This window comes from Bos indicus x Bos taurus, chromosome 5 (genome assembly GCF_003369695.1).
Source record: "Bos indicus x Bos taurus breed Angus x Brahman F1 hybrid chromosome 5, Bos_hybrid_MaternalHap_v2.0, whole genome shotgun sequence".
Lineage (NCBI taxonomy): Eukaryota > Metazoa > Chordata > Mammalia > Artiodactyla > Bovidae > Bos > Bos indicus x Bos taurus.
In genome coordinates, this window is record NC_040080.1 from 63,077,562 (window position 1) to 63,178,523 (window position 100,962).

The 100,962-nt window shown below is 49.2% G+C and overlaps 7 protein-coding genes, 2 long non-coding RNA genes and 1 other non-coding gene across 11 annotated transcripts; 8 read left to right on the plus strand and 2 right to left on the minus strand.

Moving 5' to 3' along the window:
- The first annotated feature begins 764 nt into the window (after positions 1 to 764).
- Positions 765 to 22,127, plus strand: ERBB3 (erb-b2 receptor tyrosine kinase 3). The gene is made up of 28 exons (XM_027542188.1): positions 765 to 1,382; positions 4,802 to 4,953; positions 5,472 to 5,658; positions 6,361 to 6,486; positions 7,097 to 7,162; positions 7,330 to 7,448; positions 7,557 to 7,698; positions 9,634 to 9,747; positions 9,840 to 9,960; positions 12,129 to 12,202; positions 12,378 to 12,468; positions 12,902 to 13,107; positions 13,433 to 13,562; positions 13,769 to 13,859; positions 14,083 to 14,237; positions 14,636 to 14,689; positions 15,031 to 15,172; positions 15,869 to 15,988; positions 17,049 to 17,147; positions 17,341 to 17,526; positions 17,693 to 17,848; positions 18,098 to 18,173; positions 18,345 to 18,491; positions 18,814 to 18,911; positions 19,002 to 19,190; positions 19,345 to 19,416; positions 19,841 to 20,135; positions 20,321 to 22,127. The coding sequence occupies exons 1-28, from the start codon at positions 1,301 to 1,303 to the stop codon at positions 20,839 to 20,841; spliced, it is 4,011 nt and encodes a 1,336-aa protein (XP_027397989.1). The 5' UTR covers positions 765 to 1,300; the 3' UTR covers positions 20,842 to 22,127.
- Positions 22,128 to 23,067: 940 nt separating this feature from the next.
- Positions 23,068 to 29,816, plus strand: PA2G4 (proliferation-associated 2G4). Its single transcript, XM_027542189.1, has 13 exons — positions 23,068 to 23,357; positions 25,145 to 25,273; positions 25,526 to 25,631; positions 25,724 to 25,793; positions 26,048 to 26,140; positions 27,584 to 27,647; positions 27,892 to 27,970; positions 28,152 to 28,230; positions 28,315 to 28,448; positions 28,734 to 28,828; positions 28,932 to 29,059; positions 29,215 to 29,268; positions 29,482 to 29,816. The coding sequence occupies exons 1-13, from the start codon at positions 23,270 to 23,272 to the stop codon at positions 29,545 to 29,547; spliced, it is 1,185 nt and encodes a 394-aa protein (XP_027397990.1). The 5' UTR covers positions 23,068 to 23,269; the 3' UTR covers positions 29,548 to 29,816.
- A 2,858-nt stretch (positions 29,817 to 32,674) lies between these two features.
- Positions 32,675 to 34,226, plus strand: LOC113892815. The gene is made up of 4 exons (XR_003511142.1): positions 32,675 to 32,736; positions 32,851 to 32,875; positions 33,597 to 33,619; positions 33,885 to 34,226. It is a non-coding gene; the product is annotated as an uncharacterized LOC113892815 (long non-coding RNA).
- A 424-nt stretch (positions 34,227 to 34,650) lies between these two features.
- On the plus strand, positions 34,651 to 39,998 carry ZC3H10 (zinc finger CCCH-type containing 10). The gene is made up of 3 exons (XM_027542191.1): positions 34,651 to 34,731; positions 35,515 to 35,578; positions 37,036 to 39,998. Exon 3 carries the CDS (start codon positions 37,091 to 37,093, stop codon positions 38,396 to 38,398), a length of 1,308 nt encoding a protein of 435 aa, XP_027397992.1. The 5' UTR covers positions 34,651 to 34,731; positions 35,515 to 35,578; positions 37,036 to 37,090; the 3' UTR covers positions 38,399 to 39,998.
- Positions 39,999 to 41,624: 1,626 nt separating this feature from the next.
- Positions 41,625 to 44,233, minus strand: LOC113892819. Its single transcript, XR_003511143.1, has 2 exons — positions 44,144 to 44,233; positions 41,625 to 42,239 (listed from the first exon to the last, which is right to left on the minus strand). It is a non-coding gene; the product is annotated as an uncharacterized LOC113892819 (long non-coding RNA).
- ESYT1 (extended synaptotagmin 1) lies at positions 42,674 to 57,973 on the plus strand. Its single transcript, XM_027542190.1, has 31 exons — positions 42,674 to 44,409; positions 46,018 to 46,059; positions 46,231 to 46,365; positions 46,473 to 46,546; positions 46,663 to 46,735; positions 46,891 to 46,980; positions 47,185 to 47,240; positions 47,838 to 47,961; positions 48,049 to 48,225; positions 48,345 to 48,427; positions 48,719 to 48,767; positions 48,897 to 48,983; positions 49,086 to 49,178; positions 49,407 to 49,478; positions 49,656 to 49,742; positions 50,880 to 51,029; positions 51,522 to 51,674; positions 51,810 to 51,986; positions 52,142 to 52,224; positions 52,349 to 52,397; positions 52,735 to 52,824; positions 52,956 to 53,051; positions 53,304 to 53,375; positions 53,474 to 53,560; positions 55,433 to 55,573; positions 55,652 to 55,803; positions 55,910 to 56,008; positions 56,093 to 56,224; positions 56,302 to 56,407; positions 56,765 to 56,814; positions 56,988 to 57,973. The coding sequence occupies exons 1-31, from the start codon at positions 44,008 to 44,010 to the stop codon at positions 57,025 to 57,027; spliced, it is 3,321 nt and encodes a 1,106-aa protein (XP_027397991.1). The 5' UTR covers positions 42,674 to 44,007; the 3' UTR covers positions 57,028 to 57,973.
- Positions 57,974 to 68,485: 10,512 nt separating this feature from the next.
- On the plus strand, positions 68,486 to 72,593 carry MYL6B (myosin light chain 6B). Its single transcript, XM_027542205.1, has 8 exons — positions 68,486 to 68,556; positions 69,850 to 70,078; positions 70,794 to 70,821; positions 71,036 to 71,179; positions 71,392 to 71,565; positions 72,091 to 72,168; positions 72,322 to 72,359; positions 72,497 to 72,593. The coding sequence occupies exons 2-7, from the start codon at positions 69,896 to 69,898 to the stop codon at positions 72,348 to 72,350; spliced, it is 636 nt and encodes a 211-aa protein (XP_027398006.1). The 5' UTR covers positions 68,486 to 68,556; positions 69,850 to 69,895; the 3' UTR covers positions 72,351 to 72,359; positions 72,497 to 72,593.
- Positions 72,594 to 72,877: 284 nt separating this feature from the next.
- MYL6 (myosin light chain 6) lies at positions 72,878 to 76,044 on the plus strand. Of its 2 annotated transcripts, XM_027542213.1 has the most exons (7): positions 72,878 to 72,960; positions 73,230 to 73,257; positions 74,119 to 74,262; positions 74,461 to 74,634; positions 74,726 to 74,803; positions 75,108 to 75,152; positions 75,855 to 76,044. In XM_027542213.1, exons 1-6 carry the CDS (start codon positions 72,958 to 72,960, stop codon positions 75,134 to 75,136), a joined length of 456 nt encoding a protein of 151 aa, XP_027398014.1. In that variant the 5' UTR covers positions 72,878 to 72,957; the 3' UTR covers positions 75,137 to 75,152; positions 75,855 to 76,044. The 2 variants fall into 2 exon arrangements, with proteins under 2 accessions (XP_027398014.1, XP_027398015.1); XM_027542214.1 differs by lacking the exon at positions 75,108 to 75,152.
- A 696-nt stretch (positions 76,045 to 76,740) lies between these two features.
- On the minus strand, positions 76,741 to 96,887 carry SMARCC2 (SWI/SNF related, matrix associated, actin dependent regulator of chromatin subfamily c member 2). The gene is given in 31 exon segments (XM_027542192.1): positions 76,741 to 78,107; positions 78,660 to 78,725; positions 78,999 to 79,082; positions 79,413 to 79,433; positions 79,436 to 79,793; positions 80,810 to 80,944; positions 81,619 to 81,785; positions 81,860 to 81,995; positions 82,225 to 82,289; positions 82,558 to 82,719; positions 82,958 to 83,216; positions 83,560 to 83,622; positions 83,713 to 83,832; positions 84,061 to 84,153; positions 84,815 to 84,968; positions 85,384 to 85,497; positions 87,282 to 87,353; positions 87,636 to 87,766; positions 88,030 to 88,067; positions 88,225 to 88,284; positions 89,492 to 89,616; positions 90,869 to 90,984; positions 91,088 to 91,219; positions 91,386 to 91,461; positions 92,189 to 92,258; positions 92,489 to 92,558; positions 93,155 to 93,247; positions 93,348 to 93,429; positions 93,888 to 93,973; positions 94,600 to 94,719; positions 96,742 to 96,887. Coding segments are annotated over 31 exon segments (3,456 nt in total). The 5' UTR covers positions 96,853 to 96,887; the 3' UTR covers positions 76,741 to 78,030.
- An 852-nt stretch (positions 96,888 to 97,739) lies between these two features.
- On the plus strand, positions 97,740 to 97,821 carry TRNAS-CGA. Its single transcript has one exon. It is a non-coding gene; the product is annotated as a tRNA-Ser (tRNA).
- Positions 97,822 to 100,962: the final 3,141 nt, after the last annotated feature.

Below are 100,962 nucleotides of genomic sequence, written 5' to 3' on the forward strand. Positions count from 1 at the left end.
GCCAGTACTCTTGGCTCAGAGTGAGAGGTGGAATTTTTCTTATTCAAAGCTCAACTGTTCTTGAAGTCTTCAGGCTTGAAACTCTGGGGAAAATAATTAGGCTCTCAGGGCAAGATCCGGAATGCCACACCGTGTGAGGTCACTGCCGCCGGCTGGGCACCAGGAAGTGCCCATCCGATCCATTTGGTGTAGGCCTGGGTTTGGGGCATCCCCTCGTGGTGGTCAGTAGCGCCTCTGGCTAGGATCCGGGAGCTGGTGCCCTGGGTTCATGCCTTTCGGGGACGCAGTCTCTAGGGCCCTCTCCGCGTCCCCCTCCTCCTCCTTTCCAGGAAGACCCCAGGCCCCGAAGGCCTGGGAAAGTGAACGCCTGTGGTGGGAACGGCGGCCGCCCCGACGGCGCGGTCCAACTCCAGTGTGCAAGGGGAGGCAGCTGTTCTCCCAGGCGGCCGTGGGGGGCAGCAGAGGGGACGGCGACAGGTGCGGGAGCCCCTCCCGGGGTGGAAGTGAAAAGGCGGGCTTCGGGGTCTGTTCCCAGGCTGGAAGCCACCCCCGCCCCCCTACCAAATCCCCGGGAGAGGCCGGGCCGGCGCCGGGTCTGGAGGAGGAAGCGGCCGGAGACAGTGCAATTTCACGCGGCCTCTGGAGCTCGGGTTCCTCGGCAGGGCGGATGAGTTATGGGGTTTGGAGGGGGTTTCCGGGGAAACTGAGGTGGCCTGAGCGGGCGACAAAAACACCCTCCCCCTCAAAAACACACACACACACAGGCAAACACATTGAGACAGAAACTCCCCCAAGTGACCCAACCGGCTAGGGGAGTTGAGTGATTTGGTTAGTGGGCGAGGCCAACTCGCAGGGGGTCGGGCTTTGGAGCGTTCGCTCCCCACCCCCATTACCTTTCTCCTCTGGAAGTATTTGGGGGCGTTCGGAATCTTGGACTCCGGGAGAATAATTAGGGCGAGAGCAGTTTAGGATCTGCGCGGCCAAACTGCCGGGCACTGGGCGTGGGGCGCGCTAGCTCGGGGCGGGCCGCCGAAGCTCCGGCAATCTCTACTCCAGCCTCGCGCCCGAGGGGGCGCGGCCGAGACTCACCCCCTCCCCCTGCGCTCCGTCCTGCGCTCCCTCGCAGACTCCACTCCTCCCCTGCCATCCCGCCCCGGACTCCGGCTCCGGTTGCACTTCGCAGCCTCCTCTGCCGCCGCTACCGGGTCGCTGGCGGCTCAGGTGGCTTCGCTTCGATGTCCTAGTCCAGGGCCCTTCCCGGCCGGCTTGGGCTGGGCTCCCCTCACCCTACGCTGGAGTCATGAGGGTGAACCGGGCTCTGCAGGTGCTGGGTTTCCTCCTCAGCCTGGCCCGGGGCTCCGAGGTGGGCAACTCGCAGGCAGGTAAGCGGCGCGGGAGCACTGGCGGGCTCCGAACCCGGGATTCCGAGCCGGATTCGTGGGGTGCCGGAGGCCAGTGGCAGGAGCTTGGGCTGCGCGAAGCTGGGGCGCGAAGCCCCCGCCGGCTGGGACCCCCTGGGCTCGGGACCGTCAGGATGGGGTTCTCGGCGTGGTCCGGGCGGGGACGCGATTCTGGGACCTGCCCCCCGGCCACCGCCTCCTGGGCGCATCGCAGACCCTCAGATTTGTCTCTCCGGCGGATGCTGAAACCATTCACACTTCTGAGGGACCCTGCAGGGATGGGAACTAGGACCTCCATTCTGTAAACGTGAGGGGGTGATTGGAGGTGGAGATCTTGGAGGAAGAGGGACACGGAGGTGAGGGTCTCGGTTTGCTCTAGACGTCCTTGGCCCCTGGGGCTCAGCGCGCTCCAGTTTCGTTGTTTTGCCGACAGGGCGGAGCTGTGGAAGGGGGGGAGGTTGTTGTTCTCTAGTGTTGGAAAACAAGAGTGGCACCTCCTCTTCCGTGAGTGGGCCTGCCCTGGGGAGAGTGGAGAATAACCTGGGGGCTAAGTCCAGGCGACAGCAGGGGGAGAGGCCACGCAGAGGCTGACTGCCCTCGTTCTCTCAAAATAATAAAGTTGGCTGGTCCCCAACTTGACCAAACTTTTTTTGTTAAGCCGCAGACCATTTAACCAATATTTACTGAGCATCTACTATGTACAGAGCCCTGGACCACGAGCTATAGGGTGAAGAATTTCCAGCCGCTATATTTCTGCCTTTTCTCTCCCCAACTTGAGGGCTGACAGGGCACCTGTCCTGTCTTCTGAGCCCCCTATCCTGGGGAGGGTCCTTCTCAGACCCAGCTTCACCCCCACTCCCATTCTGTTTATTGTCTGGCTGTCTCCGGTCCTCTAGACAAGAGTCAGATCACCCCTCTGTTCCTTCTCCCACTCCCATGCCAGCTAAGCCCCCCTCTTTGGGGTGTCTCCGGGGCGGTGGACACCTGAGGGGTGCTGGGGATGCTGGCACTGGAGGAGTTCTGTTGATTTCCTCCCCTCCCCCCCAGATCTCAGCTTGAGGTTTGGCACTGTCAGGGCCCCTTCCCCAGGGTGGGAGTGGGAGAAACACCTGTGCTTCCCTCACAGTTGCTGGGCCTAAATTTAGACCCTGGGATCTTGGGATGTGAACACTCCCAGCTGGTAGAGGGCGGGGGTCTGGGGATTGGAGTGGGAGAGATGGAGTAAAGTGACTGTCTCACTGTTCCGCTCAGACCCCTGGAATCTTCAGCCGGGAACCCAGGAGTCCCGGATCCTGGCCGCCTTCCCTGAGGGAGACAGGAGGCAGGCATGGTTGGGTCTCTTTACCCTTTATCTGGCTCCTGCAGCCTCTGGGCATCCGGCCCCGTCTCAGTCCTTCTATAGCCCCTTTGTCCTGGTGGTGATGGGGGCGGGGGACTTGGGGGAGAAGGCCTCTAGTTGAGGAGGGGCTGAAGATTCTTGTTGCGACCCACCCCAGTGCTCTCTACCAAAGAGGAGCCTGTGACACTGGCCCTCCCGGTGCCCCTGGTCGCTGGTTATAGCAGGGACTTTTGAATTCCCCTCCCCCTCCCCTCCTCCCCTAGATGCCTGGTTCCTCAGAGGTGTTGTTCATAGTTTCCCGCCCAGCCCTTTGCTCTTGTTTGTGTAATATGGACTTTACCCTCAGGGTGGCAGGGAACTGGGACCTCTAACACTGTAGTCTCCCCAGCTCGACACAAAGTCTGCACAAACACATGCGGGCAGGTGGGAAGGATGGGGCCACCTGCAATACTTCCTAACAAGGAAACCCAAGGACGGAACCTGTGGAGACTTCTGGGCCAGTAGGGGAGCTGTGTACGTGTTTGTCTGCGTGTGAGTGTGTACACACACACACCCCGCTTCCCTGTGCAGAAATCTTGGCTCCTCCTTTATCTGGGGAGAAAGGTTGGCGCCTTGACTTGGAAGAGGGGGTGTCCTGCCAAGAAGGGAGTTGGGGTGGGGCTGTTGCAGAAACGACCAGCTTTCTAGTGGTTTTCTTTTCAACCCAAGGACCCTAGGGTTCCCAGGCACCTCTGGGAGCTCGTGTCTGTTTACTTCTCTGCTGGGTCTAGCTCACCCTTTTCCCTTCGTGGGGAATGATAGGGAATGGGAGCCCCTCAAAGGTCGAGTGGTCAGACTAGGGGTGCATCCAGGAGAGGTTGGGGCCTCACCATCTCCCTTCCTCCATTCCCACTCCTGCCTCCCACTAGCTGCCACCGCCTCAGGGAAGGGTGGCTGGAACAGGTGGTATCTACCCGTTCCCCCGCAGCCTTTCACCGAGCCAGAGGAGAGACAGGGTAGGGCTTCAGGGTCCAAGATTGCCCATAAGCCCCCATGTCCTCCTCCGCACTTACAAAGTAAAGCGCACCTCCAAGACTGACATCGAGTGAGGATTGAGTGAGTGAGCGATGTTGGAAGACTTCTTAATGGATCTCCTCTGACAATGAAATTGGGTAGAAGGCTGAGACTAGGGGCAGTAGATTGCTGTTTCCATCCAACTTCTCTGTATTTGCTGAAAAATACTCTAGGGCTGGAAAGTGTGATGTGGAGAGAGCTGGCATGTGTGGGGATGAGGAAAGGAGTGAGAGGGAAGCCAGAGTTTAGGGAGGGGGTGTGGGGTAGGCAACCAGCTCCCTGTCTTCCAGCTTGAAAGACAAAGCTTACATTGACCCCCCACTACCACCATCACCGCCACCGCCAGAGGCCCCCCGCTAGTGAGGTCACTGGTCTGAACCCAAGGCTTGAGGGTGGAAGGGGGTTGCTGCTGAGGACAGGGTGTCTGGGGACAGGGTGGAGCAGCCCCCTCCTCCAAGATAGAATTGCCTCATTGTGGGCCGGACTGTGGCCCCAGGCACTGCCCCCACCCTCTGCCCCCATCCCACCCTCCCTAGACACAATAGGGGCTGTGTGCTGCCCCAAAGAGATATTTATTCCAGGACCTAGAGAGGCAGGATGGGGGTAGAGAAGTGCCCAGTTGGAGTGGGGGCGGGGAAGAGGAGGGTAACCAAGTTGTGGTCCATTTCTAACTTCTTCTTAGGGAGAGGAAAACAACCCCACATCCTCCTTGATTAACTCCTTAGCGCCCAAAGTAGTACCCAAAAGAGGCCCAGAGGAGGCCCAGGTGGGAGAAGGAAATCTTTTCACCTTCCTGTTCAGGGGGATAGTGAAGGGATTTTGGGAAAAGAGGAAGTTAAAGCTCTCAGTCCAGCCTTGATATCTGCCTCTACGGTTGAGGGTTGGGGGCAGCTGCCTTCTGGTCATGTTGAGTGTTACTAGAGGAGGGCGACCAAGGGGGTGGTCTTGGGGGGACGGGGCTGAAAACTTATGTCCAGCCCCCTGCCACTCTCCCCTCCACTTGGAACAGTGTGCCCTGGGACTCTGAATGGGCTGAGTGTGACTGGCGATGCTGAGAACCAATACCAGACACTGCACAAGCTCTATGAGAAGTGTGAGGTGGTGATGGGGAACCTGGAGATTGTGCTCACAGGACACAACGCTGACCTCTCCTTTCTGCAGGTTAGAGCGCTGACCTTCTCCCTCAACTTCTTTCCCCTTGTCCTCCTTATTGAAGCCTGTTTCCTGTCCTCCGGGCTACCCTGTGCTGGAGCTGGAGTTTAGCATTCCTAAAACTCAGTGGTTTCTAAGATCCAAGCCTGTGTGTTTATGGGGCAGTGATTGGAATCTAGGGCCTGTGGACTGGTGGCTGTAGCTGGGGATACACAAGGGCTGGCCACGAGAAGGGACAGGGGTGGGGTAGATTCTACACCAGGGACTGAGGGGCACCTGGGGAGGTGAGGCAGGGATAAGCAAAGACTGTCCTGGCATGAGGAGCCCTTGGAAGGAAAGGCTTGGAGCCTAGAATTTCTCAGCCATTTCCACAGCCCATCTTCACTTGTAGAAGTCATGTGGCACCTGCTATTCCTTACTCCAAAACAGGACTTGGAAAGAATTAGAGGAGTTAGGGAGGGAAAGGGGACTGAGACTTCTTGCCCCATTTCTTGTCCCTCTCACCGACGCAATCTGCTCCGTCACAGTGGATCCGAGAAGTGACCGGCTATGTCCTTGTGGCCATGAACGAGTTCTCTACACTGCCACTGCCCAACCTCCGAGTGGTGCGGGGGACCCAGGTCTACGATGGGAAGTTTGCCATCTTTGTCATGTTGAACTACAACACCAACTCTAGCCACGCTCTGCGCCAGCTCCGCCTTACTCAGCTCACTGGTCAGTTCCTGGTGATTCCTTCCAGGCCTGCCCTCAGCCCACCCGCTGACAGGTGCCTCCTTGACCAAGGCCCCAGACTGCTCCCTCTAAGGGCCCGTTCACGGCACCCACCAGCTTGACCACTAAGATGTAAAGGTCCACTCCTCCTTGAACAATAGAGAGACAGCCCTAACAGGGAGCTGGGGCATCTTGCTCCGGGGGAGGGCCCTCATGTCTTGGTGAGGCTGAAGGTGGAGCCAGGGCTATTACCCGTTCCTCTAACTTCAGTACAGTGTACCTTAATGTCCCTTCTTCTCTGGGAATGGGAATCCCTCCCCCACCCCCAAGGGCCAGCCCCCCAAGCCAGAGGGCTACAGGCTGGGTACTAAAATTCTCCCCGTCCCAGTCAGCTGAAAAACAGGCAGGTAGGGCACGCGGGGGTGTGGGTGTGGGCTTGAGTCAGGGATCTTCTCTCCTTCTTTCCCTTCCCCTCCCCCACTGGCTCAACCGGATCTGGACAGGTGTCTGAGGAGGCAGGACTTTCTTTCAGCCTGGCTCCTCCTCTTGTAAGGCGTCTGCAGTTTGGACTTAATTGGATGTACCTGTCTGCCCCATATCTCCTGCTTCTGACTGGGGTGGCCTCTCAGACTGGTGGGGAGGGAGGGAAGAGGGGGGACTCCCCTGACTAGCTCCTGACCCTCCTACTGGTCTTCCCTACCTCAGAGATTCTGTCAGGGGGTGTTTACATTGAGAAGAACGAGAAACTTTGTCACATGGACACAATCGACTGGAGGGACATCGTGCGGGACCGAGATGCTGAGATAGTAGTGAAGAACAATGGCAAGACCTGTGAGTGGCTATGATCAAGACTGCCCCTCACCCAACCAGAGTGACTCCCTTCTGTTCCTCAGTATGTCCCTAATCTGAACCCAGTCTCCCTTGAACAAACCTCAGGCTCTAACCCAAGGAGCTTGCCAGGTGGAAGCAGGTCGGTTGCCTAGAACCGGAACTGCAGACGCAGGGTGCCAGGGAAAGGGGCAGAAGAGCTCTGTGCTGAGTGAGAAGCCAGGTCTCGACTCCAGATCCATTTCTCTTTCCACTCCAGCATCCTCCCTTCTTGGAGCCCACCTACCCGCAACTGCAGGCTGCCACTCCCTGTCCACTCACTTGCACATATTCCTACTGAGTTCAGTTTGCCAAGAAGAACCAAATTCCTGGCTTGAGACTGGGCTGAGCCGGGCATGTGCCCCAGGCCCTCCCCTTGGCCGCCCTGTGGGTGGTGTGGAGGCGCGGCTCCACCCCTTGCTGACAGGTTCACTTGAGCCCAGCCCTGCTCTGCGAGGGCAAGGAGGGACACCACCCTGGCTCCTCACTTCCCGGGACTGGGTGCCTGTGTGCTGACATCATACCCTGTTGATTTGAGCAAGCCTTTTTGACGGCCTTTTTCTCTCCCAAACAGGTCCCCCCTGTCATGAGGCCTGCAAGGGGCGATGCTGGGGTCCTGGACCAGAAGACTGTCAGACATGTGGGTCTACTTCATTTACTTCATCTACTCCATGTACACTTTCTTATCCTTTTCCACCCCAACTGTGTCAGGGGGGTGGGGATGAGCCTAGAGGGCAAGAGGGTGAGGGAGAGCCTCAGAACACAGTCCCAGAAACCCTGACAGCTGTGCTTTCTCTCCTTCTACAGTAACCAAGACTATCTGTGCCCCACAGTGTAATGGTCACTGCTTTGGGCCCAACCCCAACCAGTGCTGCCATGACGAGTGTGCAGGGGGCTGCTCAGGCCCTCAGAACACAGACTGCTTTGTACGTACTGTTGCCACCACCTGACTGTTCTGAAATGGGATGTGGGCTTTGGGGAGGAAGTTAGGGTACATATGTAACATGAGTCTTATAAGCCTTCTGTGTTCCTAGGCCTGCCGACTCTTCAATGACAGTGGGGCCTGTGTACGCCAGTGTCCACAGCCTCTAGTCTACAACAAGCTAACCTTCCAGTTGGAACCCAATCCCCATACCAAGTATCAGTATGGAGGAGTGTGTGTAGCCAGCTGTCCCCGTAAGTGTCTGAAGGGAAGGAACAATGGTAGTAGAACCAGGATTTTAGTCTTTTAGCCATTTTTTACAAAAATTTATTTATTTATGAATGGTAGCACTGGATCTTCATTGCTTTGCGTGGGCTTTCTCTATTTGCAGTGAATCGGAGGCTTCTCTTAGTTTCAGTGTGTGGGCTTCTCATAGTGGTGGCTTCTCTTGTTGAGAAGCACGGGCTCTAGGCATATAGGCTTCAGTAGCTGCGGCTTGTGGGCTCTAGAGCTCAGGCTCAGTAGTTGTGGCACATAGACTTAGTTGCTTCACTGCATGTGGGATCTTCCTAGGGATTGAACCTGTGTCTCCTGGATTGGCAGGCAGGTTCCCTTCCACTGTGCCACAAGGGAACTCCTATCCATTTTATTTTTTTAATATTGTTTTTGCCGCACTGCACAGCATGTGGGATCTTAATTCCCCAAACAGCGATTGAACCCATGCCCCTTACACTGGAAGCATGGAGTCTTAACCATTGGACCACAAAGGAAGTCCCTGACAGGATTTTATTTATTTTATCTTATTTTATTTGTGTGTGTGTGTGACCAGCAACCTGCTGTTTTTAAAATATAACATTTATTGCATAGATGGTTTGATACAGAAGAGCTTTTCTTCTCATTTTGACTTTGGAAGTACTATGTGACTGAAAACAAAGAGGAAGTACCAAAACTGAACTTGGGATTCTGTGTTCATGTGGTATAAACCAATTTCATATTTAACATGTAGCAGCAGTTTTTAAGTTTCCTTTAGAAAAATATGAATTCCACACATTTGTTATTTTGTCCTGTTTAATTCATGGGCTGAAATCACTAGGATCAACTTCTTTCTAGAGGAAACAGAGGAACAGAGAATGGAAGGAACAGTGAATCTTTCTGAAACCAGCCTCCGACTGACACATAGCTTCCCCGGAGCTGGTGGAAAAAACAGTCCTTTGGGTTTTTTGTTTTGTTTTCACGGCCGGGTGTTTTATGTAGTGACTGAATCTCAGCATCATGTCCATAAATCACAGAGAAAAACAAAACAGAGAAACTTGCACCTCAAGAAACTTTTAGGAACATCTATCTATCTATGTATTTATACATATATACACACACATATATATATTGGGTAAAAACCCTGAGAGAAGGAGAAAGAGAATCAAAGAAAATGTATAGAAACAAATTAGCTGGACATGCAAACTAAGCTATGATTCATCCAGAGTTTAAACAAATCAAATTTCACAGTTTAATATTGGGGGAGGGGACAGAACAACAAACAAATGATACATCTTCCAACTTCACTAATAAAATGTGGCAAGACTTTATCGACTTCAAGGGTATAAATGAAGGCTAAATAAAACGTTAAATCAATGGTGATTATTTTGAGTGGCAGTCCTGGCCATGTTGCCAGGCTGGTTCCTGCTATACATCTTACCCCAGGGGTAAGCACATCCTACCCCTTAAGGTGTGCTTCTTCCCACAATATGAACCAGGGTTTTAGATGAAATTTTTTCTTTTTTTTTTGGCCATGTCCCTGACTAGGGATCGAACTCGAGCCTTCAGCAGTGAAAGCACCGAGTCCTAATCACTGTACTGCCAGGAAATTCCCTAGATGCAATTTTAGGAGGTGAAATGGATCAAGTTGGGAGGTTAATTGAGAGTGTAAAGGGCAATGGGTTGTGATCATCATCACCCTTAACAAATGGCCCCTATGTCCTGTTCCCCCCATCTATTTCCCCATGACTTCCGCCAATTGCTCCTAGTTCTGCTTTTTGGATCCAAAGAGCAAAGGGCCTTTCTAATCCATGCTTAGAATCTGGCACTTGAGGAACCTCCGGTGGTCAACTGGAGCAAATCCATGCAGATGAGGAGGGAGGCGGTTCAGCTGGTAGTTGGCAGTGTTCCTCTCTCATCTCTTTCCTCTTTCCTAGATAACTTTGTGGTGGATCAGACGTCTTGTGTCAGGGCCTGTCCTCCTGACAAGATGGAAGTAGATAAAAATGGACTCAAGATATGTGAACCTTGTGGGGGTCTGTGCCCGAAAGGTGAGTAAAAGAAAGGAGTTGATGATGAGAGACCCTTTCCCCTGACTCAGCCCCGACCCCTCATCCCCACACTGAGCCTCTTCTGTTTGCAGCCTGTGAGGGGACAGGCTCCGGGAGCCGCTTCCAGACTGTGGACTCGAGCAACATTGATGGATTCGTGAACTGCACCAAGATCCTGGGCAACCTGGACTTTCTTATCACTGGCCTCAATGGGTTAGAGATCCTGTTTTCATCCTCTGATCCCCCACCCCAGCAGCCCCCTCACAGTTCATTGCACTGGTTCAAGCCTTCATATGGGGAGCTGATCAGGAGGTTAGATTAGAAAATCTTAGAGGTCACAAAGGACCTGGCAGTGCTTAATCCCCCAGGGCTTGAATCCCCTCAGACACCCCGGAGCAACCCAGCCACCTGCATGGCAAGGGACAGGGACAGAGTGTCCTCCTTCTTAAAGGCTTCTAAATATTCTTAAATTGGATAAAAATCTGTCTCCCCATGACTTCCAGCTGTTTCATCTAGTTCTGCTCCTTGGTATGGAGCCACAAAGAGCAAGGGACATTCCAGTCCATAGGACAGCATTTACAGTGAGTGTGTGTGTGAGAGAGAGAGAGAAACATTAGACCACCTGTCTTTGGACAATATTATATCTAAAGTTGCAAAAATGGTATAAAGATTTTCCATATGCTCTTTATTCAGATCCCTCAAGTGTTAATAGTGTACCATAAAAAAAGGAAAGGAAAGTGAAGTCACTTAGTCGTGTCCGACTCTTTGCGACCCCATGGACTTGTAGCATACCAGGCTTCTCTGCCCATGGCATTTTCCAGGCAAGGGTACTGGAATGGGGTGCCATTTCCTTCTCTAAACAGTGTACCATATGCTTTATCATTTCTCTCTCTACACATCACATGCGCACACACACACACTCATTATATATGCTCTTGTTTTTCTGAACCACTTGAAGGTAAATTTCCAGACATGGTGTCCTCTCACCCCAGTGACATTTAAGGGTGTATTCCTTGAAAACAAGAACATTGTCTAACTTAACCACAGTACGTTTGTTTAAATCAAGAAACTAGCACTGATACAAAATGTTATCTAATCTACAGATGTCAATCAGATTTCTCTTAATTGTCTTACTAAAGTCCCAGATCATACATGTACATCCATTGTCTCTTCAGTCTCCTTTAATCTGTAACAGTTCATGCCCTTGACATTGTTGATGAGTACAGGTCAGGTGATTGGTAGAATGTTCTTCAGTTTGGGTTTGTCTAATGTTTTCCTCACACTTAGATTCAAGTTAGGCATTTTTTTTTTTTACATAATTCTTTTTTATTGAAATATAGATGATATGCAATATTACATTAATTTCAGATGTACAGCCTAGTGATTTGACATTTAAATGCACTATAATGCCACCACAAGTCTAGTAACCACCTGTCCCCATACAAAATCATTACATTATTATTAACCATATTCCTTATGCTGTATATTACCTCCCTGTGACTTATTTTGTAATTGTAAATCTGTACCTCTTTTTAAAATTTGTTTTTACGTGAAGGATAATTGCTTTATAGTATTATGTTGGTTTCTACCAAACATTAGCATGAATCAGCCACAGGTTTACCTATGTCCTCTCCCACTCAAGTTAGGCATTTTTGATAATACTACAGACGTATTCTCCGTGCATCATATCAAGAAGGCACATGATATTGATCTGTCCCATTACTGGTGATGATGCCTCTGGTCATTTGGTTAAGGTGGTGTCTGCCAGCTTTTCTACAGTAAAGTTATTTTCCCTTTTCAATTAAATATCTTTTGGGGAGATACTTGCTTGAAGCAGTTTTTTGTGTTTTAAATATTTATTGGGCTATGCCAAGTCTTAGCTGTGGCATGTGGAATCTAGCTCCCTGATCAGGGATCAAACCCAGGCCCCCTGCATTGAAAGTGTGGAGTCTTAGCCAGTGGACCACTAGGGAAGTCCCCCGAACCAGTTTTTATGAGAATTGCCAAATGATGATTTTCTAACTCCATTGTTGTTGTGTTGATCACTTGCTAAGTTGTGTCCAACTCTCTGTGACCCCATGGACGGCAGCACACCAGGCCTTCCTGTCCCTCACAAATAAATGCCAATTTGTTGGCATTCTGGTATTAGGCAGAGCCTTTCCTTCCTATTTATTTATGTGTTGGTGTGTTTAATCTGTGTGGATACTTGTTTTAGTCAATGTTTCATAGTCTCTTACAATCATTATTCCAGTTAACCAGTTCAGTTATTCTTGATTCGCTCAAGCTGGCTCTGGTGAAGAATGGTATTTGGAAACTAGGCATGCTTACTGCTACTAGGTTATGCTTCTACTTTGTTGACTGGTTTTCACTGTTCTCCCCAGGGACCCCTGGCACAAGATCCCTGCTCTGGACCCTGAGAAGCTCAATGTCTTTCGGACAGTGCGGGAGATCACAGGTGAGTGGAAGGGGAAGAGGCTACCCTTTCTAAGAGGGCTAGATGAACCACTGGTACAAACTGCAGTGTAACCACTTGAGAAAATCGTGTCCCAAGCAGCAGGGGAAGGACCAGCTGAAACTGAGAAGGGAAGGGGAGAGACTCCCCACTCATACACCCTTCTCTGTCCCCTCAGGTTACCTGAACATCCAATCCTGGCCTCCTCACATGCACAACTTCAGTGTCTTTTCCAACCTGACGACCATTGGGGGCCGAAGCCTCTACAAGTGAGTATGAGGTGTGGAGGCAAAGAATTGTTTCTTAGGCATCTTGAGTGAAATATAAGGCCTGGTCTCACACCTGCTTCCCAGGTGGCGCTAGTGGTAAAGAACTTGCCTGCAGGAGACAGAGATGTCATGTGGGTTTGATCCCTGGGTTGGGAAGATCCCCTGGGAGGGCATGGCAAACCACTCCAGCTTTCTTGCCTGGAGAATCCCATGGACAGAGGAGCCTGGTGGGCTGTATAGTCCATGGGGTCACAAAGAGTCGGACATGACTGAGCGACTTATACAGTGGGAGTTTGATGGGGGCAAAGACTACAGGAGGGGAAGTCCCTCTCAGTGACTAGTTCAGAGCAAATTTGTTGAAGGAAAATGAATCCAAAGCATGGTCAGTTTTTCCTCTGTGGTCTCCCCTCTCATCTGGTCTCCTTGCTCTCAGCCGGGGCTTCTCACTGTTGATCATGAAGAACTTGAATGTAACATCTCTGGGCTTCCGATCCCTGAAAGAAATTAGTGCTGGGCGTATCTACATCAGTGCCAACAGGCAGCTCTGCTACCACCATTCCCTGAACTGGACCAGGCTGCTTCGGGGGCCTTCAGAAGAGAGGCTGGACATCAAGCATAATCGGCCCCGCAGAGACTGCGGTGAGAGAAAGGGCCCAGGACAGATGGGTGGGGGTCAGGTGCGAGGGGGGTGTAAGGACTGCTCTGCCCTTCAAGTGGGAGAACAAATGAGGGATGGAGCCAAGGAAAGGGGGACATTAGGCTGGAAACAGTAATGAACAAAAGTGTTCTTGCCTGGAGAATCCCAGGGACAGGGGAGCCTGGTCTATGGGGTTACTGTCTATGGGGTTGCACAGAGTTGGACATGACTGAAACGACTTAGCAGCAGCAGCAGTAATGAGCAAGAGTAAGGAAAAGGCTTGTTAGGAGACCTCAGGCTCCTCCTAACTCAGCCCTTCCTTTCCAGTGGCAGAGGGCAAAGTGTGTGATCCACTGTGCTCTGGAGGATGCTGGGGCCCAGGCCCTGGCCAGTGCCTATCTTGCCGGAACTACAGCCGAGGAGGTGTCTGTGTCACCCACTGCAACTTCTTGAACGGGTACAGTGAGGGGAGAGAGTCAAGAAGGGGTAGGGGGATTGGGCCCTGGGAGGAAGATGTTCAGGTGGCACCTGAAAGCCTTTAGATAACTTTCTGCATGTGCCTTGGTGGGAATTAGGTAGGAGGCCCTGTGGTTGGGGGATCAGGGCAGGTCAGGCCTTGGAAGTGACTCCCCTCTCTTTACCTCCTGCCCCACCCCACCCCAGGGAGCCTCGTGAGTTTGCCCATGAAGCTGAGTGTTTCTCCTGCCACCAGGAATGCCAACCCATGGAGGGCACTGTCACGTGCAATGGCTCGGTACAGTAGTAGCACCAGGATCTCTATGGGAGAGAGGGCAGGGCTGCCCTGGAGGGTCTAGGGAATGCTGTGGCCAAAATTCAAGGCCTTAGAGAGGCACAGGGAGGCCAGATGATGCTAGGGCCTGAGGCCGGAGGAAACCGAATGACTGGGTGAGTTCTTATTGGGAGTATAGAGTTGATCTTGGGATCCCATACTTCCTGACCATCTCTCTTCCACTCAGGGCTCTGATGCTTGTGCCCAGTGTGCCCATTTTCGAGATGGGCCCCACTGTGTGAGCAGCTGCCCCTTTGGAGTCCTCGGTGCCAAGGGCCCCATCTACAAGTACCCAGATGCTCAGAATGAATGTCGGCCCTGTCATGAGAACTGCACCCAGGGGTCAGTGATGGGATGATAAAAGGGTACTGGAGGAGGGGTAGGAGCACAGAACTAGGGGGAAAGTAGAGCCTGAGGAGACCAGAAAGGAACTATGATGTAAGAACCACTCCCAGCTGTGTAGTGAAGGACTAGAGAAAGGGAAACTCAGTAGCTGCTCAAAATGACACCACAATTTGAGACCTGGAATAGCCTCAACTCGGGGGAGTTTCATGCAAGAGAGGGACTCAGGGAGGGTTGCTGAGCCAGAGATGGGGGCCATGTCTTGGGATATGCTTTGGGCTCCGGGACTGGATGCCATGAAAGGGTCTGAAACAATGTTATAAGTTGAGGCTGTTGGAATTGAGCCTCCAGTGGGAGTCTCCCAAGCTCCCATTTAAGGAGCTGATTTTCTTCTCCAGGTGTAAGGGACCAGAGCTACAAGACTGTTTAGGCCAACTGCTGCCACTAATCAGGTATGGTGGGCTTAGAGGTATAGGGAGCTGGGGATATTTGGGGAAGGGCAGTTACTTCCTGCAAAGAGTTGAGTCTATTCATTCTGGCCTTCTATATATAGGCTACTATCATGGGACTCAGGGACACAAGAATACAGGTTTCTGGCCTTCCCTTCCTAAAATTAACTTGCAGTAGTCTTGGGGTGGAGATTGAGGTTAGCCCCTTCATTGTTCAAGGATATATGCAAATGTGCATGTTAACTTCTTGCCCAAGATCTATTTTATACATTTAGTACAGGTATAAATGACATTTGTACAGGAAGCGTAGACCAAGGATAATTCTGGACTTCTCTGTCCTACAGCAAAACCCACCTGGCAATGGCCTTAACAGTGGTAGTCGGGTTGGCAGTGACTTTCCTGATCCTGGGCAGCACTTTTCTCTACTGGCGTGGACGCAAGATTCAGAATAAGAGGGCTATGAGGCGCTACCTGGAACGGGGGGAGGTGAGTGTCTATCTTACCCTGGAAACGTGCCCGATACCATCACCCTTGGAGAGCCTCTTCCTTCCCCAGAGCCTTGATCCCTTTCTTCAAGGAGGTAGTATGGTCCACCGGAAAGGACTCTGCCCAGAGAAATGGGAGACTCCCGATTTTGCCACTAATTTGCCATGTGACTTTGAAGAAGTTACCTTCCTTCTCTGCCTGTTTATGCACATATACAGAGGAAACAATAACACTCATTCTTACAAGATGGCTGTAAGGGTAAAAGGGGATGATATATGTGAAAATGCTTTGAAAATCAGAAAATGTGTAAAAGTACTCAAGGCATGGCTGAGTTCTTTCTCTGTTCACATGAAACTATCACAACATTGTTGATTGACTATACTCCAATATAAAATAAAAAATTCAAAGTTTGAAAAATTAATCAACGTGATAGTATTACCAACCCTCTCCCCTACCCCCCTATCAAAGTGAAAATCCAACCCTCTTGATTCCTGATCTCATGAACACAACTTCCTCAGTCCTCAAGGTCTGTTATTCCCCAATAGGCCTGAAATGTTTTCTAAGACTAGAGACATTTCTCCTCCTGTTCCCACCCCTTCAGGGTTCGCTGCTCTTGGCAGGCACCTGGGGCGAGGGGGTTGGAGATGGATATGGGAGTGGGCTTTCCTGAGTACCTCCTTCCCATCTGTTCTGCAGAGCGTAGAGCCTCTGGATCCCAGTGAGAAGGCTAACAAAGTCTTGGCCCGAGTCTTCAAAGAAACAGAGCTGAGGAAGCTTAAAGTGCTGGGCTCCGGCATCTTTGGAACTGTACACAAAGTGAGTGCCCACAGGAAGTTTGGGGAGGTGGGGAAAGGATCTAGGGCAAAGAGGAGAGAGATTGGGGAAAGATCATTTCATTCCATACCTTTTAATAGTGTTCTAGGTCCAAAAACTAGCAAACTCAGGAAAAAAGAGATCAGATTGGAGAGATTGGAGGTTACCAGAAGTAGAGGTGGGGTAGAAAAGAAAGAAAGTGAAGTCGCTCAGTCGTGTCCGACTCTTTGCTACCCCATGGAGTATATAGCCCACCAGGCTCCTCTGTCCATGGGATTTTCCAGGCAAGAATACTGGAGTTGCCATTTCCTTCATCCAGGGGATCTTCCCAACCCAGGGATCGAACCCAGCTCTTCTGCATTACAGGCAGATGCCTTAACCTCTGGGCTACCAGGGAAGCCCAGGTTCTCCACTGGGGTAGGAGGAGGAGGAACTGGATGAAGGCAGTCAAAATGTATAAACTTAGTTATAAGATAAATATGTACTAAGTGATGTGTGTGCATGCTAAGTTGCTTCAGTTGTGTACGACTCTTTGCGACCCTGTGGACTGTAGCCTGCCAGGCTCCGCTGTCCATGGCATTTTCCAGGCAAGAATACTGGAGCGGGTTGCCATGCCCTTCTCCAGGGGATCTTCCAGACCCAGGGACTGAAACTGCATATCCTGCAGCTCCTATATTACAGGCGAATTGTTTACCGCTGAGCCACCAGGGAAGCCCACAAAGTGATGTAAAATGTGATAAATGTAATTAACACTGCTGTATGCTATATATGAAAGTAGTTAAGAAAGTAAATCCTCTTAAAAGTTAAGATTTCCCATCATAAGAAAAAAACTTCTATTTCTTTAATTTTGTTTCTCTCTCAGATGATGGATATTCACTAAACTTATTGTGGTAATCTTTTCATGATACATGTAAGTCAAGTCATTATGCTGTACATCTTAAACATATACAGTGGTACATGTCAATTATACCTCAATAAAACTGGAAAAAGAAAAAAAAGGTCAAGGGAAAGGAGTAGCCTGGGGAGAATGACCTTAGGCTGACTCCTGCCCAAAACTTCCCAGGGCGTGTGGATTCCTGAGGGTGAATCAATCAAGATTCCAGTCTGCATTAAAGTCATTGAGGACAAGAGCGGACGGCAAAGTTTTCAAGCTGTGACAGACGTAAGTGAAGGCAGGGTGTTCGGTGTGCCACTAAGAGAGGATAGCTGTTAGATACAATTATGTAGAAACACGGTCTTGTGTTAGCAGGTACTATATTAGCCACAGAGATGTCCCTGAATGTTTGGGGAGCCCTGGTCTGGTTTTATGTGAACCTGTCTGTTCCCAGGATGACCTTTCTTGTTGTGTCTTTCAGCACATGCTGGCCATTGGCAGCCTTGACCATGCCCACATTGTACGGCTGCTGGGACTGTGTCCAGGGTCATCTCTGCAGCTTGTCACTCAGTATTTGCCTCTGGGCTCCCTGCTGGATCACGTGAGACAACACCGTGGGGCGCTGGGGCCGCAGCTGCTGCTCAACTGGGGAGTACAAATTGCCAAAGTGAGTGCGAGGAGCCTGGAGGAGTTTTAAGATGGAACTGCCTATGGGCCTGCAGGGAGGGGCCCAGGGGGTTGGAAGTGTTGAGAGGTACCTAAGGGTTTGAGGTGATTCTGGGGCTCAATTGAGAACCAATTTCTCCACCTTGAGAAAACTTCCTTCCCTACAGGGAATGTACTACCTTGAGGAACATGGCATGGTGCACAGGAACCTGGCTGCCCGAAATGTGCTACTAAAATCACCCAGCCAGGTTCAGGTGGCAGATTTTGGGGTTGCTGACTTGCTGCCCCCTGATGATAAGCAGCTACTGTACAATGAAGCCAAGGTAAGGTGATGGGAAGGCTGGGTAAAGAGTGGGCGTGGACTGAAGCATGGGAATAGGGAGCGAGTGCTCTGTGGTGTCCTTCAGAGGCCATCAGATGCTGCAGGGGCAGTTCAAGGAGAGGAACCTGGAGATGCCAGAAATAAAAGTTTAGAGAACAAAAAAGGAAAGAACAATGGAGAACCTGGGTTTAGAAATGCTAACACAGTGTGTAGAAATCAGCTGGTAATGCTTTTGTCTTTGATCCCTCAGACTCCAATTAAATGGATGGCCCTGGAGAGTATCCATTTTGGGAAATACACACACCAGAGTGACGTCTGGAGCTATGGTCAGTCCATCTGGATGCCCACCATAAGATTAATAGCCCAAATTCCAAAGTTGCCTTTTGAGACCCTTTCTTAGAGTCTCTAAGCCCTTCAGATCCTGGGTCAGATTTCCCTTAATCTGCATGCCCATGTCTACTATTTTGCCATCAACTAGTCATGTCTTCCTATACCAGGAGTGACAGTTTGGGAGCTGATGACCTTTGGGGCAGAGCCCTATGCAGGGCTGCGACTGGCTGAAATACCAGACCTGCTGGAGAAGGGGGAGCGGTTGGCACAGCCCCAGATCTGTACCATTGATGTCTACATGGTCATGGTCAAGTGTGAGTTACCTGCTGATCTCAGCTTTTTTTTTTTTTTAAACTTCATTATTGCTTCATTGAACTGAAGAAAAAAGAAAAATAAGGGCACAGATAAACAATGCTCAGTGATGAAAAGTGAACACCCAGAACAGCAGTGCATGCCCCAGATGGTCTCTGCCCAATAAACATTAAGCACTTTCTACATTATTGTGATGCTGTTGGATGTCAGGCTCTCCACACAAAGACAAGGGAACAAAGCATTGGCTGTTTTCTAAGTGACTTCCCTCCCTACTCCCTACTCCACTCTCCTCTTATGGCTCTGCTTCCTACATCTTATCCCCAGGTTGGATGATTGATGAGAACATTCGCCCGACCTTTAAAGAACTAGCCAATGAGTTCACCAGGATGGCCCGAGACCCACCACGATATCTGGTCATAAAGGTGAGTAGGGACCTGGAGGTGCCAAAGAGATCTAGAAGGGGGAACTTGGCTGGAGCCAGGATCTATCTTAACAATCACCTGGTCTCATAGAGAGAGAGTGGGCCTGGAATTACCCCTGGGGCAGAGCCCCCACCTCTGACAAACAAGGAACTGGAGGAAGTAGAGCTGGAGCCAGAACTAGACCTGGACCTGGAGTTGGAGGCAGAGGAGGAGAATCTGGCAACCACACTAGGCTCTGCCCTTAGCCTGCCAATTGGAACACTTAATAGACCACGTGGGGTAAGACACTTTCCAGTTTCCTAAGACTTTATAAGCCATCTGCACACCTGCACCCTCACGAACCCCACAATGTCCATATTAATTACTCAAAGGCCTCTGTAGTGAGCAGATTTCTTTCTTAATCTAAACCTTTTCCTCACTTTTTTCATCCTAGAGCCAGAGCCTTGTAAGTCCATCATCTGGATATATGCCTATGAACCAGGGAAATCTTGGGGAGGTTGGCCAGGTAAGGTCTGTTTAGGAGGAGGCCAAGATGCTATATTTAAAATGGATAACCAACAAGTACCTACTGTATAGGGCAGAGAACTCTGCTTCAAGATTCTGTAACAACCTAGTTGGGAAAAGAATTTGAAAAAGAATAGATGAACATATAACTTTGTTGTACACCTGAAACTAACCTAACATTGTTAATCAACTAGGCTCCAATATAAAATAAAACATTTTTTAAAAAAATTAAAAAAGAGGATACCAAGAGGTTGGGTGGCAGTGCCTTAGGATTGGTAGGGAGTAGCAGGGGAGACTTTGGAAATCTCCGGTTTGATCAGGGTTCTACAAAATAGAAGGCGCTGAACAGCCCAATCTCTTTCTAGACAAATTTCTCTTCTTCCCTCGTTTCTGTGTAATTCACCATGTATTATTCTCCTCCTTAGGAGTCTGCAGTTTTTGGAGGCAATGAACGGTACCCCCGTCCAGCCTCTCTGCACCCAATGCCACGGGGACGCCTGGCATCAGAATCATCGGAGGGCCATGTGACAGGCTCCGAGGCCGAGCTCCAGGAGAAGGTGTCTATGTGTAGAAGCCAGAGCCGGAGCCCACGGCCAAGAGGAGACAGTGCCTACCATTCCCAGCGCCACAGCCTGCTTACTCCTGTCACCCCACAGTCCCCACCAGGGTTAGAGGAAGAGGATGTCAATGGTTATGTCATGCCAGATACACACATCAAAGGTGCCTGATTCTGCAGTGCTTTCCTCAAATCCTTCTCTAATCCTCCTTTTGCAGGCTCCTCTTAATCCTTTGGTCTTCTCTGAGCATATCCTTCCCTATTCATTTTTTCCTAACACCCTTCTACTCCCCACTGCCTATTACCATGAAGTAATACCACATACCTAGCCTTTCTTCTCTACCCCTAGGTACCTCCTCCCGGGAAGGCACCCTTTCTTCAGTGGGTCTCAGTTCTGTTCTGGGTACAGAAGACGACGATGATGAGGAATATGAATACATGAACCGGAGGAGAAGGTGCAGTCCATCTCGTCCTCCTAGGCCAAGTTCCCTCGAGGAGCTGGGTTATGAGTACATGGATGTGGGATCAGACCTCAGTGCCTCCCTGGGCAGCACACAGAGTTGCCCGCTCAACCCTGTGCCCAACATGCCCAATGCCAGCACAACTCCAGATGAGGACTATGAATATATGAATCGGCGACGTGGTGGAGGAGGTCCTGGGGGGGACTATGCAGCCATGGATGCATGCCCAGCCTCTGAGCAAGGGTATGAAGAAATGAGAGCTTTCCAGGGGCCTGTACTCCATGGTCCCCAGGTCCACTATGCCCGCCTCAAAACTTTACGTAGTTTAGAAGCCACTGACTCTGCCTTTGATAACCCTGATTACTGGCATAGCAGGCTTTTCCCCAAAGCAAATGCCCAGAGAATATAACCCCTGCTCACTGAGGTGCTCAGGGAGCATTTGATGGCAGCTAGTGCCTCTGGAGAGTAACTCTCTTCTTGGTCTCTCTCCCTCACAGGTCTCAGCCCCATTTCCTAGTCCTAGACAATTCCATTCAAACTTTGGAGGCCTTAAACACTTAGACACAAATTTCTTGTGGTTATGTAGCCAGCTGTGCACTTTTTCTCTTTCCTGATCCCAGGAAAGGAGATTTTAAAATAGGTTTTCCCTATTTTGTGTGCTTTCCCAATCCCATTCCTCAGCTTCCTCAGGGGAACTCCCTGGAGATATGAAGGATTACTCTTGTCCCTTTTTCTTAGACTCTGACTTGTTGACACTAGGCTTTAAAGTATGCCTTTATTTCCCTTTAGACTTTAAAGGAAGAGGAAAGGGGGGAACCCGGCAGGGGAAAGGAAAATTTTGGCTTACGATCCTTAATCCCGCAGAAATAATGAGAAGTGAAATCTTGTGAAGAAAGAGGTTGGGAGTAGATATTAATGATTACTATTAATTGAGCATTTACTATGTGCCAAGCATCCTGCTAAACTTTACCTATATTTATCTCATTTCATCATTTACACCAACTCTGTGACCTAGGTATTATCCTATTTTACAAATAAGGAAACTGAGCCTTAAAGAGGGACTTCCCTGATGGCTCAGTGGGTTAAGAATCCGCCTGCAATTCCGGAGACACAGGAGACACGGGTTCGAACCCTGGGTCGGGTAGATCCCCTGGAGGAGGGAATGGCAACCCACTCCAGTATTCTTGCCTGGAGAATCCCATGGATAGAGGAGCCTTAAAGAGATTAAGTAAATCAAGTAGCAGGTCCATGATTCAAAATCTTCCAATGCATGTGCTCTTACTGTAAGGTATCAAGGAAAACTGATGTAAGCCAGAGCCCTGATAAGGGGCATTGTCTTCTTGTTTTTGCACTGAATCAAGTCTAACTCCAACAACTACTGTAGCCTCCTCCTTCACCCTGACCTCTTATCCTAGAAGTGGAAGGGGGTGGTCAGAAGGAAAAATAACTGGACATCTCTGTGTAAACCGTAGCCTACATGTGCTGTATATGAGCTCCACCCAAGGGACAGATTCACAGGGGTCCCAAGAGCCACTTTCAGGAGCTATTCTCATCTACTTGTGGGAAGCTTCCAGTAGGGATAGAAAGAGGACCCAGCTTCAGACCTCTGTCCCTTTGGATGGGAAACTGGGGTATGTTTTTATCCCTCAAATTTTTTGTTTTTATACGTCTGAATAAAAATGCCAAAGTTTTGCAGCTTTCTGTCTGTCAAATGAAAACCTGTCAAAGTGTATGAGATAGAACACTCTTTTTCCCTGTCCCTCAGCCGTGGATGCTTCTTTCTGTCTCTTGACAATCCTACTGGGCCCCATGTCACTTTCTCCATCCCTACTTTTCCTTATTCCCTTAAGACGAGCATAGAGCACAGTCCTTTTCATTTTAGGGTTTTACTATGAAATCTCTATAGGGCAACCAACTGGGAATAACAAAACAAATAACGCGTTCGGGGAAGTTAGAAAAAGTCCTAAGAGGTAGAATACTGAAATTCATGTTTTAAAACTCATTCTCTTAAAAAAAAGTCTCTGTGAACACTTCCCCCAGATGGCCATCAAAACTTGTTAGAACAACAGTGCCATCTTCAGTGAGAGTCCGGTCTCTAGATCGGGATAATCCCTCACTAATCTGGCTGCCCAAGCAGCCCCTGCTTCCCGGATTCCCGATCTCTTTCCACACCCGCTCTGCCCCTCCCGGTTCTCCCAGCACCTGAGGACTAGAGGACTGGTCCGGCAGGTCTCGCCGGCAGCTCCAGGGACTCAGGGAAGGGCGTATCCTACCTCCCCACCCTTATTACGATCCTCCAAACTCGCTTCGGCTCCACCCCGCCCCTCAGCCTCCAAACCTATTTCCCTGCCGTAGCTCCGCCCCTCCTCCCTTACCCCGCCCCTCTCTATTACGGGTTATCGCTCGGCGTTCCTGGTGGATATGGTTTTTCCGGGAGAAACCACGCTTCCCCTCGTGCTTTCCAACGGCTCCGCCTTCCCGCCGGAGCCTGACCCTTCCCAGCGTGCTCGGCGATTCCAGCGTGCGAGGCTCTCGGAGAGCAAGGCCCCAGGGCCTGGCTTAGGGGCGCGAAAAGCATGCTGGGGATTGTAGTTCGGTAGTCCGCGAGGGCGGCTAGGGGCTGGCAGTAGGAGGGACTCGTTGTCCCAGCATGCCCTGCGCCTCAGCCCGCGCGTTCGCAGTTTCTCGCTCTCGCCCGCCCTCCCGCTCCCTAGCTTGCTCGCGCTTTTGCTCGCGGTCTCCTCGCGGATCGAAGGGGTTCTGACCACAGCTTGTGGCTGAGAAGAGCGACAGAGGCGGCGACTCAAGAGAAACGAGGCTGCAGTGGTGGTGGGAAGATGTCGGGCGAGGACGAGCAACAGGAGCAAACTATCGCCGAGGACCTGGTCGTGACCAAGTATAAGATGGGGGGCGACATTGCTAACCGTGAGTGCGGCCTCAGGGGTCCGGATATCGAGGCTGGGAAGGGAGAGTCAAAGGAGACGGTGATGGGTTGGCTCCTGAGGGCTGGAGCGGTGGGGTCACGCACTGTGGGTTACTGAGGGCCCAGTTCAGGTCTGCTGGAGGTGGCGTGGTGGGGAGGCTCCGTGTCGCGCCTGGGACCCGAGAGTCTGGGCCTGGGCTGGAGTCCCTGGAGATGCTGGCGGACGGTCGGCAGGGCGGCTGGGAGAAGATCAGAGCTGGGCCCCTGGCCAGCTCCGACCCTAGGCCGTTGGTAAGGAGGCGAGGTGTACCTCCTGCCCCTCACCTTTCAGTTCAGATTTCTGTCTCTGATATTGGTGGCAGCGAGACCACCTCGAAAAGGAAGCGCTTCTATTTTGTCGCGGCTCCCCGCCGTCAGGAACCTGGCCGGCACGTGTTGCCAAGTCCCCTGCGGCTCGCCGGCTACCTTCCTCCGCTATGTCCCTGACACCAGCTTGCCTACCACGTGCTTTGCTGTAGTCTCGTTCTTTACTTCAACTCCTTCCCTGGTGGGGGCCGCCTTCTACTCTAGGGCCAACTCAGGGACCTTTAGAGAGCACCCCATAACTCTTGTTTGACTGTTCTTGAAGTTGTTCATTGTACCTCCAACCTGCGGAGTTGGCTTTAGTTAGTCGTCTAATTTGATCTTAGGTGTTTAACAACTTTAGGAGTGTTTTGAGGTCCTCCTCACCCCAGCCAGTCAAACCTATGAATAGTGCTGTTAAAGGGAGTCTGAAGTTAGAATCTCAGAAGTCATCCTTACTAAGATTGTGCTCTTGACTTTCTCAGCAGCTGCCTGGCACTCTCTGCAGATGTCTCGCTTTCTATTTTCTCTCTTTGCAATTAAAAACCCAGTTAGGGGACACAAAATGCTTGTCTTTGGGCTTTTAAATGGTTCTGACAGTAAAGATAGGCATTTAGGATGCTTTTGATCCTGTGACTGAAAATCTGAGTTTTTCAAACTTTCAAAGAATCACCAAAACTTGGATCACAAAAATAAAATCTGAATCCACGATGGACCATGGAGAGGGTATCGGTGAACAGAATAAATGCTTTGTAACACAATGGATATGTAGTGGTTTAAATCAGAAAAAACAATTTTCCCTCTTGCAGTTTATAACTTCTGAGGCACCTGTGAATCCCATTACCAGTTTGAAACTCTTTTGGGTCACGTACTTCTTTGAGCCCAGGGACCTAGGTTAAGTCTTCTTGGCTTGTTATTTGAAGAAATAAGTCTGCATAAATTGAGATTACTAACACCCCCTAATTGGGGTGTCTGGAAAGGAAGAAGGTAGCATTTAACAACACATCAGCTTAGAGTCAGCAATTGTATGTCTACCTTCTTGTTGTCCCTGATGCCTATAAATTTCTTCCAGTCTGCTTTGCATGTGTTGGATATCTTGGTGAGAATGCCCTTGAAGTTCATAAATCTGTCCTACCATACCACAGGTATCATCTTTGGAAAGTCTCCCTTGCCTTAGGAGACAGGTGGTGCATACCTAGCTGTCACACTATATAAAGGAGGGGAGGGAGTGTTGGATTTTTTAAGTTAAGGAAAGGAAGGTAGAGATTATAGAGATGACAGGTACATTCTAAGAGGCAAAACATATTCCTTTTTTTATCCTTAGAGCAGTGGTACTAGGGAATATTTCTCAGTTGGACTCAGAAAGCCTAAGTCCAACTTCTAGGTGTTTCTTGGACGTTAACTTAGACAACACATTCAGGACTGATACATGGGATTCTGTTCCCAGGGGTACTTCGGTCTTTGGTGGAAGCATCCTGTTCAGGTGTGTCGGTACTGAGCCTGTGTGAGAAAGGTGATGCCATGATAATGGAAGAAACGGGGAAGATTTTCAAAAAAGAAAAAGAAATGAAGAAAGGTAAAAAAAAAAAAATCCCCTACTAATTAAGTTTCACCCTTATTGAGTCCTGTTTTATTGTAATGATGCAACCTTTACCCCAGCACTGGTTGAGATATTTGGAATTGGAATGGCAAGGGGAATTCAGTTTCCCACTCAGTCCAGACTGATCAAACTTAAACAAGACCCTGAAGAAAATCCATTCATTTTTCAGAGGGGCAGGAGGGTTCTGAGAGAGCGAGCAGGGCAGTAAGGCTGATTGTCTCTTTACAGGTATTGCCTTTCCCACCAGCATTTCAGTAAATAACTGTGTATGTCACTTCTCCCCTTTGAAGAGCGACCAGGACTATATTCTCAAGGAAGGTGACTTGGTAAAAATGTAAGCTTAAACCATTTTAGAGCACTTGTCTTTTTCCTCGGCATTCACAGTAGTGCCAGTTGCTAATGCTGTACTCTGCTCTTGCCTTTCAGTGACCTTGGGGTCCACGTGGATGGCTTCATCGCTAATGTGGCTCACACTTTTGTGGTTGATGTAGCTCAGGTAGGTGGACTGCTTTGAACTCTATTCAGCCAGTGGGGAGCTGGGGAGGGCCCACTGCTGCTGGTTTTTTTTTTTTTCCCCCCACTGCTGCCTCTTATCCTCACCTACTACCACCACATTAAGTTTTGAGAGTCTCTAGAGAAATAAAAGGGGAAAGGGTGTTTTCTCTCCTGACCACTGGATACATAATGGACACACAGATATTAACTGATCAGCTTTTCGGGCAGGCACTGACTGCGTTTCCTCCTCTACAGGGGACCCAAGTAACAGGGCGGAAAGCAGACGTCATTAAGGCAGCTCACCTTTGTGCTGAAGCTGCCCTCCGCCTGGTCAAACCTGGAAATCAGGTGAGCTGTTTAGTCCAAGTCCAGAGTTTGATAGAGCCAAAGATGCATTCAGGATGTACTGCTATTCCATACTGAAAGAGAAGGAACTAAAGAGTTTAAAGAGTTTAAACCGAAGAGCTGTTAAATCTTAGTGCCTACCTTAGGTGATGTGATGCTCTCTGTAAGGGGATGGGTGGTCCCTTTCTCATGGAGCCTATAGAGGCTCCATGTTTTGGATGTGTATTGTTCCCAGAAATAATTTAAGATAGATAGCTCAATAAAACACAGATATTAAAACTAAGTTTTAAAAGCTTATAACACAAAAATAATAATAGTACCAGTAAATTGGTGGCAAAGAAAGGCCAAAGACCCTTGCAAGACAATATTAGGAAGTTCAGGGATCATAAATTTCTCATGAATTCATACAATAACATGTTAGACTACTAGTGGAGACTTTGTCTAACACTTAGATTTCAGAACCTGTTCAATACGTAAAGCATCCTCTTTCTCTGTGCTCTTCACCCTTTTCATCCATTTGTCCCCATTATCACTTAATTGCATCGTTTTTACTTCAGCCTCTGTTGTAGTTTTCTTGCGGTGGTATCTATCAAAGAGCTATTATAAAGCACTTTGAACAGTACCTGGCACATAGTTAACCCTTTTGTTAGCTATTATTATTTTATACATTGATTATTTTTATTATTTATATGCTTACTATTGTTGGAAGATACTATTAATGTAGTGGCTGTTGTCTAACTATGACATGAGACTTTCAGGATTCTCATCCCATTACCACCCACTACTGATTTAAAATGAAATAACTTCAAAATTTCCTCATCTATAAAGTGGGGAAAATTAAATTGTGCCTCATTCTCACAGGGTTGTGAAGATTGAGATGATCCATATAAAGTGATTATCACAGTACCTGACATGTAGTTTAATAATAGCTATGATTGGAAATTCACTTTCCTTTTTTTCTTAACTATAATTTAGGTGAGGATCAGCTCATGATTGAAAGAGGTAGAGGGGAAAATAAAACTTTCTGGACCCTTTCAACAGGTTAGAATGCCAGGTATCATGGACTGAACACTGTGATCAGAAAACCTGGGTTTATACTAGGTTCTTTTGGTTAACTGGTTTAACCTTGAGCAAATCATGTAACCCTTCTGAGCCTCAGTTTCCTCCTCCAGATTAGGATGTAGATTACCATACAGAATTGTTGGCACTAGTCACCTTGCAGAATTGTTGTCTAAGTAGACCATCTTTGTGATAGCGCTTTGTAAAATGGTATGCAAATTTGATTTCTAGGTTGTAGGATGCTAGGGCTATGAAATGAAAAATTACTGAGAATCATTGCATTTGCTGGAGGATATTAGAACTCAGTTCTTTTGTGCTGCTGCTTCTCATAGTAGACAACTTACTAGCTCCTGGTATTTTACGTTTTATTTGATCTTGTACTTCTAGAACACACAAGTGACAGAAGCCTGGAACAAAGTTGCCCACTCATTTAATTGCACACCAATAGAAGGTGAGACTTCAGATAGTGGGGTTGAGGGTCTCAGTATGAGTGGTTTAGCAGAATTAAGACTTTTGTTCCCTTGAGCATCCATCCTGGCTCTGGCATAGTCCAAGCCCCAAACCTCAGTGCCCCGAGTTTCCATAGCTGGGCACTTTGCTCTCATTGCCTGCTCCGTGGTTCTACTTGGGTAGGTGGGTTGGAAACCTTTGGGGATTCTAGATGAGTGGTACCACAGGCTTTGTCCTCTCTACAGGTATGCTGTCACACCAGTTGAAGCAGCATGTCATTGATGGAGAGAAAACCATTATCCAGAATCCCACAGACCAGCAGAAGTAGGTGCCCTGTATCCCATCTTCTACCTTCTGTCGTATAAGACTAGTCATGAACTTCTTCCATACTCCAGGCTAATCTTATCCACCGTCTCCTCTAACCTGGACTAATCTTATCCACCTTCTCTTCTAAGCTCCAGGAACCACTTATTGCTCCTTATTGTTCCCTTTCTGTTCCTTTTAGGAAGGACCATGAAAAAGCTGAATTTGAGGTACATGAAGTATATGCTGTGGATGTTCTCGTCAGCTCAGGAGAGGGCAAGGTGATGAACGTTTACCAGAGCCGGCAGAGAGGGGAGGCTGCGGGTGGGTTCCAAGAGCACTAGATCAGATGTGATCTTTTATAGGCCAAGGATGCAGGACAGAGAACCACCATTTACAAGAGAGACCCCTCTAAGCAGTATGGCCTGAAAATGAAAACTTCCCGTGCCTTCTTCAGTGAGGTCGAAAGGCGTTTTGATGCCATGCCCTTTACTTTAAGGTACTACTGCACTTAGCGAGGACAGGACTTGGAATAGTCTGACCCGTAGACCATACAACCAGATCTCTTTCCTTCCCCTACCCCGCTTGCCCTCCTTCCCTCTTCTACCTAGACTTGTAGCTCTGGCCTGCATGCATGCCTTCTTTCTCCCTCTCATAGGAAGTAGTGTAAAAACAATCCTACACATTATTTCTGCCTGAGGGTAGGAGTTATTTAAAAACAGTAACAAAGTGGTAAGACATGACAGGGAGTTAAGGATACCTGAATTTGTCTTTCCCTCCCCAGAGCATTTGAAGATGAGAAGAAGGCCCGCATGGGTGTGGTGGAGTGCGCCAAACATGAACTGCTACAACCATTTAATGTTCTCTATGAGAAGGAGGGTGAGTTCTGAGAAGAGAGTTGTAGTTTGAAGCCCCCAATTATGGTCCCCTTCTCCTTGAAGTCAAGGGGACATTCTATCAAAACACTTTGTTTCTCTCATAGGTGAATTTGTTGCCCAGTTTAAATTTACAGTTCTGCTTATGCCCAATGGCCCCATGCGGATAACCAGTGGTCCTTTTGAGCCTGACCTTTACAAGTCTGAGATGGAGGTCCAGGATGCAGAGCTCAAGGTTAGTGTGTGATGGAAAGGAGCAGGGACGTGGCACTTTTTTGGGGAGTGAGGACTGAGTGACGGGAAGTCCCAAGAAGAGCTACAGTGCCAAGAGTAGCACTTGGCGTTTGCTCCATGTTCCTCAAAATTTGTTTTCCTTCTTCTGTTTCGTAGGCACTCCTCCAGAGTTCTGCAAGTCGGAAAACCCAGAAAAAGAAAAAAAAGAAGGTTTGTTATGATCATCCCTCCCTGGTGGGGTGAACCTGATCGTCTTTATTCACCTTCCTGGGTCATGGTGGGGATATAGGTGTCGATATGTCCTTATTTCTCCCCATCTCAGCCCTGACCTAGAGAATTAGGAATATTCTTGTCTTTGGTCCCCCAGACAGTACCCTAAGTTATTGAAAACTGACACATCTTCTCTCCTTTCCATGAATGTAGGCCTCTAAGACTGCAGAGAATGCTACCAGTGGGGAAACTTTAGAAGAGAATGAAGCTGGGGACTGAGGTGGGTCCCATCCCCCCAGCTTGTCACTCCTGCCTCATCCCCTTCCCACCACACCCCAGGCTCTGTGAAGTGCAGTTCGACTTCTCAACCCAGGACCGCGAGCAGAGCGGGGTCTCCCTGTCCTCCTCCCAGTCCCCCATCCCAGCCCCCTTCCAACAACAACCAGCTCCAACTGACTCTGGTCTTGGGAGGCCAGGCTTCCCAGCCACCGAAGACTACTTTAAATAGGAAAGAGAAATTGAATAATAAAATCAGGAGTCAAAATCCATCGTTTTCAAGCCCCTCTTTCTAGCCTTTTTCTACTAATCTGCTTGGTCAAGGTTTATGGCCCTACAACAGAACGGGAGGAGGCTAACATAGCCACCACCACTAAAAACTCAGATGAAATTTTTTTATACCACTCCAGTGTCAGCATTTTCCCATCTGTTGGGGCTTGTTCCTCTCTCTGTTCCCACTTTCCCCAAGTCTTTTATCAGGCCTCAAAATAGAGAGGAGCTATTCTTCAGACTATTTTTCTTCACATGTGGCAGATTCCTTTTATGATCCAGGCTGTCGAGCCAGGCCCCTCCCGTTTTTAGGAGCTGGAGCCTGCATTTACCAATGGATTCTCATCTGTCAATTGGATCCTCATTTGTAAATCTTTGTAGTCAGTTTTGTTCTACAGGACAGTGTTTCTTCCCTCCACAAGGCTGTAAAGAAGTAATCCATCTCAACCTTGTCCATTTCTTTGAAGTCAGTGGGGTTCTTCCCTTGCTCCATCTTAGAAACCTGAGCTGGAAGCTCCACTGTGGTTTTGTTCCCTGTTTGAAATATTTTGACCTCCCTTCCTTGAAAGAAAGATGTGTAACCAGAGGAGCAGACTGAAGAGACAAAACTCCTGGCTTTCTGAAGCTGTGGACTTGGATTAATTGCTAGGGGTTTGGAGAGAAAGGTGACCTTTCAGTACCTCTGGCATGCTGTCCCAGGGAACTAGGGCTCCCACTAACTTATGAGGTTTTTAAACACATTGAAAATGACATGGCATTAAAATAAATTTGGATTTGCTCATAATCATGTGTCTGTATGCTGCTCTTATTTGATGGTGGTGGGAGAGTGAGCTGAAGTGATCATTTGGAACCAGTTTTGGGGGGTTTTTTGGCCTTGCCTCATGTCATGCAGGATCTTGGTTTTCCAACCAAGGATCAAACCTGTACCCCCTGCAGTGGAAGCATGGAATCGAAACCACTGGACTGCCAGGGAAATCCCTGGAACCAGTTTTCTAAAATACTGAATACCTTGGGTTGGGGGAAGACATAAAAATCCTGGATTTTGTGATTTAACAGTTTATTTTCTATGGGAGTTTGGTCTAGTTTTCTGAAATAAAAACATAGCCCTTAGTGCTGACACTATTTAGAACACTTAATGTATGGATGTGAGAGTTGGACTGTGAAGAAAGCTGAGCACCAAAGAATTGATGCTTTTGAACTGTGGTGTTGAAGACATTTGAGAGTCCCTTCGACTGCAAGGAGATCCAACCAGTCCATTCTAAAGATCAGTCCTGGGTGTTCTTTGGAAGGAATGATGCTAGAGCTGAAACTCCAGTACTTTGGCCACCTCATGCGAAGAGTTGACTCATTGGAAAAGACTCTGATGCTGGGAGGGATTGGGGGCAGGAGGAAAAGGGGACGACAGAGGATGAGATGGCTGGATGGCATCACCGACTTGATGGACGTGAGTTTGAGTGAACTCTGGGAGTTGATGGACAGGGAGGCCTGTCGTGCTGCGATTGATGGGGTTGCAGAGTCGGACACGACTGAGCAACTGAACTGAACTGAATGTTTATTGCAAAAAAAAAAAATAAATAAACTGCAAAGTGATTATCTTGGATTAGGAAGCCAGGAAGAATGCCTAAGTGTTAACACATTTTTTTCAGGCCACCCTGAGGTTTGATGGGTAATGCATGTATTAGAGCATTTTTTATGTTACTGCTGACCTGAAGATACATTACATAATTACGAATTAAACTGAACACAGATCTTTTCGTAAGAGTTCATAGCAATCAACAGGTGAAATCCCAGTGGGTTTGATATCTTGGCGTGGGTGGGGGGCGTGGTATTTTTGTTTTCAAACACATTACAGTCCATTGGTGACAATACTAGAACCACTTAAGCACTTGAAACGAGGGTCGGAAATTTAGAAACCTAATTTTCCAGAACTACAAAGGTTAAATGTTCTAAAGAAAACACTAAAAAAAGGAATCATAACAAGCCTCAATCCATCTTATAGTGAATAAGGTGAAGTCTGTATGATGAAGGGTTTTCTTTCATCCTTCATAATACACGTTTTTAGGTGCTTCTGACCTAACCATATCTTGATACTGGGAAGCTGTCATACCACCAAATACAATTCGTGCCTAAAGATACATGTAGCTGATCGGGCTTTCCTTCTGTCAATTAATTAGATCTGTCTTTAATTTGTTAATTTGACACGACTGAAGCGATTTACCACACACACTATGCAGAGGGAGAATCACTGAAGTATCTTCTAACAAGATGCATTGTGGCCAGGAATGTTATGATATTCTGCCTCAGGCATTGCAGGGAAAGACCACAGTTGCCTAGGACAAAAAGAGTTCATTTTCCACAGTAAAAAAAGGTCTCTTTTTGTAGTAAAACAGCTTTCTCAATTCCCCGCTGAATTGCAATCTTAGGACCTTTGAAAGTTCCAAACTCGAACCTGCAGATATTTAGCTTAATAAATAAGGTAAACCAGTAAAACAAGTCAGGACTTTTTGTACAGTCCGCCTCGATCCACAGTAAAATGGAGGATGTCTCCAGAAAACTGCAACTCCCATGAAGCAACGAGAGAGAAGGCGGAAGTAGCTACCCTTTGCTCGTTTTGCACTTCTAGGTCTCTTATTGGAAATATGTGCTCATATCTACATAATATGGTATCCTCATAATAAAACAGGTGAGAGGAATCTTGTACATCAAAATACTAATTTCCAACAGAATTTCCCTAGCTCAATCACTTTTCACACACCAGCAAACTGCCAAAAGCTATCGTTACGCCCCTTGGGCTACCCCGCCCCCCGGGGGGGGGGGCGGGATGGCCAGGGCGAGAAAGCGGAAGTGACGACACTGAGTATTCCATTAAATATCCGTAGGCGGGCCCCTGGCGATCTCTCGGCCTTAGCGCCATCTTTTGAGGTGAGTGTTAGTGATGGCTGTGTTCGTGTTCCGACTACAATCCATAAACATCTGATCTCTGCACTCACCATCATTACAGCAAACTAACCGCAGACTTTTTTTCTTTACCCGTAGAAACCTCTGCGCCATGAGAGCGAAGGTAAGCAGTCCCTGCCAGTGAGCTAAAGCTGTAAGAATTGGCTGTTGGTAGGGGAGACCTTGGCAAGGGAAATCGGCCATCGTTCCAGTGTCGCCGGGTTCTCAGATTGTGCTCACGGGCTAGTGGGAGAGGAAGGATAGTTTGAGGAGAAGCAGAATAAGTGGTGGGTAAGTTGTGTGGGGAGAAGCAGAATAGGTGGTAGGTAAGTTCTGTGGCGAGAGATGCTGAAAGTGGGAGAGGGCGCATGCAGGCAGGATTCAGGGTTTTACGTCTGGGATCCAGGTGGCAGTCCAGATTGCTGATGGACTCGGGGTTTTGCGTCTGGGATCCAGGTGGCAGTCCAGATTGTTGATGTGGTTTACTGCGACTAAGCCCTCCTACTTGATCAAGAATCCACCCGGTTCTAAATAGTGCTTTTCATGAAAGTTGTGAAAGTGTTAGTCGCTCAGTCGTGTCCGACTCTTGCGATCCCGTGAACTGTAGCCCGCCAGGCTGCTCTGCCCATGGAATTTTCCAGGCAAGAATACTGGAGTGGGTTGCCATTCCCTTTTCCAGGTAATCTCCCTTACGCAGGGATTGAACCTGAGTCTCCTGCATTGCAGGCAGATTCTTTACCGTCTAAACCACCGAGGAAGCCTCCCCTAGTGTTCTTCATATCCCTATCTAAACTTGTTACTGAAACTAATGATATCTTGTTTTATTCTCTGTCCTTGGTTGCCAGTGGAGGAAGAAGCGAATGCGCAGGTATGCTGGGACGTAGTTAGTACTGGCGGGGGGCGCGGGGGGAGTGGAGCAAAGTGGACAAACCTTGGGACGAACATTTGGTTTAGAAATCCAAAACAACTTATGAGCATTGACTGGCCAAAGCCATGAATTGGGCAGAAGACGACAGAATCGTAGTGTTGATTGATTTTACCTGTCCCTTGTATTGGGTGCACATTTAAGATTGAAGGGAAAGACTGAACTCGGGTTTGTGGGCCCGAGGTGTATTCTTATGTCTGGTTTTCAGGCTGAAGCGCAAAAGAAGAAAGATGAGGCAGAGGTCCAAGTAAACTTGTACACCCATGGAAGCCACAGAAGCAGAAACAAGGGAAGCCAGAGGCCAGGGACGCTGGTACAAAGTGTGGACTGCATGCCTACTATCTAGAACTTATCAATGGATCTGGAACATCTATGGCCATTCTGATCACCTTGACCACCTTTGCGAGACCTACCTTGCTCATATCAAAGCCGTCCCTTTTGGTCCATTGCCCTGGACCTGTGATAACTATGGACTAGTTCTCTTCTCAGTTGTGGCTGAATGTAACGTGTACAATAAATCATCTCTTTTGCTGTCTTAGCGGAAGAAAAATTTTGTGTGTTATGTGGTTTTTTATGGTTACACTAGCTGGGGATTCTCTATCAGTACAGTCTGTCTCTACTCCCTGCTGTAGAAAAAGTCAAGCTTTATATCTACAAGTCGGGGGGCGGGGAGGTGTGGGTTCCGGTCTTACGAGCTGCTAGAGTATTGGGTGGCCTTTACTTCCTGGAAAGGGCGTAAACGCCACGGACGGTTTTCAAGTTGATTTCGCGGGCATAGGAGTAACCAGGTCCGCTCTTATCTAGGTTCACGTTACAGAATTCCGCTTTAAGGCGTTTTGCCATTGGGTCGGGTTGCCATGGTGACACGCAAAGCTTGCTGGGAACTTCCTGCTGCTAGTCGCGCAAGTATTTCGCACACCACAGAGTGTGGTTCCGGGTCTGGTAGCTAGAGCGTCATTTCTTCCGCAGGAAGCGGAAGGGCGGTAGGGTAGGCGGCTCTTTGTCGAAGCTAGAGGACCGGCAGGCGGCAGCAGCAACTACGGCGGCGGCGGCAGGTGAGGGAGGCGGGAGACTTAGGTGGAGGCCGCGCCCGGAGGGGAGGAGTCGGGGCCGGCCCAGCGGCTGGGCTCGGCCGGGCTACACAAGGCCCCCCAGGACCGAGTTGGCTGTTCCTCACGTCGTAGGGCCGAACCCCTTTTCTGACTGACCCCGCTTCGCGAGCAAACGCCAGCTCCGTGACGTCACACCCTTGCCCATCCCCTCTGCTTGATGTCACCTGGAGTTCCCTTCCCCGCTTCACTTCGTGCTCCCTAGTGTCCTATTCATGTGGTCCCCGGCAGAGCTCCGGCGGCACTGCACAGAACCTGCCAGGCCAAAGACTTGCTCCGGGAAACTCTTAGGACTTTTTTCCCCCCAGACTCTGGGGTGTTGAGAAGCGTCATAATCACCACCCCTAAGTCTAACCCGCCATCCTATTGCACTGTCAGTCGCAGCCCTTGCACGGCCCCCTATTCGGAGTTCCTAACCCCAACCCGACTCCGGGCTTTGATCCCTACATTCTCCTTCATCTCCAGAAGCGTCCCTTACCCTTTGTTCACTCAGAGCTAGTTTTCCAACTCTTTCTCCTAGGCTCTCCAAATTAGTTCTGTCCCATACTACTCTTCTTACTGGCAGCTTCTCCCCTTGACAGGGGAAGTTCAATTTGAATCCGAAGGAAATCTTGGAGTGCCTAGAGCTCTTTCCATTTTGTCAGACTTCATTCTTGCAGCAGCAACCACCCTGTAGTTCTCCATTCTTACCCCTTCTCACACCCAAGTCTCTGTTTTTCTCCTGCTCAGAACCCAGCAGTGATGTGGAGGTGGAGACCCACAGGAGCCCCGGACTTCACCTGAGCTACCTCAGGTATCACGCAATCCTGGGAAAGTTGGGTGGGGAAGAGATCTGCTTCTGGTGGGACTTGTAACATGGGTCAGGCTTGGATAGATGCCATTTATTATTCAGCAGGTCAGTTCCCTTTTAGTAAAAGTTTGTATCTTTTCTTTTCCCACTCTTTTCCTTGATTGCTTTTACTATTCTGGGACTACCTCCCTTTGGAGAAAGAGGACCTCTTTTTTACAGATTCTCTTGCAATTCTGGCCTGTGATCCAGTTGGTATATTTTCGGGATCATTTTGCCTTGAAAGCAAAGTCAAGATAACAGACTGGGTGGTTGGGGGCCATCAAGGCCAAAGAAGTTGTAAAGATTCCTTATACTCAAGGGGAAACAATATGAAGTTTTCCTATTTGAACAGCAGGGGGAGCCTGAACACTGCTTAGGAAAGGCTTAGGAGGTCAGACACGTGGTAGCAGGGACTCCTAGTCTTGTTGGGGGTGGGGAAAGGAGAGGGCTAGAACCAGGGCAGTGGACTGACATTCCTGAGATCTCTTGGGAAAGAAGAGACTTAAAAAGCTTTTATAGAGTCTATAAATAAAGAGGATCTTCTTGGAGTGAGGAATGGTGTGGTTTGATGTCAGATCCTTCCATGGAGGGTAGGAGGGGTATAGAGTGAAGAAAGACAGGTTATTTGTTCCTGTGAAATTAACACCTTTCTATTGCCTTGATCTTGCCACAAATGGTTTTGTCCTTTGGGGGTCTATAAGTGGAGATTCTAGCTGTCGAACTCTTCCCCTGAAATGGAGGGGAGGGGGCTGACCATCCTAGAGTTGAGAATAGTGGTAATCTGGGAGAGAACTCCAAAAAATGACAAATTTAGATATTGCCCTCAAGGTGGTGATACCAGTCTCTTTACTCAGGACTTCCTGGGGTCTGGAGATCTATTTCTTCACACAGTCCTCATCTCACATCCCATGGAAGAGGGGAACAGGGAAGCAATGTCACCAGTATCCCATTATCCATTGCCGTTAGTAGCTCACCAGCTTATCTTAGCCAGAGTTCCTAGTCTCCTCTTAGCCTGATCAGACACCGACAGCAGTTTTAATTTTGTTTCCACAAATTTAATAAGGTCAGTTCAGGAGGTGAAATAAAATCCAACACTAATCTCTCCCTCTGCCTCTTTGGCATGTCATGGTTATATGGCTTCACCATATAACTCTTGGGGTTATATGGTGGCTTCACCCCAACTCTTCCTGCTCCATCAGCCAGGCAAGTGTGAATCATTCTGACACAGACCAGGAGCACAGGGCCTGGGCAGGACTTCTGATAAGCCAGCCAGTCCAGGCAGAGTGCTCATCCGTTAGCTTCTCCATCTCCAATACCATTGTCCCTCTGGCCTGCCTGTTGCTGGACTACCTGCCTGATAGTCAGGAAGAGTTTGGCCTTTCTGGAGGACTCCAGTTTGACACAGTTCTTCTCTTTCCTAGTGGTCACCAAGAGTGGCAAGAAAAGGAAGAAAGCCCTGAGTTGGGAGGGACCAGGATGCCTGACCGGGACAGCTATGCCAACGGCACTGGGAGCAGCAGTGGAGGCCCTGGAGGTGGTGGCAGCGAGGAGGCCAGTGGGACAGGGGCAGGCAGTGGCGGGGCCAGCTCAGATGCCATCTGTAGAGACTTCCTGAGGAATGTGTGCAAGCGAGGGAAGCGTTGCCGCTATCGCCATCCAGACATGAGTGAGGTGTCCAACTTGGGGGTAAGCAAAAATGAGTTCATCTTCTGCCATGACTTCCAGAACAAGGAGTGTAGCCGCCCTAACTGCCGATTCATCCATGGCTCCAAGGAGGATGAGGATGGCTATAAAAAGACAGGAGAGCTGCCTCCTCGGCTGAGGCAGAAAGTGGCAGCTGGCCTAGGCCTGTCACCAGCTGATCTACCAAATGGGAAGGAGGAGGTCCCAATCTGCCGTGACTTTCTCAAGGGTGACTGCCAGAGAGGAGCCAAGTGCAAGTTCCGTCACCTGCAACGGGATTTTGAGTTTGATGCTCGGGGTGGAGGCGGCACTGGTGGTGGGGGTTCAACAGGCCCCATTCCCCCAGGACGACGTCATGATCTCTATGATATTTATGACCTCCCTGACAGGGGCTTTGAGGACCATGAACCAGGCCCCAAGCGCCGGCGAGGTGGATGCTGCCCCCAAGATGGTCCCCATTTTGAATCCTATGACTACAGCCTGGCTCCACCCCGAGGGGTGGAGTGCAGACTGCTAGAGGAGGAGAATGCCATGCTCAGGAAGCGGGTAGAGGAGCTCAAGAAGCAGGTCAGCAACCTTCTGGCTACCAATGAAGTACTGCTGGAACAAAATGCACAGTTCCGCAATCAGGCCAAGGTCATGACCCTGAGCTCCACTGCACCAGCAACTGAACAGACTCTGGCCCCCACCGTGGGTACTGTCGCCACTTTTAACCATGGCATTGCCCAGACTCACACTACTCTCAGCAGCCAGGCTCTGCAGCCTCGCCCTGTGTCCCAGCAAGAACTGGTGGCCCCTGCTGGAGCTCCGGCTGCTCCCCCAACTAATGCTGCACCTCCTGCTGCCCCACCACCCCCACCCCCACACTTGAACCCAGAGATCGCGCCACTGTCAGCTGCTCTGGCTCAAACAATTGCCCAGGGAATGGCACCCCCACCTGTATCCATGGCTCCTGTGGCTGTATCAGTGGCTCCTGTGGCCCCTGTGGCTGTATCGATGGCCCAACCCTTGGCAGGAATCACAATGAGCCACACCACCACCCCCATGGTGACTTATCCCATCGCTTCCCAGAGCATGCGAATCACAGCTATGCCACACTGATGGGGCTAATGGACACTCCCCTGGTATAGTCTCCCAGGGCTGGAGTTGAGGGGCCTTCACCCACACACCTAGTCCTCCAGAGCCCTGTCCAAAGGGCTCACTCATGAACTAGGATGAGAGACTGCGAGGAGTTTGCTTCTGAGAAGGGATTGGGTTGGTGTGTTTCCTCCCACCTGCCTTTTATGAGGCTCCTCTTGTCCATCTTCCTTCAAGCCTCACGGGCTTGCGTAGGAGTGCAGACTGAAAGCCACAGACGAAGGACTGACTGAGGGGCGTGTGTCCTCTGATGGGAATTTGGGGGACATCCTTGGTCTTGTCCTCTTTTCTGCACAGCACAGGTTCCAGCACTGGCTTTGGAAGGAAAAAATACCCTGCCCAGAGGGGAAGCCAGGAAAGAATAGGAAGTGGGTGGCCAGGAGAGAAGGCCTGTTAGGAGCCTTCATACAGTTTGGGGCCTAGTTGAGTTGGACAATATAGGAACTGCTCCTGGGCCCGTGGGAAGATGGGGACCATAGTACTCCAGCCCAAAGACTAGGGGAGGCATTCATTACCTTGGCTTGACCTGGACATCCAGAGGGCAGGGCCAACCACGTTCCAAAGAAATAAAAAAAGTTATTTTTGACAAAGGAGGCAGTGAAAACTTGCTTAGATATTCTGTGTGGAAGATGGGAGCAGTAAATAGATGTCATGCCAAAATGGAATAAAGACCCCACTCTCACATAGCTTGGGTAAGGATGGATGAAGGCCAGTGTAGAAGGGTAAGGGCCCAGAGAAAGATCAGATGGGGCTTCAGGGAAGGTACTTTGTGGGGTAAAACCATTGGAGCCACCTTGTCTAGTTTAAAAATAGTCCCATCCATTCTGGTTTCTATCTGCATGTACTATTCCCAGGTTGCCTTAGTAACCAGGGTTCCCAGGGTCATTTAGGGGGGCAGGTACTAAGGAGGGTGGATGTGCTGGGAAATGGGAATGGGATATGTGTCGACAGAGCCTTCCCTTATTCAAACACAGCAGGGCAGGTGGCAGTTTCTCTCTGAGTTGTTGACAGCAACATCCCTCCTACCGCATCCTTTTCTCAGTTCCCAGTGCCTTAAGCCTTCAAGGCTTAAGAGGTGCTGGGGAAAGGAGAGTTCTTCTGGGGACACAAACCTCGGGGTTCATCCCTTACTTTCCTCTGCTTCCACATAGGACCACAGAGGTTTTAAATCCAGTTAAGAGTCAGTAAAGCCAAGGGTCCCAGTAGCCAAACCTCAGTTCCTCCTCAGCTCGTGGCTGATGTAGGGGAAACAACTCAGGGGAACAGTCTAATGGGACAGTGGATTTGGGGGTAGAGAAAGTGATCCTGGTTTATTCTTCCCCCATCATATCTCGTGCTACCTCTTGCTCTTGTTTGGTTGATCATTCAGTATACACCTGGGATTGGAGATGGTGGACTAAGTCAAGACCAGTTATTTTTAAAAAAGGGGAGGGGGCGCAAAAGACTGAAGATGGGCAAATACTGAAATATTGTTTGTGGATTCTAGAAGCCACACATTGATAAGCTTAATGTTGATTTTCTGATACAATTCTGGATTATTAAAGAGATGGTTTATGAGCATTTAGACAAATGTGATCATAGATACCAGCATTAATTCGTCCTAGCCAAACTCTGACGAGCTAACTTTTATTTTTTTTGCCAAGTATCTCTAAAGAGGTAGATTTGGGAAACTGTAGATGTTGTATGTATTTTTTAATGTGTTCCAGCTAAAGACTACCAAGAATATACCTACAGTTGAGTGAGTTGGATGGATTTAACACAGTTTGTGATGATGGAGAGAGGACACCATGTGCAACTATAGTGTGTCTTGCAAGAGGATGTTAGAAAGGACCTATAGGACTTAGACTTTCATTGAGTTTGGAGAAGGTTCAAGGAAATAGAGCTTCACTCTAAACTGGGTGCTATTAGGGAAGCAGGGAAAATTCAATGATTGGGTATCTTATCTAGAAAAAGAACAGACTAAAGTGAAGCTGAAACTGCAGTAAGTAATGAAGCAGTAGTCACTCATTAGCTGGGAGAGGGGGATGTTTGCAGTTTAAGGTTTGCACATTGACCTTGTTTAGCCCTTAAACAAAATTGTGATCTAGGTTTTTGTTTTGTTCTTTTGACTCACTTCATCACAATCACTGAGTGCCCTTGTCTCATGTTGGTGTTCTGTGAGATTGTGTCCAACAGTACCTGTGAACCAGGTCAGCCCCCTAATAATTCCAAAAGCCAGCTGTGTCAGGCCATTTCCCAGATGTCAGAAACTGCTTTCCTCTTTCTCACCTAAGTCATTGCAGATAAGAGAATAATTATGGGTCAGTTAATAGTAGAGTTTGATGAAATCAAAACTGAAAGTTTGTGCCTAGTAAATGTCGATGAGCACATTCATGTTAGAGATACACCCAAGGGCTATATTTTTTTCATTGTATAAAAATATGAAAAGCCTACTCACCAACATAACACAAAAAAATACTAAGTAATACTGGAAATGTCAGTAACTTGGATTGACTAATCTGAAGGGTCAATTTCGATTGACCCTGCCCCTAAAAATACTAGAACCTGCCTGAGAAACAAATGTAGAGACTTGCCTGGTGGCTCAGACGGTAAAGCATCTGTCTACAATGTGGGAAACCTGGGTTCGATCCCTGGGTTGGGAAGTTCCATGGAGAAGGAAAAGGCAACCCACTCCAGTACTCTTGCCTAGAAAATCCCGTGGATGGAGGAGCCTGGTGTCCATGGGGTTGCAAAGAGTTGGACACGACTGAGCGACTTCACTTTCACTTTCATATTAGCAATAATTCACATGAGAACGACATGGGACTTCCAACTGGCTGCAAAAAAATTAAAATATTATTCTTCATAATACGGCAGTTAATATTATGAGCCTGTTGTGTTCTAGCACCTTCCTAGAATCTCCATAGGATAAAAGAATCATAGTTGCGCATTGTAAACGTAGTTGTACCATGTCTGTCTGATAGGAGTCAGTTCTAAAGTATTTTGTGTTCTTCTGAGTAGTTTTTACAGAAGACCATTGGCAAACCAGTGGGGTATCTGGGAAAAAGAATGATAAGACTGTGGGTAGACCCCATAGATGTCTTCAGATATTTGACGGGCTACCTAATAAAGTTCCTGTCTTGCTGCACAAGCAGAGAGTTCTAGAAAATAGCTAACATGTGAGTACTTAATATAAACCAAGGCACTGTGCTTGTCACTTTACATGCAGTATTTCATTGACACAATGGGCATCATTATTGTACTTGTTTACCAGAGGAGAAAGACTTAAAGAAGATAATCAACCCAAGGTTCCACAACTAGTAAAGAATGGATTGACGAATCTCTTCAGGCAGTCTGACTCCAGCTTGGCATAAGATAAGTGCTAATAATAGAGCCATCCAACAATGGGACCACTACCTTCCAGTAACTTGTAAGGAATAATACAGAGGAAGTTTCCTCAAATTTTGTTGCCACTGCCATCTTGAAGAGTAGTCAGGGACCAGATTACCATTTCCAACCCTGGGAGGCAATTGTAATTTCATATAAAGGCAGAATGCAAAACCAGGAAGTCTCAATGCTCTCCTCCCTTAGATACTTCCTCTAACAAATGGCCATCCTTTTTCCTGTTACCCACTTACTGCTTATCACCACCAGGTGGCACCTGGGCAGCAGAATTGTCAATGGGTGGGGACCCACCCTGTTTACTTTGTTCTGGTGCCTGCATTGCAGCTGCTGATTCTGTGGTTGCTGGGTGCCAGTTGTGAAGAGACCTTCCTGAGGATGAGCTTTTGTTCTCCACACACCGTCTTCAGTAGGAGGGTCTGATCTGGATAGGATGAGAAAGGGGAAAAGTTTGGAAAGGAACTTCCATAAGTCATCCTCTTCAACCCCCAGCCTAAGGGACTCCCCTCTACTCCATATTTGGCAAATTTTAGTTTTATTAGAAAGTTTTTCCTCTAAGGATGTTCATCCATTTTCCTGCTCTGGTTCTGTTTCATCAGCTGGTGGGCAGACAAATCATTCTTACTTCCTCCAAGGAATCAGAAATAATAACCCCTTGAACTCCTTTTATACCTGCTCATCTCAGGCTATGGAGAACATAGAAAATTGTTCTTTATACAGTTCTGCAAACTGAAAGAAGCAGTTTAGTTACTGTTTCAGAGAAGTACAGAAAGGGAAGTGAGAAAATTTAAGGGAGGAAGGCTGGGCAGGGATAAGTTTTAAACAGCTTTGATGAAACATAGCCTGATGAAATCTATGCCCTGCAGAGCTAAATAAAAATTTTAACAGCTGCAAGTCAAACAGTAATGCAAGCCCCACATATATTGCATTAAAAAGTAATCATGGCCAATCTGTCCCTCCTGGGCTTCCAATCGCCCAGTTTCTAAGTCCCTAGACAACACTTTAAGTCCAGTTAACTGGTAACAAGAGTCCTCATTCAGTGTACCCTGAGTTTTTTCATTCCTAAACCTACACAGTGCAATGTAGCACTGAGTTCCACATCTGACTATATTCTAAACCTTCCTTGTAACACAGGCAAATGAGTAACAATTGTCTCATTACTCTTGATTATCCATTTTAGTGTCCTAGCTGTTCCTCAAAGTCAGGAATTCTTGGAAAATATAATCACTTCTGCTACAGCTGAGCCCCCACCTCCCTTTGGATCCAGTTTAGTTTTAATCTCTTTAAAATAGAGATGACTAATTCTTGGAGGCAGAATGGACATACTTGGAGATTTCTAAAGATAAAAAAACCTCACTTCCTATTCACCCTGCTTTCCCCCTCCCCAACTCCTTTCCTTAAGTCTGAATTATCTAAACTCTGTAATTTTCATACTTTCCAGGTTTTTGTTTTTTGTTTTCCAGAGGCTGTCATTACATAGATGAGGCAGAAGACTGGGAACAAGATAGACAGAGTAGGTCACTGAACACTTTCATTCCATATAGGGTAATTTCCTTTCCTTTTGTAAGGACAGCCAGAAAAAAGTGGAAGGATAAGGAATATGCTTAAAGAATGAAAACAAGGGAAAGGAGACAAATTAACACGTAGGAATTCCAGACCATGTTCTGCCAAATCATCTGAACAGAGTGGAAGGAAATCCTAACCCTCGGCAACCCCTCAACTTCGCTACTCAATCTACCTCTAAAACCGAGTAATTAGCGGTGCGGCTCCGCATGACGTCATACCACAGGCACGCCAATCCCACGTGGGGGAGCTCCTGGTCCCGCCTCTCCGCTTTAAATGGTAGCCACGCCTCCTCCTCTTTTTAACTAATCACAAGCTAGTCTTTAGCCTTTTACCTCCTTTTCCCGCCATCCCGGGCCGCCCATCTTGGCACTCAGGTCCAATCAGGAAGGTCCTGCTTCTCCCGAGCCCTTTCCCCCTCCTCGCGGAAGGGGGCGGGGTTTCGAGCTTTTGACTCCACCTTCGTCTATGCGGTGCGGACCAACCCAAATAGTCAGAACGAGGGGGCGTGGCTTGAAATCCCCTCCCCCATTCTGGGGTTTAGGGTTTGTAAGCGGGGGAGCTAGTCGCAAAACTAAGCAACCTCTAGCTGATCTCTGGGTTGGGCGGGTGCTCCCTGAGGTGGCAGCATGGAGCCCTCTCTTGGAGACAGCTCTAGCTCTAGCCCCAGCCCCAGCCCGGTGGACCAGCCCTACCCTCCCTCCGAACCCCCTGACCAGCCCACCACTGCTCACGCAAAGCCAGAGCAGAGTTCTGGGGACCAACCTGCCGGCCCAGGAGCGGCGGGTGAGGCCTTGGCGGTGCTGACTTCGTTCGGGCGGCGGTTGCTGGTGCTAGTGCCGGTGTACCTGGCCGGGGCAATGGGACTCAGCGTGGGTTTTGTGCTCTTCGGCCTCGCCCTCTATCTGGGCTGGCGTCGGGTCCGCGAGGAGAAAGAACGGAGCCTTCGAGTCGCGCGGCAGCTGCTGGACGATGAAGAACGGCTTACGGCGAAAACTCTTTACATGAGCCATCGAGAGCTACCTGCCTGGGTGAGCGACCACCTTCAATCCTCAGTGCAGAATAGCCCCCTTTTAGCGCCTCAGTTCGAGGGCTCTCCCTATCGTTAAAGTCAGCTCCCCACCTTGGGACGATGAGCCCCAGACTTACCCCTTTGGCCAGCTAGCCGCCTGCTTGCTGGGACGCGCCACTCTTGGGAGCGACTATCCACCCCCTTCCGCACGCCCGGATCCCGATTCTTCCACAAAATCAGGACTTCTTCCTCCACGCTTAGGCAAGAACAGTAATAACATCTGGGAAGCCCGTCTCAGGCGTGGCTCTTCCTCCAACCTACCATTCCAATGCCCCTCCTTGTTTCTGGTGCCATTCACGCAGCTCCTGGGCATCCCCGTTCCGGTGGCGGCTCAGAGGGTTTCCTCCTCTTTCCTGTCCTCCCCAAGACTTTTTTTTTTTTTTTTAGTATCCATTTAAGGCCATAAGGTTTTTCTCCCTTTTCCCGCTCTTATCCTCGAGTACCCCGAGCCCCTCCTTGGGAGCACTGCCCAGTCGAGGCCCCGCACCTGGACAGACCCTCCGACCCTCTTCTTTTCCGCCTGTGGTGGCTGGGCCACGGAGCAGCGGAGGCGGCTGCTGGACAAAGGGCGGGGGTGCTGGGGGGGTGGGGGGCGCATGCGACTGCTGCAGTGCCCGCTGCCCACACTCCACCGCCCCTGGCCGGCCCCACCCTTTTCCGGACTGCGGGCTGCGCTTGCTGGGTTGAAGTCAGGACCCGTTTTCTTCGCCCCCTCTGCTGTGGTGAGGGGCCCGGATGGCTTCTCTCAGGCCTTGCAGGTGCCCAGCCCGTTATCCAGCCCCTCCCGGCCCCTCCCTTCCCGCTCCTCCCAGCAGAGCTGCCCGTCTAGGGAAAATTAAAGTTGACACTTGGCAGACATATCCATGCTTCCCAGACTCTGAACTGGGGAGGAGAAAGGGGGAGCAGTGGTCCCACAGGACTTGGAGCCCAAGCAGCAACTGTTTCTGTTCCTCTTCCTCCCTAAAGCGAGGAGAAATTAATCTTCCTCCTAAAGCGACTACCCCTCCTCCTCCCCCAGTATAAAGCACAGGTACACTTCCTTTCCATGAAAGGAGTCACACAGATTAAAAAGAAAGAAGACACCAGCCTGGGCCCAAATAGCTCTTCTGGCCCCTCCCTAACTCAGGAGCCGCTTCCTGCTTCACCTCTTGGTGTAGAAGTAGTGGTTCCCAGGGCAGAAGGAAGGCTGGTAAAAGGAGCCAGGATCCCAGGATTTCCTCCTCAAACTCTGATTTGTCAGGACCTTCCCCTCCAGAAAGACTGTGCTCTTCTTTCCCCTCCTCCTCTCCACCTCTGCAGCTGACATCATTTCATACCCTGGAGCTATCTGCAAAGCAACTTTGTGTGGCCAACTCTTTTGGCTCCCTTTGTTAAAGAAACCTCAGTGCCCCCAAGCCCAGTGGAGGACTGAATCCTCAGGACATCCGGCTCCTCCCCCAACCCCTGGGTGTGAGGAGGCCCTGTCACACTTAGGTTTTCTCAGAGGGCAGCCAGTAGGCATCTTAGCAGGAAACCACAAGCAAAGGATAGTGCTCATCACTATCTCCATTTTTTTTTCCACCTCCAGGTCAGCTTCCCAGATGTGGAAAAGGCTGAGTGGCTCAATAAGGTGAGGGTTGATTGTCCTGGTTTTTGTTTTTCATGAGGGGGAATAGGGTTCGTCTGTCTTGCCAGACCCTGCCACACTTCAATTCTAGCCTCTCCACGGGGAGGATTCTAAAGGAAATTCCCTTTAGAGGGAAAGCAAGGCTCTTCTGTGACCAGTTCCCTTTCCTCCCAGATTGTGGCCCAGGTCTGGCCCTTCCTGGGCCAGTATATGGAGAAGCTTCTCGCTGAAACTGTGGCCCCAGCTGTTCGAGGATCTAACCCCCACCTGCAGACATTTACATTTACACGAGTGGAACTGGGTGAAAAGGTACTTGTATAGGAGGGGAAGGAATGGAAGGGAAGAGATGAGGACGGGGGAGGCAGGTGGCCTAAAGGGGTCTTTCCCTTCCCTCTCAAGCATTCATCTTTCTACAGCCACTGCGCATCCTTGGAGTCAAGGTTCACACTGGTCAGAGCAAAAAACAGATCCTGCTGGACTTGAACATCAGGTACTGCACTTGTCACTTTTGCCGGGTCCCCTTCCTGGTCACTCTGACTGCTTTACTCCCCTCACCCCACTTCAGCCTAGGACTCACCCTCTGTTCTCTTTCTTCCCAACACCCAGCTACGTAGGTGACCTTCAGATTGATGTGGAAGTGAAGAAATACTTCTGCAAAGCAGGAGTCAAGGGCATGCAGGTAGGGCACATGCCTGGGGCCTCCACAAGAAGCCTTTTCCTGGAGTTTCAGTAGATGGGGGAAGTGGGAGGTTAGGAAAACCAAGGCTGGGGAGGTCTGGGAGGGGAAAAAGACCTTTTCTGAGGAAAGGCTTTATTCATTTCTTCCTTCCCCAGCTCCATGGTGTCTTACGGGTGATTCTCGAACCACTCATGGGGGACCTTCCCATCGTGGGGGCTGTGTCGATGTTCTTCATCCGACGCCCGGTAAGAGAAGACATCCAGGAGCAGCAGGGAAATGCAGGAAGCAGAGGACTGGGAGGTAGAGGATGGCCACCTCATCTGCCCAGTGGGGAATGGGGGAGGGAACTGACACACAGGCTGAGAACTGGCAGGGAACTGGCAACAGTTGTATGGGAATGACCATACCCCCGTGTGCTGTGTCCTGATCCCCCTGCTCTTTGCTTCCAGACCCTAGATATCAACTGGACGGGGATGACCAACCTGCTGGATATCCCAGGACTCAGGTACCAAGGACTTACTGAGCACCTGCTAAGTGTTCCAAACCTGATTTGAAGGTTTAAGGGGTACAGAGCAGTGAAAGATGCAGCCGGGAGACTTTCCTGGTGGTCCAGTGGCTAAGACTCCGACCTCCCAACATAGGGGGCCTGGCTTCCATCCCTGGTCAGGGAACTAGATCCCACATACCACAACTAAAGATCCTTTGTGCCGCAACTAAGACCCAGTACAGCCAAATAAATATTTAAAAAAAAAAAAAAATGCAGCCGGTTTCGTCTAGGAGCCTTGACCCTAGTTGGGGAGCTAAGACAAATACTCCTGAGAAGTTTCGTACTGTGGTTTTTCTCCTATGGAGACTGCATTTTGGTAGAGAATGAAGAGGGCTACGGGATCCTCAGTAGGGACAAAGGGAGAAAGAAGAGCTGGATGGCAACCAGGAAGGGACTGAGTAGGAGGTGGGAAATGGGGGTAGAAGAGTAGCGAAAAGGTATTCTCAAGAAAGACCTTCCCTCTAGCTGTAGATCTCTCTCGGTGGTGAGAAACATAGTTGGGGGTGGGGAAACAGGGACCCTCACACTCACCTCCTTTTCCACTCCCCCATTCAGCTCCCTCTCTGACACCATGATCATGGATTCCATCGCTGCCTTCCTTGTGTTGCCCAACCGATTGTTGGTGCCCCTTGTGCCTGACCTTCAAGATGTGGCCCAGTTGCGTTCCCCTCTTCCCAGGGTACGGCCTCTCCCCCTAGATAGAGCCTTCGCTCAGGAACCCTGTGGTGGGTCTTTAATTTCTCACAGTCTGATTCCTACCCTTCAGGGCATAATTCGGATTCACTTGCTGGCTGCACGAGGGCTGAGCTCCAAGGATAAATACGTTAAGGGCCTGATTGAGGGCAAGTCAGACCCCTATGCGCTTGTGCGAGTGGGCACCCAGGCATTCTGCAGCCGTGTCATCAATGAGGAACTCAACCCCCAGTGGGGAGAGACTTATGAGGTGGGAGAGCCAAGGAGTGGGGGGAGCATGGTCAGGTGGGGAAGTTCCAGGAGGTGTTAAGAGAAGATGATGATTGGATGCTGCTCACCTGCAGACCCTTATCCCTCTGTGTTCTTCAGGTGATGGTGCATGAGGTCCCAGGACAGGAAATTGAGGTGGAGGTGTTTGACAAGGATCCAGACAAAGATGACTTTTTGGGCAGGTAAGACTCTGCCTACGTTAGGAGTCTAAATCCCCAGGGCCACTGACATCCCAGACGTAATCCTTTTCCAGGCCAGGGGAATAGTAATCATTTTCTTTCCCAACTTCTCACCCTTCATCCCCACCATGCACACATACTTAAATACCTCCTGAGTGTAAGAAGGGAGTCTGAGATCTGCCAGTTATTTCTGGGTGAGAAGCGGGCCAGTGAATGACTTTCTGCTAATTATAACACTCTCTCCTTTTTTCCTTTTCACTGCCATCATTACCACTACCATCCCCTCCCCCACAGAATGAAGCTGGATGTAGGGAAAGTATTGCAGGCTGGAGTAATGGATGAAGTAAGTTGAGAGAAGAGGAAGGTGGAGGGTAGTGTCCCCCATTGTGTAGACAGTGGTTACTGCATTGGTGGGGAAGAAGTTGGGTGGGTTTCTGATCTCTACCTCACTCTCTTCTACCTCTCCCTCCAGTGGTTCCCTCTTCAAGGTGGGCAAGGCCAAGTTCACTTAAGGCTAGAATGGCTTTCGCTTTTGCCAGATGCCGAAAAACTGGAGCAGGTAACTAATGTGCAAAACAGTAAGCTAGCAGGGGAGAAATAGGTAACTAGAAGTATGGGGGACTGAGTGGATGAAGGTCTGACCACGACCACCCCTCCGCAGATTCTACAGTGGAACCGTGGAGTCTCTTCCCGCCCAGAGCCCCCGTCGGCCGCCATCTTAGTTGTTTATCTGGATCGGGCCCAGGATCTTCCTGTGAGTGTGGCTTCTGAGGGCAGGTGAACAGGAAGCCGTGGGGTCAGCACTCCCACACCCTCCCTTGCCCCTGACCACTGTGCTCCAGTAGCAACAGCATGTAAACATGAGGACTCCACAGACGGGATCAGAGTCATCTCAGGGGAAAGACTCTGATGAGAGCCCACCTTCCTTCACTGAAACACAAAAACAACCAAGATGGTGACTTCTGAATTCTCCCACCCGCAGCTGAAGAAGGGGAACAAGGAGCCCAACCCCATGGTACAACTGTCAATCCAGGATGTGACCCAGGAGAGCAAGGTGAGGGCCAGGACACGGATACCACTGTGGGAGGCATTGTGTGTGGGGACAGGAGGAGGGGGGACTATTCTTGGGATGAAGTGTTCCCTTTAGGCTGCCCATAAGGGCAAGGGTTTTCTGGAGAAACAGAACTGGTACTGGGCCATGTACCCTTGACCGAGTCCTGCATACCTCCAGGCTGTCTACAGCACCAACTGCCCAGTGTGGGAGCAGGCCTTCCGGTTCTTCCTGCAAGACCCTCAAAGCCAGGAGCTTGATGTGCAGGTGAGTTACAGGTCCTCCTGGATGCGCTATTCTGTCTTCCCAGGTCTACACCATTTCTTCTCTGCATCTTCTCCTTTGATCTCTTATTTTCTTGGGGTTTTTTGTTTGTTTGACTGTGTGGCTTTCCAGGTCATAGTTCCCTGACTAGGGATCAAACCTGGGCCATCTGCAATGAGAGTATGGAGTCCTAAACCACTGGACTGCCAGGGAATTCCATGATCTCTATTTTCAGTCCATCTACCGAGACTCTCCACCTCTTACACTCTCCACGTTTCCCCACCCATCTCTCTAGGCTCATTCTTATTGAGAACTGTGTACTTCAAATGAGTGATTTTTGTGCTTTGTAAATTATGCCTCAAAAAAAATATTTTTTTTAAAGAGAAGAACATATGGAGCACTAAACACCTAGCATTTTTTTTCTGGCATATTTTTATTTTTAAAAGTTTTTTATTTTATATTGGAGTATAGAGTTAGAACGACATTGTGTTTCAGATGTACATCAAAGTAATTCAGTTATACATATTCATATATTTATTTTTCAGATTTTATTCCCATGTTATTACAGAGTATTGAGTATGGTTCCCTGTGCTTAGAGTAGGTTCTTGTTGATTATCTCTATCACAATATGGTAGTGTGCATATGCCAATCCCAACCTCCCAGACATCTAGCACTTCTAAGGTCATAGAAAAAGCATGTACACAGTATCTGCTGTCATGAAACTTACTGGCTAGTTTCATAGAAGAGACAAACATATATAAGGAAAGATGATTCAGCATCAACCAGTGGGAGTCAGATACCCAAAGTATAGTACTTAGGATGGCTGGAGAAAAGTACAGAGGCTGGAGTAACTAGAGAGACTTTGTGACAGAAGTAGGATTTTCAGAGGGACTGCAAGTATCAGTAGGATTTAAATAGGCAGAGAAGAGCAGAATGAGAATGAGAACTTGGCCAGGTAACGAGACCAGAAAGAGCAGAGGAGGAAGGGACTGTGGAGTAGACAGAGGACTATAAAAGGATGGCCCGGAGTGGAGCAGGTTTGTGACTGGCACAGAGTGAAGCTGCAGCCACGTCACATTTCCATAGTGTACCTCCCTGTTCCCTAATCTTTCTCTCCATCCCCTCTTCCTGTGCCTACAGGTGAAGGATGACTCCAGGGCCCTGACTTTAGGGGCACTGACCCTGCCTCTGGCTCGCCTGCTGACTGCCCCGGAACTCACCCTGGACCAGTGGTTCCAGCTCAGCAGCTCTGGCCTAAACTCCCGCCTCTACATGAAACTAGTTATGAGGGTATGGAGGTGGATAAAGTGCTATGGGCGGAGAAGGGCCTTGTGGATTCTTTGTGGCATTAAGAGTAAGGAAAGGTGACTTGTTCCTGGGTTTCAGCACACACACACACACACACAAAAGTAAGGAAAGGGAACTTCCCTGGCGCTCCAGTCGCTTAGACTCTGCACTACCATTGCAGGGGGTGCAGGTTCAATCCCTGGTCTGGGAGCGTGCAGCCAAAAAAAAAAGGGAATCCTCTGCAATGAAATGATCTAGTATATGTGGAAGCATCTAGCAGACACACAAAACGTTTATTGATCTAACTGGGGGAAGAGATGGTGTCTGAGTAGGGTGAGTGTGGAGGGAACCCTCCAGAGATGAGCCCAGCCAAGGCAGGGACCTAGTTTCCCTGTCAGAGTGCCTGCTCTGCCTGCCAGGCCCCACATATCTTGCCTGCTGATGGCTAAATTTTGATTAGCCGCTTTGATTTGACAATCACTCTGCCCTTCCCAGCTCTTATACTTGGATACATCAGAAGTGCGGTTCCCTGCTATGCCTGGTATTCCTGGGGCTTGGGACCTGGATGATAGCCCTCAGACAGGCAGCAGTGTGGATGTCCCACCTCGACCCTGTCACACTACTCCTGATAGTAGCTTTGGGACAGAGGTAAGTCTGTATCCAGATAGGACTAAGCTCTATTTGCCCACTGTGGTCTACGTGTGCAAAACCTGTTTCAAGACTGGGTCTGACCGGTTTCTCTCTTTGACTGCCATCTGGTGTCCCCATCTGTCCCTTTTGCAGAATGTGCTTCGGCTCCATGTATTAGAGGCCCAGGACCTGATTGCCAAAGACCGCTTCTTGGGGGGATTAGTGAAGGGCAAGTCAGACCCCTACGTCAAACTAAAGCTGGCAGGACGAAGCTTCCACAGCCGTGTTGTTCGGGAAGATCTCAATCCCCGTTGGAACGAGATCTTTGAGGTCAGAATGGAAGGCTAGAACTCTTTCCAGTTCTGCCCCATCTTTCCCCCACCTCTGAAAGTAGTCCAGAAAACTTCTGGGGTTCAGTTGACTGGAGGGGGAATCCAGTCATTCGGAGAAGAAAAGGAAATGATTCCACTATTTTCTTCCACTAGGTGATCGTCACATCAATCCCAGGTCAAGAGCTAGAGGTTGAGGTTTTTGACAAGGACCTGGACAAGGATGACTTTCTGGGCAGGTGAGAGGGTAAGGTCTGATGAGGAAGACAAGCTGGGTCTTGTAGACCAGGACGTCTGGCCTTGTGGGGACAAGAGACTTGGCTCTTGACCATAGACCTTAATTTTAATCTTTCTACTCTACAGGTGTAAAGTGAGTCTCACCACTGTCTTAAACAGTGGCTTCCTTGATGAGGTAAGCATGAAATGAGAATCAGCAATCCCTTGGGACTTACCTGGCGGTCCAGTGGTTGACTTCACCTTCCGGTGTGGGGCGTGTGGGCTTGATTGTTGGTGGGAGCTAAGATCCATATGCCTTGCAGCCAAAAAAACCAAAAAAATTAAAAACCTCAAAAAACATTAAAAAAAAAAAAGAAACAATATTGTAACAAATTCAATAAAGGCTTCAATTATGGTCCACAGATGGTATATTAAAAACAAAGAATCAACAGTCCCTCCTGATCCAGCTGCACATCTCATTCTTATGGTCCCTGTCCCACACACTCCAGTCTTAACCCTGCCTACTTCCACAGTGGCTGACCCTGGAGGATGTCCCTTCTGGCCGCCTACACTTGCGTCTGGAGCGTCTGACCCCCCGCCCCACTGCTGCTGAGTTAGAGGAGGTAAGGAAAGATACTGGAAGAAGGAAAGGACCCAGGGTGGGTCAAAGTAAGCTCTTCTGTCCGCTTTCAAGGCATATGCCAGCCCTCCAGAGTATCAGTTACCACCCCCCAGTCCCCGTGTCCTCCCCTAGGTGCTGCAGGTGAACAGCTTGATCCAGACCCAGAAGAGTGCAGAACTTGCAGCGGCCCTGCTGTCTGTCTACCTGGAGCGGGCTGAGGACCTGCCGGTGAGATCTGCTCCCCACACCCCATAGCTCCCAGGCCCTTCTATATCCCTTGGGTTTGGATGCTCCTGGTGTATTTGGAATAGTAAATTCCAAATTCCTCTCTCCCAGGGTGGTGCTGGGATGGGAAGAATTGTCTGCCCAAGGCCAGGAGGGTGGTGGCTGTCAAGTGGCAATAGGGATGTGGGCCGCTGGCTATGGGGCAGGGAATTTGCCTTAACTGGGACACATTTAAGACCAGTATTTTCTTTCCAGCTCCGAAAAGGTACCAAGCCTCCCAGCCCTTATGCTACTCTTGCTGTGGGAGATACGTCTCATAAAACTAAGGTACTGTATTGGGAAATGCCGAAGGACTAAGAATGGGAGGGCTGAGAGGAATAGAGGAGAAAATGTCAATCACTGAGGATCCTCCTCACCTCCACCAGACTGTTCCCCAAACGGCCACCCCCGTCTGGAATGAGAGCGCCTCCTTTCTCATCAGGAAACCAAACACTGAGAGTCTGGAGTTGCAGGTACTGTAAACTCATCCTACAAACATTTACCAGATTGCTGTCACAGTCCAGGCACTGAACCAGGCACAGGGCATTCAGAGATAAAAGAGCAAGTTCTAATCTTTTTGGAGCTCATACTCCTTTTAGGAGAAAAATAACCAGAGAATACTTCCAGACTGGTAACTGCTGAGGTAAAAGGCAGTGAGGGGAGAAGAGGTGGGAAAGGTGAGGGTGGGTAGTAAGAAAGGCATCCTTAGCTTAAGGGTAGATAGGCCCTGACCAAGGAAAGGAAAGGAAAACCTTTCAGGCTAAGAGGGGAATAGAGGCAAATAATATATTATGGAGATAGGCAGGAGCAAGATCACAAGAGCTCTTAAAAATTATGTTGAGAATTTAGATTTTATCCTAAAGGCATAGGAAAACACTAGAAAGAATGAGAGATGACATCCAGACTCATATATTAGGAAGACTGTTGATGTCAGGGTAAAAGATGAGCTGGAGGAAGGCAACACTGGAGGCAGGTGGATCAGTTAAAGAGACTGTTAAGAGTAATTAAAGCAAGAATTGACAAAGGCCAGATGATATTTGGCTGTTATTTTGACATGGAGGGGAAGAAGTTGGGGAGGAGCAAAGAACAGTCTAGGTGTTAACTCCTGGGTTTTTAGTGTGGACGGACAGATAAAGGTGCCATTGCCAACAGAGGGAATGCACAGAGCAGGAATTTTAAAAACTGAGATCTCTGAGGACCACCCAAGGGGAGCCAGCCATTCGGAAGGTAGATCTCTGGCCCATTGTGGGCTTCCTTCCTGTCCCTCTTGTTTGAGCATCATGAGCAAGCAACAGGTAGTAGCTGCAGTCACGAGCATGAGCATGATCTCTCAAGGTGTGTGTAGAGTGAAAAGGAGACAGACAAAGGTGGGATATGCTGGGCGCTGCAACAGATGAAGGGCAGATGGAGAGTAAGAGCCCTGAAGTACAGTGGGATGCTTACCAGGAAGGAGTGGGTTATAGAAGCCACAGGAAGTGACCAAGTGTTATTGAGAGGTAAACTTAGATGACTGAAAACTATTCACTGACTTTGAAAACCAGGAGGCACCGATGATTGGAACAACTTCAGGAGCTAGAATGGAGTAGAAACTAGATTTCAGTGGATTGAAGGGTGACCAAAAAGTGATGAGGTATAGGAGGTGAAGAGAGGATGGGGGAAGTTAATATAGGAGTGCTGGGCTCTTTCTGGAGTAAGGAGTCAAGAAATACCTTCCAAAGTTGATAGAACAGTAAGTAGAGAATTACATGATAGAAACCAATAGAACTTAAAGTAATGTAGCTATTAACAACACTGACAGAGGTAGAGAAGAGATGTAAATGAGCTCAGTTAATCATCTTGCACAGTAGAGACTCAGTAGATAATAAAGCTGGCAAACATGAAATAGAGATATAGGCATATTAGTTTAGTTAGAACTATGCCAGTATAAGGAAAACAGGAAGAGCTCTGGTAGAGTGTGGACATGCGGGTAGGAAGGACAGGAAGCAATTTCATTTTACTGTTCTTTTCCCACCCTGTGCAGTTATTACTGGGATAATTTATGAAAGCTGAGAAAGTAAAGATCATACAGTCTATTCTGGTTGAAAAAGGGAAATGGGGCCAGCAGCAACTATTACCACAGCTTCCCTGCGTCTTCATGAAGGAGAATCTCTGACCAAAACCACCCGAATGTCCAAGCATTTGGACCTGGAATGCCGGGATTAAATCACCTCTCTCCCTTTATTGACCATGCTGCGAGGCTTGCACTGGGATCGAACCTGGGCCCCAGCAGTGAAAGCGCCCAGGCCTAACCACTGGACTGCCAAGGAGCCTGCTTCTCTCTTGATGACAGTCCTATTGCTTCACAGGTTCGGGGGGAAGGCTCTGGCACGCTGGGCTCATTATCCCTGCCCCTCTCCGAGCTCCTTGTGGCTGATCGGCTCTGCCTGGACCGCTGGTTTACGCTCATCAACGGTCAAGGGCAGGTGCTACTGAGAGCACAGCTCGGGGTGAGTGTGGGAGATGTGGTGGGTGTGGGGAGGCGGGAGCAGAGGGCTGTGTGGCTCACGACCTTCTTGTCCGTCTAGATCCTGGTGTCTCAGCACTCCGGGGTGGAAGCTCACAGCCACAGCTACAGCCACAGCTCCTCATCTCTGAGTGAACTAGAGCTCTGGAGTGGACTCCCTCAGGTCACCTCTTCAGCCCCAGAGCTCAGGCAGCGCCTAACACACAGTGACAGGTAAAGTGCTGGGACAGAAAGATGGGACTCAGTCGAGGATATAAAGGACAGGCTACCGACTCCTGAGGCACTGCCTGCTCCCAGCGCTGTCTCCATCTCTCCATAGTCCCCCTGAGGCTCCAGCCGGGCCGCTGGGCCAGGTGAAACTGACTGTTTGGTACCACAGTGAAGAACGCAAGCTGGTTGGCTTCATTCACAGTTGCCGGTGAGACCCCATCTGTCCACCCTCCAGGTTCTACCTGTCCCCCCCACCTTGGGTGGCCTTGTCACCTCCTTCCTCCTGTCACAGGGCCCTTCGACAAAATGGACGGGATCCCCCCGATCCCTACGTGTCACTGTTGCTACTGCCAGATAAGAACCGGGGCACCAAGAGGAAGACTTCACAGAAGAAGAGGACCCTAAATCCTGAATTCAACGAGCGGTCAGTCAGTGGGCTTTCCAGTGAAGAGATGGCAGGCTTGGGAAGGGCCCTGCCTCTAACGCCCAGTCCTTCCTCAGGTTTGAGTGGGAACTGCCCCTGGATGAGGCCCTCCAGCGAAAGCTGGATGTCTCTGTGAAGTCTAGTTCCTCCTTCATGTCAAGAGAGCGTGACCTGCTGGGGAAGGTAAGAGGGCAGGGTAAAGGTGAGAAAAGTTGCTGGTGGAAAGGCTTGTAGTCCCTGTTAGGGAGGAGGCACCCTGGTGACGCTACTCTACAGATGTTCTTTACGGTACTTTACTACCCAATTTGGAGAAGGAAGTGGCAACCCACTCCAGTACTCTTGCCTAGGAAATCCCATGGACAGAGGAGCCTGGCAGGCTACAGTCCATGGAGTCACAAAGAGTTGGACAGCACTTAGTGACTCAACAGCAAACACTACCCAATTGCCTCTGTACTGGTTTGGGACCTGGAGTGTGACAGGGTGGGACGTGGTTTTTGGAGACATGAAAAGTAACGTCACCCCTGCTACTCGCCAACACAGGTGCAGTTGGACCTCGCTGAGATAGACCTTTCCCAGGGTGCGGCCCAGTGGTGAGTACCTGATGAGCTGGCAGTGGCCCAGGATGCTTAAGTAGGAAGGAAAAAGGATGTAAGCCAAGCTGAGAACCACTGATCTGAAGTAAAGAGCCCTAAGATCTTGTCTCATTTATAAGAGAACACAAGAGTCATCTTTTTACCTGAGCCTTCTCTGCTCGTTCCCACAGGTATGACCTCATGGATGACAAGGACAAGGGCAGCTCCTAGGAGCCAGGGATTTCTGCCTGACTGCTCTGTCTCCTTGCCTCACCTCTTGCTGCATCACCGCCTCCACGCGATGAGCCTAAAGCTTGGGGCCCGAGGGCAGAGCCTGCACCGCTCAGCCCTCACCCTTCCCGGTCCTGTGCTAGGGCCTTTGCGCAACCAAAGAGCAGGACCGTACGTTACCCTCTACTGCACGGCCTTTATCCTTCCGGGCTCCTGGGGCAGGGACGTGAGCTGGCTATTTGCTGCTCTGCCCACACATTCTCCTTTCTGCCCAGCTCCTCAGGGCCTTCTGTGTCTGTGCCTGGCCACTGGCAGCACTAGCAGTGGCATTAGCTTATGCCAAATATAGCTTTTGGAAAGACCTTTTTTCTTTGATGGGATGGTCTCCTTCTTCCCAAACATGAGCAGTCAGGGAGAGAGGAAAGGCTAACCATGCACGCTGAGCGCCTCCTGGACCACTTCATGCAGCAAGTGTACCAACCCAACCCCACATCCCCTTCCGTACCCACTTCCTCCAGCCTGTCCCAAAGATGACACCTGCTGTGTTGACTCAGGCCAGCCAGTCTCTGGATGGCTCTGGGAAGAGATTCATCAAAGCCTTCAGGTGGCCAGTGTTGGTCACGGTGTGAGCCTCTAGCTGGGGCATACAGAGGGCTCTGGAGGACTCAGGACAGCATGGTCAATATTTGTCCAGGCGCCTCGGCTATTCAGTCACTGTCTAGAACTGAATCTCCTAATTTTGTCCCAACTCTGCCAATCCAACGTCTCTTACATTAAACCTTATACTCAAACCAGCTGGGGCTCTTTTCCTTAAGGGCAGAGAATCCCACCTACCCATCAGGTGTTTATTCCAAGTGTCAAAAGCCTTTGTTCAGTTCACAAATCAGGTCTGTTTGTTTATATTTTTAACTGATTATCAGTTATTAAAAAAGCTGATTTAAGCATCTGCAGTGGTGACATCAACCTCGACTCCTGGCTCAATACTGGCGGCTCTGTCTTATTAACAGTCTCAGAAAGGACCCTGCACGGCCATGAGTTGCTTGTGGATCCTCATCAGAAAAACGATTCCAAGTTGTAGAACCTTGTAGTTATTTTCCTTGTAGTTACTCTCAGAGTTTTGGGGGGCCTCCCAACCAGGCTTTGAGAGTGTTTCCCTTTGCATCTCTGATCAAGTCAGCATGTACTTTCTCCAAAGACGTTACGCTGCAGCTGCTTAGAATCGGAGTTAGATTCCTAGAACCTCTGGTTCCTGGAGTCTAAATCCAGGCCGTGGGGCAGCTTCTGACTGACATGTTCCTCCGTGAGAGTGAGGAGTGGGGAGGTAGGCAGGTGGGCCGGAGCTCCCTGCAGCTGAGACTGTGTCTTCCTTGGAGATCAAGGCAGAACCCACTGTGGTTGCAGCCAAGATTGCTGGTAGTGCTGAGGGTGCTCATGTGACCTGTGTGAATTCACTGAATTTCTGGTGAGATTCATTCCCAGTCACGGTGATGATGTCTATTACACATTCTAATCTTCTGAGCTTTCCAGGGAAAGGATTCCTAAGGCTGGTGAACCTGGGAGCTCTGTGCCACGGCACAGAGTCAAAGATGTTCAGCCACATCCAAAAGGGCTTAAGGCCCACGTGGTGGGCAGCTACAGGAGAAATATTTTATACGCATTCAAAGCTGCTCACCCTTGGGGCTCTTCCTGGAATGCAAGTACAGAAGCTGTGCCCTATTCCCTCTAACTACCATGTGAAGGGAAAGTGAAGTGGAAGAAGAAGGAATTACTGAAAACTGGGTCACTGAAATAGGAACTTGGAGATTCCATAACTGCTTCAGGGGGCCTTTATCATCCTTCTCTGAAACCTTAGGATGCTGTCCACTGGGAGGAGAAGAAAGGCTCAGGGAAAGAACTCAGTTTGGAGTTGTCAGAATCCACCTTATCAGCAAAAGCTAAATTTAAACTCTCTATGCCATCAACTCACTCAGCTCCAAATTTTTTTTTTCCGATAAATCTCTGGTATTCACTGATGGTTCTTATGCCATCTCTACTTCCTTCCCATCAACGTAAGAGCCTTGGCCATGAGCAAAAAGTCTCTGTTGCCCTTCCCTAAACCCACAAACTTAACAGGTGAAAACCCCAAAACACAGGGCAGAGGAACTTATATTTCTAAGGTTTCTCATCTTATTATTCAATACTGGGCATGTAGCCCAAGGCCTGCCGTTATAGCTAGCTTCTGGGATCTTGAAATGTGTGATTTTTAAGAAGCACTCTTTACCTAGTTCATCACTTCCAGGTAATTAAATTTCCAGAAAACTAAAGCACATGGCACAAATTCTCCCATCCCCGAAGGGTCTCTACTCTTGCCCAACCTTTTCAAATTCAGGATAGGTAAGAGAAGGGTCATTGATCTACATACTATTAATAAACACAAGATGAGACACAATTTAGTACACTGTTGCGCTTATATAAAATGAGCTAAGGGTTGTTAATCACAGCAATTACACAAATGCCAATTTGGTATTTCTTAAACAGCTGGCCGTTGACAGGCACACGAGGCACTACCTCTGCCAGAGAAAAGGCAGCGATGACAGCACATGGGCACTGTCACTGATGTTTACAAACACTGCCCTTTTGGAAGATGGCTCCATTGGCCCAAACAGCATGCTGCGGTTAACTGGACGTGGCAACACATCTGTCTACCTAACAGCCATTTGCTCCAGAGCATTCTCGGTGGCAGTGTGCCAGCCCCAAGGGATTAATCACAATCCTTTTTGCTGGATACTCACTTTCCCAGACTCCACTGCAACTTAAAGAGTGGCTCTGTGACCAGGCTGTGGTCAATGAAATGTAAGAGGAAGTCACCTGGGGATGGAGCGTCAGCAGAAGAAAGCCCTTGTTGCTCCCTCCCTTTCTGCTGAGTTCTTAGTGGAAAGATGTGCTATCTGGAGCTGCAGCAGATTTAAAGCCTGAGGTCACTAACACGAGGACGAAAAGCTAACACAATTACAGGAATAGTTTTTAAAGTAGGATTATAACTTGCTTTTTTTCCTCTTAACACATAATAAGCATTTTTACACTTCAGTAAATATTCTTTGAAAATATAATTTGTAACCGTTACAACATGTACAGTTCTAAAGAACGACTGCCCCATAGTTAAACTGATTCTATATTGTCAGAAATAAAGGTAGTTCTGTTTTGTTATTCACTATGGGAACACACAAAATTTATTTTTGGCCACGTGGTGTGGCTTGGGGGATCTCAGTTCCCCCATCAGGGACTGAACTCATGCCACAGCAGTGAAAGTGTGCAGTCCTAACCACTGGACCACCAAGGAATTCCCTGATGACAATATATTCTTCCAAACTGCATTCTAAAGGAAATTATGAGTTTTCTACTCCTACCAGCAATACACATATTTTTCTATATTCTTTTTTAGATATTACAACTTAAAAAAATCTTTGCCAACTGATGAGCAAAATTTTGCCTACTTTTACAGATTTTCCTGTCTCCTCCCTCACTGTCAAATTACCAATTGTCATTTCTTGGTGAAATCAGTAGGCATTCTCTCCAGCAGCAATTCCCCTACCTATCAATTTTCCACTCCTGGCTTGGGATTCAGATAACATTTGTGAAGCACTGCACTGGGAAGGCTACTGAAATGCAAAGGTAAGACTACCCTAAAGAACTAAAAACCAATCTGACACCAAAAGCAAAGGCGAGAAAAGCAAAAAAACAAGTGGGAATGCATAAAACTGAAAAACTTCTGTAGAGCAAAAGAAACAATCAGCCTATTGAGTGGGAGAAAATATTTTAAAATCACTTATCTGATAAGAGATTGATATCCAAAATATATAAAGAACTCATACAAGTCAACACAAAACCCATAAATAATCTTTTTTTTTAATGGGCATAAGATCTAAATAGACATTTTTCCAAAGAAGATATACAGATGGCCAACGGGTACGTGAAAAGGTGCTCAACATCACTAATCACTGGGGAAATTCAAATCAAAGCCACAATAAGATACTGCTTCATACATGTCAGAATGGCTATTATCAAAGATAAGAAATAGGAGTTGGCGAGGATGTGTAGAAAAGGGAACCCTTGTGCACCGTTGGTGAGAATGTAAGTTAGTACAAACACTATGGAAAACAGTATGGAGGTTTCCTAAGAAATTAAAAATAGAACTATGATCCAGCAATTTCACTTCTGGGTATTTTTCTGAAAGGAAAAAAAAAAAAAAAAAAACCACTGGTTAGAGGCCCATTGCAGGACACACCCTCTTTCCCCAGGGGGTTTCTGTAGCAAGTTTTCATATTCTTTTCAAACAAAGGTTTCTCTGTTAATAGTTGAAGGAAAAAAAAAAGCAGAGTAGGCACGCCACTTACGCATGATGTAGAGAGCTGTTGATTTGTTTTTGTTTTTTTAAAGGAAAACAATTTGTAAGATGTTGCACTAAAATGTTTTATATACACTTCAGAGAACTGTAGTAAATTATGTTAAAAAAATGACTAGAAAAGATATATGCACTCCTGTTTCACTGCAGCACTACTGACAGCAGCCAAGATAGGGAAACAACCTCAGTGTTCACCGAAAGTGAACAGATAAAGAAGATGTGGCATATCAATACAATGAAATGTTATTCAGTCATAGAAATGAAGAGAATCTTGCCATTCCATTCCAAGGATGGAAGCTGAGGGCATTATGGCAAAGGAAATAAATCAGACAGAGAAAAACAAATACTGTATGATTCCACTTGTAGGTGGAATCTAAGACAGTAACAACAGCAACAAAACCAAGCCCAGAGAACAGACTGGTGGCCAGTGGCTGGTGGCAGGGGAGGGAGGGGGGGTGAAATGGGTGAAGGGAGTCAAAAACTATAAAATTGCTGTTAAAAGCCCTGGGGATGTGGTGTACAGTACAGCATGGTGACTATAGTCAATACTGTATTTCATGTTTATAAGTTGCTAAGAGTAAATCTTTAAAAAGTTCTCATAACATATATACCAATTTTTTATATGGTAACATGTTAACTAGACTTATTGTGATGATCATTTCACAGCATATACAAATATCAAATCATTATGTTGTACACCTGAAACTAAAATAATGTTAAATGTCAGTTAAAAAAAAAAGAACTAAAAACCTAGGAACAAGCAGGGTGATCGGGCAGTAGAGTAATTATAATACCCCTGCACATAAGAAAGGTACAAAGAGTAAGAGAGCCGCTGAAGGGCCTTCTCAAACCTTTCCACTGCACCCTCTGCAAACCTAGTTCCATATAGCACTTCCCACTCACTCTACTCCTTACAATTCTTTATTTACACAAAGCTCACTCTGGCCTCCCCTGAAACCTGGCTCATCTCTCAAGAGAACTCATTCACCAGAAGCACCCTCCAGAGGAGACCATTCTTTCTCCTTAACTCCATGTACTTGTACTGGGAGATAGGCTCTGCCTTCTCTTTGCACCCCAATGCTGCATCCCCATCATTATTCTCAGGGCAGTGAAAAAAATCTCAGCTCCTTTGGAGATGATGCCAATCTGATATACTGTCTCTACCTTTTCCCATTGCTGTCACTCCCCAAATACACACACACAGTATTTACAGAAGGGTGTGGTGCCCTGAATATTGCTGTCACCCTGGAGTCTTCAATGTACACTGCAAGTTATTCAGTAACTAGAATCATAGTTCCTCATTTGGCGGACACCTGGTTTCCTCCCCAGTGCCCTTTCCTCCCCATCTGGATGAACTCCAATTCACCTCCAGTGGCAGGTGGATCCACCACCCTGGGTGGCCTAAGAGAATCAAAGTAACACCATCCTCCTTACCACAAGGTAGGCAATAACCCAGTCTGAACCTACCAGGGCATATTTATTTCCCTGACCATAGTTATTAGTTCAAGGGTCGATGTGCATTTTTCTAAGTGGGTCTAGTCAGGAACTGATTGCAATGATCAAGAGAAGCTCTCTCCCTTCCTTCTGTGGTATAAGGATGTGCAGTTAAGCCATATCTGGCTCCAGGAAAGGATCCAAGGAAGAAGCTAACACAGGGACAGTGGCAAGAGAATTAGATCCCTTGGTGATGTCATGAATTTCTGGATCAATATGAACTGAAAACCTACCCTACCTCTTTTCAATTACTGAAGCCAATAAATCTTGTTTAGCCAGTTTCAGTCAGATTTTTTTGCTATTTGCAATTGAAAGAACTTTAAGGAACACTCTCCTTAAACCCAGTGACCTTCACCTCATTACTCTTTCAACCATTTACCCCATGGTAACTCGCCTAGTTCCTGTCTTCTCCTATATTCTTTGAAATTCTAATCTCCAATGTGCTATTTTCTCCAGCTACAACTCTGAGGTCTCCAAACACTTCACTTATTCATTCTCTTTGAAACACCAGCCTTGTGACCTCCCACATTCTCTCAATTTAATCAGCCACTTTCATACTCACTCCTTCTCTATTTGGCCTGGACTACAAACCTTTTAGACTCTCAACTTCCTCGTTCTCAAGTTCACCCATTATCCCTATTCCATAAAATTTAAGCCACTACCATTCCAGCTGCCTCTATTCTCTAGCTTAATTATCCAAGTAGCTAATACTGGAAGAAGAAAATAACTACCTGTGGATCAGCGCCATTACAAATTTATGATCTCCTTTTACAACCATCCTCCAAGCTATTCAGCAAGCTCATGTGGAGCAGAGTAGCCACCCAATAAATGTCAACTGAGTGTTTGTCAGTGGGTCCCCAGTAAGCTGTCACCTTTCAAAGCACCTATTTCAAACCTTCACTACTTTCTCAAGCCAACTGCTTCTACTTCCTCTTTCTGCAAACTGCATCACCTCACTTTAAAAAAAAATTATTGTAGGTGCTTTACAATATTCTGTTAGTTTCTGCTGTACAACAAAATGAATCAGCCACGTGTATACTGAGTGCAGAAGAATTGATGCTTTTGAACTGTGGTGTTGGAGAAGACTCTTGAGAGTCCCTTGGATTGCAAGGAGATCCAACCAGTCCATCCTAAAGCAGATCAGTCCTGGGTGTTCATTGGAAGGACTGATGTTGAAGCTGAAACTCCAATACTTTGGCCACCTGATGTGAAGAGCTGACTCATTGGAAAAGACCCTGATGCTGGGAAAGACTGAGGGCAGGAGGAGAAGAGGACTGATAAAAATAAGAGCTCAGTACATGGGAACTCCCTCAGTCTCTTGACTCCCCAACCTATCTCCCTATTGACTAACTAGTATCAGTGTCCATTCTTCACTCTTCCCTTTCACCCAGACAGCCATTCACTCTACAGATATTTGGGTGTCCAGCATATGCCAGGAGCTGTGCTCTGCTTGGCCCTGGAAATAGTGTGTGTTGGTGGGGAGAGGGGGCAGGAATATAAGAGAGGTAACAACCTAAGCCGAGAAGAATAGCTTTCTTTTGAAGATCTAAAAGCTAGTAGGTATGGTTGGTTCCGGAGAAGGCAATAGCACCCCACTCCAGTACTCTTGCCTGGAAAATCCCATGGACGCAGGAGCCTGGTAGGCTGCAGTCCACGGGGTCACTAAGAGTCAGACACGACTGATCGACTTCACTTTCACTCTTCACTTTCATGCCTTGGAGAAGGAAATGGCAACCCACTCCAGTGTTCTTGCCTTGAGAGTCCCAGGGACGGGGGAGCCTGGTGGGCTGCTGTCTATGGGTTTGCACAGAGTTGGACACGACTGAAGCAATTAAGCAACAGCAGCAGCATGGTTGGTTCAGGCAAGGAGTGTTTCAAAACTATGCTGGCTTTTGTGGGTCAATGTGAGGATTCTTTTTTACCAAAGCATGTGAAAGGATTTTAAGCAGGAAGATGACATGATCAAATGCACATTTTTAAAAGATCACTTTTATTACCTATGTCTGTTAGTTTATTCTCTGTGCTTTCCAGCAGGCTAAAAATATTTCAAATAGATTTCCAGGCCCTAACACAGACCTAGAATCAGAGTCTTTGGGAGGAGAATCTGGAAGTTTGTCTGCTTACAGGAAATTCTGAAGAACAGCTAAATCTGAGTATCACCGTTTTAGAATATTACAAAAATAAAATTAGCATTTCTTACCAGAAAACCTATCTTTCTGTTTATATGTGGCATCTAGTATGCATCTATAAAAACGGGTCTTGGAGAGGACTTCATCAACGACCCGTGCATCATAAAACATCCTCCTCACCCTCCCTCTTCTATCACGCATCACCACCAGTACCACTTTCTGATCAAAATGCCAGAGGACTGAAAACATATTTCCTATTTACTGAGGAAACTGGGGTCTCTCTACCTAAACTATTATCCATCTTAACACATTAGTCACTGGTGAAAGAGCTAGGTAAGATGTATAGGGTGAAACCAAAATTATTCAAGTTACTAAAGATCTACATAGTGCCATGTAACTCCAGAAACTGTCCCATCAGGCTTTAATGTACATTAAAAGGTAGACCTTTCATAAGGTGTGCCCGTCCTCACCTCATACTGTCTGAGTGGCTATCATCAAAAAAGAACACAAATAAAAATGCTGGCGAAGATGTGGAGAAAAGAACCCTTGTATACCATTGACAGGAACGTAAATTGATGCAGCCACTATGAAAAACAGTGCAGAAGTTTCTCAAAAGGCTAAAAATAGAGTTACCATATGACCGAGCAATTCCACTCTTGGGTATATATTAAAAAAAAAACAAACCAATACCTCAGTGTTCACAACAGCATTATTTAAAATTGCCAAGAATACAGAAGCAACTTAAGTGTCCATTAACAGATGAGTGGAACAAGATGTGGTGTGTACACACACACACACACACACACACACAAATGGACTACTACTCAGTCACAAAAAAGAATGAAATTTTGTCACCTGTAGCAACATGGATGGACTTGGAGGGCATTATATTAAGTGAAGCATCTCAGAGAAAGAAATACTGTATGATATCACTTATATGTGGAGTCTAAAAAATACAACAAATCAGTGAATATAACAAAAAAGAAGCAGACTCACAGATATAGAGAACAAACTAGTGGTCACTAGTGGGTAATGGTGGAGAAGGCAATGGCACCCCACTCCAGTACTCCTGCCTGGAAAATCCCATGGATGGAGGAGCCTGGTGGGCTGCAGTCCATGGGGTCGCTAAGAGTCGGACACAACTGAGCGACGTCACTTTCACTTTTCACTTCCATGCATTAGAGAAGGAAATGGCAACCCACTTCAGTATTCTTTCGTGGAGAATCCCAGGGACGGGGGAGCCTAGTGGGCTGCCGTCTATGGGGTCGCACAGAGTCGGATACGACTGAAGCGACTTAGCAGCAGCAGTGGGGAAGGGGCAGGGGCAGCTTGGGGTAGGGGAGTTGGAGGTACAAAGAATGGGTGTAAGACATGCTCAAGCATATACTTTAAAACATGGGGAATATAGCCAATACTTTGTAATGACTCTAATTGGAAAGTAACCTTTAAAATTGTATTTTAAAAAGCTCTGCTCTTCCTAATTATTTCATGTTGACTAATATTAGAATATGCAATCCTTAAGAACACACAAGTCACATCCTAGGTGGTGCAGGAAGAGGAGAGTTGGGCATTTGTCACAGAAAGCCCACATACATGATGCATAAATCACCTATGCCCAGTTAAGACCACGTTCAGTCTGGTTTGTGTTATTTATGATTAAAAGACAGAGATAATACAGAAAATGAAGGATAGTCCTTCAACTTGTATTTGCCAAGGGACTTCATCTTTTCTTCTTGCACTGCTTATCTACAAATCAGACAAAATGCTAGAGAGTCAGATGATGCCATAAGCATTTCTCCTTGGCAAACTGCCAAAAGGCAGTTATGAAAGGGAAGGAGAAGAAAAATCAGATAAACATCTTCAAAACCAACTTCTGTGGAAGTGATGAAAGACACAAAAAGTCATCTTTGATGTGGCCCTCCCCTAAACAGTCTTGTAACCAAACACTTAAGACAAACGTATTCTTTCTTGCTGTCCATCTGTTCATGCCTAGTAATATTTTATGGATGAAAAATGAGGAAATACCAACTACTTCATATGTTGGGAAGGATAAAGGAAGTTTAGCTAACAAATCACTTACTCTGTGCTTGGTCCATTCTGTCTTACAAAAATTAACACATGAATCCTCCCAACAGAACTACAAGGTTACATATTATTGATAACTAAAGTTGCTTGTATGTGGCAGAACCTAGATTCAAATTTAAACATACAGAAACCCCTCCCCGCCAAAAAAAATCTAAGCAGGCTTGTCTGAGTCCACATTCTTTAGCACCCTCTATGGTTCACAGCAGTACCTGCTCTGCTGAGACCTCCAGAATACTTGCTAACACCCTCCTCATCTTTGCTGTTTCTATTACACAACCCATTTCTGGTCTTCCAAGAAGCTTTCCCCAACCACCACGTATCACTTCTGCACTGCCCATAAAGTTCACTTATGCCTCACACTACTGACCTCCGGTGGGTAGGTTTTCTTCTCCAACCCAGTGCTTGCCCATTCAGGCAAGCCCCAATGTCCAGCACTGTGTGAGCAACCGGGGCATTTACTGGTCCAGCCAGTGAAGTCGGGCTTGCCCGGGCTGGCTCCCTCCAAGCACAAACAGGAACTTTGATAATCATCTGGGGGATGTACAACACAGGGAATACAGCCAAAATTTACAATAACTAAAAATAGAGTATAATATTTAAAAACTGTGAATCACTATGTAGTACACCTGAAACATATTTGTACAACTATACTTCAATTTTTAAAAAAATCTAAAAAACAACCATCTGCGGGAAAGAGATGTCCAGTGCTGGGCAGAGAGTTCCCAAAGGCTGGACAACCCAGCCCTGCATTCCAAGACCTGTGAAGAAACGACAGGGAGGCTGGTACATACGCTGCCGCATTCAGCGGAAATTTCAACTTAGAGCGACTAGGGCAGGTGACCGGCTTAATTCCAAAGTTTAACACTTCAACTACCAGTTCATTTTTTAAAAAAACGAAAAACTTCAGTTAACTGTTCCAAGTCACAAGGCAACTCAACGGCTTCTGTTCTCTTTCTACCAAACAGTAAGAGGAAGCTAAAAAGGCCGAACCATTATGCCCGAGGGAGTAAGTGCTTCCCACTATCTGACCTCCATCCGGCCTGCTGCAGCTGCAGCCTTTCCCTCTCGTTCTGCGTTCTTACCAGTGGATTCAGAAATAAATCCCCACCCACACTAAACCGGGAACTCAGAGCCAAGCAAAGGAGATATCTTGAGGGACCACGCGCGGTTTTACGGTCAGGGATAGGGGCTGTAAAGTGCTCACTGCCTTTCGGTTCTGGGACAAGAATCGCACCCCCAAAACCTGAGTCACCAACCGCCGCCGCGGGCCGGAAGTCACTGCGCCAGCATCCTCCCTGAGCCTTACCGCGGTGTTTCCCGTGAGCCCGCGGGCGCGCGAGGACTACATCTCCCGGCATGCTTCGAGGCTGCAGAAATTAACCCTTCAGGGCCCGCGGCTGCCCTGCGCCCCGCCTCCGCCCCTTACCTGGACCCCACAGGGTGAGTTTTGGGGCGCTGGGGAGGGGCTCTTTCCTTTATTTAAGGCTTAGGGGTGTGTGTGTGTAGGGGTGTGTGTGTGTGTGTGTATGTGTGTGAGATGTACTCCTGGCTAGAGGAAAGATTCTGATTTTCCTAAAATGAGACGATTTGCAGTAATGAGGTTCAGATGGGTTTTTTTTTTTTGCGAGTGGGAGACCCAGCATCAACTCTCTAAACCCCTAAATTGAATCACTACTGTCTTCCTCCGAATGCTATCTAAATCATCGCCTTCTTTACCCCCAGTACAAAAATAACCAGTAAACCCTCCCCTCTTTCATAGGCCCCTGACTTCCACCTTTCCCCAGTCCTCACAACAAGGTTTGCAACCTGGCTGCCAAGTCAGGGTTTTATTATCCTTCTGGTTGAGGGTTGAAAACTCATGGAGCCCAGAGGACCTCGCACATCTTTATGGATTAGAGATTTTAGAAATTAGGCCCTTTGCCTCTCAGAGCCTGCCTTTCCCCTCAGGTGCCACCATGGAGTCCCTGCAGGTTCAGCAGGCACCCCATCTTTGTCTGACTTGAATGACCATAGGCTTGTGGACAGGGTTCCTTTCTTCGGAGTATGGGTGATGGGTATTAAATTCAATCCTTCCCTCCATCCCCACTCCTAAAACAACACTGGGGCTAGAAGAGTGGGTGGGAGTCACACCCTTCTATTACTGTTCTTTCTCCGTACCCTGCAGTGCACAGTTCCAGTTCTGGGCTGGGAGGGAGGGGGTTAGGGACTTGAGGTACCGAGTATTATAAGCTGTGGGGTGAACTACCCTGCTCCTCATCCATAGGAAGAGGGAAGTGGAAGGGCTGCTTGTTTTTTTCCCCTTTCACTACTCCCAGACCCCACTTTAATAAGGCCCCCATCTTTGCCTCCATCTTCAAGAGTCTAAAGTTGCTAGGAAAAAGGACTATTCCGAGTCAGGGGGTCGGAATTTTCTGGGTCCTCTTCTTTTCCTCACCCCTGTTTCAGTTTCTCCCTGGCAACCCTCCTATCTGCACCCTGAAAGTTAACTCCCCCTTTCTGGGCTGTCTCTACCTTCCTCCCCCTGCCCCCAAAGGGCCATTGTTCTGGTCAGCGTTTGGGGCGGGGTGGACAGAAGGGAGAAGACCTTGGGGCAGGAGTCCTGAACCACACTGAGGCCAGGGGAGTGAGGGCAGCCGGCATATCTCTCCTCTATCTCACCCTCCCCCCAGCCAACTGGCTCCCTGCCCCTGCCCCCGCCCCTTGACATCCCAGACTCCCTGGCTATTTAAACAGAGATGGGTGCCCCCATCGGCACGCTGTCCTTTGGCCACCCGACATCATGCCTCCCAAGAAGGATGTTCCCGTGAAGAAACCAGTGGGGCCCCCTGCTGCCCCCAAGCCTGCTGCTAAGCCTGCAGTAGGGCCCCCTCCATCCAGGGTTGAGCTACCATCACTTATCCCTGTAATCCTTGAGAAACCTGCGAAAATCCAGGAGCCCCCCATCGATCTCTCCAAAGTGGTGGTAAGTCCCTGAAAAGTGAGAAAAGAATGGAGGAGTGGGTACAACAGTGGGATATAGCCTAGGGGACTACGGGTATCTAAAAGGTAGGGAATCAGTAAGCACTGGATGATGGTGGGGGGTTTTCTTAGTACCCCCCGCCCCGGAAGCATCTAAGCTTAATGACTCTATTGTCTTTGTTGCCCTCTGCCTCTAACCGATAACATGTGTGTATATGTACATCACTTTCTCACTGTCCTGCTGGAGGCAGAGCCTGTAAGATGGGGAACATCTGGGTTCTGAGGACAGTTTCAAGGTGAAAGGGGGGAGCTGCTGCCTGCCTGTCTGACTATTCAATATGAAAAGCCACAGCTCTGAACCCCAGGAGGGAAGGCTGAAGAGGACAGACTTGTTAGACAATCACAGCTGGGGGCCAGGGGTAAATTTAGCCTTTGTTCAGCCCCCAGTTATGTGAGGGATGCAGGGCTCAGGGCAGTAGAGGGAGGGGAACAGGTGGCATGGGATTAACCCCTGTTCCCAGGAAACCCTCCCCCCAATAATTCCTCCTCTTGGGATTCTCCCAAGTTCTGGAGCTGGGAATGGGACTGAGGTGGCTGGGTTCCCAGCCTGGTCCCTATGGGCCCCTCCCCCGAAGTGGCTGCCAGTTGGTCGGGAGGAGTGCTGGAGAGGGATTGAGTGAGTCCTGTCATCTCTCCTCACATGCTGTTCTCTTCCACAGATCGAGTTTAACAAGGACCAGCTGGAGGGTGAGGAGACGCCCCTGAGCCCAGTGTCCATCCCAAGTCCCCAGTCAGATCCTCTATCTATTCCCCTACCTCTATTCCCGACCTTGAAACCTCCCACACTAGTGCTCCTTGTGTCCTCTCTTCTGCCCAGCTCAAAGCACACTGTTTCTGAATTTCCTTTCTCCTGGTGGTGATGGGAACCCCTTGTCAACACTGACCTCTCCTTACACTTCAGAGTTCAAGGAGGCCTTCGAGCTGTATGACCGAGTGGGGGATGGCAAGATCCAGTTCAGCCAGTGTGGGGACGTGATGAGGGCTCTGGGCCAGAACCCCACCAACGCCGAGGTGCTCAGGGTCTTGGGATACCCCAAGAGTGATGGTGAGGGCACCTGTGGGACCATGCGGGTTTGGTGGTGGAGTGTTGGTAAGGTGATCAAGGATCCTGAGGTGGGTCCCAGGACTTTAAAAACTGTCAAACATAAGGGCAAAAAAATATCTGAATGTTGAACAGATGAAACCCTTCATGGTGGGGATGGGAGTTGGGTCCTAGGTGACACTGTAGTAACCTTTCCTTCACCTCTCTATCTCCAGAGCTGAAGTCGCGCCGTGTGGACTTTGAGACTTTCCTGCCCATGCTCCAGGCAGTCGCCAAGTTGCCGGACCGAGGCTCATACCAGGACTACCTGGAGGGGCTTCGGGTGTTTGACAAAGAGCAGAATGGCAAAGTCATGGGAGCTGAGCTCAGACATGTCCTCACCACCCTGGGTGAGGCAGGGACCAGAACTCCTGGGGGTGTTGAGAGGAGGGGATGAACTAAGAAGGTTAGCCAAGTAGGCAGAGCCAATGAGGGATTACTGTCCTGTGGGTCATGGGAAGGAGACTGAGAAGGTCAGAGCCTTAGGGACAGGATCTGAAGGTCTTCCCCCTTCAGTCTAGTGAGTGGGCTGCAGCTGCCTCCCAAAGGGGCAGAGGAAAGGGAACGAGGTGGGAAATCTGAGTTTCAGTCTTGGGAAGAGATGGCTGTACTCTATGATATGGTCTGTTTCTTAACCCTCTGGAATTCAGTTTCCTTGTCTATCAAAGCTTTCACCACCTATAACTGAGGTGAAATGGAAAGCAAGATTCAGAGACACACTCAAGGCATGCCCACTACAAAGAGGGAATTCTCTTGGGGGACTGTTGCTATGGGCAACTCTCCAGGCTGGGAGAAGAGGAGGTACCACCAGAAGAAAGAGGCGTGGGTTGATGAGGGAGGGAAGGCAGGGGCTAAAACACTGTGTCTGGGCCCAGGAGAGAGGATGACTGAAGAGGAGGTGGAGTCTGTTTTGGCAGGACATGAGGACAGCAGTGGCTGCATCAACTACGAAGGTGAGGGGCCAGAGGAGCAGAAACGACTAGGGAGGAGGGAGGCAGGAGGCCCGAGGTATGTGGGTGGAGGCATCCTGGAGCCTGAATTATCTAAAGTAGATGGGTTATCATCAGGCCAGCTTCTGAAGCCCCTCTGGCCTCTTCTCTCTGCAGCCTTCCTGAAGCACATCCTAAGCGTCTGAGCAATGCAGGTAGGGCACTCTCACTGCGCCTTGAGAGGCAAGCCTCCTTCCTGTCCCTCTGCCTGCGTACAAAAGCAGGGAAGTGCATTTCCGTGTCTTGCTGCGCGACAGCGGCAGGATTTGGCAACGTTCATCTTTTTCCACAGGTGCAGGGGGGTCGGACGCTGGGCCCCCACCAGGCAAAAGCACGTTCCTGCCACTAGGAGGCTATTGTTTCAAAATAAAGAGACGTTTCCTCCCTTAGCTTCCGACTCTTGCTTTCTTTAGAGGTGGGGGAGGGAAAGGGAGGGCTCCTCTTCCCACCCGCACCCACCAATGCGACCTCCTCTGACTTTCTCGCTGCTCGGAGGAGCAGATTCCTTGCGCCCCATTCCACCTTGTTCTGCAGTTTCTGTGCCCCAGGTAGGGCTATTCTGGAGACTTGAACACCAGCTGGCCCCCGCCCACCTTATTACTAATATAGTAGCATCATCTGCATAAACCCGGGCCAGGATCCCCATTGGCTGGGTCAGCTGGGGTGACGTCATTAGGACGTACTAAGACTAGGGTTGGGCCAGGAACCGGAGCCATTACTGCAGGAAAAGGTCCCGCAGAGCTGAGCGTCAAGATGGTGGGGCCTGGGGCCGAGAGGATGAGCGGGATTTGGGGCGAGAAGCGGGAAGCCGGGGAGAAGGGGCGGGGAGAAGGCAGAGAGTAGCGAGTAAATGAACCTGAGGCCCCCGAAGGTTGGAGGTGGGGTTGGAGTGTTTGGGATCCTACCCTGCTGGGAAGCGAGTCCCCAGCATGGAATAGGAGTTTGTGATTCAGAGTTTTGGGACTGGGACGGAAGCTGGGGGGATTGGAGTTATGATGCTGACCACTCTCGTCTTCTCTGGGCAGTGTGACTTCACCGAGGATCAGACCGCAGGTAGGTAATCTCTGACCTCTGTTGAGGTCATGTTAGGGAGAGGGACACTCCCTCTACCTCCTTCCCCCTCACCTGTCATCTCTTTAGCACCCCCAGGGGAATACCTGGTGGGTTCCCTTCTCCTTCCTTCTGGATCTTCCATTTTCTTTCCTCACTCTTTCTTCCTCCCTTCCCTTCTACTCTAGATCTGAGCCCCAAGCACTGGGTGAGTTTTAGGTGACGTGGGTGTGTTAAACAACTTGATCACTAATGCCTGCTGTGTGTGGGGCTTGGGGACGGTGTATTAAGCTGTTTGTGCTCCTCTGTTCCTTAATCAGCCACTTCTGCCTCTTTTCCTCCTGTGATAACTACCCTCTCCCTCAGCTTGTAATTGTGAAGGCTGTAAACAGCAGTGACGTTTTTTTGTGAAAGTGCAACAGGGGAGTTTGCTGAGGATACTTCTTTGTAGCAGTACCCTCTGAAATGACCCTGTACTGGAGAGGTGAGAAGTGGCAGGCTGGGATGACCCCAGTCCCAGGCCGCTGCTCCCACTTCCTTATAAGGACAGGGCCCAGACAGGGCGGTGGCGAATTCCTGCCCTGAGTCGTGTAATGAGGAGGCTGGGCAGGCTTGCTGCAGGCGGAGAGGGTATGTAAATGGCCGTTACCACTCTGCTAAGGGTTGAGGAAGGCCAGGTCTTTATGTGAGACACCTGAGTTGGGAGGAAGGGACACTGGATCCCTCTTAGAGGGCTTGGGTTTACAGTGTTGTAAATATCTGATTTCCTCAGCATGATCAAAGTTGAATGGGCAGTGGGGACTGTGGAGGAGGGTTTGGGTTAACACCTGTGTGTCCCATACTGATGTTTATCTGGATCCTCAGAGTTCAAGGAGGCCTTCCAGCTGTTTGACCGAACGGGGGATGGCAAGATCCTGTACAGTCAGTGTGGGGATGTGATGAGGGCCCTGGGCCAGAATCCCACCAACGCCGAGGTGCTCAAAGTCCTGGGGAACCCCAAGAGTGATGGTGAGGGTCCTTAAGAACAACTCCGCAGTGTGGTGGTGGGCCTGCAGTCTTCAAATAGCTTCCTTTTATCTTCCTAGGCCCCAAACACAAGCGGGTCTTGTCTGGCAAATCCCACAGATTTCTCCTGCCTGGAGTGGGAGCCCCTTAACCCTAGTCCTAAGAACACATATGACTTAGCTTCCACCTCCTTTTCGGCAGAGATGAACGTGAAGGTACTGGACTTTGAGCACTTCCTACCCATGCTGCAGACTGTGGCCAAGAACAAGGACCAGGGCACCTACGAGGACTATGTCGAAGGCCTTCGGGTGTTTGACAAGGAAGGGAACGGCACTGTCATGGGTGCTGAGATCCGGCACGTTCTCGTCACACTGGGTGAGGCTCTGCCCTTCCTTCTTGAGATGCCACTTGATAGACCTCAGTGTCACTCAACTCCAGAACACTCGCTCTTCCTTCCCCTCTGAAGGTGAGAAGATGACAGAGGAAGAAGTAGAGATGCTGGTGGCAGGGCATGAGGACAGCAATGGCTGTATCAACTATGAAGGTGAGGGACGAACCAGGGTCTCGGAGGAAGCAGCCATACGGGGCAGGTCATGCACAGCACTGAGGGCTTTCCCTGTCCCTGGATTCAGGCTCCTAAAAGTGCCAGGAGGCAAGGGGCAGGGCCCAGCCCAGCCCAGGAATGGGAGGCCAGAGGGGTGTGACAGGAAAGGAAGGGCTCATGTGGCCTGAAGGGTGGGGAAGGGATGGGAAGTAAAAATAAATGGATGTCCAGTCCCTCACTGCCTGACCCCTTCACCCCACGTCTATGTCTTGTCTTCACCATGAATGTCTCTTCCTTCCTGCAGCGTTTGTGAGGCATATCCTGTCGGGGTGACGGGCCCATGGGGCGGGTACGGCTCCTCCCAGCCCCCCTTCTCTAGTTGACCTCCCCAGTGTTTTCCTCCCCAGCCTTTGCTCTCTAGCCCCTGCCCTTCCCCTACTACCATCTGACTTCCTCCCGGCATGCCTCTGCATGGAGCTGACTGGGGAGGGGAGGGGTTCCTCAAAGAGGCAGACAGCCTGGGGGTGTGGCACCTCCTCCTCTCCTAGAACGGGCTCTGAGGTTTGGTTGGCTTCTGGGGTACTGGTGTCTGGGAACTCACACCAGCCTACCTACCCCTGTCTGGCTTCATGGTGATCCTTTAGCCCGGGATCACGTGGTTGGCAGGGGGGGTGGGTTGCCTGCCCCATCGTGCTGCTGTAGGTCTTCTCTTCTTTCCGCTGGGCAGCTTGGAGGTACCCTAACCCAAAACTCTGTCTCCTCCTCCCCCAGTGGCTGACAGTAGCTGTAGGTTTAGTTGGGAACTCTTCCGCCTCTGCTGTGTTCTTGCTGCTCAGGGTGGGGCAGAGGGAACTAACAGCTGGTGGGAGGGGAGCTGGGGGTCGAGAGTACTGGTTAGACTCAAGGTGGCCCCTCTGCAAACTGACCCCAAGGTTGGTTGTTGTGGGCACATTCCTTCTTACGCTGCCTTTGTGGTCTTGTGGTCTCCTGGCCCCTGGCGGACCCCTCCCCTTCGCCCTGCTTCCTGTTCACCCCCCTCTCCTTTCCACAGAGCTCGTCCGCATGGTGCTGAATGGCTGAGGATATTCCCAGTGTGCGTGGACACTGCACCTTCCTTGTGGGAGATTGTGTATGTAGCCCGGACGCTTCTAGGTTCTCTTGTCACAGTATTTTCCCCAGATTCTCTTTCTTGGATGATGTCTGCCATCAGCATTCACCAAATAAACTTGTTCTCTGCTCTATGTGCGGTTCTGCTGTTCTTCCTGAGCAGGGTGAAAAGGAAGGCAGTCTGGGGTCAGTGGACCAGAGGTTGGGGGAAGCCAGCCAAGGGCCTGCAGGAGCCACTTTTGCCTCATTTAAGAGATGCTGGCTTCACTCATCGGTGCTACAAAGGCTACCTTGAGGCCAGAAATGCCTGTAGGACTAAGGTTGGCCACCCTTGTTCATCCCATGTGGGCTGAGTCCTCTCCTAGCCCTCCCTGGCATGGAAGGCCTTTTGTCAGGGAGCCCAGGAACTGTTTATTGGAGCGAAAGTCAGGCCATATTAGTACTGCCTGGGCCTGTCACTTCAGCGAGGCCCAGGGCCAACAATAACAAGCAGCTGAGATGCCTGCCTTCTCCCGCCTAATAAGGGAAGACGTGAAGCCACCACTTCTGAAAGGATAAATAGACAAAATTTCCAGGTTGTGAGTTGTCCTTCCAAGTCTTAAATGGCTATTTTTAGAGCAGGTGAGAGCCTCTCCCCAGCTCCTGCACAGTTGTTCAGCCTGACAGCTGTGCTGCCTTTGGCCCGCAGTGGAGAGAGGCCCGGTGTTGGCCGAGCGTCTCTCCAGCCCTGCCTATTGCTGCTGGAAGGACTCCCGGGGTGCTGCTCCAGCCCGATCCCCCTGCCTCAGAGCCACGGGTAAGAGAACACAGAAGGCATCCACAAATGGAACTGAAAGCAAATTAATTTATAAAAAAAAAAAAAAAAAGGGAAAAGAAAGAAAAAAGAAAAAATTTACAGAAAATTTTGAACAAAAGAAAGGTGCCAAGACGCAGAGGAAGAGAAACACGGGGACACGAGGAACAAAGGGCCTGGTGGGAGGGACCAAGAATTGGTGGAAAGCCTTGGAATCACTGTTGTCTTCACATCAGGGCTGAAGAGAGGAGAGCTGGTACTGGGGGCACTGGAATCTGGGGAGCAGAGCTGAGCCACGAGCTGCCATCAGGGGGTCGGCATGCCCCTAGGTTAGGCACCCCTACCCAGCTGCTGCCCCAAATCCCAGGGAATTCCCCGCTACCAGCCATGATGGGCATGGTGGGAGGAAGAGGGGACAGAGTGACCCACCACGTCATAAGAAGGAGGTGCTTAAGTGCTTTTTTGACAATTCCACGTTTTTAAAACTTCCCATTCTTTTAGTGCTCCCCTCTCCGCATCTTCTGGGAGCCAGAGCCCGGGGAGGAGGCCACAAAGCCCCACGTGCCCTTTCTTCCTCCACTACCTACCACAGGAGTCCCCAAGACATTTCCCCACCAAATAGACATACGCTGACATCAACTACGCAGGAGACTTTTAAAAACACAAAACTGACATTCAGAGGGAAGGGGGTCATTGGCTGAGCTTGGGTGGCCTAAACAGCAACACTGAGGAAGCAGTGGGAGAGAGGAGTGGGAATAAATGGGGCAGCCGAGGGGTGTGGGGAGCTGACTCAGTCACTAACGAGGGGCCGGAGGAGACAGAGCCTGCACCCTATTCTATCAGAGCTCTCCCCAGAACCTAGATACCCCTTTCCTAAAACTCACCTCCCTCCTCCAAAATATGTAAAACTTGGATTTTTCTCACTGGTTGGAGGGCTTTTTAAAATCTCTACTTCCTTTTAAAGGGCTTTTTTTTTTTCAATCCATAAAAAATGCAGTAGTTTTGTGGGGATGTACCCTTAACAGTGGTTAATTAGGACCTTGTAGAAACACCTTCGCCCAGCCCTTCCTTTGAGGGCAGTGTCCCCATCCTATCTTCTCTCCCAGACATTAGAAACATCTTTTCCACAGAAGTCCTTGAATCATCCAATGTAAAAATGCCTGCCCCTGACAGGCACGGTGGGGGCTTTGGAGGGGCAGGAGGACTTTCCTTACGTAGTGATGAACTCTCCAGGCTGGGGAAGGGTCCCAGTGGTGGGGACGGGGCTGTTCCTGGAACCTTGATCTCCGTTGGGGGTGAGGAGGGAGAGAGATGTCGGGCTGGCTCCTCACTGTGGGGGTGGCACGGGGGTGACTGTGCCTGGGCTCGGGGCCGTGGGGTCTGGAGGCAGGGGGGTGCCTGGGTCTGTGGAGAGAAGAAAGCTGCGTCAGCTGAGGTGAGCAGGGGAGAGGTTCCAGACCCAGGCCACCAGATACGCAACTGGGCATGGCATGCAATGGACGGGAGATGAGAGAGCACCCCCATGGACAACTTCCTTTTCCCAGAGTTCTCTCCCACCACACGCTGGGAAAACTGCTGCACCCCAACTGTCCTCCTGCCCCCCAGGGAACTCTCTAAATGGGGCACTTGAGCGTGATGGGAACAAGCAAATGGGACGGCAATCATCATGCAAACAAGTAGCCGTTTTTCCAGTTTACAACTGAGATGCTCTGTGTCACAGGACTCCTCCGTGACCCACCAGTGAAAGGCCCCAGCGTCATCCCAGGGGGCAGCTGCCAGGCTGGGGAATGGTGGAGGACAGCCAGAGAGGCCCTTCCCTCCTGTATTCTAATTTTACCACAGCGTTCAAAAAAACGATCCTGGAAGCCATAGTACCCGAGCCCCTCGCCCACCTGCCCTCCAGTCCACCCCGTGGAGCCCTCTCCCGCCCCTTGCCCCCTCCAGGACCCTTCTCACCTGGCAGTGGGCTGGCACTGGGCAGGAGGTTGCCCTGAACAGCTGCCACAATGGCAGGGCTCTGGGCTGCGGCGGATCCGAGCCCCGGCCCAAGAGGCAAAGAAGATGGCATGGTGGTGGTCGCCGGCAGGTTAGGATGTAGAGGGTTCGCCATGGACACAGGCAGGTTAGGTGGGGGGAGAGTGGCCGGGGCAAACGGGAGATGGTGGTGATGCCCATGCAGGTTAGGAGGAGGGGGGAGGTTAATACTGATGGAGTCGGCTAGGCTACCAAATGGGATGATGGATGGAGCAGGAGGGGGAGGCGGCATGCCAAAAGGCAAACCCAAAGGAGCATTACCCGCCACGCCTGGGTGCCCGCTGCCTGGCACTGCCCCTGGCATCATTGAGGGAGGAGTTTGTTGGTTGGGGAACGGTGAGGGGCCTGGGAATGAAGAGGAGAGATGGAGAAGGTTGGAGGCATACAATCTCACTCACCAACTCACTCTCACAGTGAGGATAACCCAGTCACTCCTAGGCCACCTTCCCTTTTCCTGATACTAGAACTGAGTGATAAATCCTTGGAACAAAATTCCAAAAATCTGGCTCTGGGGAGGGAGCCCTGCTGACTTAGGGAATAGCCATGGTGAAGGAGGATCTGTAGAAACTGAGGTCAATCCTTATCTCCAGTCCTATCACACACTGCCTCTGAGGGGAACTGGAACGTGCCCCCGGAACCCTCCACTCAGCCAGAGTTCCAGAAGCCATCACTCACCATGGGGTCCAGGGGGGGGTACCCTGGTGGGACGGCCCCAGGCTGGGGGGCGCCAGCTGGTGGCTGCTGCTGTGGCCCCACAGTTGACCCTGCCTGCCCAAGCTGTTCGGAGGGCCCCAAGCTTCCAGGAGGGGCCCCACTGCCTGCAGGAGCCGGGGCCACAGAGGCTGGAGCCATGGCCAAGCCATGGACAGTGGGTGGCCCAGCAGCGCCTGGTGGTGGGATAGGCTGGGAGCCCGGGGGCAGGGCTGGTGGTGGCTGCTGCTGCTGTTGGTGCATCTGCTGGAAGTGCTGCTGCCGGGCCCGCATCTCTGCGTACTTCAGCTGCTCCATGTGGAAGGCTTGTCTGTCGGCCAAGAGCTGCTGCCTCTGGTACTCCAGCTGCCAGGGCCAATGGAGAGCTGTCACCCGGGGGCAGGAAACCCCAAAGGCACACACCTTGCCCCCTGCTTTGTCTTCTGACAAGCCCAGCCTCCCATTCTGGTGATCCCCACACCAAACCTCAGCCTTGTGCTTGGCTTCTGCTGTTCTCGCCTCCCCTCCCCTCTCCAGTTCCCCCCACCAGGTCTTCTGGCTGCCTGCATGGCTTCTCACTGCAGTGGACAAGTAGACTTAATCTGGTGGCAGCCCTTGTTCATTTTCAGCTCCAAAGCTTTGAATTTGTCATTACTTTCATCTGGAAACTGACCACCCACCCCCAACCAAGTTCCTCTAGTCAAATCATGTTCTTTCCCTCCTTCAAAACTGAAGAAAAACTCACAATTCCTAGGAAGCCCTCCCAAATCACCTCACTAGCTTCTGAGCTTTGGCCTCTATTCTGCTCTCACTCAGGGCTTTTATACTTGATTGGAAATCTCTTAATTTTCATTTGTCAGATACTTGAAGCATTAGCCAACTTTGCTGTCTCCATATTGGATATATGATATCTTCAATTGAGGAGTTCAGGATCAGAGTCCTTGTCTTCTACTTCTTTTATATCTTCTAAGAATCAAAAAGATTCGACACCATGTCCATCCTATTTCCTTTCCAACTTTAACCCCTGGATCTGAAGCCCTTACCCTCTCATCATGCCTTAAACCTGTTCAATCACTCAACAGTCACTCCACAGCAAGTCTACCGTGGACTAAGCACCCTTCAAGGACCTGGAGATGCAGCAAAGAACCAATAAGAACTTGACCCTGGGGCTGACATTCTGTGGGACCTCAGTCTCTAGGCTGTACCTGTGGGTCACTTGTCCCTAACCGCCCAGGCTGGCTCCTCCTTCCCTGGTCTGGGCTAGTCTGCTCCACTGTGATGCCATCAGCCTCAGGTTCTCTGTACTGCTCCCCTCGCCCTAAACTGCGGCCCAGCCCAGTGCCAAGGTGGGGCCCTGCCAACCCCCAGGGCACTCGACTCACTGCTTCTCGCTCCCGGTCCATGATCGTCTCTAGCTCCTCAAAGTGCCGGAGTTTGATTTCCAACTTTTTCATCTGGGTCTCCACCAGCAGGGCCACCAGCGATTTGATCTTCCTCTCCTCAACAGCAGCCAAGTGCTAAGGAAGGAGGGGTGGGGTGGCCATCAGTGGGAGGACCCAGCTGAAGATGTTGGGCAACAGAGAAGGTGGTGTGGGGGCTGACAGGCTTTAAGACAGAACTTGCTGTGGTCACAACCCAGAAAGTAGCACAGGCATGAGTGGTATTTTTTAAAGAACATGAAGAAAGAGAGGATATCAAAGGATAAGAAGAGGTCAAATAATTGAGAGGGTGAAAACAGGCCCAATCAGGACTTCCCTGGTGGTCTGGTGGTTAAGAATCCACCTTCCAATGCAGAGAAAGTGGGTTCGATCCTTGGTCAGGGAGTTGAGATCCCGTAGGTCATGGGGCAACTAAGCCCACATGCCCCAACTGCCATAACCAGAGCCCATGAGCTGCAATTACTGAAGCCCTCTCGCTCTAGAGCCTGTGCTCTGCAACGAGAGAAGCCCACATGCTGCAATGAAGACCCAGTGCAGCCAAATAAATAAATTAAATGTTTTACAAAAAAAAAAAAAACAGGCCTAATGATAAAGGCTTAAAAAAGATAAGAGAAGAGATGACCAAGTGTCCCTCTTAGGATCCAAAGGGGACAGGAGGCAGGCCAGCATTGTGTAAGGATGACAAGGCAGGCTTTCCTCCAGGTGCTGTGTGATGAGGAGCAGCACCTCCTTCCCTGGGTCTGAGGCCTTACCTTGGCCTTCACAGCGGCAGCAGCCAGGGCAGCGGCGGCGGCGGTGGAGAGGTTGCCCTCGCCAATGTCACGCTCCACCTTCGTCTTCCTTTCCCCCTCTGACTCCACCACTTCTTTCAGCACCTCCTCCTGCCCTTCCTTGGGCTCCTTCTCCTTCTCAGGATCCGCTGGGCCAGGAAAAGGGTCGTGAGCCCTAGAGCCTGGCTTCCTTTCTGAACCCCAACCACCATGTGAGGCTCACCTGTCGGGTCTCCATCACTCTTTTCTGACTCCTTCTCGCTATCGCCATCCTTCCCTTTCTCATCGTCCTTCTTGGGTGCCTCACTGGTCTTCTCCTTTGCTTCTTCCTCCACAGTCCCAACTCCTTCTCGAGGTTCCTGGAGTCCCAGAGAAAGGAAAAAGGGGAGTGTCAGGGTGCTGGTTCGCACAGAGAGGGCCCAGACCAGGAGCTGAGTTTACACCTCTTACTCGGGAGGGGGCCTGGATCCAGGACGCAGCCCCATCCAAGCACAGCCCTCACCTGCCCAAGCTAAGTGGAGCCAGCTCCCCTTCCCCGGTCCACGCTGGACCCCTCTGCCTTCCCAGCCCGTGTCAATCCCGCTGTACCTTGGGTTCCTTCTTATCCTCTGTGGCCTGGCCCTCTGCCCGCGCCTCGTCAGTCCCACTCTCCTCTGGGTCCAGGGGAAGAGGAAACAGGAAATGTCTGACAGTTGGTCTACAACACTCTTCCAACTGCCCCTTCTAGCCAAGATCTTACTGACAGGACTAGTGGGGAGCCATGGTACCTAACGTAAAGCCCTGAGGAAAATGAACACCCCACCAACTCACCCCATTCGTCTCATGCTCTGAGGTCGGGTGGAGGCAGGGATGGTGTGGGGAGGCCAGGTGGCTGAGGCTGCTGGTAAAAAGGGAGGAACTGGGGAACACGGCAGGCCTTACCGATCCTCTCCGGCTCATCAGAGGTGGTCCCTGCGATGCCACTGCTTTCCAGACCAAAGGCTGGGTCTGCCTTGCCTGTCACTTTGGCGGCTTCTTCCACTTTCCTAACGTGGGCCTCCACCAAAGCTGTGGGTACCTCTTCCTTCATTTTGGAGAACTCTTCTGTAAGACCCAGAGAGGGGGAGGCTGGGAGCAGGCAGGTAGGCAGTTCTGGCACTCTCTGTGAGAGCTCCCTCACAAGCCCGGCTCTTCATTTCCGCCTGCGTGGAGCTGGACCATCGCCTGGGCTGATGCCAGCCGCAGACAAGGCCAGTAGGGCAGTGAACTTGAGGGGGTTGCAAGGTCAGAGTACCCAGCCTTTCAAATGCAAACCAAGAGGGCTGGGAGCCCTGCGCGTTACCTAGGGCTGACTTCGCAGCAGCTGAGGCCACTCGAGGGTCGACGACAGAGGCCAGGAAGGCAACGGTGCTCATCACAGGGTTGCCTGACTGGCTGAAGGGGATAGGCTGGTAGGCCAGGGGGCCCAGGGAGGCCTCTGAGTCCTCCAGGTATGGGTCTTCGATGGGAAGCCGGAGAAAATGCAAGATGCATTCATCCTGTGTGCGGCTTCCCACGTGCTCTGACACTTTGTTCCAGTCATCTTTGTACATTTCCAGTGCCTGGTGGTGGTGGTGGAGACACAACCTCACTTACTCCAGTAACCACCTCCCTCAAAGGTGAGCATCCCCCACCCTGCTAAGCAGAGCTGCTTCAGAGCTCTCCGAGTTGTGATATTTATATACTCTGCCAGGCCCAAGGGGAATCTCCAAGTAGCACTTGGAAAGGACAAGGGGCTGACAAAATGGTCTCAGTCCCTGCCTGGCAGCTGGCCCCTGGGGGAGTATGCGATAGGAGCTGGGAAGGAGAGAGACAGGGCAAGATCACGCCCTCCCCACTCCCAAGTGTGGCCGGCACTGTGGCCACTTCCCTTTCACAGGACTGTCCTTCCCTGGCCCAGGTTACCTCCAGGAGCAGCAGGGTCTCCTGTTCTGTCCACTCTCGAGTGGCACTGGCTGCAGCTTTGCTCTGCAGGGGAAACACGGGTGGGTCAGCGGGAAGAGCCTGCAGCCTTGAGGAGCAAAGGAGCACCAACCCCAGGTGCCCGCGGCCCTGTACCTTGGAGGGGACGTTTTTCTTCGTGTACATGTCTGTGCGCAGCCCAAAGTTCTGCATGTCTGTCGGTTTCTCCTTGCCTTTGTCAGGGAAGTTGAGCATTTGCTGGGAAGCAGAGTTCTGCTATTTGTGGAAGGGAAAGAGAGAGGTGACTCCGAGTGACTGCCAGGAGCCAGGGGCAGACAGAGATAGAGGACAGACAGAAGGGGCTCCCTTCCCACAGCCAGGGACACCCCTGCGTGGACTTCCTCACTGCTGTAGCTCCTCTGCTCTCATGGCTCTTCTTCCCGGGCAGGGGCCCCCCAATAAAGGGGCAAAGAAGCAGCCCAGCGGGGTCTACACCCCACCTACCAGCTCTGGCTTGCCCTTAGCCGTCTCTGGCACCAGGTCATCCAGCTCTTTGCCCTTTCGCCCAGCCTTGGTATCAGCATCAACCTGGCGGCCCTGGGGGACAGAGCTTGGTGTCATGCAGGCTGGGCACAAAATGACCAGGCTGAGGCCCTGGAGGCCTCAAGACCAAATGCTGGGCAGCCCGAAGCTCGGGGGGCACTCATGCCACAGTTCCATATTCCCTGAATGATTAATTAGATCTGGAATTGGCATGATATCCATTTGTATTCACGTGTATCTTTATAGGTTCTCTTAGGAGCTGGACAAGTAGGTTCTAATCCTACATGTCTGACCCTGGGCAAGCCACATAACAATTTTTGTAATGTATGAAATGGAAATGGAAAAAAATGGAAGTGATAAAAATAATGAAGCAAATATGAAAAAAATGCTGGAAATGTGACAAGGTTAAAAAATCTCATGCAACTGAATTGTAAGCCATTTTTCTCTATCTGCTCCATCCCCTGCATTAGCCTGTCTGCTCCCCGAGGATAACAAGGATCTCTTCTCCCTCAGCAAGTCCTTGCAGTCTTAGGTACAAAGGCTGAGAGAGGGTGCTAAATACATGGGACTGATTCCTGTGGCCCTCTGCATCCCATGGAAAAGGAAGAAGCCTCAAACACTCCTGAAACATTACCCTAAAAAACCAGAAAAAGAAAAGTCCAAAGAAGCCCCAGTTTGCTCAGTTCCACCCCGTCCCCGCAGCCCCTCACTCTACCTGCGGGGTCTTGGGCTGCAGCGGCACCAGCCCGGATGGTGTGTCCGCCAAGACATGGAAGTGAGAGGTGGGCGGAGGCCCCATGGGAGTTGGTCGACTCTCGGCATCCACCTGGTAGTTAATGAGACCCCACTGTTCTAGGAAGGCATGGACCCTGTGAGGAGAGAGGCAGAGACTGGGTCACACACGAGGAGAGGGCTGGGGGCACACTCTTCTCTGCTCCTTCTACTCCCTAGGAAATACGGCCTCCTCCCAGCTCCTACACACCAGAGACAGCCAAGTCTCCACCTGCACCAGGGCCTCTCTCCATATCCACCCATCAGCTTCCTGCATCTCTCACCAGATAGGCTCCTTCACTACAGACGTGCTCCTTCTTCCTCCCGCCACACTGCAGAGAGCGCCCTGCCACCCCCTAAGTCACCCTGACCTAAGCCTGAACTTGGCCTTTCTCTAGCAGTGTCTTTCCTGCTCATCCCCTATGCTCCTTGCCAGCAGCCTCTCTACTTCAGCCAAGAGGCATCTGTGAGCATTGTCCTTGGGCATCTGCCACCCCTCAGCTGCAGACCCACCTCATGATGGCACAGACATCACCCGCCAGGTTCCTGCGACAGGCAGTGGAGGTGAGATACTCCTGGGGGTTCAGCCGGTAAGTATCAATCATGAAGTTCCGATAGGCCAGGTAGCTTAAAAGAGAGAGATATGAACGCTGAGAGGGCTGAGGGGTAGGGAAAATTGCTAAGAGAAGAACAACCTTCATGTGTGACAGAGAAGAATGCCTCATCCAACTCAGTACACACTGCGGGTCTCCTGTGTGCTAGACCTGAGGGGTTCAGACCCTTGACGGGATTTTTCGTTAAATGAGTTATCTCCTTGGCTGTGTGTGCTTGGGGATGTTTCATCCAACTTTTTTTTTTTTTTGGCCATTCCACATGGCTTGCAGGATCTCAGTTCCCTGACCAGGAACTGAACCCAGGCCCTGGCAGTGAAAACCCAGAAGCCTAACCATTAGGCTAACAGGGCACTCCCTCATCCAACATTTGGGAAAGAAATCAAAAAGAGAAAGTGCTCTTAATTCCAAAGGCAGATGTTAAAGGGAAGTCCTTAGAGGTGCCTCCACCTAGTTAGCAGGGCATAGCCTTAAGAATACATGTTTTGAAGGTGGAAAATCAAAACTAGGATTTGAACTAAGTTCAAATCCTAGTTCTACTATGATGGCCTTAAATTTTGGAAACTTAGTTACCTTAACTGTAAAATGAAGTGTCTGTTGAGAATAGAAAGGTCTGTAGAGATACAGAGTAGCGCTGGGCACGCTGTACAAGCTCCAAAAATGGCAGCTATTGTGTGGCGTAATGTAAAGTTTGAGAACATGAGGCAGACTACAGGACTCAGACCCCAGCTTTATTACTCACGAGCTGTGTAACTTTAAGCAAGTGACTGACGCCCTCCACGCCTCAGTTTCCTTGTCAGTAAATTGAAGATAATAAGACCTACAGCTAAAGCTGATGTGAAGATTAAATTAGTCAAGGTATGTAGGATACTTAGGGTAATGCCTGGGAAATAAAGGGCACTCAATACATATATCGTCTGGTATTTTACACCCAGAGTGCAAAGCGTAAAGAGTTCTAGTTCTAACTCTGCCTGCAGATCAAGTTGAACTCATGTCATCTGTCACTACTGCCTCTGGAGACAGCAAGGCTTCTTCATACACTGCTTTCCCCAGCAAGAGAAGGAGAAGAGAACCATACCAGGCCGTGGGGAAAGAAACATGGTGGAAGGGAAAGGGACCCTGGAGCAGGGAGATGGGGAGCTGAGGAATAGCTGGGAAGCCAATGAGTTTAGTCCTCAGGGTGCCTGGGCTCAGCACTACCTCCCACCTGCCCACCCATATCTATCCTGGAACACTCCTAACCACATAAAATCACCAAACTAAAGCCAGGCAGGTTTGGTCTGAGGAGGAGCCTCGAAGGACAGGAAGATGTCTGAGCCCCAGGCCCAGACTTTACAAAACACATCTCTCTATCCTTTAATTCACAGACTGGGTCTTAATAGTTCCTCTTCCCGTTTTTTTTCTGTCAAAACCTACTCTATGGCACCAGTAATAGTCAGTTACACTTTAGCCAAAGAGATTACTTATGCTGGAGATATTTGCATTTTAGACAGCATAGGTAAGTATGGATGGAAAGCTCTAAACCCTGTTAAAAGAAACAGAGGGAGGAAACACAGCTGAGCGCAGGGGGAAGCAGATACTTGTTTTGAACAGAAGAGCAAGTTTCACACAGCCCCCAGCAGATCCCAGAGGGCAGTGGTCACAGTGCTGGGCTGGAGCTGCCTGTGGGCAGACAGCATGTCTCTGTGAGCCTAGCACAGTGCCTGGCTCATGTAGGGAGCTCAAGAAGTGTCTGCCCAATTGGATCAGGAGGAGCCAATGCAGACAGGAGGAAGAGAACCACAAGCTAGAGTAGCTTACATTTCTGGAGTCTTGGACTTGTTCTTGCCATTGAAGAACTCAGGGAGAGCCCTCCGTTCGATGGCGTGAACACTGCAAGAGAAGCCAGGGTGCAATGAGAAGGCTCAAGTGGAGAGATGGGACCCCAAAGATGAGAGATGGGACCCCAAAGAGAGGAAACGTCTGGAAGAAGGGGCAGCAAGAAGGAACGGGAGGCCTGGGTCTGAGAACTAGACCAGGAGCTCCCCTACAGCTGAACTGTACCCCAGGTTTGCTGGCTGAGGAAGAGGGAACTTATTTGGAGGTGGGAGACGGAATATGCTGACCCATGGTCCAGGAAAATAACGCTTTAGTGAGGAGCTGGAGGATCGATACCTGTTGTAGTCAAACCAGGCAGCATAGCTCGGGATGATGATGTGGTGGGTCTGCTCAGTCACGTTGTCCTCATGCAGGTCTGGGTTCTTGGTCTGCTCCCCCTTGTTGCCCGTGCTGCTCTCGTCCTCATCCTATGAGTATGGAGGCTACTGGACTCTCAGCATTCTCGTTTAGCCCTTAGCAACCCTCTGCTTCTCCCCTACCCTGGGAATGTGGGCACTAAAGATGGGATGGAACAGAACAGTTATGGGCCCTGGGATTCAAAAGGCTCAGAGTTTTGAGCAACAGTGAGAATGAGTTCTAGGGTGGGAAGAGTCTGGGCACTGGAAAGTTCTGGGTGAAAGCACAGGGCAGAATCACAGGGAGAGGTAGGGGCCCTCTAAACTGGCTCTACCTTGCCTGTGGTCTCCATGCTTTCGTCCTCTTGTTCATCTGAAAGAGAGAGACAGCAAGATAGAAGGTTGGTGCTGCCTGAGGGTCCGGAGAACAAGTGCGCTTTTGGAAAGGCCCTGGCAGGCCAGGGGCAGGGGTCGGCCTCCCGCCCCCGCCTCTAGGCTCTGATTGCCTTGCCCCGAGCGCCCCATCTTACCCAGGTCAGTCATGGTGCCTCCTTTGACTGGGGCTGACTCCGAGTCCTTCTTAGTGTTGACTGCCAGGGGAGAGAGTCATTTTAACAGACAGGTTCTGTCTAAATCAAGCCCTCGCCTCTTCACTGTGAACAGTTCCAGAGAGCTCACTTTCTCCCAAAGCTTGCTCCATCTGATTACAAAATGTAATAGCTTGCTCCAGTCACAATCATTCTAGAGCTTGAAACTTTTTCCCCTTCCCCCATCAAAGATTCATTTTACTCAACCTTTTTCTTATAAAGAAGCATCTTCTACTCTACGAACATTCATCAATCACTCTTGTCTTTAATTGCCCCTTATCTCCATCTAGAAGTCTATAAGTTTCTTCTGGACTGACACAGTCTGACCAAATCATTCTGTAGAGGAGTGGCTGGATCTTAAACATTTTTGAAAGCAGAGGACATTTTCCTCCACTGAATTCATACACAGAAGCTCACCCGAGAAAACACAGAGAGGAGAGCTGCTCTGATGGAAGAAGGGGTGAAAGCTGGAACTCCTCTCTCAGTGGCCTTCCCACCCTACTCCTGAAACCCACTCCTGGATGTCTGTGGAATACAGACATAAAGCAGTACTGCAGAACAGTAGTCTCCAAAGTGGGGATGCAAAAGGGGGTTCACTGGAATATAGGCCGAGAATATGAGAACCTTTATTTTTTAATCTTATCCTCTACATTTTCCTAATTTTACATAACGTATGTGTTTTATAATGTTCCTAAAAGTAGTGGTGAACACTACATGTGTATAATTTGTGCTCAAGTGTATCTTACTGACATTGAAAGTGAAAGTTGCTCAGTCATGTCTGACTCTTTTCAACCCCATGGACTGTAGTCCATGAAATTCTCTAGGCCAGAATACTAGACTGGATAGCCTTTCCCTTCTCCAGGGGAATCTTCCCAACCCAGGGACTGAACCAAGGTCTGTTGCATTGCAGGTGGATTCTTTACCAGCTGAGCCACAGGGAAGCCCAAAAATACTGGAGAGGGTAGCCTATCCCTTCGCCAGTGGATCTTCCCGACCCAGGAATCAAACCAGGGTCTCCTGCATTGCAGGCAGATTCTTTACCAACTGAGCTATCAGGTGTGTAATAAAAAAAAGTTTGGAGACAGCATGGTCCACAACTCAGACATGGAAATGAAGTTAGAGGACTGTCTGTGGTGATGACAATGACTTCAATAACCAGCTAAGGTGAAGGGTAAGAGTCTCTATACCTGGAGCTGGGCCTGGCCCATACCTGTCTTGGGCAATGTCACCTCTTCCACATTGGGGACCGGTGAGGGCTCATCCATGTCCTTTGTCAGGTCTTCTTGCTCCTCCTCTCTGTGGCCTCGCTTTGACTTGGTGTAAGGTGTTGAAGGACTGCATAGGAAAGAGACTGAAAGTGAATCCAGGCATCCTTGGACAAGGAATGCCTGGAAGGTGAGTTCAATAGAAAGGAAGCAAGAAAAACTCCCAAAGGGACTGTGAGGTACCATGTGATAAACGTAAGTAACACTGTGTATGGTGCACACAACAGTTGTTAGCAGAGTAAATCCTGGGCTTCCCTGCTGGTCCAATGGTTTAAGAATCCACCTGCCAATGCAGGAGACACAGGTTTAATCCTTGGGCCGGGAAGATCCCACATGACACGGAGCAACTAAACTCCTGCAACCCAACTACTAAGCCTGTGCTCTAGAGCCTGGGAGCCTCAACTACTGAAGTCTCTGTGCTCTAGAGTCCATGCTCTGCAACAAGAGAAGCCACCTCAGTGAGAAGCGTGCTCATCACAGTTCAGAGTAGCTCCTGCTGGTCACAACTAGAAAAAAGCCCATGCAACAATGAAGACCCAACACAGCGAAAAAAATAAAAAAATAAATAAAAATTAAAAAAAAGAGTAAATCCTGAGGGTTCTCAGAACAAGGAAAAAGAATTTTTTTACTTATTTTTCTATTTCTTTAATTTACTATCTACATGAGACAAAAGACGTTTACCAAATGCACTTTGATAATCACTTCACAATGTACGTAAACCAAATCATGATGTATTCCTTAAACTTCTACAGGGCTGTATGTCAGCTACACTGCAATAAAACTGCAAGGAAGGGACTTCCCTGGTGGTCCAGTGGTTAAGAATCCACCTTCCAATGCAGGGAAGTGGGCTCGATCCCTGCTCCAGGAACTAAGATCCCACATGTGGCAGGGCAACTAAGCCCATGCCACAAATACTAAGCCTGAATGCCCTAGAGCTCGTGTGCTGTAACTAGAGAGCCCACGAGCTGCAAGGAAGATCTTGAGCAACCTCGAGCACTGCAACCAAGACCAGATGCAGCCAAAAATAAATTAATTAAGAAAAACAACTGCAAGGAAGAAAAAAGGGAGAGAAAACCCGACAGCAGAACGGAGCAAAGAAGAAACTGATCACTACAAAGTAAGTGGAAGAGGCGAAGACCTTTCATCTGCAGATTAAGCTCTCTTTGAGTGGCCAGGACCGGAAGTAGACACTGGATAGCTAAAGATCTCCTCTTCCCTTGTAGGCCAGCGCCTGGTAGTTATGGGAGGGGATTAGTCCTTCCTTCCTTAACCAGGGAATGGACAGAGCAGTGAAGGCAGGGGCCGGTTAGGGGCTGGCCTACCCTTTCTTAGCATTCTTCTTCTTGGCTTCTGGGGTTGGTGAAGGTGAGGGGGAGCGCTTCCTCTTCTTATAGTTCCCCCCCTTCTTGTCCCGTCGGTCTGAATCTGGGCTGTTCACCTGCCCGTTGAACAATTGGGGCAGATGTCAGCCAACAATCTCCAGCGAAGATTGTTCTGAGACTTGTACTAAGGGCTCAGGAGAAACGAAAAAGAGTTTTCACCTCATCTGTCAGCGTCTTGGCTGAAATCTTCTTTCGGCGGGAGACAGGGTTTTTGTCATCATTTACTTCGTAGTCTTCCTCATTCATCCACTCATTGAAGGTGTCTGTGTCCAGAATCCATTTTGCATGAACCTGAAGTACAAAGGCAGACTGTCCTGGGGAGAGGCCTGGAAGCCTTCGTTCTGTCTGGGGACCCTTAACAGAGGAACCCAAGGGCCCAGGAGCCTCTCTGTTCACCTCCAAGAGCGGTCTGGCCCCAGTATTCTTGGGGGAGGGAGGGCGGACAAGGAAAGCTCACCTTCCTAGGTTTCTCAGGAGTTGGAGCGTCTTCCACAGACGCTTCAATTTCACTGGCTGGGATCCATGTGTCATAACTGCCATGGGAAATTGAGCGTGAAGCACAATCAATGGGATAGAGTTGTGGAAAAATAAAGGGCAAACCTTTTACTTTTTCCATTTACAAAAAAAATCGGGTTGTTGGGTTAATTTTTGTATGGTTTGTTGGGTATGATTGTTTTTTCCAATTAATATTGGGATTCTTTTCACTATATAGTAATAAAAATGATTATAAAACGTTTCAAAAACATAAAGAAATCATCCTAACACAAGCACTGTGACATTCAATATATGTTTTCTCCAGTAACTTTTTTCTACAATTTTTTCCCCTATTATTTTGTTTTTACATAATGGCAATGATACTACATGTCATTTTACACCCTACTTTTTGCAATACCTACTTATAAATTATGTTTGGTATTTCTATCACTTTAAATAAAGTAAAATAGCCCACTGACTAGATGCATAAATTTGCTGAAACATTTCCCCACTGTTAGATGTATAGATTATTTCTAATGTTTACTTACCAAAACTCATACTAGGATAACCATCTCACACACAAAGCCCCAATCCTTTTGGCCTAAGCTTTGTCCAGTAAGCCCAAACTTCCCACAGGACAGACAAGAGGGTTCCCATAATAGGTGGGAGAACAAACTAACAGAGCGAAAAACAACCCTCAAAAAGTGCCTTCTTGCTTTACTAGATGTTCTAGGGCTTTTCAGTCTGGCTCTTGTACTTAAACTTGTCCCCAGATCCCATTCTCACCTGTCAGGATAGTAGCCCCAGTGCAGAAGAACCTGCTTGTCTCTCTTCATGACTGGCCGTACCCATTCCTCTGAGGACAGAGACAGAGCAGGGTGAGACATGAGCTAAAAGGGTATATATACAAAAGAACTCTGTATACAACACCTGCTGCAGCAGGGCACTTGGGAATACGAACAAGGGTGGTAAGAAGATTCAGGGTTCTAAGGAGGGAGGAGCCCAGGCACTGCACAGCTATTGAGTGGTCCTCCATCTCCCAGTCCAAGCCATCCACTGCAGTGACCAAGAAAACCCAGGTCTCACCTTCCTCCAGGTTCCCTGGAACGGGATACACAACGTGGGAGGCACTGTTCTTATCCTCAGTGACCGTTCCCTGGATGACATAAAGAGAAGCAGGGAAGTGTGGTCCTCTTTGAATTAGTCATGAATGTAAATAAACCAAAGTAAGATTTAACCACAGATCTGCCTTCATAATCATATGGTATCAGAATGGTAAGAAAGTTGGTTTGCATTCTCTAAATACACATCGGCTGAGTGGCAGAGAGAAACGGCTGGGACTTTGCTAATAATGGCGAAAAATCAAAGAATTTTAAATTGCTACAGATAAACCTCTGAATAGATAATCTGTTACACATGGGAAATGAACAGTCAAGTTTATGTCCCTGTATGTCCCAATGACAGCTGCTTGTTATTACAGAGTTCCAGAGAGCAAAGATCTCATTGATCTCAAATCAGGCAATCTCTAGCTCAGGGGAATAGATGCTTTTCCCCTCAGGCCTATGCAGTCTCTAGGAACAGTGATCTAAACCTGCCAAGAATGGGAATGGGAGAAACAGAAACAGAGGCTTAAAGCTTTAATTCTAATATTCTTCCAAATAGGTAGGGCTACCGTGGGGCTGCTTATTGTATGCAAAACATCAGAAAAAGAGTCATGGAGTTTCTAAAACCTCTCCTGACCCACCCACTCACCTGATGTCTCTTGATAATGTCTTTTAATTTCCCTAGCAGTTTGGGTTCAATTTCTGGGCACAGAAAAATGTTAGGTCGAGACAGGCAATTATTCTGTGGGGAGAAGAAATAAGTGGGATGAGATTACAGGGAAAGGGTGTTTGGGATTCTCATCCAGGGAAGGGAGATAAGTGGGGGAGTTCTTGACTATTACCTGCACCAAGGACTTCTCAATGGTCATGAACATTTCCACGTTGCGGTCCATGCGTGATGGATTCTGGAAATCGTAACGCCGCCTTATAAAGAAGCAATAATCTAGTGAGTGGTATAGTTCAAGTCTGGGGACAAGGTTAGCATATATGATTATTTTAACATGGGAGATTAGGAGGCAATTTTGCCTTCAGCTGTGCCAAAATCGCCTGGGATCTGGGGTTCACTGATCTCAACTTCACAAATCACTTTGTACTTAGTCTGAAAGGACAAAGAAAGGCTTGAGATGTCAACCTAAGAATCCCTTTTCCTCTACAATACACACACTGACACACATACTCATATTCACTCATTCTTAGAGACTCTTGGCTCTGACTCCCAGCCACTTTTCTGACCTAGCAGGTCAGGTCTGCTGATCTAGCAAAATAAAAGACTTGCAAGAATGTCTACCCTCTCCCACCCCACAAAGACCCCAGGGAATCATAAAGGGGGATTTCCTTTAAACTAAATGTAAGAAGTACAGAGAGAAGAAAAGGCATCTCACCATCCCTGGTCACTCTTGAATTTGTAGGCAGCTGCAAGTATGTGGCACAGGGAGCCTCCTGCTTTGAAATCTAGGAAACATTTGATCTACAAAATTGAGACAGGGAAGAAGTATGTGACAGTTACATCCTAAATTCTCTTATGATTTAACAATCCTTTCACAAAATCTTATGCTGAACTGATCTCCCTCTCAAAGCTGGAATTCTTTAACCCCTGTGCCATTCTATCTTGTAGCCTAGAAGAGGGGAGAGAAAGAAACCAATATTCACAAAGCCCCACTCTGTCCCTTGCTGGATTCCCTTTACTGGGTTACCTCGTTAATCATTACAGGTTATACCTACAAGGTAGGTATATTAATCCCATCGAGAGATAAAGGAACCAAGACTCAAAAGGCATAAATGGCTTGTCCAAGATGACAGAGACACCAAGTGGCAGAGCCAGGATTTGAACACAAGAGTGTGCAAATCCAAATCTCACATGTTTTCACCATGCCATTAGTTTCATGACTGAGTTTCGATACTCTGAGATAACCTGTTGCAAGAACTATTACTAGGACAAAGGGGATGGTAAACTGAGGGCTCTGCCAAGCCAGTAACACCCCAACCAGGGAAAGGGATGGTAGGAAGTCACCCAAACCTCAAAAACTAGAAGATTTATAAAAACACAAAAGACAACTCCTTCTCAGATTTGCCCCCTTGCTTTTTCGCACTCACCGGCAGTTTAGTGAGCGGTGCATTGCTGACATGTTTGCCAAAAACTTCTTCCTGAAATTGTAGCAACTGTACAACCAGGCTAGACAGGGACTTGTTGGTGGGTGGTTCGGCTTGTATATACTGGGGAAACAGGGAAAAGGAGAGCAAAACAGACCCCAAATCAATTTTCCACCATCTCCCTTATTTCTTCCCCAGGAGCTCTGGAAGCATCTGGGATAGAAATAGTGTCTTCTTCCCCCACATGCCTAATCTCTTAGAAAGAAAATGGCAGAAGGAAGCCCTGAGGTGCCCCTCACCAAGAAGATGACATTCAGCAGCTGCCTACTACCAGTACCAGTCTTGGGTGCTGGCGGTATAGGCAGCTTCCTACTCTCCCTCAACTACACCCTAAAAATGGAGTTGCAGGATCCCAATCTTTAGCCAATGGCACCGAGTTGTAAAACTGTGAAGATTCATAGGGATCAGGTCACAGAAGCAACATCTGGAATGCTCTAAGGGAGACAGCAGTCTACTTCTTTGAGTAATGGTGTGGAAGGTCAAGATTCCCCCTATAATACAGCCTGATAAGAAAGGTGCAAAGAAGCAATATAGGGCGCATGTCTTCACATGCCCTCCTAGAAGGGAAAAAAGACAGCTACTGCCCAGCCAGGTGGGAAATAGCAAGCCAGTATCTACCCTTCTTGAGGAAACTGTATTGAATGCAGGCAAGCCTGGGCCTTCTTAAATATTTCCATATTATGCGACCTAGCATCCTGGCCTTCAGTTCTCATGTAAAACTGTGCGAAGAGGCTAACTTTACCTTTTGATCCCCTTCCTCAACCCCGACCATAGAAAAAAGTGCACCTTTTGGTGGGAGGTGTAAAGAGATCCTTGAAAGAAAAGATAAATGACAAAGAGCTAAGAGCTTGACAGCTGAACTAGGTCACAGGCTGTCAATCCCCCCAGGGCCAGACACTAAGCCCCTAGACTGATCTCCTGTCCAAAAGGTCAAAGGTAGATGCCTGGGAGCCAGAGCCTCACGCTGGTGTAGAGACAAGCCACAGACCCAGCAGCTGTTGGTCAAGCTCTGAAACCCAGAGAGACCTCTGAGAACAGAGCCAGACTCATAACCAGGATCAGAGGGGCGTTCTCCACCGGCCCATCACACTTCTGACAGGTTGCAGGGCTGAGCAGGAAGAACTGGGGAGCTGAAGGAAAGTCTGAGAACCTCTTATTGGGGGCAATGAGAAGGAAGAGACGCAGAGAAAAGAGACTCCAGAGAAAAGCCCTACGCAGAGATGTTCCTTTCAACCAGGCCTAAAGACAAAGACATCACCAGGAAGAGGTCTGGTATAAGACAGGTAAGGTTTGAACCCTTTGTTCACTACCTTATTATCTCCTGTTATGGGATGGGGGACTCCAGACACAAACTGCATCCTAGTCTCTGAACCCCAAACCCAAGGCAATGCAAGGCCAGGTGGTGGGGTGATTTCATTGTGAAGTTGAGCAATGGTTTTAGAAGGGGTAGCTGCCCAGGAACTCCTATACCCTGACTCCCAAAGAGGTTCTGTTATCCCTTGTACGGAGATGGGGGGCGGGCGGTAGACAGGTGATCCCGGGGCGGGGGCCTTTTTCAGGCTGGTGAGCAATCGAGGGCCTGCTCTGGGGCTGTTTATCCTCCGGCTTTCATCATCTTTCTCTGAACATACACAAAGCACCGGCGAGGCCTCAGCCCTGCTGGTACCTGGCTCCGTGGGGAGCTCTGGCGGGCACCGTGGCGGGCACGCTCGGGTGTGTGTGGGGGGTACATTCGGCACCCGTCCACCCCCGACCGTCTCTCCCGGAAAAGCCCGGAAGGCGATGGCTTATGGAGGGTGGGCAGCTGGCACCGGGACCCGCCAGGCCAGTGGAGAAAAACAAGGGGCAGAGGGCGCAGTACTGGGGGCGGGGGCTGGAACCAGAGGCGGGGGTGAGGGGGGTGGTTGTTAAAAGAGGCTGGGGGAGGGGCGCGGGGCGGCGGAGGGCGCGCTGGGGCCGCTCCGGGGGCCGCGGGGGAGGGGCCGCGGGCCGCGGGAGGGTGGGCAGGGGCTGAGGGTGGGGGGAGCCGCGGGGCCTCGGTCCCTTTGTCCCGCCCCCGGCCCCCGCGCGGCCCTGCCCGCGTACCTTCTTGTAGTTCTTGCCGAGCCACAGCCGCACGTTGTCGAACTGGGTCACGGTGTCCGCGGCCTCGTAGTACTTCACGTTGGGGCCGCCGTCCTTCTTCCGCACCGCCATCTTCTCGGGCTCGGGCCCCGCCGCCGCCCGCCCCGCTCAGCTCAGCTCCCGCCTCCTCCGCCTCCTCCTCCGCCCGCCTCCCGCCGCCGCGGCCGCCGCCTCCCGCCGCCTAGGCCGGCCCCGGCCCGCGCAGCGCCCCCTGCCGGTCGGCCGGACGCGGTGGCGGCGAAGAGCCTGGCGCGGGGCCGACCCTGGCGGCCTCCCTGGCGGCGGCGGCGGCGGCCGCGGCTGGAGCTCTAGGGAGGAAGCGGCTTCCTGGAGGGGGCGCACACTCCCCTGAGATCGCCCTTTACCTGACCTGAAGTCTTTTCTTGCCTCTCAGCCGAGGGAGTGGGGTACCTCTCTATCCTACCCTAGGGGGATGCCGGTCGCCTGAGGAGCCCCCAGCCCAGATCTCAGTGGTCCTCACCTTACATATTTCTTAACCCCACAAAGCCCCTAATCCCGAGGAGCCCTGGACCCGTTTCCGCAAGAAGTTTCTTCCTTTCATCCATCCCCAGAAGTGCCCCGTTTAAACTCCTTCTGAGCCTCCCTCGCCCCTAACGCCTTGTCCCAGGCCTAACCCCAGGGGTCCCCTAGCCACCACCCTGGGGACCCAGCCCCTCCTCTCCAACTGCTTTCCTCTGCAGGCCTCGCCAATGCCTCCTAAACAGCTTTGCGCTCCTTGAGACCCTCATCTTTGTGGGGCGGGAGACCCTTCCTCCTTGGGTCACCCGATCCACCCGACTCTCTTCCTTTGAGCGGCGTGGAGGCAGAGGTAAGGAGCGGAATGTGAGGAGGTCACAGGCTGTGTGTTTGGGCTTGGCCCAACTTCCCGTTGCCAGCAGTCGCTCCGGGTCGTTGTACGGACCCTTTCTGTAAGTGCTCGGTGAAGGGCGGTCTTGGAAGTCACGGTGGCCGAGTGGTTAAGGCGTTGGACTCGAAATCCAATGGGGTTTCCCCGCACAGGTTCGAATCCTGTTCGTGACGGGCGCTTTTTTTCCCCTTCAGGGTGTGTGTGAAGGAAACCTCTTGGCTTCCACGTGTCTTTCGTGCCATTCCCTTTCTGTATCGGAAACAGAAGCCAGAAGGTCTCACCCCTGGATTTGGGGGAAGAAAGGGGCTGAGGATGACCACAAGAAGCGTTTAATTATGTACAACTGTATTGGCTGCTAGGATACAAAGCACTTAGAGAATTCTGTAACTTCAGGTTTGCAAGCAGTTTCGACATGCCTTGTTTCATTCTTTCGGGAGGGCGTAGCAAAAGATTTGGTTCAAGAAGGGTTAAGTTTTGTTCGGGAATGTGAATGCTAGTTGTGCTTTTAATAGTCAAACTCCAGATAAAAAGGGCACCTCTGAATTTAATGACCAGACGTCACATCTTGTAGGTCTCTGTACCGTGAAGATCCTGGAAACAAGGCGTTCTCTCACAAGGATTTCCCTGAGGTGCTACGTCTCAGGGATCACAGAGCTTGTGGGGAATAATCTATTGAAACATCAACACTGCCAATCTGGCTGGAGCCAGAGTGTACGAAGATAACTCACTTTTTATCATGTGCTTATTATGTGCCAGGTAGTGTTCTAAATTCTCCGTGTTCCAAGTTCCTAGCTAGGGAATTGATCCTTCTCCAACCGTCCTGTACTCAACCTCAGCCGGTTCTTCCTCTTGCCAGTTTCTCACTGTGGGGAATATCTAGGATTCTTGTTGAGGATGTTCTCTTTGTATTTGATTTCTTGCACAGCCACATTCCCAAGAAGATTCCCCAGAGGGCAGGGATCCAAAGGTAATTCATAGAGTTTTTTACACATTTATTTTTTGGAGTTTCCCACCTTTCTGTCATTCTTATGCTGTCTCATGAGATATGCAAGCAGAGTTTCAAACTCTGTATGCAAACTCTGTTTGCATATGAGATATCTCATATCTATCTCATGCTGCTCTTTCCATTTATGCTGTTTTTTCCTTGCCACTGCCTCCCCCCACCAGACCACTATCCCCCCATACTTTCCATCCAGCATGTCTCTTTACCTGCTCTTTGAGGTTCTTGATTACAACAGCTAGAACCTATCAGTCTACTACTACCATCCATTAGGTTGTATTCAAGGCATCTCCTTTTATGTGCTTCTGCAAATTTTAATTAAAATAAAATAAGTTATATTTATTCTACCTCCTAAATAGTCTCAACTGTGTCTACTTTTCTCAGAAGTGAGTGCAGGCTGGACCCCCACCCCTTGCTGGAGCCTTCATGTGAGGACTGCATGTGTTGATGTATGTAATGCATCTACATTGTGATCTATCCACACTGATATTATCTAAAGCATCCACACTGGCCAGGGACCTTAAACCCTATCATGGTCCCTTTTTTTTTCTTCTCCCCATTCTTTCATATTCACTACATTTCATCCACTGGTATTCTTTTAGTTCCTGGTATAATATTTGTCTGTGTTCATGCTTTTCTCTGCCTGAAATCATCTCTCATCCTCACTTTCTTCTCAGTCTCCATTAAATATTGGTTCTCCTGGGAAGTCTTCTCTAACCACTCGTCACTCACATATCCTATTCCCTTATCTTACTATGTGAAATCTTTCTTCCCTTGTAGAATATACACTCTTGGCACATTTAAGCCACTCCAAAAAAATCGTTTTGAGTATGTGGATTTTTTTTTAACGTGTACATATTTTAATCTTCACTCAGACTGGACTGCATGAGAGCTTCTTGAGAGTTAGGACTGTGTATTTTATTCTTTTTTGCACCTCCTCTATTAGGCCTTAGACATGGATGTGATTTTAAAAAAAAAAATGTACTGAATGAATATAATCTAATAGGTTCTGTACTGGGCTTCCTACCAAGTCCTGGTTTTGCGCATGCTCTCAAATTTAATTATCTGAAGAGCCAAGATCAAAATTGACCAGCAGAGGGCAGCAGACAACTATGTTGTGAGGAGAAGAGGCCTCATGGTTTACAAAATGGAGGATCTGGATCCAGAATAAGCTGGTTGAGGTTGTTTGGTACCTCAGATACTACTTTCCATTCTCAAATGCTTCCCTTGTAGTGTTGGAGGTGAGAGGCCAAGACTTTGAACTGTCATGCACAAGAGAGAATTTCAAAATTTTACCATCCCCATTGCCCATCACAATTTCTTCACCCTTCCATCCCAACAAATCTTATCTTTCTATCCTTCTGTTTTGTGTTTCATAATCCCTTTCTCACTATTCTTACATATTTATTATATTCTACCCCCTGGAATTCTTTAGTTTCTGATTCAATATTTGGCCTTGCTCTTCTGCCCTGAAGTTACTTCTGCACCTTGGCTTGCAAGCCCCACTCATTTCAACCTCCTAAAGAACCTTCCGTGAATAGCCTTTCATAACAGATTAAAATTCTCCTACTCTACTCATTCAATCCTTCATTAATTCAGGACAAACAAAACAATGACTTCACTTGACACTTCCAAATCGCCATGTTGTTTTCTACTTTTTTTTGTTTTAAAATCTATACCTTCTGCCTCTAGCTCCATGCTATCTTTAATACCCTGTGGTAGAAAACTTTGCTATGTTTGAAGCCATTGATTTCTTACTGGGCTTGAGAGACACTGTACATTCTTGCTTTTCTCTTAGAACACTATTTCTCCATCTCGTCTATTTTCTCCCTTCTTCTGTGAAGTTCTACAAAAGCTTTGCTCTTCTCCTCCCAAGCCACAAACCCCAAACTACTATTCCAAGCATGAACTTTCAGCCACACCATGGTCCTATATCTCAAGCTGCCTTGGTGTTTAGTCGCTAAGTTATGTCTGACTCTTTTGTGACCCCAAGGACTGTAGCCTGCCAGGCTCCTCTGTCCATGGGATTTCCCAGGCAAGAGTACTGGAGTGGGTTGCCATTTCCTTCTCTAGGGGTCTTTCCAACCTGAGGTTTCTGGTTGGAACCTGCATCTCTTGCTTGACAGGCAGATTCTTTACTGCTGAGTCACCAGGAAAGCCCCATATCTCTAGCTGCCTATATGTCTGCATAGCTGACCTAATGTCACCTAAAACACAAAACTTCTTCCTTCCCTGAATCACATTTTCAACTTTTTTCATTTGTTAATACTTTCTCTCAATTCTATCTAGTTTCCAACCTTAAGAATCATCAGAC

Bases quoted from the DNA above. Each gene is read 5' to 3' on its own strand.
- ERBB3 (XM_027542188.1), top strand. From the start codon at position 1,301: ATGAGGGTGAACCGGGCTCTGCAGGTGCTGGGTTTCCTCCTCAGCCTG. The intron at 13,108-13,432 runs GTGAGAGAAAGG...CTTCCTTTCCAG, and splicing joins TCGGCCCCGCAGAGACTGCG to TGGCAGAGGGCAAAGTGTGT. The intron at 15,173-15,868 runs GTGAGTGTCTAT...TCTGTTCTGCAG, and splicing joins GCTACCTGGAACGGGGGGAG to AGCGTAGAGCCTCTGGATCC.
- PA2G4 (XM_027542189.1), top strand. From the start codon at position 23,270: ATGTCGGGCGAGGACGAGCAACAGGAGCAAACTATCGCCGAGGACCTG. The intron at 25,794-26,047 runs GTAGGTGGACTG...CCTCCTCTACAG, and splicing joins TTGTGGTTGATGTAGCTCAG to GGGACCCAAGTAACAGGGCG. The intron at 29,269-29,481 runs GTTTGTTATGAT...CCATGAATGTAG, and splicing joins AGAAAAAGAAAAAAAAGAAG to GCCTCTAAGACTGCAGAGAA.
- ZC3H10 (XM_027542191.1), top strand. From the start codon at position 37,091: ATGCCTGACCGGGACAGCTATGCCAACGGCACTGGGAGCAGCAGTGGA.
- ESYT1 (XM_027542190.1), top strand. From the start codon at position 44,008: ATGGAGCCCTCTCTTGGAGACAGCTCTAGCTCTAGCCCCAGCCCCAGC. The intron at 47,241-47,837 runs GTACCAAGGACT...TCCCCCATTCAG, and splicing joins CTGGATATCCCAGGACTCAG to CTCCCTCTCTGACACCATGA. The intron at 56,815-56,987 runs GTGAGTACCTGA...TCGTTCCCACAG, and splicing joins TCCCAGGGTGCGGCCCAGTG to GTATGACCTCATGGATGACA.
- MYL6B (XM_027542205.1), top strand. From the start codon at position 69,896: ATGCCTCCCAAGAAGGATGTTCCCGTGAAGAAACCAGTGGGGCCCCCT. The intron at 70,079-70,793 runs GTAAGTCCCTGA...TCTCTTCCACAG, and splicing joins TCGATCTCTCCAAAGTGGTG to ATCGAGTTTAACAAGGACCA. The intron at 70,822-71,035 runs GTGAGGAGACGC...CTTACACTTCAG, and splicing joins TAACAAGGACCAGCTGGAGG to AGTTCAAGGAGGCCTTCGAG.
- MYL6 (XM_027542213.1), top strand. The intron at 74,263-74,460 runs GTGAGGGTCCTT...CCTTTTCGGCAG, and splicing joins GGGGAACCCCAAGAGTGATG to AGATGAACGTGAAGGTACTG. The intron at 74,804-75,107 runs GTGAGGGACGAA...TCCTTCCTGCAG, and splicing joins TGGCTGTATCAACTATGAAG to CGTTTGTGAGGCATATCCTG.